The sequence below is a fragment of the Rhipicephalus microplus genome, unplaced genomic scaffold (genome assembly GCF_043290135.1).
Source record: "Rhipicephalus microplus isolate Deutch F79 unplaced genomic scaffold, USDA_Rmic scaffold_184, whole genome shotgun sequence".
Classification (NCBI taxonomy): domain Eukaryota; kingdom Metazoa; phylum Arthropoda; class Arachnida; order Ixodida; family Ixodidae; genus Rhipicephalus; species Rhipicephalus microplus.
Genome location: NW_027464755.1, coordinates 83,159 through 227,337, shown reverse-complemented (window position 1 = coordinate 227,337; position 144,179 = coordinate 83,159). Strand labels below are relative to the sequence as shown.

Here is a 144,179-nt window from a genome sequence, read left to right as displayed (position 1 = left end):
TTGAACTACTACTTTATCAGTCTTTAGTGCGCCCGAAACTAGAGTACGCCGCAGCGGTGTGGGACCCACACAACGAAAACCTCATCTTCTCTCTAGAACCCCTTCAAAACAATTCTGTTCGTTTCATTTTTTCCAATTATAACCGCACTTCCAGCATATCTTCAATGAAAGCTAACCTACGTCTTCCATCACTAGCATCATGGAGAAAAATAGCTCACTTAACTCTGTTTCATAAGATATACCATCACCCATTTCTTCATAATAACTTCATTTCACAGCCACATTGCTTATCGCACCGTGTAGACCATCGCTTCAAAGTCGGAATACAAGCAGGAAACACCAACACCTTTAATCATTCATTTTTCTCTAGAACATCTCGACAATGGAACCACCTTCCCAATGACATAGTCACCATCATTGATAATAAGCTTTTTCGAAAGGCTATAGCTAACATTGTTTAACTTATAATTCATGGCACCTTATTATTGTTGTAAAGTTGTATAAACAGGAATACCATCATGTTACTTTGTTTGTTTTTAATATTTTTGCAAAGCATTTCCTTGTTACATTGTATGTACTGATATTTCTAGTCGTTTGTTTTATTGCACTGTTGTCTATCCAAAGTCTATCCAAAGTCTAGCCAAAGACGGTTCTAAAGGGGCGAAAATATTCAAGCCACAGAAGGTCTGTGGGAGAAGAAATCGACGTAAGCACAAGGGCTGAGCTAAGTTAGACATAGGCTATATTGACATGCAGGCTGGCAGGAATGGGTTAAAGTGGGAAGAGACAGAAGAGCAGTTAAGGCAGGAGGAGCTGATGGTATATGGGGTTGTGGCGACAAGTCTTCGTGACAAGGAGCAACCACCTTGCAATCGGGACCACGTATGGGATTATTGCAATAAAACAGAAGCCAGCAAAAAGAGAGGTGGAATTGGGGCACTTACATATAAAAGTATGTGTTGGCAAAGAGTCAAACAGGGATGCACGGAACATTTATAGTTACAAGGGAAAGTAGCTGGGCAGATGACACCCCTTGGTTTTGTGTACTTGTGAACGGGAGCAAAGGCCAGAGAGGAAAACCAAGCAATGGTAGAGTGTATAAAAATAGCACTGAAGAACTAGGAGGAGAGTGCGAGATATTTATACTGAAAGTTATGGATGCACATATAGAAGATATAGATGGGTATGCTGACCCAACAGGCAAAATGATCATGGATATGTGTGAAAGGCATGAGTTGATGATTTGTGACAGTACTGAGAAGTTTGCAGGGCAAATAACAAGGGAGGTAGAAAGGCTGCAGTCGACAATAGATTATGCACTGATGTCACATAGAGTGTATGACAGGCTCAGGGGAAAGCACATAGATGAATGTGGCTCCAGAAGTCTGGGTAGTGATCACAAACACATCAAGCTAAGTTTTGGGAATAGCAATGAAAGTGGGAAGGAGACAAATTGAGCAACTACAGGGGAATTTTATTTCAGATAGGCAAATAGAAATAGCTACTAAACAAAGTGAGAATGTAATCACAGAGGATAATAAAACAGTGCGGACGTACATGAATCTAATTACGACTGTTTGAGCTAGAGCTTGATAAGGCTCGTGACAAGTAACCCCGGAAAATGAGACACAAACCCAAGAGTTAGTGGGATGAGGAAGTTAAGAGAGCCATAGTAAAATGCCAGGAAGCCTCTAGGGAACACAGACATGCTAAGCAGCGAGTGAACCAACAGATGACGTAGAAAGAAAATGGGACATCTTTCTAAGCTGTAGAAGCAAAGCATCCCTTCTGATCAATGAAAAATTGAGAAGAAAGGGGGCTCAGTGGCTGGCAGAAGTACATAAAAAAGGATAGATAGGCAGCTGCAGAATTTTGGAACCATCTAAACTCCCTAAGAAATGAGACAAGCCAAAAGCAGAGGTTTATAACTACATTTCACCGTGTTAGGCTAGAAGGTAACGAAGCTATTGAATATATAAGAACAAGGGTGACAGAAAAATTTCAACAAAGAAGTGCCTTATGCACCACAATAGACAAGGATGGATCAAGTGGCACAATTGCTCCATTTTCCTAACGAGAGTGGGAAAAGGCTGAGAAGATGGTTCCTAGTATTACATCGACAGGCCCAGATGGCATTCCAATTATGCTGATAAAGACATTGGGTCCGAAGTCTAAACGAACTTTGAGAGAGGCAATGAGCAAAACAATAATCAATGGTGAAGTCCCAGACGGATGGAAACTAAGCAGGATGAGCATGATCTATAAAGGAAAGGGGGGCAAAGCTCACATGAACAACTATCATCCTATAACAGTGACATCAGTGGTCTACAGGCTGGCGATGCAGATTATAAATGAAAGACTGCAAGCATGGATAGAGGATGATGGGATGCTGGGGAAACTCCGGAATGGGTTTCGAAAACACAGGAGGTTGTAAGACAAGCTGTTCTCACTGACGCAGTGCATTGAACTAGCCGAAAAAGAACACAGGCCCCTGTGGCGCATTTTTGGATATCAAGAGAGTGCATGACAGCATGGTTACTGGACACACTAGGCGTGGAGGATGGAGTCACTAACCTTTTAAGAATGGGGCATGCTAGTTATAAAAGAATGGGGTAACAAGCTAGTTATAAAAGGGGAAATACAGGTATCCAAGCCCACAAAGATGAAATGGGTGCTTAGGCAGGGGTGTCCTCTGCCACCCTTGTTATTCATAATGTACCTAGAAGGATCAGAGGCCCAATTAGAGGGGACTGGACTTCGCTTCAGCCTCTCTTTCATCAAACAAGGAAAACTCATTGAACAGGCACTACCAGCACTGATGTACGCAGATGATATCTTGCTAATGGCCGACATCAAAGAAGATTTAGCAGAGATTGAGGAACATCTGCAGTAATAAGGGAGATGGGTTACATTTCAGATTCAGTAAGGAAAAATCAACAGTCAAAATTTTTATTGATAATCAAGGTAGTAAGCTTAAGATACAGGAGGTCACGCTAGAGATAACAGATAAATAAAAATACCTGGGTGTATGGATAAGCAATAGTACAAGTACCTAAGGGAACACGAAGTATACGTAATGACTAAAGGTAACAGGAATGCAGCGGTGATGAAAAATAGGGTACTGTGGAATCACGTATGATGTTGTGAAAGGAATATGAAAAGGGGTCATGGTTCCTGGTTTGGCTTTCGGCAATGAGGTCTTGTGCATGAGATCAGAGGTTTCAGCAAGAATAGAAATTAAGGAACGTGCAATCGGTAGGCTTGTTTTAGGAGCTCACAGGAATACACCAAATCAGAGAGTACAAGGTGATATGGGATAGACATCATTTGAGGGCAGGGAAGCTAGCAGCAAGATAAAATTTGAGAAGCCATTGAGAGAAATGGGGGAGGAGCGTTGGGATAGGAAGGTATTCAGCTACTTGTACATGATGAATGTCGATACAAAATGGACGAAGCGAGCCAGTAAATTGATAGGTAAATACTTGATAGGAGGTGTCTTGTTCTGTTGGCAAGTGGTGCAAGACTGAACGTATTTCTGCACAAAGCGATACATTCCTCGCCAGTAATATCGTTGGCGCAGCCTTTCGTAGGTTTTCAGGACACCTGCGTGAGCACTTTGAGGGTCTGCATTGAAATTCATGCAGATGTCAGAGCGCATATGAGTTGGGACAGCAAGGAGCCACTTTCGACCACCAGGCATGTAGTTGCGGCGGTACAGAATGCTGTCTCGCACGGAAAAGTGGGCTGCTTGTCGGCGTAGCGCTCTCGTGGAAGGGACAGCAGACGGATCGGTAAGGTAGTCGAGTAACAATGCAAGGTATGGATCTTTACGCTGCTCCGAAAGCATGTCAGTGGTGTCTATTGGTGACAAGGTGGTAAAAAGTGGCGACAGAGAAGCCACATCTGGGGTTAATGGCGATCGCAAAAGTGCATTGGCATCTGCATGCTTGCAACCGGAACATATACTACACGGATGTCGTATTCTTGCAATCGAAGTGCCCAATGTCCCAGGCGTCCGGACGGGTCTTTCAATGTGGACAGCCAACATAGAGCGTGGTGGTCTGTGACCACGTCGAATGTATGCTCCACTACAGTAGGAATGTTGTTAATATCGGGAGACGTTGAAAAATCCTGGGCCTACTAATGCGCAAATGATTAAGGAACTTCTTGAGACACAGAAGGTAATCTTGAGCAAAGTTCTGAGATTCAGGAGAAACAGGCCTCGTCTGAAGCAAGATTGTTTCAAATAAATATTAGACTGTCAACCATAGAAAAAAACCTGAAGGAATTTGAAGCTGTCAAGAAGAGACTAATCACCGTTGAGGGCAATTTAAATGAAAGAGACAGCAATATAGATTCGCTCAGCCGGAAGGTAGACTATCTAAAAATAGATCCATGTAAAATAACCTAATAATAAGAGGCATTAGAGGAGAGGGTCATGAAGCTATTGAAATTTTGATAAAAAAGGTGAATGATGGTGTGTTTAGTGGCATGCTTGAACTAAAAAAAATAAATTGAAAGAATACATCGCCTGGGTAAAAGAACTGAAGGTAGAGACCATTCCATAGTCATCAGATTAGCTGACTTCCGAGATAAAACCAAAATCTTGGGTCATTGTTCCATGCTTGAGGGATCGAAGATAAGAGTCAGCGAGGATTATTCTAAGAGGATTGTTGAAATACAAAAAAGTTTTTGGGTGTCTCCGCAGGAGGAGCGGCCAAAGAGAGCGAAAGTTAAACTAATACGCGATGAAATTAAAATCAACAACGTCCTTTACGCATGAAATGAAGACACGAATGAGCGCTACGAGTGTCGTGCTCGTCAACAGAGTGATTCCGCCTCAATTTCGAAAAAAAATAATGCTTCAAAATGTTGAATGTGAATGCTAGAAGCATTTTTAAATAAGGTCGAGGATGTTGAAGTGCTAGTTTTTTAACATGAACCGGACAGTATGATGGTTATGGAGACATGGCTTCGTAAAGACACAATAGACAGTGAGATAACTCCGAAATCTTATAATATAGATAGGAAATATAATATAGGAAATATAATATAGATAGGAAAATATAATATAGATAGGGGGTGAATCGCATTGCTGATTCGTGACAATATCTAGTTTACTGTGCTTCCTGTTCTTTATGACATAGAGGCAGTGTGGATTAGGGGGTTTTTAAAAATCGCGTAATCTACATAGGTTGTTTATATAGGCCACCAAATTCACCAGTCCAAGTTCTTCCTAGTCTCCGGTGCTTTATGGACAGCAATATGCAACATAGTGATAGTACAATACTTTTGGGTGACTTCAACCTGCCAGGCATAAACTGGAGTGACTACTCTCCCGGAGCGACAGAAATTTCTAATAGTGAAGCACTCCTTGAACTGGCTCTCTGCTTTGGTTTAAGCCAGGTAGTGAACGACTATACAAGAGTCAGTACTCGAAGCTCATCCATCCTCGACCTTGTAGTGTCTAATCAATTGTTACCCACACTTCGGGATTGCGAAATTTGTGATGGTATCTCCGATCACAAACTGGGAGTGCTGTCTTTGTTTCGCCCACTGCTGTCAATCATTCCTCAAAATATGTTTTTAACTTTGTTAGAGCAGATGATGTTGGGGTACTGGAATTGTTAGAAGACTCCTATGAGCATAATCAGAGCCCAGATTATCTCTGGAAATACTTTTCCAATTTAGTAATACCTTGTATTGAACGCTTTACACCAAAGCGACTTAAGACTGAAAAAAGTCCTTGGATAACAAGGCAAATAATTCTCACTTAAAAAGGCGATTGAAACGAAAATGTAAGAACAGTAAAATCAATCCTAGTGTACTAAACCAATCAGCCATTCGTAATCTTGAAAACGGTCTTAAATTACTCTTTAAAAAATCTAAACAAAGGTTTTTGGCATCACACTCCCAAAATTTTTAAGGGAGGCACCTGATAAATTTTGGAGATATGTTAACCCATCAACGAAAGCTCGCTCAATGACCCAGGTTACGTAGTTTCCCATCGCTGTGAGTTTTAATGAATATTTTGCTTCAGTGTTTACTGATAATAATGGCATTTTGCCGAACATTGTTTTCTCATTTCACAGGCCACCTATAACTGACTTAGTATTTAACGAACTGGGTGTCTTCAACTTCTTCCTCAATTTGAACTTAAAAATAAGAGCCCTGGGCCCGATGCTATCCCAAATGAATTTCTGTGCAGATACGCTGAACGAAATTCCAAATATTTTGCATTAATTTTTAGATCTTCCCTTATCCAGGGTTCCTTACCCAAAGAGTGGAAAATAGCTAAAGTGATCCCAATTCCTGAAAAGCGGTAGTTACGGCAATGTAGCAAACTATTGGCCTGTTTCAATCATCAGTACTTGCTCAAAACTGCTTGAACATGCCATTTAGAAACATCTATTAAACTATATGAGTGAGCACATTTTATCCAACTGCCAACATGGGTTTCGACAGCGTTTGTCGACAACATCCCAACTCATCGAATTTGTCCGTGACCTTTCCAAAAATATTAACTCACATGCACACACGAATATGATTTTCATGGACTTTGCGAAAGCTTTCGACAGAGTGTCTCACAGTAAATTACTTAAGAAAATTGATGTTACGTTCCAAAAAATTACCATCACAAAGTGGTTTTCATACTATTTTTAATTTCGTCAGCAATTTGTGGAAATAAATGGCACTAAGTCTCCTGTTTCAGCTGTACAGTCGGGAGTACTTCAAGGCAGTGTCCTGGGCCCACTTCTGTTCCTTTTATTTACATAAATAGCCTTCCGAATGAAATTGGCATTTGTATTAGGCTACTTGCAGACGATTGCATCATATTCAATAAAGTCGACACAATTAGTGACAAGATCAAATTACTCGAAAATTTACAAAAACAAAAAAAAAATTGGTGTGATTAACGACAAATGGTGCTGAACCCCCTGAAAACAGTAGTTATGACAGTCACTAGGAAGAAAAATTACTTAAAATATACTTATTATATAGATAATCATGAACTAAAAAGAGTTGAACAACATAAGTTCCAAGAGTTCTAAGAGGAAGCACTAGAGTGTTAAGTCAATGAAACACAGCCTTTCACTACAGTCACTTGAATCACGTCGCAAAGCATCTCGTCTCATACTTTTTCACTAGATATTCAATCATCCACTTTTGAAAGCTCAGTTCATTACCACTCCTGCCTATTACTCAGCTCGTTTAGATCATCAACATAAGGTACACGTCATTAGCTGCCGCATCAACACTTTTCGTCATTCCTTCGTCCCACGCACATCCAACGACTGGAACCACCTTCCCTCGGACATGGTTTCCATGTCAAATCATGACTTGTTTTCTTCCACAATACAGGAGTACTTACGTGATCACGCGTGAAGTGTATATTGTACATTTATATTATTGTATTCTGTTTCCCCCATGTTTCTGATGGTACTTACACATACCTCCAGTGTATTGCCTAACATCAAATTTACATGTCTTGTAATCTTTATCATTTTGATGTCACTATGTTTCTCTTGTTCATACTTTATTTTCTTGTACCCCACTCCCCTCTCTAAAGCTATGTGCGATTGAGGATAAAATAAATGAAATGAAATAAGTACCTTGGTTTAAATTTTACAAGCGATCTTAGCTGGAATCATCACATAGATTATGTGTGCGCAAAAGCCACTAGGGCCCTATGGAGTCTTAGGTGCCATTTGCGACACAAGGAACTAAATGTTTAGCTTACAAAACACTTATTTAACCAATAATTGAATACGTGGAAATTGTCTGGAATCTATTCACGATTACAAACAAATCAAAAATTGAAAAAATTCTGCGTTTAGCAGAATTTTTTCTGCTAAACTTCATCGCTCAATTTGTTGAGCGATGAAGTTGTTTGAAGCTCATTCATAGATATGTTTTTAAAACACCTAGCACATATCTTCGTTTGTAATTAATAATGCTCTGTTTGTCTCTGTATGCTCTAGTGCATTCAATGATTAAGTTCTTGGTTGCATTTTTAATTACTTCATTCTTGTCCTTTCATTTTTTACTTCTGATTATATTTGTTAACTATGTTCTGTTCTTTGAAGGATCGCTATTTTTTCATGTATTTTTTTTTTCACTCCTGTAATAGCCCTATGTAAGGGCTGACAGTATCCGTAAATAAATAAAGACTTATGTAGCCGAATACGAAGGGGTAGACATGGTATGTAGTGCGTGCTAAAAAGAGAAAGAAACTGCTGAACACCTGATAATGTTCTGTAAAGGGCTTCACCCTATAGTTCAGGATGATCGCGCAGAGTTTTTTCAAAGCACTGGGGTTTAGAGACAGTGAGGGCAAATCAGACTTCAAGTGGGTAGAAATAACTAGGAGGAGGTTATTTGATTGGTGGCTAAAGTCAAGGCATGAGTGAAAATTAAATCCTTCACTGCAAAGTACCAGTCTTCAACGTCACTATTTAAAGGAAAAAAAAGATAAGTCTAGTTGTTGGTTCACTAAGTATTACGGCTAGGTGGCGTTAGCCACTGCCCGATCTAAAGAGTACAGCCATATCAATCCATCTATTCATCCTCGCTGTCAAGTTTTTTTTTTTTTTTACTTCATATTTCGTGTGACTTTTTGTAGCAACTGAAGCCAGAATTAAAAAAAAGCCAACCAATACACCTGAGCAAGCAAAATTAAGGGAAAAAAAATCGATCATCCACAGTTGCGATTCAAACCTGGATCTTTTGAGTGGGAAGCGAGCATTCTACCCCTTGACCACTTAAGTAGAGTTGCGCGCACGGCTCTTAAAACGACACAATGCAGACTACCGATCACAGCGCCACAAGCGGATTGACCCTGTTTGGACTTCACTTTCGGAGCTCGGCCCGGGCACTACCCTAGTTCTAGTACACTCTAGTTTGGAGGCGGTGGGATTTTGACAGTTTCATCAATGAAAGGTGCTTTAGACGAAAGTGTTTTTCCCTGACTTTTCAGAGGAGCGTTTCTTTTTCCCCTCCATAAAAAAAGCATATCGCAACGTCTGGAATGGCTCATGCAAATACAAGAAGCTCGAATTCCAGAAATGCAGAGACGTTGCTACATTAACTACCGTATTTACTCGCATAATCGGCGCATTCACATAGTAGGCGCACCCCTAGTTTGGTCGCGGAAAATTCGATTTTTTTTAATTCCGCGCATATTAGGCGCACCCCGAACTTGGCCGTGATCAGAAACGATTCTACCCCCCAGCGGTACAGTTGGAACGCGGCCGTACCCTGAAGAAAAAAAAAAAGCAAATCGACGTGCAAATAAAAAAAAAATTCGAAGTGCAACGACCTAACCGACGTGTTTGTCGAAATAAAACTTGAAAAAAAAAAAAGGCGTCCATGAGCAAAAAAAAAAAAAAAAACGGCTGTTCCATCAATACTGATACCCCCCAAATCGCCGCGCTTTTTGGGGGTCACGTGTACAACGCCGGGGGCTCGATCGCCATCACCACCATCAGAGAAAAAGAAAGAAATGCCATTTTGCAAGCGGTGTGCGTATGTTGTGGTCGTGTATTGAACTTTGGTTCCACCATGGGGAAGTACGCGAGGAAACGTACGCGAGGAAGTCGTCAGGAAAAGCTTCAAGAAGACGGGCATCTCGAACACACTGGATGCGAGTGAGGATGACATGTTGTGGGGTGCGGATGATTCGGACACCGAAAACGAATCCCCGCTCGGCGAGGATGAATGTGTGATCTCCGACTCCGAATAGGGAAAAGGAGGAACAGCTACGACATTTGTGTAAATAAATTTTACGTGTGTGTTTGCAGTTGACTGCTCTCGCTTGTTCATTAAAAGGTACGTAGGTATGTTTGTTTTATGCTGAATTAATTGGTAAACGATAAAGTCGCCTTTTACAGATGGTTCGGAATTCCTACAGTGTCTTCAGAGAGGAACTGCAGAAAAAAAAGGCAGAAAGACGAGTGGAGTCAGGTGTTCAGAAGAACAAGAAAAGAGTGGCTGCTCTTGTCAAAAAACTGGAAGAAAAGAAGCGAAGGCTGCTTAGTGACTCGCTGACGAAAGCTAGTCTCCTGCAAGAAAAAATAGATGCTCTTAAGAAGTAACACATTAGTGCTTCAACAACTCTTGTGCAGTGGCTGACACAAAGAGCAGAAGCCGATGTGTGTTTGCATAAACTTTGTGCAATAATACTCCAGTCAGCGACTACAATTTGCAGTGAATTATTTATGTTTGCGCTCTAAATAAAACAATGTTTTGTCGTCTGCACTAATGATCTTACATGTATTGCCGCCTATGCAGAGGTCGGGGAATTTCACTTGAAATTGTCAGGAAAACCTGCAAAAGTCAGGGAATCTTAAAAAAATAATTTGCTAGGCACCCTGCAAATGCTGTTGAGGACAGGACTCACTCCATTCGCGCTGTGTCGAGGTTGTTCTGCATTCTGGAGCATGTTCTTGAGAGTCGCATGAAAAATTGGAAGAATCTTCAAGTCAAGTCATTCACAAGCACGTCTTCGAATGAAGTTTTAATAAGTTTTTTTTTCATAACAATATTTAAAAAATAACAAGCAACAAAGAATCTGCATTTCATCGGCTCACCAAGCTCGCCTGATGAAATTGTAGCCACAAAATGCCCGTGCAGTTCTGTACCAAAATGGCATAAAGAGGTGTAAGAACATATCTAGAATTGCATTCTTAAATAATCCAACAAAGTGCAAATGTTCAAAAAGGCATCAGCACAAAGAAAGACTGACGGTATTTGATATGCAGGGAGTTGTGGAGTAATGGGGTCTGTCTGGATCCAATGAGCGGAGTGCAAGAAGTGGGCTTAGGAAAATTGCGTGAGCGCCCACGAAGTGCATTGCAAGTGCTTCAACTGGAACAACTGAAAAATTAAATATTTTTCACACTGTCTTGTTTTGCCCCACAGATTGGGACAAAATGAGATACCTGGTACAATTTTCATTTCTTTTTTATGAAGAACTTTCGATCTGTGGCAGCATGGTCATGTTTCTGAGGCACATGCCTTATACCCAAAGTAATGTTCCTGCACTAACATTTAACCCTTTACCGTCTAATGTTGTGAATTCGCAACATAACGAAAAACTTCGAGCAAGGAAGTCACGAAATGCAAGCCGCCTTTAATGCCAGCTGTGAAGTACTGACGAGAAACGTATATGTCGCCATGAAAAATGTAATGCTAGCTTGTGTTAGATATTTTATGCTAGAACCAATTGTTTTGTAACTGATGGCGGAGAGCACAAAGCGCATGCAAGAGAGCTTACTTCTTTGTTCTTTTCCACCTGGATGACGCGAGTTCTATCTTCAATATTTTGTTTTTCTTATGTGAACTCGCTCAAGACATGGCACACGACATGTTGCATAATTCTGAAGTACGTTTTTCCTTCCAAGGTCCTCGCTTCTGTGGCATGTGGAGAAATCAAGACATACATAAAAGTTTGCATTAAAGATGCATTTCAGATAATTTACTTGTGGAATCATTCAACAGTTGTTATTAATTAAGGCTGGAAAATTAAAACGATTTCTATTTTCTACGGCAGTTTCATCATTCAGGCATTGAAGGGTTAATAGGAACAAGTAAAATAAAAACCTATGTTCACTATCTTTATTTTTGGCCGGATTTTGCCTTACCCTGGTTACACAAATCAGCGTAGTCTTTGTGCTTACGAGCTTTGAATGCACTAGTGGCTTTGTTTGTTGCTGTTTTGCTTTTGTCTAAAACAAAAGAATGGACTGTTGTGAGCTTTGTGACCTGATTTGAATAGAGGAGCCCAAAAAGTCTATGAGCTGAAATGAAACTGCTGAACATGCACTGATTTTTGTTTCGTGACAAAGTAGCTTCAACCCATGTGAAGCCAGAGATTGCATGAAGAATAGGCAAATTTGTGTATTACCCACAATTCCTGTGCTCGACAAAGTGTCGAGCATTACAGCTCCCATAGTAGTGAAGGAAGAGACATCTTAATTTTTTTTAGTATACTTTGAAGCCGGAAAAGTACTGTTTTGAAGCAGTCTTAAGTGTTTCTGCAGTACATCAAAGCAACTCGTAAAAATTATTATTTAATATAATAATATGTCTTACAAAAAAGCGATGTAAATTTCAAGAAGAAAACAATTAAAAAATGGCTGGTTATAAAAAAAAGTGCTGTCAAATGAGCGACATATTTAAAATACTAGTACTTGTAGCAGAAATCAAATGAAACTGGTAAAGCTGAGCACCACATTTTAGAACTAACCGCAGTCCCGCATAACTGTTGCCAAATAAGCAGTAGATAGATAACCAGTATCAATTAAAATCAATCCTGCTCATTTTCACATGATTTCACCACACCGGCCTACATGTCGAGCTGAAAGCGAAAAAAAAAAAAAGCTGCAAAATGACTCATATGGCTGATATGCTGGATTTTGTCACACGAATGAAATCAGAGCGAATAATGCTACACACTAATAGCATACTGGGATGATAGTGTACAGATTTCTTTCAGTTTTTTAGGACTAATGAGTGGGTCAAACAGTAAAAGTTCATTTTTTATCTCTCAGTGCCATTTCCGAGCAGGTTTGAAGCAATTACTAACAAAAATTACAGTTTGGAGCAGCATGGAGCTGCGCTTTGATCACTGCCACAGACACTAGTGCCAGAGTTCCCTGTAGTCTACTAATAAGAAGTTCCATCGCGGGGGTCTGGTGGCTAGGGTACTCGACTGCTGACCCGCAGGTCACGGGAGCAAATCCCGGCTGCGACGGTTGCATTGCCGATGGAGGCAAAAATGCCGTTAGGCCTGTGTGTTCAGATTTGGGTGCACCTTAAAGAGCTCAGGTAGCCAAAATTTTCAGAGTCCTTCTTTAAGGCATCTCTTATAACTATACGGTAGTTTTGGGATGTTATATCCCACATATCAATCATCTACTTATAGGAAACTGTGATGCAAGATACCCGATGACAATGATAACTATAGAACATCAATTTTTTTCCCATGAATGAAAACAAATAGAGGGCGTAGAAGGTGGGGGCAAAATTACGAAAACGCTAAGTGGACTCAGGGTTGAGGACACAGGAAGCAGTGGCTAAACGGCAAAGCCAAGAACAAGCTGCTATCAAAAATGAGTCAATCTCGCAATGACGCACACGCTGAAATACACCCATAGAATGAAATCGTTGTCATGACAGTGTATTCGGCCCGAGATCCCTCCCAAGGCAACGTAGAAAATTTAGACATGCACGATTATAAAACAAAGTACAAGAACAACCGCTTCATACACATTGTAGATTTCAACCAACACTGACATCACAGACGACTGGCTTGTGCAGTACAGTAAACACCCGTTACATCGAACTCGCTTAATTCGAATCATTACTTTCATCGAAGTGTCACACAGTCCCGACTCAAACACATGTATTTTAGACCAGATTACTCGAAGCATGGCGAAAGCTTGCTCTGCTTAGAGCAGGCGAGCGACCGTCCACGCTGCCGAAGTACCTGTGCGCTTTTTTACATGTCCACGTCCCGTGCCGAGCAGCCTTTTTCTAGGCTGAGCGAGCGACATTCGTGCTAGCATCGCCATGACCGGTGCAGACTGGTGCAGACGGCATGAGGGTCTCCGTGGCGTGGATTTTACCCCAACCTCTCTTCGTGCCCTACTCTAGCATGGAGGCGATTGCTAGCATGTCGTCTGCTCACCGTTACACTAAAGCCCCTATATTTTTAGAAAGTAGCAACTTTCTCGGATCTTTGCCGCCGTTTCCCTTACCCGCCACTTCGCGCCTCGCACACTCTCTCAGGAGGGGAGACGACAGGGCTTCCGCGGGCCCTAATTGGCTGCGGGGAGCGAAACATCACCGTGACGTCTCCGCCCCTTGTCGAGCGGGGGCCAAACTTGTTTGCCTTTTTCTTTTTTTTTTCCACTGGTCGCCATTTGCCGCCCTGTCGCCACGGCGACTTTCAGCGCGCACGTGCTTCTTCGCGCTTGTTTTTATCATCGCAATGCCGTTCTGCTGCGCCTATCAATGTAATAGCAGAAGCGAAAAAGGATTCTCGCTGTTCAACATTCCGTGGGGAAAAAGAGATGTCCAGCGCAAGAAGCAGTGGCTGCACAATATCGGAAGAAAAGACTTTGCGCCTACCAGAAGGACTTCTTTGTGTGAGGTAAACTATAATTTTTGGTATTTCCCCGCCGCCACGAGGAGTTCATAGAATGTGGTGAATTCGCTCTTTCACATTCACAGCTATTTCTAATTTTTGCGAAACCAGGCTTCTCTTTTTTTTTTTGCGGAGAAGCGGGTCGGGACACCGCAAAGTGAGGTACAGCAGAATGCGCGCCTCTGCATCGATTGCAACTTTAATGCGGATTTAAGATACCTTTCTTAAAAATATATACAGTTATTTTCCCCTCTCTATTGGTCTGTAACGACGTGCTATTTCGGTAGAATTTTTTCCACGTGTCTTTAAAAATTGCTGCACAGCTGTATTTTGTTTTAGACATGCTGTAAAAAAGTTTTTTTACAGTAAACAAAAAGCTGCTTACTGTAATATGTTAGTCATGTCCAGCAACACGTAATTTTTCAATATTGCAGTATTTAAATTTGTATTTTGTATATTTACCTGGGTTGCCCATTCCTGAGGTACCGGTTAGAGCTCATGTACAAATACGAACTACTAAATCACAACAGGAAGACATTGAGGCCATCATTCAGCTCTTTTTTTTTTCTTTTTTGCAAATCGGAATAGGTCAAAACAAATACCTGAGAAGTGTTCGGGATACCACAGTTTCAAATAATCGTATTATTGTTTTGCAGCTCCATTTTACTGAAGATCAGTTCGAACCATTGATACTGCAGAAGTATGGAAAAAAGAAGTTGAAACCAAACGCCGTTCCAACTTTGTTTTCGCACCGGCCGGCTACGAAGCAACGAAAACCTCCCGCCAAAAGATGCGAAATTCGCACACACTTGCACCAAGGTGAGCGATCTCAGGAATGACAATAACCTCTACTGATAATTTACAATCGATATGCGTTATCTTGGCGTTTTGAATTAGTGTAGCCAATATTATCCGAAGTTATTTGCGCGGATAAATGCACGCGAGTGTCATTCAGTGCATGACTTCATTGTTGCCGCAGGCAAGGTGAACTTCGGGACATGTGAAAGTAGCAGCGGCCAAGAACATGTTGCCTCGTTATTGCCTGGTTCTGGGTCCAACTCCTCAACTTCGTTCGTTGGGGAGAAATATGCGGGATCCTCCTCCGCCAGTCTGTCGGTGCCGACGCAACAGACACAACTCGCAGTGATGGGTTTGGACGACGAAAGCGTAATAGCGCCTGTGGAAAGCCTGCCCGAGGTTTCTCGTAAGATTCTTTTTTTGCTGTTTGCGATTAATGTTGAAGCACCTTCCGTTTGTTCACAGGGTTATGTTAAATTTTATTTACAGCTGAAGTCCCACTAAGCCCGCAGTCCAGCAATAGCCAGGCACACATGGACATGGCTTTGTCAGGTGAGAAATGATAGCTTTGTTTAGGGCTTGTCGATTTTTTTTTTCTGATTTGCATTCCACAGGTTCGCTTGTTCCTGTGACTTCAATTGCCAGTGACAGCACAGCTTCAGATTCAAGTAGTCCTTTGGCTACTGCAGAACGTACGTTTTATCTATTTTGTTCTTTTTCCTCGCTTTCAACATCTGTCAAGAGGAGCTATGTTTAGGAGAACGATGATGTTCTAAGATTTGTCTTTTTTTGTTTTCAGCCGAAGAGCCCCTTCACTTGCCCACCAGTAACAGCGGCAATCACTTCATCACCAAAGATGTTTCTAATGGTAACCACTATCTTTAACGTGTGGCTTTGAAATGTATGCAACAATAATTCTTTGTGCAGGTTCCCCTCATGCAACACACCAGCTTGTGCCTGCCGCCAGTCTCGGAGTGCCTCCTGTGTCTTCGCACCTGGAGGCCTGTAAGCAACTTTCTGTGGTGATCTGTAACGCATACGATGGTTTTGTTGCCTCAGGCTTTTCGTGTCTTTTTTTAGCATCTCAGCAGGCGCTGTTGGATCGGATAGCGCAGCTGGAGCGCCTTCAAGAGAACACCATGAGAAAATTGGTCACAGCAAGAAAGAGATACCGCAAAAGCAAAAACGAAAAGTCCTGCTTGAAGAAGAGGATTAGGGGCCTTTTCAATGAAGACCAAATGCGTTCGATGGAGCGGTTGTCAACCCAAGGAATGCGGTGGGAAGCCAGCACCCTTGTTCACTCCCTGAGGCTGCGCCTGACTTGTGGATCCCGTGGCTAGAACTTCCTAAGAGAATATGGATACCCGATTCCGGTAGAAAGAATGCTTCAAAGGCACATTCAACACGTCAAGTTTCGACCAGGACTTCCGACCGATATTCTGGACCCCTTAAAGATGAAGGTATTCAATGCTCATAGCCAAAACTACGCTGCACGTGTGGAATGTACTGTAACACGCAAATACCTACCCCATTCCATAATACTTGTTTACCTGGGCATATGTAATGTTTTTTTGAAATATCTTTTGGCGTTAGTCATAATTTAATCGCAGCGGAACTGCTTGGAACAACTTTTCCTTTATTTGCTGTTGCAGGTCAGTCTCATGAAGCCTGAAGAGCGGCATGCAGCACTCATGATAGACGAAATGCAAATAACTTCAGGACTTGTGTACGACCACTCGTGCGGTGCCGTTCTAGGGGGCACCCACGCTTCCTTTAGCAGATGGCTCTCTACCTGATGATAGCCTAGCTACCCATGGGTTAGTTTTCATGCTTGGTGGCCCGTCATCCAGGTGGAAACAGGTAGTTGGCTACCATCTTACAGAGAATTCTTTTTGCACAAGTTCTCTTAAAGATGAACTCATCAAAATAATAACTGCATGCGAATCCCTAGGGCTCAAAATTCATGTTGTTTCCGACATGGCCGGTGGAAACATGGCACTGTGGAGCCGGTTCGGGATTCACGCTGGGAGGCATAGTAAGCCATCAACTAGTTGTGTCCACCCATGTGATCCAGCCAGACGATTGTGGTTCACGCCTGATGTTCCCCACCTTCTTAAAAACCTCAGAAACCACCGGACTTCTGGCCAGGCCATTTACCTCCCGGACGAAGTTGTTCAAAAGCACAAGCTGCCGACTGCTTGTGTGGACCTGGCCCATGTAAAAAAACTAGTTGAGGAAGATGGGAAAAGTGAACTTAAAATTGCTCCCCACCTTAACTCGTCCTGTGTTGACCCGAAACATTACAACAAAATGAAGGTAAAGTTCGCGTTCAGCCTTTTTCACAATGACACCGCAGCCGGTTTGCGCCTTTTAGTAGACAGCGGTAAACTGGAAAAGGAAGCAGTTACCCCCGCGTGGTTTATTTCAAAGGTGTTTCGGTGGTTCAGACTAATGACATCGCGGACTACGAAGCTAGCTTTTAGTCATGCTGTGGAAGCATCCTACGACGATGCTGTAAAGTGTCTTAAGGATACTCTCGACCTTTTTTCTAAACTTTCAATAGGGGCCCCAAAGAAAGCACCCTGGAAACCAGTGCAAACCGGGCTCACTGTAGCCCCTTTAACAGCTCTGAGTGTGCAAGCCGAAATGCTTGACAAGTACCACTTCCACTTCTTTTTGCTGAGCAGACTAAGCCAAGACGCACTTGAAAATTTGTTCTCAACTTTTCGGGCGAAGAATCCTATACTCAGGCTGTATGATTTTAAATGTAGTCTGAGGAGCACGACACTATCGCAGTTTCTGAGGCCAAGTAAAAGTGGAAGCTATGCGGATGATGAAGGTTTTTTGTTGGTGGGGCTAGAGCAGCATCAAAATGAAGAAACGACAGAGGAAGTCCAATGTCCGGATGACCTGCTTGATTTAAGTTCAGAGATCGAGCAAGTAGTAATCTACTTGGCGGACTATGTGGCATCAAAGCTACGATCCACGCTCCGCTGTGAAAACTGCCGTGCTTCTTTGATATTGGACTATGCACCATCGAAGTTAATTGAGCTTAAGAATTTCTCACAGTCGCGACAGTCATTGACAAACCCCTCACCAGCCTTGGTAGAGACTGTGAAAATTGCTGAGAACTTTTTCCGCTCCAACAGAGAAGCACTGCTGAAAAATGCGGTCAATAATGCACAACTGCAAGCCAGTGTAAAGAGCAGCATTACCTTCGTCACCTCTTTTCCCATGTGCCATGACGTCCTTGAAGACATTTTGCATGTGTTCCTAAAGGTTCGAGTCCAAATACTTGTCAGGAACGAAGACGCAAAAGTAGCTACGATGAAAAGTAGCAAATGCGGTAGTAAAAGCGTTGGCATGCGGGCGGCTGTTGCCGAGGTTCGTTGAGAGTGCGAAGTTATTTGGTGCATAATCTGTATAATTTGTTAGTAACATATATTCTTTCTTGTTCGTGTTCTTTTCTGATTGTCTTCTTGAAATGCATGTATATACCCTAAAATGTAATGTACGCGCCTTTCATTCTCATGAACATGTCTTCCAAAAATGTGTGTCCAGTATTTTCTGGGTGCATCATGATGTCCTAATTATATTAAAGATGAAGTACAAATAAAGAGTTTTCGTAGAGTGCTCTGATCAACGTGTATTTATTCGTTTTCATAAATAATATCGTCACAAGCGAATGGGCATTACAGAGGGGAGTGGGTACAGAAACATAAACTTCATAGTAAATAAAAACACTTTAAGCATGGTACAATATATAAAATGTTAGCTAAAGCGAAAAAACCAAACGCCACAAACGGAGTGGCAAAGTACCTGGTAATACAATAACAGGGTTCTGTGTTTGTCGCCGCTTTTCTCGTCGCCACTTCTTCGTTAAGAGGTTAACACCTGTCCATCACAATCGTCTGACCTTTGCATAGCCATCGTGGCGTCTGCATGCGAAAGTCCTAATAATAATACGTAAAAACGCCGAAGCAACAAGCGATCCCATCGACCCTGCCGCAGCGTCTCGAGCGTGGAGGGCGGCAAAGCGTGGCGTGTGCAGCGCGCCGGCCGGTGCGAGAGCGAAATCCGAGGAGGAAAGCGGCCGGAGGGAGGAGAGTGTCGCTACTTTCAAAATATAGCGGCTTTACGTTACGCCGCTGGCCATGCCGGTGGTGTCACGTGGCACCACTGGCGTGCTCCCTGGCCGTTAAGTTTTTTCCATCAATGTTTGGAAGACACACGTGCGCATTTGTTGTGCGAGATCTGTGTGAGCCCGTGACGTTGTGTGTGCACTTTGTGTGCGTTTATTTACGGTCAAGTGAACATGAAAACACCGGTGCATGCATGGAAGTGTATGACGTTGGAGCATAAAGTTCAACAGATACGTGAGGCGGAAAAAAAGGTGGGCAAAAGTCTGAAATTGCAAGACAATTTGCAATACCGCCATAAACATTATCAACTCTTCTGAATAAAAGAATTCCATACTGGGCGGCTTGGAGAAGAATTTCTCAGCCAAACGAAAGCGCAACCGTGACTCTATGTACCATGAAGTGAGAAGAGTGCTCCTTGAATGGAACGCTAGAAATGCAAACCTTCCTGTAGATGGGCCTGCATTGATCTCAAAGCCAAAGCCCTAGTCAGCCAAGTGGGCAAGCAAGATTTTGAGTGAAGCATCGGTTGGCTTGAACGTTACAAGTAAGAGCATGGCGTGTCTTCAAAATCAAATGTTGGTGACAGGGCAGCTGCGGACCGCGACGTCGTGGACGGATTGTCACAAGCAATGGCTGAGCGCCCTAGGAAAATAGACATGTAAAACTTGGACGAGGCGACACTCTTTTACATACATTGTCGAAGTGCACGCACACTGCTCCTGGCAGAACTTCATCAGGATGTAAACAAACCAATGAGCGCCTTACAGTGCTGTTCGGCGCTCATGCGACAGAGGAGGACAAGCTTCCTTTCTATAGGAAAGGTTCCAATAGAGAAAGCTATTGGTCCTATAGAGAAATTTTATTGGGCCTATAAGAGTTATATTGTGACTTTATAGGTCTTATTTGAATTGTATTGGCACCGATAAAAAGTCAATTGACCCTAACTATTTGTCACCAATAAGACCTATAGGTTGTACCTATTTGTCACCTATAGAACCAATAGACACGTATTGGCACCATTAGGGTACCTATGGGCGACAGCTATTTGTGTGTATTGGTACCAATACCCTCTAATAGGTTAGATGCATTTGTCGTCTATAGAAGCAATAAATAGTAGCTATTTGTCATTTATAACACTACAAGGTATGAATTGCCACCAGAATCAAATATTTGTGGGATTACATGCACAGTATTAAATGATCATCCATATGTATTTCATTTAGTAGCGAATCCAATGGAAAGGGAGTTTTAGATTCGCTCGATATGCGAGGAAAGTGACGGCTGTTATTTCCATATGTGGATGTTCTAAAATAATGCACCCAAGCTTTTTCATAAATGTCCCCAAAATGGTTTCACACATGTGAATTTGAGTAAATTTATTCTGTACTCAACACTATGATTATTGCACTTGTGGGATAAGGCCGCAAAAATTAAGGTTCAACTTATCGTAAGAGTTGAAAAAAGAGCGTCGATGAAACTATTATGTTTCAGCAGGGAAACTCGATGCTATTTTTAAAGAGCATGCAAACGAGGGAAGGGAGGGAATAAGCTAACAATAAAATAAGCGAAGTCGAAGTGTATGGTATAAATTGTCATAGCCTGCTTGAATGTATCGTCCTTTTGGGCCGGTGGGCCAATACATGACGCGGATGAAGCAATTGGTGTTCAGCGAAATTGCATTAGGCACCATGACAAAGCGGAAGGACAACGAACGCCTTGCAGGTCAGTAACGGTTGGGCAGTGCTCCCGCTTGTGACAGCGCACGACGCTGTTGAGCCCAGCAAGACGCAATGAGGACCATGCACACATACGTAGTTTCATGTGTGTGTACAGTAACAACTTGCATGTGCATATTAAAACACCTTTCCTCATCCGCTTCGTATACTCTCCCCAAGCATTGCATGTAATCTCAACGTAACAGCAACCGCGTTCAAGTGTCACTTGCCCCGTGCTCAAAGTCACCATCGTCGCAGAATACTGACACCGATGAGTTTCACACGAAACACCGACACAGTGGCCAGACGCTGCATAGGCCGCGTGGCGGAATGCAACCGTAGAAGGCGCACGACCGATCGTGTTGTCTGTACAGTTGCTGAATTAATGACGTGAAAACACTCACCGTTGTCAACGCATCTAGTGCGCGTTCTCTTGTACTTGCTTCATTGTCGGTGAGTTGTTACTTGCTGTTAATACTAGGACAAAATGATTTCGCTGAAGGTGTCGCGCTGGCCCAAAGTGTTGAACCCCGTTCCACTAGTTTCGGATCATCACGACATGCGCGCTGCACAGCTCACGTGCTTTCCGAGCCTGAGAGAGAGTCGTGCCTTCTGCTTTACATTCGAATGTAACAGAGGAGAATTTGCGCAGTCAATATGACCGACTTCTGGCTTTATCCCGGCTTCACAACGATTGACGCCAGGGCCTCTCCTACCTTTCCTTTATTCGTGGGTTGAAGGAACGAAAAAAAGCATTATCTTCTGCAACCCTTGCCCCTTGCGGGAGCACGGCTCTGTGCCTTGAGGAGGAGGAAAGAGAGGTCTCTCGCGCGCCAATGCCATGCTTCCCCCTTTTTTGTCTCTGCCATGTAGCCCTTCTCCTTTCAACGACGCGCGAAGAGAGCAAAAAAAAAAAAAAAAAGCTGCCGTAGAATGTTGGTTTTCTCTCAAATGCCAATCTGCTTCTCTCAACGTGGAGACGCTCCTCCTTTTTCCTCACGTGCTGGCCATGCTGCGGCTGCGTAGCGGAGAGGCTCCGCTACACTACGCAATTGTTGTCGTTGTCTTTAGAAAGTATCGACGCTGGACATCTCCGCACGCAACTTCTCTTGCCAGGAGAATGCTGAAGCCGAAGTAGAGTTGCTTTGCAAGCTGCGTGCGAAATTGATTGACTCACTGCAAGGCAAACATGTGCAGATGCGCATCACCAATTACATCGATTACCACTTTGTCACTCTTTTAAATGCATGATGGGTGAATGTCATGGATAATTTACAATAACACTATAAAATCCCAAGGTTTGATACACTCATTATTCACTTGATGAGGATGTGGAGATTTTTTAGAATTAAAATTCATCTTGGCTGGAAAAAAAGACTATTTTCTGTGTTTGTTAACAAGCGGAAATCCTGAAGGAATAGGTACGGCTGTGCGTTTGATGCATTTCCGATGCTTGCCTGTCACGCACAGGTAGGGGAGTTAATCCCCACCATGCATGGCCAACGGACCTGTGTGTCAACAAGACAATACGTCTCTAGCACTGTGTATGTGATGTGTCTGCCCTAAATCCAGCATCCTAATAATACTGGTGGTAGTGATATGCATTATTATGGCCCGATTTCTGCTACCCATAACTATTGTGGTTCTGTTGTTACTTGAGATAGCCTGCCGAAGCTCTGTTTGGCCAGGGACAAGGTGAACTTACACTCACCACAGTAGGGATCCAACAAGGGACACAGCTTGGCACAAAGGCAAAATAGCTCGTACATCAGGCCAAACCAATGAAAATGGCCACTACCATGCCCTATAACAAGATGTTTGTTAGGAGGGATGAACTGTGGCAACTGTGTGATGACCGGCACCCACTGATAGAGCTCTTTTCCCACCACATTAGCTACATGAAAAAGAAGATGCAGCCTGTTGCATCACATCGCCATCAACGGGGGAGTGCATATTTGTTGAGTTGGCCGTTGCGGCCGCTGTTTTGGTGAGGACTTAAAGTACAATGGTGATGAGGGCACTCCAGTGCACAAAGCAGACGCCAGTGTTTGTGCTACACTCTAAAAAAATTGAGTATTCGGGGAGTGTTTCTGCTACACATCAGTAATAGCCATCTACTTCGAGTACTTTCCTCGCCCTATACCACAGTTTTGGTAGTTTGCGGTCACGAATGACACACACGTTATCCGTGTGACATTTCCTGACAGGAAAGTGGCCGGAGCCGGGTTTTTAAGGACGGAAATGTGCGCAAGTAAGATGACGATTATCAAATGCAAAGCAGCTTTTCGACTAGCTCGTGTAACACTGTCCCTCCGTCCACACCGCTCACTCGCCCCAAAAAATAAAGCGGTGCCAAGTTGCTTACGCCCTGCTAGCAGTGTGCGGTGACGTCTTTCTCCCTCCCCTGCTGCGCGCTCGCCATGTGTCATCTCTCTCGCTTCACCCTCTCCACCGCTCGCAATGCTCGAGCCCACTTCTTACGTGGGCATCATCTCATCTGCGCCACCTCTCTATCGGCCGGCGAGAAAAAGCCGCGAGCCGGCGGGTGTGCAAGTTGCGCGCGCCTCGAGAATATCGTGGCACTGAAAATGTGGACAGCATGCTGCTGCCTACCTCGCGATCGTTCCGACTGGCTGGAGGCCACCGCGACATACTTCATGCTAGTGCGTGCGTACTATTCCCAGCTGTCGCCAGCATTGCGAAGGTTAGCGAAGTCGATCGTGTTCGCGAATGACGGCGTCGACACTGACGCGGCGCAAGCCGAATGCAAGCGTTCGCAGTGAAAGACCAGTGACACTGACGAAGTGGCGAGTCAAGAACACTGATCGCATTCAAGAATACAGGCAGTGTGAGGGTAACACCTGCGAAACGCGAGCCAAGGAAGCCGAGCGCAAGCTATGATAGAATTCCCTGCGCTTTCTCGGCCACAATGTTGCACTTGCTCCAGACGAGAGTGGCAGCACGCTTGTAGTTTCATCCTCAATAGCAGGTGAAACGCACAGTTAAGCCAATAGAGTAGTCTGGTAAGACTGGTCTCCCCCTCTCTTTGCTTCATCTGTATGAGCGAAAAACAAAGGTTACGCAAAAAAAGATCGCTCGATAGCTGCTCTGGGGAATCTGAACAATGACGAAGTTTGAAATTTTCGATGAGGAATTGCACACAACCTGTCTATTATAAACAATGAACAACTCTGTTATAATATGCTGAAATATACCTTTTTCCCCCTTTTTGTTCAAAGGCTTGAACTATATGTCAAAAGAAACGACTATTGGAAATGAGGGTAAAAGAGTGTGTCTAATTTGCAACACTAACGAAGCCTCTCTTTAGGCAAAATACTTCATCTTCCATTACAGCAAGATGGTAGAGACATTTTGATGTTTCACAAATGGATGTTTTACCGTTTTGACTTTTCGGCATTTTAAACTTTCGGTTTCTTGTATATTGGCTTTTTGAATTTTTTGGTGTACTAAACTTCGGTATTCCTACAGTTAGTCATATTGAATTTTGGCACTTAATGCCACCTCTTTCTCACCAGCTGAGCGCGCAGGGAACTTAAGGGCATTCAAAACATCCTTCATACTTGCTAAACACTGGTTTTCCTTGGTGCACATTTCTCGAAAATACAGTGAGAGGCGTCAGACTAACATCAAGAAAGAGAGAAAGGACTCGCTCAATTACTTGAACATTTTCAACCCAGCTATAGGAAACAGTACTGAGGGGGAATGTTGTCTTCTTGATTACAAGTAAGAATTCCACTCACCGGTGAATTAATGCACTTAAGGCATTCCCAATCCTAGCTCCACTTGTTAGCAGTTACACGTGCTCTGTAGGCGTTGTCCACAATATGCAGACCTCAAATGTTAAAATCATAACAATGTAATTGATAGTACTCTTACAGGTCCCTCTGAAAACCCCTAAAAAATTTCAAATTAACCTTTGATTCATCTTTAAAAACTAGCAGAATCTAAACAAGTGGTAATAGCGCCAGCGCCATCAACAATTTATCTTCGATGTCAACTGCCCATGCACAGCCCATAAAAATGAACGCGAAATACCAGTCTGTTATTTCTTGAGATGCATCACAGTACCTAATGTGAGTGTTCATCAGCCTCTGAGGGAGGTAATCATTTGCAGATTGATCAACTAGAACGACATAATAACTTACCTACTGCCCAGTGAATGAACGATAAAAAGAAAGGGACCAGACTGAGGCACACAAGGTCTGCACACTTTTTTTTCCATCATGCGAGGCCTTTGCCATTTCCCTGTTAGGAAACATTCTGTAGGACACTCGTGTTGCAGTTGCCAGCTTGCTCTCCGTCTTTTTTTTTTTTTTTCTGTGTGCTTATATATCTATCTATGCAAATAACTTGTGCGTGCGGAGGAACTGTTCAAGTAGTGAGAGGTGACCACCTTCTAAGCCTTCAACATCTTGGCTTGTCACGGCGTTGCGAGCCTTGTAGGTGGTATTCGAAATTTGATTGATTGATATGTGGGGTTTAACGTCCCAAAACCACCATATGATTATGAGAGACGCCGTAGTGGAGGGCTCCGGAAATTTTGACCACCTGGGGTTCTTTAACGTGCACCCAAATCTGAGCACACGGGCCTACAACATTTCCGCCTCCATCGGAAATGCAGCCGCCGCAGCCGGGATTTGAACCCGCGCCCTGCGGGTCAGCAGCCGAGTACCTTAGCCACTAGACCACCGTGGCGGGGCGGTATTCGAAATTTGAGGTCTGCGTTTGGTCAAACACAATTACCACTTTCTCAAGGCGTCGCATGCTTTATCATGTTGCTGCCTGCTGCGTTGTCTATGTTGCAGTTGTGCTGTACACTACTCTATTAGCTTTTTACTACGTACTGTAGTATTGAGGAGAAATTGATAGATTGATTGATTGACATCTGGGTTTAACGTCCCAAAACCATCATATGATATAACATGATGCAGACTCATGGGGTCCAGAGTCACCAAGTCTTGATACTCAACGCCAGTAAGCCACAATTAATGAAAATTGCATTTTCAGGCATTGTGCACAGACATATCTGTTCACTTCTAGTATTCAAGACATAAAGCATGCTCTAATGTGAACAAGGGTTGTTAACGAGTGGTTTCAGAATGTCTATAAGCAATGACAAATGCTATGATTAAGTGAACAAGAGGTGGTAAATGAGTGGTCTCAGAATGTCCATCCCAATGAAAGATGCCCACCCTGAACATATAAAAAAGCAACACTAAAAAAATTCAGACAACAAAAAATTTAGATTGGCAAGGATTGGAAGGCAACTTACAAATTCTCCTAATGAGACCAGTTGCTGACAGCAGCATCAAAGCCACTACACTTTTTTTATGTACGTAGCGACAACTCTTTCCTCTCCAGTCTCCCCCTGACGTGCAGCCGCCATTTACCCCACTTTTATTTCTAAACACACAAGAATTACACCGGCAAGTATATTTAAACCTATTAGCCATGCAACTTTCAGTGCATTTCTCTCACCAATAATCTGTCATTAGTGAGTAGGGAACGCATCTCCAGCTGTTTTACCAGGTGCTACAAAAGTATTCGGAAGAACGTGCTTACCAAAAACTATCATTATCTGGAGAAGTTTGGCTATGTTCCTTCAATGATTGTCCCTAAGAAACAAAGAAAACTAGAAAAATTAGGTGCTATAGATGGAGCTAAAAGGTGTTCAAGTAAAACATTATTCATGGCTTTTGAAGCCCTTGAAAGTGGAATTTTAAAATTCAAGGACTTTCAAGGATCTATGTGAACCATGCAGCGGGATCCCTTCAAAGCTATCAATGCAATTACAGGACAACATCGCCAAATCTGAAAAAGCAGCAATTCAAGAGCTTTGAATAGTCCCACCAATAACCATCTCCCCAGCAGACAAACTCAACCATTATAATCAATCGAAAATCTCATGAAAACAAGGCAGGAACTCTTCTGGATAACCTCGAATACTTTAAGCTCGCAAAAGACCCCCCTACCCGGAATAAACGATAACTAAACAAGTTATCTGGCATTTTTTAGGAACCATCTGGAGTCAAGAGCACTATTTGCACTTCATATACATACTATATGGCTCTTTGTTGAGATTTTATGGCCTTCATAAGAGCCACAAACCAGGGTTAACACTACGCCAATTCTTGACTTCATAACATCCCCACTCCACACGTGCTGTCCAAACACGTGCACCGGACTCTGTCCCTACTGGCATGGAAGACCGCTACTCATATTCCACAGTAACGAGAGTCTCTCGTCTTTTGATGACAATTTACTGTTCGTAAGTGTGCCCATGCCCCTCTCTGCTGCGCAAGCTGCACCAATGAAAGATGAACTCTGAAGAACCGACTTCAGCACGGTGAAGCAGCACCACTGAATAGTTTTACCTCAATGTTACATATTTTTCCTATGGAGGCAAATTGATAATATTAGGGGTTTAATGCCCCAAAACCACCACATGATTACAAGAGACGCCGTAGCAGAGGGCTCAGGTAGTTTTGACCACCTAGGGTTCTTTAACGTGCACCCAAAACTGAGCACACGGTCCTGCAGAATTTTTGCCTCAATCAGAAATGCAGCTGCAACAGCCAGGGATCGATCCCGCCACCTGCAGGTCAGCAGCCAAGAACCTTAGCCACTAGACCACTGTGGCAGGGCCCTTTGGTCTAGTGGCTAAGGAACCACCAACCATCTGCCCCTTTTCCACATTTGCAAATGATTTCTTAAACTTGTTCTCTGTTTTTTCCTTGTCACAATTAGTAAAGCAACCTACCAGAACTACTGCGTCGGTAGCTAACACACTAGACCTTGTGCTTTCGTCCCACTCCGATTTTGTTTCGAACATTACCCATCTGCCAGGTTTAAGCGATCATACTCTGCTATCGTTCAACATCAACGCATCCTGTCCCAAGCGTGTAAAAACGGTTAAAACAATTCATGACTATGATAAAGCCGATTTTGTCTCCATTAATAATGAACTTTGCACATTTCTTGATAGTTTCCTCTCCACGTTTGATAGTCGCAGTGTTCAAACTAACTGGGACGTTTTTGTAGATAAGGTGAAACAACTAACAAATAAACACATTCCTGTTCGCACTATCACATCCAACTAAAATGCACCATGGTTAAATATACAGATTAAGCGTCTCCTAAACAAAAAGCATCGTATTTACAAGGCCGCGAAAAAATCCTCCTGCATCTTTTGATGGGACGATTACAAAAAAGCCTCCCAAGAGTACACCACCGCACTAAAAAATGCGAAATATTGCTATTTTAACACCACACTTCCGAATATGTTACTAACTAATCCTAAGAAATTTTGGCGCGTTATTAACCCCAAAGATAGCGAAATGTTAACCTTGATTGACAGTGCTGGAAACACCATTCCCTCCCCCCCATTTGTGTGCAGAAGTGCTTAATGATGCTTTTTCCAGAAATTTCTCAGCAACTACAGACGCCCCTGTTCCGACCACCCCCCATTGTGACTACCCACCCATGCCTCCTATTATTATTGACTACGTTGAAGTTGAAAGTGTAATCAAGTCCTTAAAGCCTTTCTCGTCTGCTGGGTGTGATACGATCAGTCCTAAATTTTTGAAAAACACCAGCTCTTATTGTTCAATCATACTAACGAAGATATTTGAACAATCGCTTCATGAAAACTGTCTCCCAGTCGACTTTAAGATTGGAAAGATAACTGCACTGTTTAAAACTGGTAACAAACATTCACCGTCTAACTACCGGCCTATCTCGCTAACCAGCATACCTTGTAAAATACCAGAACACATATTATATTCCAAACTGGCAGGTTTTCTCGAATCTAACTCGTTTTTTTCCAAGTGTCAACACGGTTTCAGAAAAAACTATTCATGCGAGACTCAACTTGCATCTTTCACCCATCGATTAAACATCATTCTTGATCATTCATCCATCGCTGATTGCATTTTTTTAGACTTTTTCAAAGCTTTCGATAAAGTATGTCACAAGTTGTTACTTCACAAACTACAAAATCTTAATCTTGATCCGAAACTTTTATTTTGGCTTGAATGTTTCCTTTCTAACCGCGCTCAGTTTGTTTTAGCTAACGATAACGTCTCACCCCGAACGAACGTCTCTTTTAAAGTCCCTCAAGGATCTGTCCTGGCTCCCCTGCTCTTTCTTATTTACATTAACGACTTATCTTCATCTGTATCTTCTCACATTCACTTGTTTGCCGATGACTGCGTCCTCTTTCGTGAAATATCTAATGACAATGACCTATTAACCCTTCAATCCGATCTTAACGCTATTACTGTGTGGTGTAAAACATGGGTAATAGAACTCAACACTAACAAATGCAAGTTCCTTTGCGTATCTAGAATTAACCGTATATTGCCCACTTACTATCTGAACGATGCTCCACTGGAATCTGTCAGCACTTACAAATATCTCGGAATACATATTACTACCGACCTCACTTGGTCCGTGCATACCACGTACGTAATTAATAACGCTAATCGCATGCTCGGCTATGTACGTCGAAATTTCTCACAGGCTCCTTCAACACTAAAACTAAATCTCTACAAGACGCTTATCTGCTCCAAACTGCAGTATGCTGCATCAGTTTGGGATCCTAACAAAGAAAATCTAATACACTCACTTGAAATGGTTCAAAATAACTCTGTTCGTTTTATACTCTCCAACTACAACCGAACTGCCAGCATAAGCACTATGAAATCCAGCCTCGGATTACCTTCCTTATCATCTCGTAGGAAAATCCTTCGCCTCTGTCTTTTCCATGCAGTATGCTGCATCAGTTTGGGATCCTAACGAAGAAAATCTAATACACTCACTTGAAATGGTTCAAAATAACTCTGTTCGTTTTATACTCTCCAACTACAACCGAACTGCCAGCATAAGCACTATGAAATCCAGCCTCGGATTACCTTCCCTATCATCTCGTAGGAAAATCCTTCGCCTCTGTCTTTTCCATAAGCTTTTCTATCACAGCCAGCTATGAAACGAACTCATTCTGCCTCCTCGGTACATTTCAGCTCGCATAAATCATGTCCATAAAGTCGGCTTGCTGTCCTGCAGAACTAACTCCTTTTCCCAGTCATTCATACCGCGTACATCACAGGAATGAAACCACCTACCCGCACTGACGGCAACAATCTCGGACCACCAACTTTTTAAAACTGCTTTAGCTAACATTGTATAACGTATAACACTGAAATACATTGCATTTTCCTGGTTTTGTTGTGCTTATACCTTTTTCTTTTTTTTTTGCTCTGTTTTATATTATGTTTGCAACTATTGTGAACCACTCCCCTCTCTAATGCCTCTGGCCCTGAGGGTACTTAAATAAATAAATAAATAAAAGAATTGTGATATGTAGGGTTCTGTGAATATTAGAGAATTTCGAATTATTACAACAGTATTCAAATTCGCCTTGATTCAAATTTAGATATTAAAAAGTTTCAGAGTATTTTAAATTAACGAATAGGTGTGTATTAGTTTGCATGTAACTCTCCTGATAAAGGTGGTTTCAGTGCAGTGCAGTGCTGATCTATGAAGCCATATTTTCAGGGAAAATCTGCACTACCACAAAGGCCTACTTTGAGGAACATATGACCCTCTCATCGATTGATCATTTTTAAAGTTTAAACAATAGTTATACACACTTATATGCTGCAAGTATAGTCTCCTTTAAAACAGAACATAATTTGCAGTATACCACTAGCATTTTACTGAAAGTTAAATCCTACTATCATTCAAAGTTGCTTCCACTTTCTTAGATTCAAAATAATCAAATTTGCACATTTAAAAATAATATTGTGCAGATTAGTGGGCTCATCAACTAGCTCACTTTTCTTGATATGTGAATACACCAGTCAAGTTTGATTCACAATTCTAGAAAACTTCCTATCCACTTCGAATTTAAAATTTACTATTCCCAAAACTAATCATATATTATGCAAAAGCTGCGACATACTGTTCTTCATTGTCAAACTGGTTACATTCGGCAAATGGATTGTAATAAACTTCCGCATTTACTAAATGATTACAACAACAGATTATTATTCGCAATGTACGGTATATTTGTCCGACTTGTACAGTTTCTTCTCATTTTGATCTCTTTGTTTAAAATTGCTTGTCTTAAATTGAACTGTACACTTAAAATATAACTAACACAATACCATAGTAGCGATGGAGTGTCAGTTGAATCACGCTGATGTGAACAGGATGTAGATAAGTGTGGGACGTTCTGTAGAGGGTAAAAAACAATTGATGCATATTTCAGTGTTTTTCATTCAAATTCACGCTTTGCTTAAAACGTCGATGTGTTAATAGCGTTCAGAACATGCTTGTACGACAACTACTGACTTTGACTGCGCAGGGAAAAGGCTTCCCTCAAGCCTTTTTTAAGTAATTTTTCTCTTTGCCTCTGATCACATGTCCTGTGATGAATCAATTAAGTTCTTTGCACTTGTTGCCACTCCCACTTACATTGGCAAGATCAAAAAGTCTAGAAAGAACACCATAATACAGAAACAATGTACGTACCTTCAATACAGTATAAAACACTCTCACAGAACTCGGCAAGTACCTGGACCATTGCATGAACTTCGAGAAAGCTTGGGCCATGGAAATGAAAGGCAGCCGCACCAAAACAATACTTCGAATCGTGGCATATACAAGTAACACTGGAAAACACTGAGGAATCCACAAAGTTCCTGCCAAACATCATGCACACAACATTCAAAATAAGGAAGAGGACAGCGTGTTGACAAGAGCAGTGGGGTGTATGGCAGTGGAAAAGATCACAGCTGCTTAAACAGTGCAAACTTCGCAGCCAACAGATCAGCCACCCCCTTGAGAGGCTGAAAGCACTTCGAAAAGTTGGGAAAGTTCTCTTTGTAAGTTTGCCGACATGTTATAACCCGCTATGTTATGAACGTAATATTTTACTTGGACGGCACACCACGTGTCTAGTTCGACGCCCATGAGACCAAGCTCACCAGCTGGGATACCTTCAAGGAAAGATTACGTGACATCTTTGGGGACCCGTCCGATCGCCAAATAGAACTGCGGAAAGAACTCTCCACTCGTGTGCAGTCCTCAACTGAGTCGTATGTCTCGTACATACAGGACGTGCTCGCGTTGTGCCGAAAAGTGGACGGGCAAATGACAGAGAGAGACAAGGTGGGCCACATACTCAACGGCATCGCAAACGACGCTTTCAACTTGCTCGCCTACACCAACGTCACGACCGCAGATATGATTATCAAGGAATGCCGCCGCGTTCTGCCTCAATTTACGTGGCTACCAACCACGGCTGTTACATCAACCTGCACCGATCTCGGTGCCGCACCACCCATGCAGGACAGCATGACACGTATAGTTCGACGGGAGCTTGAGGCGTCAAGTCCGGCACCATTTCCTCCTCATCCGCTCGACCATGGCACCACACAAACGCCTCTGGCAGCCTCCGTTATTCAAGCCGTCGTGAGGCAGCAAATTGCAAAGCTCTGTTTTCCTGTGGCCTGCTCTGTCTCCCGACCCATCTCCAGACCAATGACAATAAATGCACCACGCCATGACTCACATTTTCTTCCCCAATCCCTAAATCCGACGGAATGGAAAACTGCAGATGACAAACCGATCTGCTTCCGCTGCCACTGAGTTTGCCATATCTCCCGCTACTGCCGCAGCACTTGGACTCCCTCAAACTAAAGCCCATTTTCCTTTTCTCACTCATACGAGGATTCCCGTCGCTATTCGTCCAGTCGTGTGTACCCTTCTTCCAAACATTCTTCCAAACTTTTCCAGGGCTGAGCCCTGTTCCTGTCAAGCTTATTTCACCAAACACACTAACCATTCTGCGCCAATTTTGTACCTCCTTCCACTGTTACAATGGTCAAGAGCTGACGTCTTCCCCTAGTATCTTCCCCCTTGCAAGGAGGTATGTGACAATTCATTCTGTTGTGCTGCAGCAGCTGTAGCGCTGCTGGCTACTAGTGTCACCTACAGCAGTGAGTGGAAGACTGAGTGACAAGAGCAGGGCTGGGACAGTTTTTGGAAAGAGAATAAACAGATGTTTGCTGTTCGCTGTCAGCTCGGGTCTCTACTCTACTACGTCTCGCCACATGTAACAAACTGGCAAAGAAGATTAACGGAATTGCATGAACAACCATGCTTACTTTCAGTAGGATAGATGCGTTTGAAGGGGAAGGCAAGACATTGCTTGCTTATGTAGAGCGCATTTATAAGTTCCTTAAAGCATACATTGTCATGCTACAAAAGAAAAGGTCAATATTTTTTAGCTGCTGCAGGCCTCCTACTTATTTACTACTTCATAACCTTGTAAAGCTGAAAACTCTCCAGCTAAATCATGGCAATTTTGAAGAGTGTGTTTTCATGCTTTCATCGATCAATTTATTACACAAATCTACACAGACACATAGGTATTTGGGAGTTCAAATCAACTCTAATAAAAAAAAAAAGGCAACCTAACTTGAGCGAAGAGCCATTTTTAAAACTTTTTTTTTTACATGCTAGCTATGCAAACAATTATGAACATTCAATAGAGGCTCAATATTATTCATCAAAAATAACAAAATTTCGATAATGTAAGTAAAACTTTGGGCACATAGCAAAATTTACAATTTCGGTGCCATATGCCGATGACAGCAAGAAATTCAAACCAAAACAAATACCATGGCAAGAGCACCAGGTCGGTGCCAACAGAATGCTTATTTCCCTTTTTTTTTTTTTTGGCTCGATACTGGAGTCTGCAAATCTACACGGCATGTCACTGGCAAAGCTGCATGCATAATGAGGTATTTAGGGTAAACACATACAGTAAGCTGTCAGCAGAGTAATCACTGTATGGCGACAAATATGTACAAAGCGTCACAATGGTAACAACATGAGCACTGCCAGTTTGCAATATAAGTCATGGTGTTTTTTGTTTTTTTTCTGGGCATTCCAAGTTTGCCCTGTGGAAAAAAAAAAAAAGAAAAGGCACACAATGTCGCCACTACATTCTGTCCACTTCGGGCACTGCGCTGGTAAAAATAAAGAGGACAAGGATGAGCGAGGTCAGGAGAACGAGGAATACGGTGAATTGCCTTGGGAAATTCCTGCTTCAGCAAATCATCAGAGGAATGAACTTTCAGAGGAAAAGAAAACTTTTCTTCCGTCTGCTACAGAGTTCCACAACATCACCGACAGCCTACAGGAGCCACTAAAAGGGCATATTCGTGCTTCCAAAAGGGCATATTCATGCCATATTCGTGCTTCTTGAAGTACAGTTGAATCTCATTGATTCAAACACTTTTAATTCGAACTTCCAGTTAATTCGAACTCACGATGAGGTCCCGTCAAAGCTATGTGTAATCCAATGGACAAAAACGCCTGGTAATTCGAACACCTAAGCACTTTCGACGGTTAATTAGAACATACCGTGCTCCGAAACTGCTCTCAGCGCCTTGCCCAATCACGCCGCGGCACCTGCAACACTTCAACGCTGCCCGTGAAGCAAATGAAAAGGAAAGAAAAGGCTGCGGTGGAATGTTTGCTCTCTCTCAAATGCCGACCCGTGTCACGCTTCTCCCTTTTCTGTCCTTGCCATGTAAAGACCCTTCTCTTTCCAATGCCGCACACAAAAACAGAGAGGAAAAAAAAGAAGAAAGCTGTCGCTGGGTTGAATAAATGTGTGATTGAAGGAAAGGAAAAAGGCTTAACTTCTGTAACCCTTGCCCCTTGTGGGAGCACGGCTCTGCACCTTGAGGCACGGGGGGGGGGGGGGGGGGGGGGTGTCTCTCATGCTAGGAGGATATATATAAAAAAATTGCTGGAGTGGAGGGAGCGCTCTTCAAGTGAAGCCAGCGCCGCCATGTTGTGGTGGGCAGAAAGCTCGGCTCGGCTGGCTCGGTGGCGGCCAGCGCTGCCAGTTCACCTGCAGCGACGGTGGATTGCGGTTCGTGCGCCTGTCTTTCCTTGACAAGTGTGTCTCTGCAGTGCATTCGAATGCGTGCGGCTCGATTCAAGCGAGCATGGTACAATCCTGCGTAGCGTATGGGTGCACAAATCGCGCGATTCCTGCTTCCAAGATCACATTTCACAGGTGCGTACTGAAAGCACGTAGTGCTTACGCGGTCTAATACGGCTGACTCGTGTTTTTCATTGGTAGGCTTAAGGAATTAATATTTGGAAATTATTGGCAGGTTTCCAAAAGATGCTGAGACACGGAACCTATGGGAGCGAGCTGTGCGTCGTGAACACTGGAAACCGACAGATAAAGATCGCCTTTGCTCTGCGCACTTTGATCCGGCGTGTTTTGACCGGACCGGACAAACAACAAGGTTGAAAGCGGGAAGTGTGCCGACTTCGTTCGCTGCTTTTCCTGCCCACCTCCAGGCACCGGTAAGCATCGGAACTTCGCAGATATAGTGCTCTGACATCAAGGAGGTTGGAATGACGTAGACATATCTCTTCTGTCGTGTTTTGTCGACGTGACTGCATTGCTGCGTGTTTCCTCGCGAGCTTTTCGTCCCGTTCGCTCGTTTACAATATCGCTCAACACACGATTAGCGCATGATCATTGTCGAATGTTCCCGAACATGCTTTCGTGAATACATATATTCATGTTATGAGCAATAATTGAAGTATATATATCATTCTAAAAGTAGTTAATTTCCACTATGTGCTTATTTCAGGTGAAAAGGAAGCGGCCAGCACCAAAACCTCGAGGATGCAGTCCTGCTCAGCAGCAAGAGGCCTTAAATACTGAAGATCATGTCACTGTATCACCATCAAAGCAGTGGTACAAGACGAAGTTGCAGGAAACAGAAGACGAAAGATTGCACTTGAAGAAAAAAATTAAAACGTTGCAGCAGAGCAAACGAAGGCTGACACAAAAGAAAATCACCGCTGAAGAAATTATTAGAGGCATCGAAGAACAAAAGCTTTTGTCAGAAGAGGGCTCCAAGATGTTCGATGCAGCATTTTCTCCTGACATACAACAGCTGCTTCACCGGGCACGGACAGAAAGTGGAGGTAAATACCCTCCAGAGCTGCGAACGTTTGCACTAACTTTACATTTCTACTCACCAGCAGCCTACGAATTTGTGCGATCAAAGTTTAATGACGCCCTCCCTTCGCAGCGCACAATCAGAGAATGGTATAGGTCTGTTGATGGCCAACCAGGCTTTACAGGTGAAGCATTTTCTTTCTTGGAGAAGTTGGTTCAAGGTCGCTCTGAAACTCTTTACTGCGCTCTGATTGTCGATGATATGTCGATTAGGAAACATGTTGAACTTGTCGGAGACAGGGTAGTTGGCTACGTTGATTTTGGAGCATCTCTTGATGATGACAGCCTTCCTGAAGCCACAAATGTTTGTGTTTATATTGTTGTTGGCATAAACATGAGGCTGAAAATTCCAGTCGGCTACTTTCTTATCCACTCGCTCACTGGTTCTGAGAGGGCTGAACTAACAAAACAATGCATTGAACGACTGGAATCTGTGAAAGTTCAAGTTGTCAGTCTAACATTTGATGGTGCGTCATCAAATTTCACTATGGCAAAATGCCTTGGTGCAGAACTGAAGCCTGATCCTGTCGAGTTCTCCACATCCTTTAAAAACCCAGTTGATGAGTCAAGGGATGTGCATATCCTGCTTGACCCATGCCACATGATTAAGTTGATTAGAAATTCACTGGCAACAATGTGTTACATCACTGATGTTGATGGAAACCACATAAAATGGGCTTACATAAAGGCACTGGAGGCTTTACAGCGTGAGGAAGGGCTCCGCCTTGGCAATAAGCTAACTAAGGTGCATATGCAGTGGGAGAAGCAAAAGATGAAGGTACGGCTCGCAGTTCAGGCACTCAGCGCTTCAGTCGCAGACGCTCTTGAATTTTGCGAGCAAACGCTGAAGCTGCCACAGTTTAGAGGTGCTAGTGCCACGGCAAAATTTGTGAGGGTATTTGATCATCTCTTCGATTTGCTAAACTCCAGAAATGCGTTTGCAAAATCATACAAAGCCCCCCTTCGAAAGCAAAATGAGCCTTGTTGGAAACCATTTTTTGCCGACGCTCGAGAGTACATATGTGCTTTAAAAGACCCATTCGGTCGACCACTTTTGCAGGGAACAAAGAGGACAGGATTTGTGGGTTTTCTTGTGTGTATACAGAGCACAGAAAGTATCTTCAAGGAACTCGTTCATGAAGGTCAACTTAACTATCTGCTCACGCACAAGATGAGTCAAGATCACGCAGAAACTTTCTTTGGCTGTGTGCGAGGACGTGGGGGGTTCAACAACAACCCTACAGCTGCCCAATTCATGGCAGCTTACAAGCGTCTATTGGTCCAGACAGAAGTGAGATCGTCCACCTCAGGCAACTGTTCGCAAGATATTGTTTCTATTCTGGGTGCATCTGCCTCTGCCACTACATTTTGTGCAACCACTGAGGTCACATCGCGAAGGTGTGCCATCCTACAACCAGAGGACCACGATTACACAGACCGAATTGACTATCCAGAGAGCCTCTCCACATTCGTTTGCTCTGTCGTGCCTTACATTGCAGGCTTTGTCGCTCGCAAAATCGCTACTACAAACACCTGTGAGTTGTGCATAGAAGCTCTTCATGGAGCGGATACATCTCTATTGGTGAGACAAAAAAATCGAGGTGGACTCTTTTACCCTTCCGAAGACGTTGTGTCACTGTGCGAAACAGCGGAAAAGGGGCTGCGTCGACTGCAGGCTTCCACTCAATGCCTTAAGAACATACATGCCAATACCAAACAACTAGTCCTGGAGATTTTGAGTCAATCACTGGAAAAGAGGTGGTTTTCACAATTGGAACAACATCTTTTTGACGTCGACGTGTTGGACAACCATATTTACAACTTGAGCAAGCAAGTATTGGAGCTGTACATCAAGATCAGGCTGCACCACATGACAAAGGAACGAAGCCGGGAACTCGTGAAAGACAAAGTTAGGTCTTTGCTTTCAAGACTCGTCATTTTTAGGAATCAGTGAAACAACTTTGCCATAACGTTCATGTTGGCTAAAGGCTGAGAAAGCTGTACAAATAAAATTTTAACACATGAAAAACGAACCGTTCTGTAGTCTCTTTAAATACTGCCAGTGTATCGGCGACTATGTGAGCACGTTTTTACTTCTCTAGCAGCAATCATTTGCGAAAAAAAAACGGCCGCGGAAGTGCACTATATGCTACGCGGCCGCCTTCCTGCCCACCACAAGATGGCCGCCGCCGGCTTCACTGTGCTCTATGGGTAAGTATAGGCGGCTTCCACTCCAGCAATTTTTTTATATATATCCTCCTAGCTCTCATGTGCCAGTGCCATGCGTCCCCCTTTCCCTTCCTTGCCACGTAACCCTTCTCCTTTCAACAACGCGCGTGAAGAGAGCAGAAAAAAAAAAGCTGTTATAGAGTGTTTGCTTTCTCTCAAATGCCAATCTGCTTCTCTCCGTGTGGAGACGCTCCTCCTTTCTCGTCACGTGCTGGCCATGTTGTCTTCAGAAAGTGTCGACGCTGAACATTTCCTCGTGCAACTTCTCTTGCCAGGAGAATGCTGAAGCCGAAGTAAAAATGCTTTGCAAGCTGCGTGCGAAATTGATTGACTCGCTGCAAGGCAAAGGTATGCAGACGCGCACCACCAATTACTTCAATTAATAACGAATGTCCTGTGCTTTGTGAATAAATATATGTCTTCTGAAACTTCCTCCTCGTGTGTTAGCTAAATGCACATGCGCCACTGCATGAAGAGCCCTCAGTTTATTTAGCTTTCATTAATTCCAACTTCTTTTAATTCAAACTAACTTTGGGGCCCCTTCGAGTTGGAATTATCGAGATTCGACTGTATAAGACAGACTTTATGTTCAAGATAATTCCCAAGCAAATCCAATTGTATAGCCTCTAAACTAGAGTGTACTAGAATGGGGGAGTGGGTCCACTGAAGGCTCCACGCTGAGGCGTTTTTTTCGGAAAATCCAGGTGGCGCTACCATCGCCTTCACCTGAAGACTTAGCCGTGGTTGCCATGGTTACAAGTCCCCTTTGCCACGCGGTTCGCGACGGGTGGGTAGTCTGATAGTTCGCGCGGTTCGCGTGCTGCTCGCGCGTCTGGCGCAGTCTCGCAGCGTTGTTGCTTCGTTCGTGCGTGCGTGGCCGTGAACGGCGTCGCACCGTGCTTCCGCGCCAGTTCAACAAAATCTAAATGTTTATATTGCGAAACGCCCTGCTCGTATAGGTAGTCACGCACGCAAGTACCGTGATTTCCACGGTAATTGTTTACAATCAAGAGCGTAAGTTGAATTTGGCTTTTGCGAAAACGTACGCATCGAAAGTGTAATATGAGCATTAACTGCGATGCTTTTAAAAATGTCAATATAACTGGGATATATAAGTAAGTTTGCGTTTGGTGCAAATTTAGACTCACGGCAGCAAATTGAATATGATGCAAGACTAAAGTTACCAGCTGTTATTACGAGAATTAAAGCTAAAGTATGCGAACCCTTCTGCAAATTTGCAGCTATTCGTTAGGGACGCGTGATATTATTGAAAAACTGAACCAGTCCTGTTGCGATTACGTGAGGGTGTTGGCAAAGGAAGTTTAGTCACATCGGACGGCAACTGTGCTATTCGTAGGAAATGACTTATAGGGCGGACGCACGTCCGTCGCGGTGGTTTTATGATGAGTTTTTGTTCGGCATCTAGTGCTGGTATACGTTGTAGGTATTAATGAAATATGTTATATTTTACCTTTTCTCTTCGTGCCTGCGGTACGTGTCCATGCAAACATTTGCTCGAAACATGAACGTGTTTTCACCTATAGATAGGAAGTCTGAAAGACACCAATAAAGAAGTGATATGCGCAAAATATTTTATTTTAAATTGACTGCGCAAGCTTTTCGCATAAATATAAAAAACAAAATAAATATCATCGAAAGACTTCGACACCGTCGCTCAAGGAACGTCAGGCTCTATGTTGTCCTGCTAAGCTTTAAGTGTTTTGCTCTCGCTCGTTTCGAAGCGTTTTCCCTGTTCATTCCCTTCACTAAGAAGTGAAGGCGAGTGAGCACGTAGAACGAAACGAGCTTTGTGCTCACTGCATCTTTGTGGTCTGGACAGCCGACCGCTTTCGAGTTCAGAAAATTAGTTTTCACCAATGAAAGGATGTCAGAGATGCTATCTGTGTGCAACATGGAAACACTGAAACATTCAGTAAACAAGTTTTCAAGTGAGGCAATGAAATCATACAGCTGTCGTGAGGGGTACAGAAGTCCACCCCAGTCGCATTGCTCCGTGAATTGCGAAGGGAGCTGTTCAGCAACCGCGACAGCTTTCTCAAACAGAAGCACTTCTTTGCATTGTACGCATGCCAACTTCAATACACACTTTCTGGCCACGTACCCTGCTGTGTAGTAAATGAGTCTCGAGTCACTCTTCTCCAAAGTCACATCGATGTGGTCAGCAAACTTTTCTGGCATCGTGGCAATCGTGCTTTCGACCTCGCCAAGTTTTCCCTGTGATATAAGATCATCAATTTTTTTGTGCGTGACCTTTAGACCCTGTCTGTCATGCACAGTGACAAGAGCGTTTATCATGTCAGGGTTTGCGTTTGCGCTGTCCACACTGTGCGCCAAGTTATAAAAGGACAAGCAGTTGACGGTTATTAGAAACTCATCCGGAGAGGGGTGCGCGTTGCAGCCACTTGACTGGCGAACGATGCCGAAGAAATGTTCCACGGGATCGGTGCTAAGTCGAGATGTCATGAGATATTTGAATCCAACGCTCTCTGTCAGGTACTTCAGCAATGAAAGGGTATTTGCTATAGTGACCCTAAAACCTATGGCAGTGGACTCGCTGAGAAAGTGCCGCTTGTTGTCACTGAATGATTCCCAGTCATTCAGGAAGTCCAGAAAATTGGACAGGAATGCCACGTCTGTAGAAGCTGGTCTCAGCGCTTCGGCCCGAAACCTGGAAGTCATCACGGTGATCAGTCGTTGGATCTTCCTGCAAAATAAACAAAAAGAATGTATGTCAGAAGAGCGCTCATCATGCGTTTGAGATGTTTACGATTACACTTAATTCATTTGGAACGTAGGCGCAACTCACGAGAAGAACAGCTGAGTTGCCTCGATGCTGCCACACCTTCTCTCGATGTCCTCCTTGTAGAAGGCCAGGCCCCGTAGGACATATGGACCGAATAGTTGGAAGGCGAAAGGGGTTCTCATCTTCTCAAATGAGTTTGGTTCCAGATGCGTCTCGGTCAAATTGGGCATAACTTTCAGTGTCCTAACACTTCTGTCTAGAAGGTACGCCTCCCGAACCGGATGCACAGACACCTAGAAATATAGGTTGAGGTAATGCAATGTATGCAAAAAACACAATCTTTGTAAAATGTCAACCATGAATCTATACGTACCAATCCGTCTGGTGTTGCAAAGCCTTTCTGGAGAAGACCATTCCTGAGGCATTTTAGCAGATGCGGGAAATCGGAGATAAAGTGCAATTTCCTCATCTCGTCGACAGGATGCTGTATGGCGCCATTTATTTTCTTCGATGACGCCGACACCCCCGCTAGCTTCCACATTTTTCGATTCCAGGGGGCTCCGTCACAAGTGATGTGGTCGACGAACAAGCCCGCCTGTTCCACGAGGATGGTAGCTTCCATGAGAATTTTCAATAAAATGTCTCCTCTCACATTTCCTTTTGTCGCAAAAACGCCCACAATTTGGCTCCATTTTCCAGCGAAAGGCACAAACATGATGACCATGCCGTGATCACATTGCTGGTACTTGTCTTCGGGCTTCGTAAATTCTCCAAGGTCCACGAAGCCTTGAATCTGGCCAGACGCCGTCACATTGAAATGTTCTGACAATTTCATTTCGTCCACCAATAGTCCGCCGTGTCTTTCGAGGTCTGACATGCTCGCGGTTTTTTTCTTTAGAGTGTTCATTACTGCTTGATTAAAACCGAAGGCCGACTCGTATGACCTCAAGTATCTTTTCAAAGTAGTGTTGCTGGGCATCATGAGAATTTCGTTCTTTCTGATGTGCTGATAAAGCCGGGGACTCTTTAGTTTCATGAGTAAACACTCGAGGATCCACTCCTGATTGTAGCGCATGCCCTGCTTGCTGGTTTGTTTGGCAGCTTGAAAGCAAGCGCGAACACTTGCCTGCTGCTTTCGCGGTAGTGACGATATTTTATCCTCTAGTATTTTATCCGCGACATTCGCATTGTTTGCCCTCATCTCTTCGAGACGACCAGCAATGTCCAACAGCCTTGTCGCCATCCGCTTGTTTCTCTGACTCAGGACCCGCAGTTTGGTGGAGACTGAGTTTCTTCGCTCTTTTCGTTTTAGGTAGCTTTTTCTGGTGAGTATTACTTTCCTCACGTACTTGCATGAAATGCATGAAGAACCTGGAAGTATACGAGAAAAAAATTATGAAGAGCTTCCAGTTTTTTACCATGCATGTTTGAAACGCAATTTATGCACTTTCACTTTCTGTAGGCAAACTATTCTTTCGTAAATGTTAATGAGTACTACAAAAATTAGGGGCCACACAAATGTTCTAGCATTAAACAGGTTACTGATTGATTAATTGTACAATTACAAGTGACGTCTCAATAAACGTTTGCCGCACTCACCTTGTTGTTTAACCGCTCCTTTGCACGTGACACTGAAGACAAGGCCGTCGGAATGAGAGATTTGCTGCTCCAGTTTCTTCGTAAGAACGTCATAGGTGAAGTCCTTCGCCCTACCTGCTCCTCTGCAAGGGTGAAGAGATTCTGCGCAGTCCAGGACTTGTTTGGCATCTTCAAGGTTATAGGCGACCTTTTCGGAGATCAGCGTCTTCCGAACATATGTCCGACAAATCACTTCACTCCGGTCGGTACCGTAATTCATGAGCACAGTCTTTTCGATGCTTACGAGTTCACGACTTAGGGAGGCCGAAACATAAGCAATTCCGTCATAATGACGAAACTTGTGCATTGCCCAGTGGTCGTTTGGCCGGACAACGTCTTCAAGTTCAAATGCGTTGTCGCTTTGCCTCGCACTTTCGCAATCTTCAAATCTCAGTTGCGGCTCAACTGATTGCAGCGCAGTTCTTTTTGACGGCTGGTCTTCACAGGTTGGTGGTGAAGCCGCTCTCTTCTTCGTTGACTGCTCCGGTGTGGGCTGCTCGTCAGGACACTTCAGGAGATGAGGTATAATTATGGGTACAGCATCACTGCGAAGTTCCGGCTTTCCCCGCTCTATATATACTTCTCGGCCTTCGATAATATGTACATATTGCCTTAGTATGTATTTTTGCTCGAAGTGCAGCTCGCAAATGGCATCGGTGACTTGCAAGGGCCGATCAGCGCGGTTGAGATTCTGGTCCCATAGCCGGCGTCTTTCTTCGTCTTGAGGTACTCCAAAGAGTGAGAGCTTGGGCTGGTTTTTAACTCTGCTGTATCCGGTTTGGCAGCCTACGACACAACAGTAATTTCTACGCCTAGACGTGCTCATCCTCTAATCTTTTGAAGCAGCTTGGAACGCTCCGTTATGCAACCAGCAGACACATATCTGCGCACGCAAACGTGCCGTCTGCCGCGTATTCTTTGTCCAGACGGCTTTGCTCAAAGGGAAATACAAACCTACGCGTTCACGAAAAAAAGCATACATTTTATTTCATGTCACTTGTTTTTGTCTCTAATAATGTGTAAAAAAAGAACCAGGAGACAAATTGTGAAAACAGCGCACGAACGACGGTGCATCGAACAGACGACGGCGCGTCGAGCAGACGACAACATCGAGCGCTCAGCGTCCCCGCCAGCGCGTCGTGCGGCCCGAACCGCCGCACGACTCGCACGCTCCCGCCGAAACTGACGTCACTTCAGGAGAAGGCTACTGCAGCGCCACCAAATTTTCCGCCGTTTTTGCTTCACCCGCACCGCTTGCCGCCGGCCACAGTGGACCCACTCCCCCATTCTAGTACACTCTACTCTAAACAAACCCCAAAGAATGTCAACACTACAGCTGAAAGAAGTTTCGTAGACACATCCTAGCGGGTATCGTTTCTCTTCTTCCTGTTCTGCTATACTGAAACCCTAGAATGAAAGCTCCACTTATCAGCGACAATGACAATTTGATTGATTTGTGGGGTTTAACGTCCCAAAACCACCATATGATTATGAGAGACTCCGTAGTGAAGGGCTCCGAAATTTTGACCACCTGGGGTTCTTAAACGTGCACCCAAATCTGAAGCGACAATGACAAAGAGGAGGTTTTTCAGACACTGGAACAACTTGGACAACACTGGATAGTCTGACGAAAAGTGCAATGACAACTTTTAGAAAGTGCGCCAATTTTTTGAAGGGAACTAGAAGCTGCTGCCTCCGCTAAGCTGATTAAGAGCACACGTCCATAGATGAACAGATGGTACAATTTAAAGGCAAGCCATCAATTAAGCAGTATATAAAAGGGAAGCCGGCAGTAAGGGGAATAAAGGTTCTTACTTTGTGCGGCCGAAGTGGAGTGCTCTGTTATTTTAAAGTGTGCCAATCGGGGCGAACATAGCATTATTGTTCTTCGCACAGAGCACACAGTGCAATAAAGCACTGCACGTCTTGCCCCATTGAAGAGTGGCGAGGCTTTGTGAGCGAATGCAACATAGTAAGCCTGTGTTTTCGTTCCAGTCTTGTCCTCTTTAGGAATTGCCAGACTGTAGCCTTCCTGGATGCCTCAGCATCGTTGGCAGGCATACTTGCCTTTGTGCAAAATCCAGTTGCAACTGATAAGCCAAGAGCAGGGCCTAGTGCTCATTTGTTGTCGTACTAGGCTGAACAGCACTTGCCGAGCACCTGTGCACCAAGATTCGCCCTAGCCCTCGCGACCAGGCCCAGTGGTCATTACGGGAATACACAGCATAGCTGCGAGAGACGTTTTTTGCAGCGACGTGTTAAAACCCACAAATGCCAGCTACAAGGTGCTCGCGGTTTCATTTTTTGGTGGACATTCCACATGCGGGAGCCCTTCACTCCCAGCATCTCGAGAGCAGACGTTGTACTGTGTTTGGGGTGCCACAAAATGCAACGAAGTGTGTGCATGAGTTATTTGATCGAACAATGTATATTTTGTTGTGCACCGCTTGCTAGCCCAGCATGTGTAAAGGGATGAGCTATACGTGAGCAGGTTATGGCTAATGGCTGGGGCTCAAATAAAGCAATTTTTGACTTGCAATACAGGTAGAAAATGGGAAAAATTTGTAGTGAAAAAGTAGAAAAAATACTTAGCATGAAAAATTTCAGATGTTTGCATACAGTGACTAGGCTTGTGTGAATATTCGAATACTTGGAATATTCGAATGAATATTACAGTATTCGATTGAGCTTCTATGCGATTCTATGTTATTGAGGGGATTGGCCGCTAGGGGTCTTGGAGTGCAGCAGCACTTCGCTTCGGCTCCGTACCGCGACAGCGAAAATTGCCAATCGCTGGTATCTCGAGTGCTCTCAACAACACGAATGCCTTCATACAGGTTAGCGCTCTCCACTAACTCCTCTTGAGGTTTCGGCGAGCCCCAGGAGGGCCACCAGGCCCAAAAACCAGGCCCCGTCGCGCCACCGCCTTGCTAGGCCTTGCGACGCGTCGCGCCGCAGCCTCCTCACTTTAGGCCAGCATGGAGGTTCGAGTACAAGGCACGGACATGGACCCAAGCCAGTATGACACTCGGGACTGGACCCAAGTCCTCAGAGCCCAGGCAAACCTCCGGGAAACACGAAACGCGACCCACGGTACGAACGCCGATCCTTCTGTGCGAGAGACGCCGAGCCAGTCGCGCAAGACTCCGCAGACCGCCACAACTCCCGGGCTACAGAGCTCTTCGACGCAGCTGCGCGTTCTTCATACAACCGCCCAAAAGATCAAGCAACTACCGCCCCTTCCACTCGACGGATTTAAAGTGGTGTTCCGCTCCCAGGGAGGCCTTGACCTTACGACGCTCCAGCCACGCTACCTCCTCACCGCTCTCATGCAGGCCGCTGCGCTGACCGACCCATCTACGCTGACCCTCCGGATTCACCCTGTCAATAACACTTGCACAGTGTCTGCGGTGAATGAAAAGGACGCGCTCAAGCTTGTGCAGCTACAGCACATCACCTACGACAAGCATGAGTATGCCATGACGACATACATCGCACCCCCCGATGGCTCAGTCAGGGGTGTTATTACAAACGCCTACTGGAAGGAATCACCACAAGAACTACTCGCGGACTTGATCTCCCGCAACCCACACGAAACTATACTAGACGCTCGACGAATGGAACTCACGCGATGGATTCTCATTACCTTTGGACAAGCCACCGTCCTACGAAAGATTGTTTATGATGGAGGACTGCATCTGTGCACGCCCTATACACCAAGGGTCGAGACGTGCAGTAACTGCCGGACCATAGGCCACCGCACGGATGTATGCATACAACCTAGGACGCACAGGTGCCCCAGATGTGGCCAATTACACCCGAAGGAGGCAAATCCAACGTGTACTCCAGTCTGCATCATCTGCGAAGGCCCACATCTGTCGGGGACCCGGGAGTGTAAGCACCGGCACCTACCAAAAGTAACCAGAAGAGTCACCACGTGAACCACGATCACAGGAAGGAGTAGACCACTCACTACGCGGTGCAAGCACCAAACGCTCTGAGCCACATGCCGGCCAACGAAAAGGGCAGTCGAAGAGTTCCGACCAACCTACATGGGCGGACAAGCTGAAGACGCCCAATGGGACCAGACCACCGGCAACCAACACTCCGCCTGCCCCGGACCCCCGTGACCAGGAGCTCCGGGCCCTGCGTGTGGAGGTAAGCCGTCTCACGACCCTTTTAACACAAAGCCCTACTCCCCCCTCACCTTCTTCGCAACAGCGGTCCCCAGAACAAGTCACCCCACCCACTGCGCAGTCACCCAACAGCCCCGCCACACACTCCTGACCCCCCCTTAAAAAGAAACGCAGTTCAGACTCAGTCGATGATTATCAGGCTGACCTAAGAAACTTGGAAGCCAAATTTGACGCCAAATTGGTAGCGTTGGAAGCGCGCATCGAAGCTAAATTTTCGACGATAGTCGAGCAGCTGTCTACTCGTTTTGAGCAACAGATGGATGCACTATTCACACGCCTAACCCAAACTCTAGAAACTAGGTTTACACTATTTGAGACCCGCCTTCAGAGGCTCGAAACTACCAGCTCATCACATCAGGGGTCTTCTACCTACATCTCACACACACCTGCTCCTTCTATTTCACTTCCACTACAGCAACAACAACCAATCCTAGCTCCGCCCACACTCCAATATGGCGGGTCGTGATACTTCTACCCACCTATCACTAATCCAATGGAACTGCCGCGGCTTTCGGGGCAAGCGCGCACCGCTGCAGCTCTTAATACCTGCCCTCCCTGCCATACCCAAACTTCCTTTGTTACAGGACACGCAACACCAAGCCAAACTTCCAAGTTACCATGCAGTACACTCAGACCCCACTGACACTCCCCGAGTGTCCACACTTATTCATCGCACCCTTACCTACCAAGAACACACAATCACCTCCTCCACTCCGTGCGTCCTCATAGAACCCATCCCCACGAAAATTAACACACCTCCGATTTTTATAGCCAATATCTACCACACCCCACGCCAGGCCATGGCCACTCTCGATGCGCTATTGCAGAGAATTCACCGCATCGCGGGCCGAAACCCCCTACTCATAGGCGGCGATTTTAACTCTCAGCATACAGACTGGGGTTATCGGTACACCACCGCATGGGGTCGCAGGCTTTGGACTACCATTCAAAACTTGCGCCTCACTACACATAACAACTTTCTCACACCAACCCGAATCGGCAATAGCGTAACAATGGACACAAGTCCAGACCTCACACTCAGCCGTTCTCTCAAAGATATCTCATGGTCTCGTACACAACACACACTTGGAAGCGACCATTATATTATCGCCATACAAATACCTCACACACCACGCAGACCTCGACTCCTCACCCACAATCTGATTCACTGGGACGCTATCCGATCCTCTCGTCGGAAACTCCCCAATACCCCGATACAAGACATTCATCATTGGGTCTCATCTCTCCCAGATGATATAACCGCACACACACAAAAGATTACCACACCACCCAACACCCCTACATTGGACACTCGCTTAGCCCACCTCTGGGAGGCGCACCACAGCATACTGAAGAGATGGAAACGACAGAAACATAACCGAACGTTAAGACGCCGACTGGCTACGCTACAGACACAAATAACTGCGCACGCCGAGGAGTTGTGTCGTTCCAACTGGGGTCAGGTGTGCAACAGCATAGCTGGCAACCTCTCTACCAAGTACGCATGGCACCTCCTACGGCACATTATCGACCCTAAACACTCACGCACAACGTCACAACATCACATTACACGCCTACTTCACAACTCCACGCTTTCCCCTGACACCCTTCTGGACCAACTACGCACAACACACACGGCACCCGGCACCTCCTCCCCTCTCCCGCCCTACACGGGAGCCCCGAATGAAGCCCTGGACAACGACAACGACATATCGGAGCAAGAGGTGCGTATGGCCCTCCAGAACATCCGAACAAGCTCTGCACCGGGGAAAGACGGGATAACTAACTCCATGCTCCGTAATCTGGATGATCAATCGATTGCACAGATTACAGATTACTTTAATAAATGCTGGAAGGAAGGCACCTTGCCGCAATCCTGGCGCCATGCCAAGATTGTATTCATCCCTAAACCTAACAAACCCCTTACCATATCAAACCTCCGCCCCATTTCACTCACATCGTGTTTCGGGAAGCTTCTCGAGCACGTTGCTTTAAACAGACTGACTCAACACATGCACGACCACAACCTATACCCGCACAGCATGGTGGGCTTCCGCCCATGTCTCTCCGCCCAAGATACCATGATTCAACTGACGCACGGCATTCTTGATCCTCTCATCCCCGCTCATACTAAAGCTGTCTTGGCTCTGGACTTAACCAAGGCCTTTGATCGAGTAGAACACTGAGCGATCATGGCGGCTCTCTCCCCCCCTCAATGTGGGCGTTCGTATGTACGCCTACATACAAGCCTTCCTATCAGGACGCACGGCCGATGTTCATATGGGCCCCCATGCGTCCCCTCCATATACCCTCAGTGGTGTAGGCACTTCGCAAGGTTCGGTCCTTTCCCCTTTTCTCTTCAATGCCACACTCATTCCCTTAGCCCGCGCTCTTCACAATATCCTTCACCTTCACCACACCCTCTATGCAGACGACAGCACACTGTGGACCACCCATGGTAGTGATGGCGACATAGAGGAAACCTTACAAACCGCCGCAAACATTACACAACAACACGCACAAAGCATTGGTCTCTCCTGTTCCCCGGAAAAATCTGAGCTGCTTCTCATACGCCCTTCACCACGTACTCTTCCCACTGCCCCCATCACCGTTACTCTGGACGGGCGCCCTATCCCAGAGGTCAACACAATCCGAATCTTGAGCCTTCACATTCAAAATAACGGCCGTAACACTTTCACTATCCGGAAACTCAAGCGGGTGACGGATGCGCTCTCGCACCTCGTCCGCAGAGTTTCTGGAAAACACTATGGCATGAAGGAACACGATTTGCGTCGTCTCATTCATGCCTTCATACTGAGCCGCTTCCTTTTTACAATCCCGTATCTCCGACTTCGACAAGAAGAAATAGCCACCCTGGATGCCATGCTTCGTGAAGCCTACAAGGTGGCCTTACACCTCCCCCCTAACACACAGACCACTAAACTTCTTCAGCTTGGACTCCATAACACCACACACGAACTCACTGAGGCTCACAGACGAGCGCAATACACTCGTTTAGCTCAGACTTTCACCGGACGCTACATACTTAACACCCTCAATATTCACATACCAGCAGCCGACCCCACACTTCTACCAATCCCCCGACCCATACACACACAGATAATAGTTAAACCTCTCCCAAGAAACACCCACGTTACCTACCATTCGGCCCGCCGCAAGGCCCGTGCAAAAGCTCTCCACAAATACTACGGTTCTGAAGATGACGCCGTATGGGTGGATGCAGCTTGCACGGGCGACGACGCGGCAGTTGCAGTCGTTGATCGCACACTCCAAGCCATTGCAACTCTCCACCTTCCTCCTGCATTCACCCCGGAATCCTCGGAAGAAGCGGCGATCGCGCTTGCCCTCGCACACACCGATGCCCGGTACGTCCTTTCCGACTCGAAAACCGCGATCCTAAATTTCGCGCGAGGACGAGTCCACGAGAGCGCTTTCAGAATTCTCAGCTCGCCCACCAAAAACCCGGCCCGCCATGTGGAGCTGATCTGGGTGCCTGCGCACTCTGGAAATCCCGGCAACGAAGCCGCCAATGACCACGCCCGAGGTCTCATCAACCGGGCGGCGGCGGAATCGGAGTCTGGCTCTTCCAGGGAGCGCATGCATTCGTTCAACGAGATGACCCAGTCATATCGCGCCGAACGCCAGCTATACCCACCACCCCACCGATCCCTCAAAAATTTTCACCAAATATTATGGCGTCGCCTTCAGACCCGCACCCTTCCCTCCCCCTATTTTCTTTCCCGCATTTACCCGGGAGCGTACGCCCCGTCCTGCGCTCAATGCACTCACCCCCACGCTACCCTTACCCACATTCTCATGGAATGCCCGGCGGACCCTCCCCCGCGGGGCCCGGAGCCACTAACCACATGGGAGGAATGGGAGACCTTGCTGCGCTCGACGGACCCGGCCAAGCAGAAAATCGCCACTGACCGGGCCGCCCACGTCATGGAACTGCATGAACTCATGAACGGATAGCGCAGCGGGGTCGTGCGGGGACCCTGGGACGTAAGTGCCCAAATTCCTTGGTCTAATACAGTTTTACCTCCTCCTCTAAGTTATTGAAAATTTTGAGGTGTTTTGATGTGTATAATACCAGTCCGCATGTACCTCGCTGTAAAAAGTGGTTTCACGGCAGCGACAGAAAGCTAAACCATGAAAGTACCTATTTAGGCGTATAATAGTTTGAATACGAGGTCTATTAAAAAGTATCCAACCCATCTTTTTTAACTAGCATCAGATAGATTTCAAACAAGCATGCTTGAATCAGCCGACCAAGAACCTTCATGCGAATGCATGAATTTTTTGCTATCTGTCAATAGCGACAGTCGCTGGGAAGAAGCGTTTGAGTGTGGTAGTGTGCAGTGCTCTCGTCAGTTTTTCATTGCAAGGAAACTGATAGAGCGACTGGAGCAGCGCTACTGCATCAAATTTTGCCAGAAACTGGGTGACAGCCAAGTGCAAATCATACTGAAGATCAAGACGGCTTTTATTCAGGGTCCTATAAGCTGCACACAGATTAAGGGGTTGTATAACCGGTCTTAAGACGGCCGCACATTGGTAGAGAGTAAGCCACACTCCGGTCGAACATCAACATGCCGGAATGACCAGGGCATTGCAAAAGCGACTGCTGTGGCGATGCGGGACCGTCGTGCGACTATCCTGGAAATTGCAGAAGAGGTCGGCATCAGCACTTTCTTTGCACATTTCATAATGACGGAAGATTTGGCCATGAAGAGAGTTGCAGCAAAATTTGTGCTGGAACTGCTTATGGTGAAGCGAAAGCAACTTTGTGTTGAAGTCTCACAGGAGATGCTGGATTTCACAAGCAGTGACCTCAACTTCATGAACACCATTATCACTGGTGAAGTCTTGGGTATGTGCGTACGACTTGGAAACAAAACCCCAGTGGTCACAGTAGAAGCATTCAAAGTCACCATGATCAAAGAAGACCTGCCAAGTGCGCAGCAACGTCAAAGTGATGCTGAGTGCTTTTTTTGATGCCCGCGGTGCGGTACACCACGAGTGCGCACCACAGGGTGAAACAATCACCAATGAGTACTACAAGGGTGTCCTCTGTTGCTTACGTGATGCTGTGCGGTGCAAGAGACCTATGTTGTGGTCAACAAGAAACTGGCAAATCCATCACGACAATGCTCCTGCACATTTTCCACACTTGGTTAAGACTTTTCCGGCAAAAAGTCAGACTCCTGTAGACTCTTGATATGGCCCCGTGCAACTTCTGGCCGTTTCAAAAACTCGAAGGGCCATCGAAAGGAGAATGATTTCAGAGTAGGGAGGACAATAGGGCTGCAACTCCATTTCAACAGAGGCCTTCTCAGAATGCTTCCTACACTGGCAGCACCGCTGGAAGGAGTTTGTGGAGTCTCAAGGGGGATTAGGTTTCCGACGCTCCAGTTATGCCAGCTTTTCTTCCCCTAAAGATCAGATACTTTTCCAACAGACCTTGTATGTTAGAAAAGTACTCACCACTGTGTGAGGCGGCTATGATGTAGCAAGAGCAAATTATTCTGCATGGAGACACACAGAAGAAGCAGCACAAACAAGTGCTGTCTTATGTGTGTCTCTGTTTATTGTATTGCACTGTTCTTACTTCATAATGCAAAACCCACAAGACCAATGCTAAGTCATGAAACACCTGTAAAAAAATAATGTCCTGCTGTGAAGCCTCATTTAAAGATTAAATGAAAACATTACCCTTAGATCGCTTCGTTTTTCAAGTTTAAGAAGCTTGTGATACAGAATTACATGCTTTAAATATAGTTCATTTTAAAACATAACATATTACAGCTTATCACTTGCATTCTACCAAAAATAAAGCCCGGATACTATTGGAACTTGTTCACACTTTCTTTAAACAAAAAAAAAAACATTTGCACAGGCCTTGTTCCCATTAAAAAAAAACTGTGCAGTTTAGGCAGTTCGTGAAAAAATATGCCCCTCATTTTTATAGCATGTGATATGCTATTTGAAATTTCTCAACCAAAAGCACTAATCACTTTGAATTTTCTTTGAACTTCAAATCCACTATTTTAACAAGCCGTATAATGATGTCTACAAGGCAGATTTAAATCTACAGACTCGAAGGGAGCACTTCCTTGTCTGCCCAATAAGTTGGGCTTTGACAGAAGTTGAAAGAGGAGACGAACCCGAAGAAACAGCATCTTTGCTTTTCACACGTGAAGTGTTGTTGGCAACATTTTGGTTGCACTAAATAATGCACATAAATACAATGCAACATACAATTTAGCCTCTGCAATTGCCTCATTCTCGATAAGACGACAACCATGAACACCACCCTACTAGCACTTCATCAACCTAGCCAAAGGAAACATTCAAATGTTGCTACCTCACAAGAATATGAGATAGCACCATGCTTGAGAATCCTCTGCAACCTTTTTTTGCTTGCAATTTCACTTCAACATACTACAAAAATATTCAATTCACACTGACACTCAATATTGGAATTTGCTTCATACTTGCAAAGTATCGCTATTTGCACAGCTCTGCAGGCAGATGACACTGCAGGCAGACGGATGCTTATGCCGTTTTTTTTTTTGTCCAGATAGCATGGCGGGTGCATCTCGCCGTTGGATCAACTGGCCATGCCTTCGTGCGGGCTTCATCTGACTGTCACGCGCCGGAGGACAGGGAGCATGAGCAAAAGGACTTCGCCACCGCAGCACTACCATGGATTCATTACGAGCCTGCGCCCTACTTAAGCCAGGCATATCATCGAATCGACTCCGTGACATCATCCAGTGTCAATAACTTCAAGCATAAATACCGGGGCCTGTTGGAGGATCTTTTCAGTGGGCTTGGCGACACTGCAGGCAGATGGATGATTACGCCGTTTCTCTTTGTCCAGATCGCCTGGCGGGTGCATCTCGCCGTTGAATCAACTGGCCATGCCTTCGTGCGGGCTTTGTCTGACTGTCACGTGCCGGAGGACCGGGAGCATGCGCAGAAGGTCTTCGCCACCGCAGCACTACCATGGATTCATCATGAGCCTGCGCCTTACTTAAGCCAGGCATATCATCGAATCGACTCCGTGACATCATCCAGTGCCGATAATTTCAAGCATAAATACCGGGGCCCGTTGGAGGATCCTTTCAGTGGGCTTTGCGGCACTGCAGGCAGACGGATGCTTACGCCGTTTTTCTTTGTCCAGGTTGGTGACAAATATTTAGTTTCCTCTATCAAAGACGACTCGCTCACACTGGCAGTGTTTCCAAGCCCACAGTGTCTTCTCGGTTTATTGTGTGACTGTTACGATGCAATACGTTTGCTGCTACTAACTTCTGGAGATATAGAACTAAACCCCGGTCCCTCTTCTGACTCAGAGTCAGAGGCACATTTAAACAGTGAATTACTCAAAAAAATCTTGAAAGAGCAAACATTCACAAATAAAACTCTTGTCGTGTTAACTACTAACCTGAAGCAGGTAGAGTCATCGGTCGCGGACATTCAAACTCGGATTACCAATCTTGAACAAGAGCTCGGTCGAACTGAGAAGTGTGAGCAAAAATTGGAGAAGGTGGAAGAAACATGTCAGAGTACTGACAAGATGATTCTTGAGTTAAAAGCAAAAGTCGATGATCTCGAAAACAGGAGTCGTCGTAATAACCTTGTAGTTTACAGCGTAGAAGAAAGCCACGAGGAGGACTCGAAAAAACTTGAACAGAAAGTAAATGGCGATATCTTCAGAAAAATTCTTGGTGTTGAAATCAATTCCATAGAGCGAATGCATCGGATCGGTCAAAGAAATGCAGAGCGCCCTCGTCCGGTAATTTTGAAACTCTGTAACTACGTTGATAAAACTAAGGTTTTGTCGTCCTGTTTCAAGTTAAAAGGAACCAACATATTTATATCGGAAGATTTTTCTAAAAATATTCGCGATACTCGTACAAAGTTATGGCGTTCTACCGCTGAAGAAAGAAAGACCGGTTCTAAGGTTTCGCTTCATTTCGATAAACTAAAAGTCGATGGCAAACTGTATGTGAGGGACGCACTTCGAAATTGCAGGACAGAGCTGTCTCAATCCACTGCGTCTGGCAACCCGAAAAGTCGACTTCTCGCTTCACTCGGGCAACCGCTCCTAAACGCGATAGTAAGTGACAAGCTAACAAAGGGCTTTGGATTATTTCACTCAATGCACGAAGTGTCTTATATAAAATACCGCTTCTTGAAGATATAATTTCCACCTACCAACCACACGTTTTGGTGATCACAGAAACCTAGCTGCCTTCTGAAGTGCAAGATTCTGAAAGAGTGCCATCATCTTACACCCTTATTCGTAGGGACAGAGCATCACGGGGAGGGGGCATTGCAGTAGCGATTAAAAACAATGTTAAATTTACTCGTTTTTTTCGTAAGAATATAATTTTTTTCGTAAGAATATAATTTTGGGAGGTGTTTATCGGCCTCCAAATGCACCCCCAGAATACTTAGAAGCTCTCTACGATTACCTGCTACAAAATACAAATTCACGTTCAAGCATTTTTATAACTGCAGATTTCAACTTGCCCAGCATTAATTGGCCCAATCTTTCACATGATGGCAAGGACTCTCGAAATGCTGAATCACTGTTGTTAACTGCATTAACTTTTTCTTTGAATCAATTTGTTTCTGATGCTACTATGATTAACAGTTCTTCTGTACTAGACCTAGCATTTGCATTTCGTGCACCTCTCACCAGGTAGCCCGAAAGTCAACTTCGTTTTATGATTAACGGCACAACTTACGAGAAAAAAAATATCAAACTTCACCAACATAGAGGCACCAATTTCGTCACCTGTCATTTTCGAAAATCGCACATGCTATAAAAAGACAAATATTTTTGTTTCAAGGAAGATATTTGTTACCTGAAATGTATGTCTAATGAAGAATGAATTCATACGGCTTAAAGTTTGTAGACCGAAAGAAAATAGCTTTTAAAAATGTCTAACTTCGCGACAGTTTAAAATAAGTTATGTATTCCCCATTTGTTTTCTCCGAAAGTAATGCAAGCAGAGTTTTCAAACTTGACACGTTTTAAGAATATAGTGTGTTCATTAGGTGCATAAATTATTGTTCCCGTAGGGCTAATGTAAATTTTTTATATATTGCCTCAAAGTTCTCATATTGGCAAAAGTGTACTCCACTTAGGTTTGAATAATAAAAAAAACCCATCTTCGATTTTTCTTAAAATCTCGTAAACAGACAACTGAAGGCCATCACACAGAAATATAGAAAAACATGTTGCATTATTTTGTTTTGTTTTAGCGACAATATTCGTGGTACAAATCAGAGCTTTTCGAGAATGCGCTGATAAGTTGAGAAATCTAGAAATCGGAACGGAAAAGCAGAAATGAGCTTCAAACGCGAGTAAACGTGACCGCAGTTGGTGAAGAAAGGCTGTTTTAGCACTGTGACAAATACATACCCATGAAGGGGCATTTATGCTCCTGATAACACAGCTCTGATATAGGAAATCTTCGACAATGCAACTAAGTTGCAAAACATCTGTCTATAATTAAAGACAAACTCAAACATAAAAATGTTCCAACGCAAGTGTTGTGTTTCGCTAGAAAGAGCATATGCGCATGAAGTACCCTCACTGGTATTTTGGTGGTGACTGCGTGAAACAAGAGATGCGCTCAAAATGGCTGCATCTTTTGCAGATCGCATTTAGCAGTACGTGACACTAACAAAACACGACAAGTGCCCTCAGATGTGCTTAGCCAAACATGCCTAGAACGTATGCCTGGAACATGTGGCAACAATTTCCACTGGCTCTTCTTAAACTGACGAAATGTTTCTAGCTCGTCTACATTTGCACACAGCAGCTTGACATTATTGAGCTTTGTGCTCATTTGCGCCACCAATTGGGATGCTGACATAATCACAGCTGAGCTTGCCGCTCTTGAGGTTGTAGAGCGTAGCATGATGCTTTAGTAGGCCACCAACGCCTTCACAAAAGTTCTTGCCATGTCCTGTCAGTGGCCGAAAAAATCTACTTTGTTGATATATGATCCTTCTGACATAACTCGAACAGCTCGTACTTGTTTTTGAAGTGACTGCTGGCACCATCAGAAACATAAATAACATGCGTGTCAGGCTTAAGTTGTTCCTTCATATAGTTGTGAATTATTTGTAGAGCAAAACAGGCATGTGCAGCATCATGGCATGTGACATCACTGATGACGGCAAAACTTTGAATTGATTGCTTCCTTGTGACGACACACGTGAATATAGACACCTGTCTGTTGTGCCAGTGATAAGACTGTGCCTTTTTTGGTAAAATGGCTGTCCAATTTTCGGCGAAATCCAAGTGAAAAATGCAAGATTCTTTTTCTTGGTTCTCTTTCGCCTAGCGTATAGCTGATTCTTGAATGTATCTTATGTAATCATGGGTAATCCACTTCACGAACAATAGACTTAGCTCTCGCAGAAAAGCACTTACCTGGGCTGTTTTTTTTACTAGATCGCCATTTTCCCATACTGCATAGGCTACCTCAATATCTTCAGGGATTCCTAAACATGTCACAATGGCCTAAAAAACAATCACTTGTAGGGGAGCTGCAAAGACAATTTTTTCAAGAAGTCCGCCGTGTAGGCACCATCGGTGGCGTCTTGTAGGGCAGAAACACACTCCGTGGCATTAGCGCAGTATATACAAAGGCACACTTCTTGGTGTGGTGCAAGGTGAAGTCACTTCGGCCTCAGTGAATAAAACTTTGAGAGCCCAATAGACGTGTTCGGATCAGCTTCTGTAAAGAGACAGTAAGCCTCTCGCACCGAACGGGTCATAAACCTTTTCGAAACAAGCTCCTTTTTTCCGTCAATGATAACAGATACATCTTTTTTGTTGGGACTCTGCCGAGAGCAGCTATACTCATCTTTGGAGTAGTAAGCCATAGCTGCCTCGACGTCCATTGGGTTCAGCCGTGTCTTTTTTACCGCATTTGGTGCTAACCATATTCCAAGTTTTGCGCGCCAGCGTCGGGATCTGTATATCATGTAAGCTGACAAGTTTGGTATAAGCGCTTGGAGTTTTCAGCGCTCCATATCGCTCGGCAACAGCGTCAACAAACGCATGCGCTCTTTATACGAAGAACACGCTTCATAGGCTTGCTTGAAGTTCTTGAATCACTGAGCACACACACTGCATTTTAGATCTGATGGTTGAAAGTGGCGGTTACACACGTTACGGTGACATTTCAGGGTTACTATAGAATTGCTACTAAATTCTGCTTCAGGCGTGTTTATGCACCGCTCTTGACTTCTGCCTTTTTCTTCTTCGGGCAAAAACTCATCAGCTGTTTCAGCTGAGAAGCCACTAGACGAAGACGGCATATCTCTGAGGCGTCTGAAGCAGTTCTGGCAGACGTGGTCGTTGTTATATGCATGGCAGGCAGCTTTCGGCAAAAGCTTCTGCAGGGCAAACAGGCCGACCTTGCGGAAGTTTCTTTGATAAGGTATTTTATTTTTATGCAACATGAGGTAATCAGAACAAAAAACTCTATCCCGGCTGAAGTGGTCAGCAATCCCCATGCTCCTTGAGGCCCAAATGACTGGCAATGCAACTATGCGTGAAACCAGCAGCAGGAAAGTGATCTATCTGTCGCCTTTTCCAGTCTCTCACCTTTAATGAGAGCAGATGTAAAACAGTGTGCACAAGTATCCGCAGTGCGAATGCAAAACTGAAGTATAGTAGGTTAAAATGAATTTCACAATGTTTTTGTCGATAAAATTACGGGAGGCGTAATCTTTGTCCCTACTTTGAACCATATAATCTAAAGCATTGCCTCCAAGATGCGGCGCACAGCAATTCATCTGTAGAGCAGACGACGGATGACAACTTGCCCTAAAGCGTGTTCTTCAGTCTAATGCGGCAGTCTTCGTGCCCCAAATGATAAAAATTTGTTATGAATCCTTTATGAACTCATTTAACAATCAAGTCTCATACCCAACGTGTTCAAAACACATGGCCATCACAGCAGCTCCATCTGTGTGTCAGTAATGGAGAGGCACCACATATTAGAAGTCTCAGTGCTCTACGTGTAAGAGTGAATTCAGATACTGTAAAATATCGTGTTCAAAATAGTTACTCTTATCTGCTAAAACAGTCTTTCTTCACCAAATGCGGTCACTTTTACTCGCGTTTGAAGCTCTTTGCCACTTTTCCGTTCCGATTTCTAGATTTCTCAACTTATCAGCGCATTCTCGAAAAGCTCTGATTTGTACCACGAATATTGTCACTAAAAACAAAATAATGCAACATGTTTTTCTATATTACTCTATGATGGATTTCGGTTGTCTATTTACGAGATTTTAAGAAAAATCGAAGATGGGGTTTTTTTTTATTATTTAAGATTTAGTGGAGTACACTTTTGCCAATATGAGAACTTTGAGGCAATATATAAAAATTTACATTTGCCCTACGGCAACAATAATTTATGTACCTAATGAACACACTATCTTGTTGACACATGTCAAGTTTGAAAATGCTGCTTGCAATACTTTCAAAGAAAAAAAATGGGCAATACGTAACTTATTTTGAACTGTCGCAAAATTAGACATTTATAAAAGCTATTTTCTTTCGGTCTACAAACTTGAAACCGTATGAATTCATTCTTCATCAGACATACATTTCAGGAAACAAACATCTTCCTTGAAACGAAAATATTTGTCTTTTTATAGCATCTGCAATTTTCGAAAATGACAGGTGATGAAATTGGTGCCTCCACGTTGCTGAAGTTTGATATATTTTTTCTCTTAAGTTATGCCGTTAATCATAAAACAAAGTTGACTTTCGGGCTACCTGATGAGAGGTGCACGAAATATAAAATACTCAATGAAATCCAAAATATCAACTTTTGGACCCGTGTCGATCTCTCGTGGAATCAGCCATTGGCAATGACTTGGTCATTTCGGCATGCTGATGGCAGACCGAAGCGTGGCTCACTTTCCACCAATGTGCGGTCGTCTTTAAACAGGTTATACCCCTCCTTAATCTGTGTGCGGCTCCTAGCGTCCTGACTGAAAGCTGCCATGCCCTTCCAAATAGTTTCCACTTGGTTGTCACCCAGTTTCTGGCAAAATTTAATACAGTAGCCCTCCTCCAGTCGCTCCATCATTTTCTTTGCGATGAAAAACAGATGAGAGCACTGCACACTACCTCACTCAAACGCTGCGTCTCAATGACGGATGCTATTGACAGGCGGGAAAAAAATCCATGCATGAGCACGAAGGTTCAAGTTCGGCTGACGCAAGCGTGCTTGTTTCAAGTACATCGGGTGCTCGAAAGAAAAAGGTCTGATACCTTTCTAACATATTTCATACAATCTGCCATACAGTAGAATCTCGTTATAACGAAGCGGGATATAACGAACTAATGTATATAACGAAGCAATTGTAATTCCCCTTGAAATTCCCATAGACGCCCATGTATTTAAAACCTCGTTTTAACGAAGCGAAAATTTCCTCACAATGGATATAACGAACCATTCTTTGACCACAACGAGCATTTACTGATCATTTTGGTATACGTGAATTCAATATCTTATAGCGCGCGCCGGTTCACGTCCCATCACGGCAGCGGTAATTCAAAACTCGCGCCTTGCGCCGCCTGCCAACACGCGCGTGGGTGCACGTCGCCCTGCCTCCCCTTTCCTCAGGAACTAACTCGCCCGCGCAGCAACTCGCGCGAGCGTGCGCGTCAGCCGACCTCCCCTCTCCTGTGGAACTCGTTGACCCGCCCGCGCATCTGACCTCCTCCTTCCCTCAGCTCCACGCTGGGTCGGCGGAGATTGCGGCTCTGTTGGCTTTGTGCTTGGTTCCTTGTCGTTCGCTGTGGAAGAGCAACACCCCTCCGCCGCTAGACATGGACAACGGCAAACGTAAGCGCAAAATCATCACAATTGAGCAGAAGTCTGCAATGTTGAGAGCCGTTGAGTCCGGCGTCAAGAAAAAAAAAGTGGCCGAAGATTTCGGCATATCGTTGAGCACGCTGTCAACGATCTTAAGCAAGAGAGAAGCTATTGCCGACGCTGTCGCACGTGGCGTCAAAGGCGACCGAATGAAGCTGCGAGCCCCCGCCTTCGAAGCTGTCGAGAAGGCGGTGTTCAACTGGTTTTTAGAAATCAGAGCAAGCGGCACTCCTGTGAGCGGGGCACTTCTGCAGCAGAAGGCAAGGAACTTCGCGTGCATCATGGGGCACGATGATTTTGTGGCGAGTGACGGCTGGCTGCAGCGCTTCAAGGAGCGCCACGACATCGTCGGCAGGGCTGTCAGCGGGGAATCGCTATCTGTGGACCGCGAAGCTGCAGTGGCGTGGATCAAGAAGAACATTGGGCAGCTGCTCGAAAAATACAGCCCCAGGGATTTGTTCAACGCAGATGAGACTGCCCTGTTCTATCAGATGTTGCCGCAAAAAACCTTGGCCCTCAAAGGTGACCGCTACCAGGGCGGTAAACAGAGCAAGGTCCGTGTGACCGTGCTACTTTGTGCGAATATGGACGGGTCCGAAAAGGTGCCGGCCCTCGTGATCGGCAAAAGTGCATCACCACGATGCTTCAAAGGAAAGCGGAAACTCCAAGTGAGTTATGTGGCCAACCACAAGGCCTGGATGACGAGAGAGATCTTTGCACAATGGCTGCGTGAGTGGGACGAGCGGCTGGGCAAGCAGAACCGCAAGATATGCCTCGTCCTGGATAACTGCGCGGCCCACCACACTACCGTTGTATTAAAAAACATTGAGCTGTGCTTTTTGCCGGCTAACACTACTGCGGTCGTGCAACCCCTCGATCAAGGGGTGATCATGAACTTTAAGTCGGGCTACCGCAAGCGTGTCATCGACCGCATTTTGCTCAATATGAGCATGAAGCGCGAGACAACGATCGACCTGTACATGGCGATCGAGATGTTACAAGCTGCCTGGATTGCCGTCACGGCAAGCACGATCGCCAACTGCTTCCGGCATGCCTCATTTGGCGTCAGCAGCGGAGAGCCCAGCGAAGATCTCGGTGATGTCGCCAGTGAGGGTGCCGCGGGCGACCAGGCCCAGACATCGTGGGACGCTCTCCTTGACGCCGGCGTTGTGCCGTTGTGCCTGACTGCGACACTTTCTGCACGTACGTCGGTGCCGATGCTGACGCGGTGACAACCGAAGAGTTGTCAGATGCGGAAATTGTGCGCGCGGTGACGGGGGTGCATAATGATGACAGTGACGAATGTGTTGACACCCCGGAGCCTAACGAACCCGACGTACCGACGCCCGCGCAAGCGCTGGATGCGACAGACCTGCTGCGCCGCTTCTTTGGTGCTCATGATGACGGTGAGGACGGACTTGAAATAGCGGCTGCCGCTGAAAGAGCAGTCACCCGCTTGAAGAAGAGTCGGCAAAAGTCTATCAAGGACTATTTTTCTTCGAAGTGATCTGCCAGCTGGTGTGCTGAACTTGGCGGAAATAAAGTGCATTGTTCTTTATTATTTTGCTAGTTTTTTGCCTTCCGACGGCCGTTTTTCTCTGCGCGGCGGGCTGCTGTGATATTCGGTGGTGAGTACATTCTCTCTTGCTGGCTAATTGTCGGTAGAAATGGATATTGGCTATAACAAACTAATGGTTATAACGAAGTAATTACGACTCCCCCTTCAACTTCGTTATAACTAGGTTTGACTGTATACGGTACCTGTAGTCCTTGTCGAACACCTTCAAGGCTGCTCAGCAGTTCTGAGAAGACGCAAAGAAGTTTATCAAAAGAGACCTTTTTGTGATTGACGCCCTGAAGTCGCTTCCAATGATAGAGGACGCCACTGGTTTGCTAAAGACGACATAATATATGCATGAAACTGCTGATATTCAGCTGCATAAAATAGCGTTTAACTGGCAAAACGTTTGACTCTCACTCTTGCCTTAGGACCACGCGAGATGTTTCCAACACCCCAACTTCAGAGCTGACCCATTGCCCACACAGAGAAGCCATGGCTTGCTTTGGGACGTATGTGACGTATGAACGTATGTTTATTTTTTCAAGCACCACTTCTACACAGACCGTATACTCGCAGAGTAGTGTTGTCAATGGTCAATAGCCCCTGCGACCTGATGGTTCTTTAGCTACAGTCACAGTGCAAGGAAAGCACCAACGTCTCAAGATGACTACAGAAGGCTATGAATGAGACACTCCTCTCTCAGAGGACAAGTGGTGACAGTGGAAGGGCTCGAAAACCTTACTCCATGCATTACACAACCTTCGAATCGCATGATTGTATGCATTGCAATAGACGCAGAGTGCTTTGTGAGCATGCAAGCGCCACTTTACATCAAGCATATAGCGTGGGAAGCAAAGACAAATAAAGGGCTTCTTGAAGTTACAAGCCATACTCATGTCTTTACTCGGCGTCTCTGAACATTCACCAATGCTGTACACGAAGCACAACTTCATGTCTTTTCGCATGTGTTTATGAAAGTCATAGAACCCTGCATGTGTTAAACAAAGATGAAAGCAAACACATTAGATTTGTTATCGGAAAGGCTAAACTGACCCCTAGCCACATCACACCATATTAAGGTTTGAGTTGTGTGCTGTAATGTTCGCAGTTGCAATGGCTGATTTCATCCTACAAAAGTTATTAAGACTTTCAGCTGGACTCTGTTGTATTCTACACAGACAGCAAGGTGGTATTAGAATATATATATTGAATAAGGCCAGGTGGCTTCTTGTGTATGTAGATAACAGTGTCCAAGGCATTTGAAAGAGCATGGAGCTGGAACAGTGAAAGAGCGCCTGAGCTGACGAAAACCCAGCAAGCAATGTCATGAGAATGGTCGCAGCGACGCAGCTTATGGGCACAAACTGGTTCATGCCACCAGATTTTTTGGGGCATAACACAGATCCCACAAAGGATTTTGTCCTCGTGGATCTTGATCATGAAAAAAACTGAGGACTGGGACCAGCACATAGTTACCAATGGGCACGTAACAAACGTCCAGGATAAAATTACTTTACTGGGTTTTTAAGCTGGCAATCACTACATAGCACTGTCGCCAGTCCTCAGCAGGAAAACGAGCCCCAGCTGGAGGCAGGTGGTTTGCAGGTGCTATTGAGGTCCAAGACTGTCACAACTAAAACAGTGCACCAAGGTGCTTTCATTCAAAAGACACACTGTATTCATGAGAAGTCACTTCCTAGTCAAAATGGCTCCCTTCGAAAGCTTGACCCCTTTCTCTGCACATGCGGTTTGTTTCCTGTCGGCGGCTGCTTGTACAAAGGAGACATTCCAGTTGACAGAAGGAACTCTCTGATAATCCCAGGCTGGCACCATGTCTCGACACACCTTGTGGATCACTGTCGTGATTGCGTGCGACACTAAGGTAGACACTTTAATGGGGCGCAATTCGTATGACTAGTTTTTGGGTAATTGGAGGAGACAGGTGCATCTGCTCGGTCATGATGTTGCGTTTTACAAACGGCAGACCTTCCAAAAGACCGGCTGGGGTAGTCGGTCTTTTGGAAGGTCTGCCGGTCATGTCCCAACTGTGAAAATTTTGTCAGAGCTTGCAGAGAACTAAGAATTATTGCCAAGCGCCACGATCGTTCAGACACTGGCAACTTCTTTAGAGAAAGCGGCTGCACTTGGGGAGTTAACTCACCACATGCTTCTCATATGAGTCAGGAAGCGGATACTTGGCATCACACGCTACATTTTTGGCTCCATGCTCATTCAGAACTAGTACAATCACCTAATGCATGACTGGCTTGCTACCTTCATTACATAAGCGCTCTCCATCAGCAATGCCAGGCCCTCAGCCCTCCTATCATATGACCCAAAAGATACCCATATTCTCACTCCAGCAGCTTTTCATACAGAAAAACAATTCATCAGTTCACGTAGAAGCGAATGCTAGTAACCTGTACAAGTAGCGCTGGCAACAAGTGAACAGCCTTGCTAACAAGAAACACTGGCACATCACCTTCCTCTCAACTTAGCAGCAATGGCAAAGCCTCACCTACAGAAAGGGGACGTCTTTTTGTTTAGAGGTTAACCAGACTGCCCGCAGTGACTCGCCAGTAGGAGTTGTGACAGAAGTTCGCCCAGTCAAGATGGAATGGTGCGAAAGATAGTGGTCAAGGCAGTCACAAATGAGACTATGAAGACGTTCTCATATCTATGATCTGCAGTGGTGTTCAACTGGAGCCGACACCTCACATGGCAGCAACGGAAGCTGACACTAGTTCTACACACAGAGTGCACAGCTTATAGAAGCGCTGCCCGCTTTGCCACACTGAACAGTGCCGGGGCTCTGTGTGTGTGTGCATGAGAGTGCCTGTGAGCATTTAGTTTTCTGCGTGGCATCATTGTTGAGCAGCGGGGTGCCTTTGGTTGCTAATGGTTCCGGGAACTCCTCGCCATGTGTGGAGTGTCAGCATGGGTGAAGTCGCTGCTCCTCCTCCCCCACCTCCCAGTGCCAGAGTGCGAAGAAGACCCGGAGTTCTCGCTTCAGTTTACCTTTATCTGCCCAAGAATTAGCAACACTTTTTCACGGTAACAAGTGCTCTTTCAACTTGTTTACCTATTGCTGTTTATTCTTATAACCCAGTAACTTGTCAAAAGTTTTGATTTAAAGAAGTTGACAGCATTCAACTTGTTATCTGGCTGACAAGTCGCTCAACTTTTCTGATTACATTAGAATATGTCACAATGAGGCAAGCATGATTAATGATGAGTGAAAAATACTGTCTCACTGATTTTTTAGTCTGCGGTCCAATGTTCAAAAAAGTTTCGCTTGGATGTAATTATCAGCTTTATTTTGATAATTACTTTAACTCTGCGTCTTTTTTACACCACTTCCGAGAAGAATCAGTATCAGTAATGAAAAGGAAGTTAGAAATAGTCTGGGAAATCTAAGCGCCTGGATTCCCTGTGAAAGAACCGGAAGTAGTTGCAAAATACGGTAAAAATATGGGCAGTGTTCACAAAAAAAACTTTCTTCTCAACTTCTAAGAGATTAAAATGAAGTCAAAGAAGTGAACTTAAGGCACTTCCGACTTGAGATCGAAGAAGCACACTCATAACATCTACACTAAATGCAAGAAAGCGAAGAAGGCCATCACAAGAACTTCAGAATATACAGTCTCCAACGCCTTGAGAAAAGAAGGCATGCTGTTGAAGGGCCTGTGCTAAACCCACAATATAGCCTTAGGAACGAGAACAAGCCGAACCGTCCAGATGCAAGCTTGAAGGATGCAATGGTCATTCAAGGATATTATATATAGAATGTGAGATTCCACTATGCCTCCTCAAAGCAAGAAACTTTTTTTTAGATTTTATAACAGCAAACTGCTTGGCAGAAAGTGTTACCTTTGTGACGCATTATTTGTAGATGCTTTTTTTTGCAGACAACAGTAAAAAAGCTGCAAATAAAAAAAAAAGTGGAAACCACGTGACACAAATGCATCTGAGTGTCACCCACAGTTCTTGTGGCAAAAACAAATAAAAAAGTATTAAAAACCATACATTTTGCTCGCAGGCCCATGAACAAATTCATGCCTCTGAATCAGCCTCGCGTTATTCTCTGGGAACATGCTGGAGCTTTGATGGCGTCCGGCCACAATTTCTCTGCATAAACTGCAAGCCTGCACAGAAAAATAAGAAAAGAAAGTTTCTCTTTCACTTAATAAAACAGAAGGCTTGGCAACTGCCACATAAGATGTTGGAAGAACGGAAAAATTCATACAAAAGAATGCAATATCTTTCAGTGAGGACAGTACAGGGTACTCGCAGTAATCACGAAGAATGACACAAATCAAACATAACAGCATGTCATGTTTAGCAGAAAACTCATACAAGAGTCATTATGCAGTGTATTAGGCAATACCTGCTGCTATATTTGATGCAAGTGAACTGCCTTGTGCAACAGATTTGTAGAACAATCTATTCCCTTTCGAATCTACTTAAGCCTATCTGCGGTAGTGGCTGTAATATCTTGTCTTGAACTATCCCTTGGGCTTGACGAGAAAACACACCCTGCAAAAAGCAGACACTATTTTGTAGAACAATCTATTCCCTTTCGAATCTACTTAAGCCTATCTGCGGTAGTGGCTGTAATATCTTGTCTTGAACTATCCCTTGGGCTTGACGAGAAAACACACCCTGCAAAAAGCAGACACTATAATATTTCAACCAAATCTTGCAGTCGTGTGTGGTAGAGAGCATCCCAAAATGGAGCAAAAATACAAAGGCCTGCGCCCACTTTCTTCAGAGCTATCGGTGCCATATGCTTGACGTCAAACAGCAGATAGGACGCTCTTTGCAACTTTCACGACCTATAGGTGGCGCGGCTGTTCATCCAACATGGCAGTCATTGAGATGATCGCCCTAAGAGGAACGGTACCAGAAAGTACACCGTTGGCAAAGAGTGCAAAATCTCCGCGTTTCGGTGGCCCTTCGATTTATGTTTTTGAGAAAGTAGAGGAGCACTAACTTAAGGTATGTCCCCACCTTTTTGTAATTTTTTTTTAATTTTGACCATTACGATATTATTTTAAAATGGGCTTATAAAGGATCTTTTTAAATGATGTTCATATGCAGAAAAGGGTGAAAAAAATCAGAATTGGATTTGTTATTGACAAAACATTGCCCAAACTTGGCTTTTACGCGAACAGTCATAACTTGAGAACGGAGCGCCGGAATTATAAAGTTTTTGGCACAAAGGTAGCCAACTCATGGTACTGTGCAATGAACTAGGATCTTTGCCATTTGACTATTGGGAATCAAGTTACAGTAAAAATACCAAGGAAAACAAAAAAATGGTGTTTTTTCCCTGCAATGCTTCAACTAAAGCATTTTTACATAAAAACGTACCAATCGTTTTTATTGATCCTAGTTCATTGCACAGTTTAGTAATAAAGGAACGAACATACAAAGTTTCATTGAAAAAGATTTATTGGTCATGAAGTTACAACTGCTGGTGTAACAAAAGCTGGTGTAACAAAAAAGTGCAAAAAATCAAGTTTTGAGCAACACGAGTTTAAAGTTTTTCAATGCTTGTACAACAGGATGATGGCGCCCTACACAGTTAAAATTCACCAGGCACATAGGTAGGGCCCTCCTTAGATGCCATGAGCTCTTTTTTAGCTTTTTGTTGCTGCCAGTCTTTTCTTCCGGTGTTGTCTTGCTTCGCCAGTCGACCGACGCTGGGCCTTCCTTACACAGTGCTGGTCCCTAGTGTAGCATGCTACGATAGTGTAGTGGCCAGGTTCGATGCCTGCTTCTTTCAAAATAGCCAGTACCCTTCTGTTACCATCATTGAAGTGGCACACAGCATCGTATAAATCAAAAAGTAGGATGGGCAGGCTCACGTGAACGTCTTTGGGAACCCGTAGCCAAATCATACCGTTGAAGCACTCGTTGGCGTTTTGGGTTTTCCCGTGCAGGCACTTCTTCAAAAGCTCATCCGTGCAAAGGTCAGCGTACATAGGCTTCACTTTGTTAAGTACCTCATTAGATAGGCCTCCCTTGTGCTTGTAGTATCCACTTCCCAGTGCGTTCCGTCGGTTAAAACCACACCGACTCTCAGGGCCAAGAGGGCACAAACCATGCCTTGGAGTTTCATCTGTGGAACTGCAATGGAACAGGCTCGCTAATGTGGCTTGCTTCATTGCCTGCAAGTCTCCCACATTTGTTCTGATGGCAATACCATGATAGTTCTGCAGCCTGTCAATTAGAACATCTGTTAATTTTCCTTTCCCTCCAAGTCCGCGAACAGTCTTTTTGAGCTTTCGTAGGCGGCATCCTACACACTTCTGCACGTGCCCGATACACTCAAGTCTGCGCACACTATTTGGCCCATATATGTCCTTTATGGCCGCATGGCTCTTGGAGTCGCCATCTTCATAGAAGTCTACATATTTCAAACCACGACTTCTTTCTGCACGCTCAAACATCCGGTGGAGACCTACTGCCTCCATACCACCAGCACTACCGGTATAGTTGGCTTGGCACTGAGTATGGTTTGCCTTCCACTCCAGAAATTCAGCACTTGTGGGGCTCAACTTGCTTTTCGAATGACATGCCCTGCATTTGCTTGACATGCCTTCTACATCAATAATTTTCCCAGTATCAATCGATATCAAAGACACGCAGCCATTCAATGAGGAATGCCCTCGCCTTTGCCACGTACCGTCACCTGGCACACCACATTCAGCACTTCGCACAACACAACGCACTTCAGTAGCGGCATTCATCATTGATTTAGATGCAAAATTCTCCGCAGCTTTACAAAGCTTTGCAGATATCTTTTGGTAGGCAGAATGCCAGACGGCGGCATGTTCATGACTTTCGCAAGTGTCACAGCTCCAGAATACCCCTTGCCTAGCTGACGCATTGCGTATACCAGACGCAGGTTGTTCTCAATAGAACTTCCTGTCTTCTTTGATGATTCAAACGAGCGTACATATACGCATGCACCACGCACAACAGCATATGAGAAGGATATTCCATGCTGGGAGCACTCCTCCAGGCTCAGCGAGGTGTTCTTGCATTCCGGGCAGGCGAGCATTGCAAAAACAGATGAAAGGATCTCCATAACAATAATCCTATTACCCTGCAGTAAAGGGTCTGGCATCGGCACTTCACAGTTGTCGTCCAAGTTCGCAAGCTTCGCAGCACTCGCGGATACATCCCCGTCCACATGGCCGACGGTCGGAGCATTCACAGTGTGTCGATTGCCAATGAACTTTTGTTTCAGCCGTCTTTTTACCCTGAACTTCACCATACCTGCTTACAAAAACGTTCAGCCTATATTTGTACTACTGCTACTAAAGATATCACGAGTAAAAAATACAAACTACGCAGAATTAACAGCAGCAGCATGAAGCGCGCGCAAAGTAAACAACAGAGACTCTCGTAGCTTGACGCGTCCCCCTTACGGATATTTAGTGCAATGTTTGAAAAAACAAAGACTTCTAGGTTGTCTTTAAACAAGTTTATAGTTATCAAACCAATACATAACAGAAAAATTACAACATTTGCCACTGATGTTCGCTAACTTATCAGTTTCTGTTAGCACACAACACTAGTTTCGGTTTCGCAACCGTTCACCACATGTTCGAAAATTGGCTATAACTTCGGAACTAAATAAGATAGAAACATAATTCTTTCGGCAAAATATTTTTGAATGATTGGGGATTCTTGGAATATAAAAATTAAAAAATGCGTTTAAAAAAAAAATTCGTATTCAAAGGTGGTGACATACCTTAAGTAAATAAATGCAGTGTAGCACGTTGGGCAAGCAAACATGCACAAAATTGTAAATAAGGCAGTCTACGATCTTAACATTGCTAGCTGTACGTAATCGCGTGCAATGCCTGGTGTCATGTCGGAAAAATATTATCATGGGAGCCTCAGTACAAATTTCTCAGTAATGCCAGCAACATTTTCCGAGATGCGCTTTATCTTACAGTATTGCTTGCATTGCATTCTGTGCGAAGTTTGTACAGCTCAACTAAAATCTCCAATTAGAATAAGCAGACGAAAAAAAAAATTTTTTTAATACCGAAGCACAAGCACCAACTGAGGTATGTCATATTACCGGCAATATTAATTCAGAGTGTTTTCATGAATGAAAGAACAACAAAAGAATATCAAGAGAATGAATTCGGCAAGCAACGAATTCGAAACTAGTGGTAATATGCACTGTGTTTAAGAAGTAACGTGCCTGTTACTACTACTTTATGTTTCGGTGTTTGAGAAGTACAAAAGATAGCATGGTGCGGGGCAGTCCTACAAAAAAAAAAAAAAAAAAAAACACCATCAGCATGTAAGACCGAACACGAATTGCTGCAGATGTGAAGGTCATGGAGGCACTTCGCAAACTCTTCAGATGTGTAATGATGTGACAGACGTTTTAAAACCAGTCCATTCATTCTATTATAGAGGTGGAAGGCATTCCTAGTTTATTTCTGGTACTCTTTGCCCAGCAACTATGTTGAGCAAAAGAACTAAGCGCTAGAATAGCAAACCTGGAAATTGTTGCACTCGTACACAAAATGGGTGCTGCATACATACACGGGCCTTAGTTATTGCCTGCTACATTTAATTGACTTATATTTGAGGTTTAAGGTCCCAAAACCACCATATGATTGAGAGATGCCGTAGTGGAGGGCTTTGGAAATTTCGACCACTTGGGGTTCTTTAACGTGCACCCAAATCTGAGCACATGGGCCTAGAGCATTTTCACCTCCACTGAAAATCTAGCTGCTGCAGCCGGGATTCAATCCCGTGACCTGAGGGTGCCTGCTAAAATTAACCCTCTTAACCAGTCATAGCTATTTGGGATGCCAATTTGAACAGGTGGCTAACTTTTCCTCACGGTGTACATAGGCTGGGAGCATTGAGGCTCGCAGTGAAATCGGTTGGCTTTTTCTTTTTTTGCAAACTTTTCCTTTAACTTGAGAAACTCAAAGGCTCACAGTAATATTAAGGCCGTTGACAACGTTGCAAAACGATTACAAACGCGGGAAAACAAGCAGCAACATATGCTGTTTGAAGCAGGTCCAAAACTTCAATCATCTCATCAGAACTTCCAGCTGCCACAGCTCAGCGGCACCACGGTACCTGGAAGTTGCAAATCAGTTAAGCCGAAAGGAACTAAGAGCAGTTTTTGAAGCAACCTTGCCAGGTTTAAACATGTGCAACAATTTGGCTATCATTTTTAGGCCGGTAGCACAAAACATACCTCCTGGCTATCTTTTGACTTCACTCCCCCCATTTTCGCGAAACTATAAATATGTGCCGTCAACCTAGTCATGAGGAGGTGCTACAAAAAAAAAAAAAAAATGGCAGCCATGGTGCGTTTCTAGCTTAGAAAATTTGATTCTGAACTTTTATAGCACAATCGGTACTGCACTCGACTGAAGAATTGAAGGTGCTCCACACCAAAAGAGCTCCAAACTCGATTGATTGATTGATTGATTGATTGATTCGTGGGGTTTAACGCCCCAAAACCACCATATGATTATGAGAGACGCTCTCGTGGAGGGCTCCGGAAATTTCGACCACCTGGGGTTCTTTAACGTGCACCCAAATCTGAGCACACTAAAGAGCTCCCAACTCAAAAGCACTAAACATCAGTAGGGTCTGGTGATGAGATTTTCTGAATTCTGATAATTCAGCTAAAACTGCTAGTCAGAAAATTGAACTGCCCGTACTCCATCAACCTGAAAAGAACAAGATTGTGCAAGTAGGTGCTATTTTTTTCCTTAAATATCCACAATGGCAATTTTCAGCCGAACGACACCATATTCTTGTTACTGAAACGCTGTTACTGTACTTATTATCGTCATGAACACACCCCCCAACTTGGTCCTCAAAAAAAGAAAAAAATTTTAATCCACCTACTTATTTTATTTGGGTATGATAACTAATGCCATTGACGATCAAAACTATATATATCTATACATTAAATCAAGCCATTATATAACAAAATAATGATGCAATAGAAGTCAAAACATAGTTTAGCAATCATGCTAAACAGTTGCGAGCAGCACGAGCTCGGACGACGTCAATCAAAATTTAAAAATCGTGCCTTTTGCAGCAGAGCGCCATCTGTCAAATGCAGAAGAAACTTCTTTGCTTATAGCGCCATGCAAGCACAGTGGCAAGAAAACAAAGCGCATGGCCTCCGCAATAGCGGGCGTGCGGTGTAGAAACATGCCACCATAAAGTGCATGCCATGCACTCATCATCTCGGAGGCCATGCAACGCGCAACCGCACCGATGGTGTGTTGTGCTCCTGCAATATTTATGCGCCGCCATCCAACACTGTATTTTTGTTGTCAGGTTTGTCATAGCGAACTTAGTTGGATACCTGCTGCGCAGGGCACATTCGGCTGGTCACAGAGGTAACATTAATATTTTGTTTTATTTATTTATTTATTTACTTTACCTTCAAGGCCAAGGGCATTACAGAGGGGAGTATGGGTTCATGTAGGGGGAGCAATACAACAAAGAAATAAAGTACAGCAGCAACAACAACTAAATATATACACTTAAAATCTGTTACATTGTTAATAATGCAGTGCAGAAGCGATCATTATCTTGAATGCCAGCAATTGGTCCGGGAACCTGGTTCCATTGGTTCAATGTACAAGGAATGAATGACTGAAAACAAGTATTAGTGAGGCACGTCATAATGCCTCCTTTGTGAGGGTGGTCAGTGCGGGACGAAACATACGGCGGTGGGGAATTGAGAGCTGGGCGTAGAATAGAGTTGTGGTAATAAATTTTATGGAACAAGGAAAGCCTACTGTGTTTGCGATGGGTAGCCAGATGAGGTAACTGCAAGAAATTTTTCATGAATGTAACACCATCTGTTCTGCTGTAATTGTGAAGAATGAAACGAGCGGCATTGTTCTAGACTAGTTCTAATGATTTAATGAAAGTTTCAGAGCTGGGATCCTAAATTAAAGCTGCATATACCAGTTTTGACCTAACTAATGTTTTGTATAAAAGTGTTTTCAGTGAGACCGGTGCGGAACGAAAGTTGCGGCATAAGTAGCCTAACATGCGATTAGCGCTGTTAAGTAAATTCTCAACATGCAAAGACCAGGTTAGATTATCACAAATATTGACACCTAAGTACCGATAAGTTGTAACGTTTTCGAGCGGCGTGTTATTTAGATAGTAAGCAGGGGAAGAAAGCGTGGACCGCGAAACATGCAAAACCTTGCATTTAGTAGTGTTAAGTTACATTTGCCATTTCAAGCACCCATTGGATATGGCAGCGATATCATTTTCCAATATGTTAGTATCATTAACATTTTTTATTTCACGAGAAATAACACAGTCATCAGCAAATAGGCGGATGTTAGAGGAAACACAATATGGCAAATCATTAATACAAATAAGAAAAAGAAGAGGACCAAGAACGAAACCTTAGGGCACACCAGGTAAAACAGGACTAAGTGAAGATTCATGGTCATTGTACAATACAAACTGTGAAGGGTTAAGAAGAAACTGCTCTAACCAGGCGAAAAGATTGTGATCAAGGTTTAGTTTGCTAAGCTTGAAAAGTGGGAGTTTATGGCTTACCTTATCGAAAGCTTTAGCGAAGTCTAGAAAAATGCAATCGACACGTGAACGACGATCCAAAATGACATGAAGTTGATAGGTAAAGGTTAGCAACTGTCTCACATGAAAATGTTTTGCGAAAACCATGTTATGCACACGAAAAAAAATGAGTTAGAATCAAGAAACCTTGCAAGATGAGAAAACAATACATGTTCTAGAATTTCACATGGGACACTTGTCAATGAGATGGAGCGATAATTATAAGGAGACTCTTTGCTTCCAGATTTGTGCAGAGGAACCACCTTCACGACCTTCCAGTCGAACGGTAATTCACGAGTATCCAGTAACTATTGATAAAGTTTAGACAATATTATTGATGAGTAAGTAAGAGTGCTTTTAAAAAACTTTGTAGTGATTAGATCGCATCCGGGACTACAAGAAGGTTTTAATTATTCAATTATTTTAGCAATGCCGGTTGAATAAATCATAATGGGATCCATTGGTAAATAGTTAGAGGAGGCTTCTCTGGGCAATAAAAATAAAAAAACCGACAAAGTTCCGGTTGAAAATGTCATTTAACACATGAGGACACTCGGCATCAGGGACAACACAACCACTACAATCAACTAGGCGAATAGAATTATCTTTGGTAGGTCTGACAACATGCCGAAATTTCTTTGGGCAAGTGATAAGCATAGAAGGTAAAGTGTGCTGAAGGAATTTAAATTTAGTGCTTTTTAGTGCGCTTATACGAGAGTTAGCAACTTTATGTGAAGTAATATGATTTTCGGAGGGAAACTGCTTCGTTGCCCAATAGAGCCATTTTTTGCGATTGGACAGTTTCTTAAGGTTAATGTTAAACCACGGCGGGTTAAGGTTTGAAGACAGCTTGCGTAAAGGAACGTATTTGTTTATCAGTTCATGAATTTTTAATTTGAACAAATTCCAATTTACATCGGCCGTGCAGTTATCGAATTTGTTCAAGAAAAGGCTAAGAAATCTGGACAGTTCTTTGTTAATGGCATCGAAGTTAGCTTTATTGTAATCCTGAATCAGCTTAGTGATATGAGCCGATTTTGATACCGTAATGTTAATATCTAACGAAAGTAGCAAAGGGTCACCTATGCCAGGTAGGTAAAAAGCATATAACACAAGCTCCGGATGAGTAGTTAGAAAAAGATCAAGAGTATTAGCTCTTTCATGAGTAATTCTTGTTGGTTGAGTTACCATCTGCGACAAGGAAAATATATAACAAAGATCGAGAAATTCCTTGCCCTCGGAAGAATAAGCGAGAGATAAAGGAGGGTCATGAGACCAGCATATACTCGGGAAATTGAAATCGCCTGAGAGCAAAATAGGTGTGGATGGGTGTTGCGTAAAGACATGGTGAAGTGCATCATGTAGCTCGAATACAAAGCTAGACGGATAGGAGGATAGGAGGGCGTACAGTAACACACACCAAATACAAATTTGTGATGGCCAATCTCTACGCATGACCACACGGCTTCTAGTTCTTTTTGAAAATGAGTAGCAGTTCTTAATTGAATATGGAGTTCTTAATTGCAAGCATGACACTACCCCCTTAGTGTTGGGTACGATTCGTCGTGTACAAACTATGGGGGTAAATACAGTATTCAGCAGAATAATCCTTGGTGCATGGTAGTGATAGTGACTATGGCGGCCTCAGGGTCAAGCTGCACATGCTTTGACACGCTGGCGGTGTGATTGCCGGTGATAGACACCCCAGGACCCAAGAATTGCGAAGTTTGGCGCAATATAAGAGGATTTTGTCAAGTACGTGTAAATTCAATTCTGTGAACTCTGACAGAAGGATATATATGTACTAGGATCTGTATGTACAGGAAAGTGAATTAAGGAACAGAATGTTAAAAAAAGTCCAATCACATAAAACAACACAAAATTCCTCCTCACCCAGTATATCTCCTCGTGGGGCGTCAGTGAGCAAGGCCAAGGAATAACAGTCAAGGCCACTGCAGGCATCACCGGATCCAGGTACAAAAGAAGATTTCGCACGTGACACACACGGATGCATGCGTCCCGCACAGTGTCTGGCTCTGCACAGGGACAAACCAAGTGCCACTTCATTGAGTGACACTAATACTACAGCCACTGCACTCAGCTAATAACAGTGCGCAGTTTGTTCCCCAACACCTACACACCACTACTTTCTTTACCTTTCACTCATCAAAAAATTAGAAAACCAAATTAATATGCCTGCAACAAATACTGTGCATTCACAGTTGTGCTCCCGGCAGCGATGATTTCATGACATTGCTTCACCAAATCTCGGAGGAGTGCATGCCGATGCGGCACGTAAAATGCGTTTTCGAGCTACTCCTGCAGCAATAGCCCCTGTGTGAATGATGTGGAAACAGACAAGCACCACATCTGACGGCTTCTAAAAGGAAGGCAGCTGAAAGCATTAACGTTCTTGGAAGACAGCCCTGCGGAAGGGCCAAAACACTTTGCCGCAGTACGACAAAGCTATGTGATGAAGCATAACGAGAGTGCAAAGGAGCCCTGGGGTACATGGGAGTTGTGGGAAGGAGGTTTAGCAGCTTCAATTTCTCATTCTGTTCTTTCTCTTCAACCCGTTCAGGTTCCATTACCTTTCGGCACGGACACCCAGGAGCCAGAATTGATTGTTATACTGAGAATATGGCATGCGGGCAGTGCTGTAAGCTGGTTTATTTCCACATGAAAACATACGGAAGTTGACAATAAAGCAGCTTCTCATTGTTATAACAGATATATTGTTAAACATAGCATCCTTATAAGCGGGTTCAACAGTTATACAATTTTATGCGGCACAGAATAATTTACACTGTTGCTTCTCATCAATTGGTGAAATATGTAGCATAATGACAATATCTTCGAGAGGGGGCAATCCTAAAAAGATCCATAAACTCTACCTTTCCTAAAGTAACAGTGGAACTGTTCAATTCACACGTAACCAGCATAGGGCTCAGACAAGAGATAGGTGACAAAACACTGCAGTACTAGCATAATTTTTCGCCATAGATGGTTTTGGAATGCAAAGCATCTCTCTGTGTAGTGCAGGCACTTTCAGCCGCCCTCTATGTGTCTCTGCATATCTACCCATCTAAGTATCTATCTTGCCACCTACGTCTAGATGCTCTTGTGATCACCCCCTTAACTTGGGGCAAACCAAAATCAGTGTGCAAGGGTCCGATGCTTTGATGAATATGGTATGCTTGTGCAAATGATGGATTTCAGGTTCGAAGCGAATATTTCGAATCGAAATCGAATGGTATGTATCGCATATAAAAACAAAATGAGAATATTTATCATCAGTATTTTTTTAAACTGAAATAGGGGCTCTATGCAAATGCCCTTTTTTTTTTATTCACAGGAAGTCGAAAGAATTTTGAATAGTAGTGAGATTTGAGTTTCAATACGATGTGAGTGATAACCTGTAAAATGTGTAGCATTTTAATATTTATTATAGTTAGAGCACAGAAGTTGTCATAAGAAGCTTCTAAGCCTAATAAAATGATGAATGAATTTGGGGGTAATACGTTCATGCAAAGGGGCCCTGCAACACTTTTTCAAGTAGCCAAAAAATGAATTTCCTAAAAAAGTTTTTGCCTCACTAATTCACCTGCAACAAAAAATTTTTAGAATACATCCAGTATGAGCAGAGGTTTAAAAATTTGTCACACACTGCGATCGCATTCTTTCTACTCTCAACTCGACGAAAAAGCTGGACTCAAGCAGGGAGGGACGGCACGGGGAAAAAAGTACGTCACATGGGCCACATGATCTTGAGTACTTTTTCTCGCTTTTTTTTTTTTTTTCGATTCACAGCCCACGTACGCGTGGAGAAGTGGATGTCTCCCGCGGCGGCCCCAGTAAGGACCAAGCGCACCATTCTTAAAACAGCCAATGGCTGTTACAAGTGATTTTTGAGCTTGTAGTGTGATTTGCTGAGAGAAGGGAGCAATTTTTAGCTGCTTTGAGAATTTATTGTGAATTGCAGGCCGCGTGCTTCGCTATAATATTTAGCTCGCGTGTTCTCGGTAGCCTCGACTACCGATCGGCACAGTTTTCCGACCATGCTCAATAAGTGTTGCAGGGCCCCTTCAAGTTTGAAGGGAGGCTTCGCGGCAAAGCAGATTCTTCTAGACCTGTGCCTTCACGGCCTATATTGCAGTGAAACCACCTTTACAAACGGTTACATGCAGAATAATTATTATTCACTTGTGCGTTCATAGCAAATACTTAGAAATTTTCAATGTGAGGAAGAAAATGGACACATGCGAAAGCACATTGCCATCCCCAGGCTCGCTCGACTGTTCGTTCCCTGGCTATGCTTTGACTGCTGCTGCTGCTATCTTCCCGGTCGCTGTGAACCTCAATAAACACCCGTAACAAGGCTGGAGAGGTGCTGTGGAGAGATGCAAGACTGGTTTGCGTCGTTGGCAGGCGAGGCATGAGCGGACGTATTTGCAGACGAAGCTGTACATTCCGCGCCAATAATAGCGTAGGCGAAGGCGCGTGTACGTCTTGAACATGCCATCGTGGCCACACTCAGCGTCACTGTGGAAAGCGAAGCAGAGATCGCGACGGAGATGGCGGGGCATGACCAATAGCCATGTGCGGCCATCGGTGTGGTCGTTACGGCGGTATAAAAGACAATCGGGGATAGCGTAATGCTGCACTTGGCGGCGTAGCGCTCGTGGAGCCGGTGTGGTCAGAGGGCTCGACAAAAAGTTTAGAATTGCGGCGATCCAAGGGTCATTTCGTTGCTCCGAGGCCATGTCCAAGATGTCGAGTGGCAAAATATTGTGATTGTGACTAGATGCGTGCGTCTGAAATAAGCTGGAAGCGTGACGAGGGCGTCAGCATCAGAGTGTTGTGCGCCAGAACGGTATACGACCCGGACGTCGTATTCCTGAAGTCGGAGGGCCCACCGAGCAAGGCGGCCTGACGGGCTCTTGAGGTTTGACAACCAACACAGAGCGTGGTGGTCTGTTACGACGTCGAAAGGACGACCGTAAAGATAGGGGCGAAACTTCTGTAGAGCCCATATGATGGCCAGGCACTCTTTTTCGGTTACCATATAATTGGTCTCAGGTTTTGTGAGTGCACGACTGTCATATGCAACCACGTATTCGGCGTTGGCATCGTCACGTTGTGCGAGCACAGCACCAAGGCCGACACCACTAGCATCAGTACAAATTTATGTGCGTGCCCTCGGAGCGAAGCGATGCAAAATTGGTGGAGACTTAAGCAGGCGTCGAAGTGTCTTAAACGCATCGTCACAAGCTTCTGACCAGGTAGTTAATTCATTGTCGCCTTGGAGGAGTGCATTGAGAGGTGCGATGACAGTAGCAAAATTACAAACGAAGCGCCGAAAATATGAGCATGGGCCAATAAAGGTGCGCAGAGCTTTCAGGTTATTAGGCTTCGGGAACTCGGATACGGCACGAAGTTTAGCAGGACCGGGAAGAATGCCTTCTTTGGAGACGACGTGGCCTAGTATAGTTAGTTTTCTAGCGGCGAATAAGCACTTTTTCAAGTTAAGCTGGAGACCGGCATTTTGGACACAGGTCAAAGCTTGATGCAACCATTGTAGATGGGTCGGAAAATCTGGCGCAAAGACGACAATATCATCCAAATAGCAGAGGCAAGTGTGCCACTTCAAGCCGCGCAAGATGCCGTCTATCATGCGTTCAAAGGTGGCGGGCGCGTTACAGAGACCGAATGACATTACAGTGAATTCGTATATTCCATCTGGTGGTACAAACGCGGTTTTAGAGCAGTCAGTCTCAGCCATGGGCACTTGCCAGTAGCCTGAGTGGAGATCCAAGGAAGAAAAAAACTCTGCTCCTTGCAAGCAGTCGAGTGCGTCATCAATTCGTGACAACAGGTACACATCCTTGCGGGTAATCTTGTTAGGCCGGCGATAATCGACGCAAAATCGTATTGTGCCATCTTTCTTTCGAACAAGGACCACAGGTGGTGCCCAAGGACTGTTGGAAGGTTGAATGACACCGCGTTTAAGCATGTCATTCACCTGGTCATCGATAAGGCGCCTCTCACTCGCCGATACTCGGTAAGGACGCTTACGAATGGGCGCGTGGCTTCCGGTGTCGATAGTATTTAAAACAGTCCTTGTGTGGCCGAGTGCTCTTGCTTGGCAGTCGAAAGACAAAGAGAAACCGTCGAGCAAGCGAAGAAGTTGGTCTCGTTGTGTCGTCATAAGGTCGCTGGCTATAGCTGGTGTGAAAGATCGCGGTAGTGGCTGAGGAGTTGATGTCTCAAGGGTGGCCATATCAGTGTGGTCGTCCATGGTCTCGAATACCGAAGATGACGCCAGCAGCTCGGCTTTGTCGAGTGTTTCCCGGCGTCCCAAAGTGATTGGCTCGGGCGATGGATTGGTAATGTACATCACAGAGACACCTGAATGAAACTCGAGAACGGCAAATGGCAATGGCAGTGATCGGCAGCGAACTAGAAGTGCAGACGGTGCGAAAAGCAATGAGCCACCGTCTTCAGAGTCGCAAGAGATGGAGACAAGAACAGTAGACTGCGCAGGCAGAATGGTGTAGTCACAAACTGTGATTTTGCGACATGTGTCCTTGTCATCGATGACATCTGTCGAAAATGGGAACAACTCGAGGTCAGCGCGGGCGCAATTGATGATCGCACGTTGTGTAGAGAGGAAATCCCACCCCAATATGATGTCGTGAGAACAAGATGGCAGCACAATAAATTCGACCACATAAAGAGCATCCTGGATGACGACACGAGCTGTGCAGGCACCGGATGGCTCAACGTGCTGCGCGTTGGCTGTACGAAGGGATAGTCCAGAAACAGGCATCGTGACTTTTCCGATATGACGGCAAATGCGGGCATCAATCTCTGAAAGGGCAGCGCCGGTGTCGACAAGGGCTAGCGTCCATGTTCCTACTAAAGCGACTTCAATAACGTTTCTGGGAGAAATTCGAGGCCTTGTGCATTTCGCCGGAACCGCAGTTCTCGCCTCCTGAACTGCGCCACTTAGTTTTCCTGGAGCACAGGGCTTTACCGTCGGTGCATAGGGGAAAGGGAGCGGTGGCGAGGAGAAGACGAGCGGCGAGAGGAGGGTGGGGTCCGGGAGGTAGCATCAGATTCGTAGTCGCCTGAGTAACTGCGGCGGGGTTGACGCTGTGCATACATGACTCATGGTAGACGCACACAGTTGAAGATAGGTGGTGCCTGAAAGCGACAGTAACGGGCCACATGGCCAACTAGACCACAATGAAAACAAATGGGACGGCTGTCTGGAGTGCGCCAAGGGTCCTCGGCTCGTGCGTACTGTACGACTTGGCGAGCGGGCGGTGATACTGGCGGGCGAATAGGCGGACTACGAGGGCTGTAACCTTGCATCACAGGCCTGGAAGCGACCGCGGCTTACGTCAGGGGAGCAGCAGTCGGAGCCTGATGGAGCGAAAGCGAGACCTCTTCGGCGACCTGGTCCCAGATGATGTTTTGGAGAGGGGGCGCCAACGGGGAATTCGACTGGTCGTGAACAAGCTGCATCAGCGAAAGCTTGCGAGCGACCTCTTCACGAACGAAATCCTTAATCTGTAGCAGCAGCGATAAGTTGTCAGGAGCAACAGTCAATCCCAACATTGAAGTCGCCTGTGGATGGCAACGGCGCGTGGCTGTGCGTTGTTTGCGCAGCTCATCAAAACTTTGGCAAAGACTCACAAGTTCAGACACTGTGGACGGGTTCTTTGCCAGCAGCATCTAAAAGGCGTCGTCTTCAATCCCTTTCAAAATATGCCTGATTTTGTCGGCATTGGCCATTGCGACATCAATGCGGCTACACAGGTCGGCAACGTCTTCAATGTAGCTGGTGAGTGTTTCACCATTCGCGGCCACGCAACCGTTGCTCGGCTCGAAGCTTGCGAACAGCGGGGCGCCAGAATACTTCCGTCACATGCGTTATGAAAGCAAGTCACGTCGGGAAGTCGCGTTGGTGGTTTCGATGCCACACGCTGGCCACGCCACTCAAATAAAATGACACGTACCTGAGCTTCGCAGCGTCATCCCAGCGGTTGATCACGCTTACCCATTCGTATTCCGCGAGCCAGTCTTCAACATCCTCCTCTTCTGTACCGCTGAAGATTGGTGGGTCGCGTTGACGCGATGGGCCCGGGCAGACCAATGTGGGCACCCGGACAGCAGGTTGTAGCTGCGGTTAATTTGGTGCTTCATCCGGCATTGCAGGTTGTTGCTGCGGTTGATTTGGTGCTTCATCCGGCAATGCAGAGGCTGGCTTGAGTTTCCGGCTGCGAAGTTCCAGGTTGGCCCGACCCAGCAGCTCCAACACTTGTTACGGGGGTTCACTGAGGTTCACAGCGAACGGGAAGATAGCAGTAGCAGCAGGCAAAGCGTAGCCAGGGAACGAACAGTCGAGCAAGCCTGGCGATGGCAATGTGCTTTTGCAAGTGTCCATCTTCTTCCTCACAATATCAATAATTTAAATTTGAAGCGAAGCGAATTCTAATACTGTACTATTCACAGGAATATTCTAAGCATTCGAATATTTGCACAGGTTAGAATATTGCCTGCTGATCATGACACGATTATTGTTAAAATACTGTTGCATAATACTCTCTGCCAAACAGTGGCACATACCCACAGGCGGGTATGTGCCGCAGGTGACTGATGGTAATTGTCTACTCAGGACAGCGAGAACACACACGGGTAATAATATGAAAATAAAAATATTAAAAGAAAAAATAGAGGTGTGTAAACATTTCAAACGCCAAGTATTTTATGAACAGTATTTGCTATTTGATTGGCTATGAAATTTTTACTATTCGAACTTCTCGAAGACAAATACAGTCAACATCGAATAAACAGTTTGCCTTTCAAACTGTCTATTAGTGTCAGCCAAGCACACTCTAGAATTGTGGCAAAGCTGCCTATCAGGCTCTTCTGCAGTCGCAACTGTATTGAATCAAGATAACACTGGTCCCAACCTTGAGGTAGGAAAGATAGGGGCCCAATTATTGCTGTTTAAGACCCCAAATTTGGGCAACCCTTGGGTGGTGCCAAATATTGTACATAAATACAATTCGTCCTTTGTATTGCCTCCTTTTTCATCAATTTCGTCACAAGAAACACTTTCAAAATATGCCCCAGGGAGGCTCGGCCTTTCAAACTACTTTGGATGCTTAGTATCACCTGTAGGCACTTTGCAAACAGGGAGGCAGGCTTCCAAAACAAAACTGCCTATTAAAAAAAAGGCAAAGTGAGATCGGATCAACATACATAACTCCTCGGTCATTATAAGAATGTACTTAGGAATCATGTCCAACTTTTTCTTGAAATTCCATTTCAAGGTATTTGAAAAATATTTTAAAACATTGTATTGCATTGGCACACATGCTTCACTACTGAAATTCACTTTGCACTTTGGATTTTGCTATTCACATAGCTAAAAAAAAGCATGTGCTTTCAATGCTAAGATACTGAGGAATAAAACAAAGTTGTAAATAACTTTTGCCAACAAACCTTTGCACTTGTAGAACGTCGATCCTTTTAAAGAAACATCCAAATGCCTCTCGATGTAGTACCTTTTGTAGACAACCTTCAAAGCATAGTTCGCAACTGAAACTGTTCGTCACCAGCCAATGAAAAACGTTTTGATATGTCAGGTTCTCGCCCTCAGACAATCTGTGCCTCATTCCAAGCCTCTCCCTCGACAACACTTGTGCAATGAAGACTCCACGAAGATGCTCGTGCAATGAAGACTCCTTGAAGACGCCCAAGTGCTGCAATCAGCATATGTTACTCATCGCTTGACAATCGTCGATGGCAGCACAAATGCACACAGTGACTTCATGTATACCCAGGCAACACTCGGCTTCACATCGACACTGCAGTGGCTCGGAGCTGAGAGTATGTTGAAGTGAATAGGTGCACTCTCGCCTTCAATGTGTACTCAAGAGCAGGTTCATTATTGCTGTGTGCCATACTTCTTCAGAACTGGCCATCAGAGGATCGCCAACCAGTTGCGTACACTGCTCGTGCACAGACATAAACAGAACGAAGGCCAGCCCATACTGAACACTTAAAAATTCACCTCCTCCAGCATCACTTCAAGATCGAGTGCGCCCAAAAAACAACTGACTACCGCACAGGCACTTCCATGCTACCTAATGCTCTCTACCCACCAGCAACTGTTGTCCAAAAGGTAGAGCTGTATGTCCAACACGCATTCTGTGCTATCCCCCCCACGTGTGTAAGAATTTAGCAGGACCTTGCTTTTGGAACTTCATTTGCAAACCAACGACTTCCGTGCCCATGAAGATGCAGATACTGCGATCAAAGGTGTCCTCAAAAGGAGCGTCTGCCAGTGAGCATGGCTCAGTTTTGCGCTTCTCTTGCTGAAGGCCTTCTTAGCAGGCGATGCCAACCGATACTTGCTTCTATGCGGAAGCACACCGTGTGCCTTATCCCTTATGGGCACTAGGGGGTGAAGAATAGCCGCTGTCACTTTCTCCTCTGATGGGCACTAGGGGGTGAAGAATAGCCGCTGTCACTTTCTCCTCTTCAACAACAAATCCTGCACAAAATAAAAAAGGAGTAGAACCGAGCTTCAGTTTTTTGCAGCAGCTTTGGGAACAGAAATTATGCGGTTTTGGAGCAGCTTTGGAGCAGTAAAAGCGAGTTTCGGAGCAGCTCTGGAGCAACAAAAGGTGAGTTTTGGAGCAGATTCCTTGGACCACAACACTGTTAATTCAAATTTGTGCTTTCTGGTTAACACATAACATTTCATTGGGTTTTACTAGGCGCTGATCAAGCTACCAGACTTACTCGAAATTCATATATATTAAAGCTTACATCAAAGGTGAAAGTGCAGCAATTCAAAGAAAAAACATGAACAGCGTTCCGGACAGCTGCTAGAACTCAAAGGAAGGAAAAATTAGTGTTAAAATGTTGCAATGTACAAAATGTGATTAAAACACCACATACAACATGAACAGCAACTCAAGACTAGACATGAGCTACTATGTATTAAAACTCGTCTTCATACTAAAGCCATGAGGCTCTATAAAATTGAATGTAAAACACTTATCTTCTGGTCATTGAAATGCCACTACCGACATGAGAACCACGGGTAAATTTAGATGCACTCGATGCGCCATTGCTAGGCAATTAAATGAAAATTTTTTATTACGATAGGAATTATATGGACACTCAATGGGTTCTCGCCGTCGCCACCACGCTTCGCACTACAAGCTGGTACCATTCCCCGCACATTGTACGTTTGACCCGCACTTTAAATTGCACAAGCTGGAGTGATGAGCGCTGCTCAAGCCGAGATTAATGGAGACAGCCAATCTTTGTCGCTCAGAGGGCACACGCTTTAGCATCCCACCGCGTATTGGAACTGCCGTCGAATACTCAAGCAGGAAGGAGACACAGCACCCATCTTGAACGAGCATGAAAAGAAGCTGGGGAAAAAAAGGTCGCTCAAGCAGCAGCCATGAGCTTTGATTCTAATGAAGAGTGAGGTTACGATAGCTGGCGCACGCAATGTCAGCAAGCATCATCGCACATTGACTCGTACACCGTGTTGTTATGTGGTGCGGTCTTAACAGGAATGAATTGCGTGATAAGAGCATTTCTCCCTGGAGTGAACGTACTTATTCTAATACACCAGCATTTTGTATAGTTGTGAGTGTCGTGATGTCAGATTCAAGAGAGTTAGCTGTCAGCCTTCGTATAACCATAGGGTCATGAAGTGGACGAAGGCAGCAGTCGCTGTTTTCATGAGTGAACTTTTTATTTGGGCTAACCTGTGCCAGTAGAGTGAAACGTCACTCTACAAGCTATACATGCTGCAGACTGATATCACCGACATAGAGCGTCGCCGTCGATAATCTGCCACCAAATAAAGTGCGGCAGCATTTATACATGTGTTATCGAAAATTCCAGCATTATTGCTAGCCTCCATGTAAGTTCCAGAACAAGCTGTAGTGTACCCATCGTGCGTGTAATCTCATCGGATAATTCTATTGATTATCTAGAAAGTCCCAAGTCATTCGGGCGCGGTTTGCGCAAGGCAGCGTTAGACGCGTAATGGTAAGAAAGGAGTGTGTGCGGCATCACCATTACAACATTACAAATTGTTGCTGTTGCAGTCATCAGTGAGACTGATTTTTAATTTTTCTTTCAGTTTATATGGTAAAAAGCTACCCCACTGTCGCCGAGCAACCACCAAGCACAGCACGCGCTCGGTAGTTGTCTCGGCATTAGTACGGCGAGTATTTTTTATAGCTTGTAAAACACTTTCGCTGTTAAAACATACATAGAGTCGCATAGTGAGGTACGCACACAAATGCCACCTTAACAAGAATCATGAATTGCTTTCACGTGGTGCAAGGCTCATGCATTATCCGAAATACGATGCTTGATATGAATGCGGAATTTTTTATAGACATGATTACGCTCTTTGTGTAGCACACACGTGAACTCAGTGAATGATGGAGCTCTCAAGTAAATTTGAAGTTGCATGTGCAAATTTCTGTTTAGGCGCCGCTTGGCGCAGCACATCAGATTGGCGCAGCATGGGACAATCGGCGCAGCACTTCTATTCCTGGAGCTGCACTCACATATCCAAGGGAAAAGAAAGCTCACAAAAGAAAACGGTGGTAGCTGTTGCAGTTATTCACCAGTTAAACAGTGCATTTCACACCATTCAGAAGAGCTAGACAGAAGTGGCAGGTGCATACGTGCTACAATTGCTACACGAGTGCAGAGTGGGACGTTGTCACTAAGGCATACCATTACCAGGTTTTCTTAGCCGATGACAGAAAAAGCACTTGCAACGATTTTCACTGAAGCCAAGTCTAGAGTTCGCTACTGTATGGTGTTGGTTAGTGGCGCCCCCATCTAACAGTGAAGGGTTTGTGTGAAGTTGGATCGAGGACCATTGTTGCTTTGGTTGAGCAGCAGCTGACTGTGTTGCTGCGCTGCGGACTCCTCTAGAACTAGGGCTATGGCTTGGTTGCCATCTACGAGAACTAACAATACTTCAGTATGATTCAGTATGAAGCTGTAAGCCTTGGTTAAAGTTGAGACCTGTTGTCTTTGTGCCTTACTTATGATTATCAGGAAAATGTGATGAAAAATTATTTAGACACAAATTCTAACCTCTAATGCGCGACACCGCGTCCAGTCATCAATCAAGTCAATACTAAAGTCAAAGTACAAATCTCCGCAACGACGCCTACAGAGACGTAGACACTACCAGGGAATGACCACATATACCCATATAGTGAATGGGGGGGGGGGGTATCGTCACTGTAGCTCAGTAGATAGACCATCGGACACGTTATTCGAAGGTCCCAGCTTCAGATCCTGCTAGCGGCAAGTTATCTGTTCACCCACTTTTTTTGTTCACATTTACATTACAATTATTGCTAACAGCAGCTATACTTTGGTTGGCATTGTCTGTTAGTCCTGATAAATATTCTGCATAGCAAACACTAGCCCTTATAATTTCCACTTTTTTTTTCATCCATAGCAAAGGTCTCGTTCTGGCAGACTTGATACCTTCAGGTGGTATGGGAGGAAATATTGGTCAGCTGCCATCTCGTAATACAGTCGACGACCGATTCCCTGGATGCCCAAAATTCCGGACATGGCCAAGCCCGATTTCCTGGACTCATTCCCGACACCATTATGTTCCTCATAAAGTCAATGTATTGAAATGTCCGAAATTCTGGACACTTAAACCCTTTGCCATCCGATTTTCCAGACTTTTCACCGCTAGCCGCGGACTACAAATCGCCACCAAACGCCACCAATTTCATTGTATTAGCCTAACACTTTACTCGGCATTGCAGGTGTGGCCAAGTGCGGCCAGCAGCACCGCGCCTACAGCCCCGTGGCTGCCGCACTCTTGAAACCGCACTTTGCTGCAACCTAGCGCATACCAATCTGTTGCCAGCCATAGCCCAGTCAAACCACTGTGTTCGTTCACGTGTTTTTCTGTCAGCTATACGGTAGATTGTGTGCTGCAGCGTGGTATCTTCAGCGTTCACGTTTCCCGAGCGTTCGCATTTGCCTTGAGTTTTTAGCGGTTTGGTGCTGCCTTTTTTCAAGCGAATTCGCCGTTAAAAGCGACCGCACCAACTGCTCCTTCATCTTTGGTCACGTCTTCAAAGCGCACAAATCTACCTCATAGGATTACAATGAAAAAGAAAGCCGCCATCATCAAACAAATTCAAAACGGCCAAGTCACAGGCAGAGGTGGGTAAGGAGTGCAGAATTTCTAAGCAAACTGTTTCGGACTTTATGCAGAACAAGGCAAAGATTTTGGAACTGAGTGCCAAGTCAACCAGGGCTGCAAAGAAGAATCCAGGTCAGGGTGTTTACCCGAAGCTCGAGGAAGTGCTCCTTGTGTGGCTCAATATCACAATCGGCAAGAAAATCCCGGTGTCACGTGACATCCTGAAGCAAACGGCGGAGGTTTTTGGGCGCCAGACGATCGAGAAGGATTTCAAGTTCAGTGATGGATGGCTTTGCAATTGAGGGAGTCACAATGACTTGAAATTCAAGATCTGTAGGGAAAGCGGTACCGTCAACGATTCCGTAGTCTCCAAATATCGGAATGGTAGGCTGCGGTTCTTGCTCCAGTAGTTTTTATCAGACTTTATTTTCAACTGCCACGCAACAGGACTGTTTTAGAAGCTCCTGTCAAAGAAAATGCTTGCATTTGCTGGTGACGCCTGCTACGGCGGAAACAAGAGCAAGAAGTGGCTCCCTGTCTTCGTTCGCAGGAACATGTCAGGCAGCGAGAAGCTTCCGTAGCTTGCGATAGGGAAGTTGGAGCATCAAAGATGTTTCAAGAAGGCAGCAACTCTGCCTGTTCTCTACGAAGCCAACAAGAAGGCAGGGTGACCCAGCAGCTATTCCAAGCGTATGCCCGCAAGCTGGACAGAAGGTTCGAGCAGTAACACCCAAAAGTGCTGCTTTTTGTGAATAAAAAAGTTGTCAACTAAAAATAGTCACTCCTCAGTTGCCACTTCATTGGATGCGACACTGCCTCTGCGCACAACTGCGCGTGGTCACATCAACAACCTAAAGGCTATAAAGATTGAATTTATGCCACCAAGCACCACATCAATCCTGCAGCCGATGGACCAAGGCATGATTTGCAACTTGAAGCATTTTTATAAATCACACATGCTCAGCTGCTTGTTGCTGTGCTCCGACAGTGGGAAAAGCTACGCTGTTGACCTCAGGTCTGAGCATGACATGCTTGCAGACTCATAAAAGGCGGTTACGTAAGAGACTCTTCGTAACTGTTTTCGCCATGCAGGCTTCACATTCTACGCTCGGTGCTAAGAAAGCTGTCTCACCTAAAAAAGACAGCGTGTGCGATGAACTTCTGTTTGGGGACATTGCCTTCGATGATCTGCATGCTGCTGGCGTTTCAATTCTAGCCGGCATAACCTTTGAGGGCTTCGCCGACACTCAGTAGGACTTCGAACTGAGTGGGGGATTGACGGCTGACGAAATCATTTGTCAAGTAACGGGGGATTCTGATGACTCTGACACCGAGTTTGAAGAGGCAGCACCTACACAGCCAACGAGCTCGGAGTGGACGCTAGCACTGATGACGCTGTCATCGTTGTACAGTGGCAGCATGACGTTAACCGAAATCGAGGCAGACATGATTGCGGGCCAGCAGATTGCCCTGCAAAAGATAATCAGAAACGTTTTGGGGGCCAAAGTGTTGACCAATGAGATTACGTGGGCCACATCGAGTTATTTTCACATATCTTTTTTTAACACAAATGGCATTTTTCAAAGCCACCTAAACAACACATTCGCTGGATTGCAATGAAAATCTTGTACCCCTACCATTGCCTTCTCTGTCAGCGAAAAATACCTGTGAAAAAATAGGCAGATACCACGTACAGAAGGAATCTATGATATGCGAAGAACAAATGAGAAATGTTGATATGTCACTTTAATATCAGCACAACGTTACAAGAAGGAGGTAAATAATGCCGTACATGACTTCCGTGTCATAATTGTGATGTTTGATTGTGTTATTGACCTTTGTCATCTATTCACGTCACGCGATACCAAATTTAGTATATTTGGAGCTAGCAAAACGGTCGCGAGCACGCTATGAGCGTGGTATGTTGTCATGTTCTTACATGACACGCGTGTCAGGATAATTATGTTTGAGCCAGTCTTATATTTCGTCATCCATTGAGGTCACGTAACGCCGAATTCGGTATATGTGGAGCTAGCAAAACGGCCGCAAGCATATCATGAAGGGCCAGACATACTCCAATGTAGCGTTCATGCACGTGAACGCTGAGCACAGCGACGCAATGTTAGCAGAACTCAAGCACTCTATAGTCTGACGCTAGGCGCGACCAGCGTCCGTCGGCGCTTCCTGACGACAAATGGCGCGAAATGCGACATGCTCCATCTCGCGCCAATGCGCTTTCTTTTTTTGTGACGGGGGGATGCTGAATGCGCTGAAACGCGCATGGGTCAAATAAATGCAATGCCGCGTGCGCCTGCGAGTATATGGCAGGACCGGCGCCTGGCGTGGCAGGACCGGCGCCTGGCGTGGCAATGCCGTCGTGACAATGCCGTCGTGACGCGACGAATTGAACGCCGGCAAGAACGCGCACTGCGTCACGCCGAAATGTATTGGCGCCTTGACTGTGGCATGTACTCGTGTTTTCACATGACACGCATCTCATGATTATCATCTTTGCACAAGTCACATACCGTCGTCATCCATTGGGGTCACATGATACCAAATTTGGCATATGTGAAGCTAGCGAAACGACTGCGAGCGCATTATCAATGTGGCATGCAGTCATGTTGCTACATGACACGCATGTCGTGATTATCCTGTTTACATGAGTCATTTACCTATGTCGTCCGTTCGCATCACGTAATACTGAGTTTGGTAGTTGTGCAGCTAGCGAACTGGCCGCGAGCGCATCATGAGCGTAGCACGTAATCATGTTGTTACATGACACGCATCTCATGTTTATCATGTTTGCACCAGTATCATACCTTCGTCATCTGTTCCCGTCCCGTAATACCAAATTTGGTTTAAGTGATTCTAGCGAAGCGGCTCCCAGCGCGTCATGAGCGTGGCATGTAGTCATGTTGTTACATGACACGCATCTCATGATTATCATGTTTGCATCAGTGACATACCTTCGTCATCCATTTACGAAATGTAATACCAAATTTGGTATATGTGACCCTATCGAAACGGCCATGAGCGCATCATGAGCGTGGCATGTAGTCATGTTGTTACATGACCTGCATGTCATGATTTTCTTGTTAGGGTCTGTCACTTGTGTTCCCCATGCAATCATGCCATACCATACCGCGGGCGAGCGGGCTGGCGGGCAGTCTGGCGGGCAGGCAGGCAGGCAGAGAAACAGACAGAGAGACAGATGCAGACAGAGAGACAGATGCAGACAGATGCAGACAGAGAGACAGATGCAGACAGATGCAGACAGAGAGACAGATAGACAGATGCAGACAGAGAGACAGATAGACAGATGCAGACAGATAGACAGATAGACAGATGCAGACAGATAGACAGATGCAGACAGATAGACAGATGCAGACAGATAGACAGATGCAGACAGATGCAGACAGGGAGACAGATGCAGACAGATAGACAGATGCAGACAGACAGATGCAGACAGACAGATGCAGACAGACAGATGCAGACAGACAGATGCAGACAGACAGATGCAGACAGACAGACAGATGCAGACAGACAGACAGATGCAGACAGACAGACAGATGCAGACAGATACAGACAGATACAGACAGACAGACAGACACAGACAGACAGACAGATACGCTCAAAGTCGCCGAAGTTCGCTAAGAAATGCTTCGCATTTAAAAGGTGCACTTTTTTGTGCATTCGTTTTCCCGGACTGCCACATTTTTTGGATGTCCTCGCAATCCTTTGAGGGTCGGGCAAATCAGTCGTCTACTGTAAGATCTTAAGCTACCTGATGCAAACAGGCAGAAAGAAAAAAATTGGCCCCGTATCTGCATTAAATCTGCAAATGTCGTCGAAAGAAAATAGTCTTGCGTGTGAAGAGAGTGAACAAGACATTTATTTTATGTTCCGCGTAAGAAAATCGCGTGGACGGTATTCTGGAGGCACTGCGTTAGAATGCCTCGAGCGTGCAGCGGAGGCGAACGAGCGCATCAAAGTACGTCACACGTGAGATAAAAGCGCCATCTGGCAGTTGTCTTAGAAAACAAAACGCGTGGCTTTGAGATAGGTGTGTGCGCCCAACTCAGAGGTTATGAGGTGTAGAACGCAAGGCAACGGGTAGATGCAATCACAATTTCGTTTTAGCAAAGCGCTGGCAATAATCACCTTTCCGTGGAAGCGTTGCATGGTCAGTGCAGCGTGATAAGCGCTACGGTCTTTAAAATTACTTATGTATGCCTTTTCTAGTAAGAGACGCACATGCAGAATGTATACGTGTTGTTATGGGACCCCAGACATGCGCAATAATTGCTTTTTAATGGACAATTGCACAAGCATGAACGGTCAACCTTGAGCAACATAGGTGGGCGCTGCGGACGGGGTCGGCAGTTTCAAGTACCCGATGTCGTTAAGAGTGGATAAACAGACAAATGTACAGACATAGAGACAGGCAGGCAGACAGGCCAAAATTTTTGCATCAAAGGTCCTTAAGAAAGACTATCATATTTAAAAGAACCGTAGCACATCCACGAAGTGAATGATGATTGATGGTGCAAAGCTTCACAGGCTCGCAGCTCAGTCGTCCATCCGTGTGTCAGTCCACTCTCCTATCAATCTAAACCACATGCAATGTGCGCGTGTAGTTGAGATTGCTTCAGCCACCTAGTGATCACTTCATGTACTGCAACAGTGCAGTGCCATTTAATAAACATTGTGAAAGTAAGAGGTGGCTACAATAATGCAGTACGGAGGAGAACTGAGCCACAGTGCAAGAAGCTTCTACATTCGCAGTCATCAACTACTAGTGGCAATAACCCTACTGGGTATAAGTCTACACACACACCCCATAATGTGGACTAGAGAGCATTACTGCCCCTGTAGCTCGCTAGCTATTAAAGCATCCAACCCATTATTCAAAAACCGCAGGCTGGTTGCCTGCCCATGGCAAGTTATCTTTTCGTAACTTGTCTTCCTTCCCATTTGCATTACATATACTACGTCCTCTATACTTTCCTTGCTATCACTGCCTCTTAGTTCTCAATATTGGTGTGTCTAACAAAGAAAATAAAGCCTTGAATTTTACCAATGTATATGGTATGCAATTTAAATATTATTACACTTAGCTCGTGCCAAGGGTAAGGAAAACCTATTTTTTACGTACCAGTTTGTCAATGCTGAAAATTAAAAATGAAAAATTTTGCAACATCAAAAAACTAGTGCACATGAAAGTTGCCCACATTTTTTTCCTCAGAGAAAAATCGCAGAAGTTAGCAAAAAAGAAAACAACACTCACTCTTTTGCAAGCAGAGTCAAGTTGTCAATATCTTGGCCATAAGAATATGTTCCGTCTAATCAGAGGGTAGGCTCAAGTGAGGACATACAGGACTTTCGACGTCATCCGACTCATATTTCGAAGCTGATAAGGCATTTCTGAAAGGAAAGAAAAAGAATGTTTCTTTTTCATTTCAACTAAATGAAAGGCTTCGTAGAGAAGAACTCCACTCCAATCACAACCACACATCGTATCCAGGCTAAAATTTGCCTTTGATGAAATAAACTAAAGAAGGTTCGCTATGGTACAAGGCAGGCAGGTCAAGACTAACTCCTAACAGCACTGAACCGCTAGAAACAAAGCACGCTTTAATGGTCCAGAGTTTATAGTGAGCATATAATAATGTGTCACACATATGCCGAGGAATTACATAAAGTGTTAAGACAAGTGAATTAGTTATGACTATTGCACCCTTCATAATAAGGCAGCGATAACAGACAATAATTCAATTTACAGGAACATGTCACAATTTGAAGGAAGCAACAATCTAGCAATCATGCACCCACATCCAACGGATCCTCAAAAACCTTTGTTTCACATTGCCTCACATTGTTTCACTAGCTAAAGTACATCAGAGATATATGATGAAACAAGCGCCAATAAGTACAAAGACGCAAAAAGGACACAGGATGAGCGCTTTTTGTGGGCGTAAATTCATCATGAACTTACCAACATGCCCAAGTGGCAGTCATTCTAGATACAACTGGATGAACCAGAAAAGTTTTGACAAGTGCCAGTACAGTCAACATCCGATTTCATGGACGCTCGAAATTCTGGACATGCTTGACTTCTTGGACGCATCTGTGGCACCGTCAAGTTCCCCATAAAGCCAGTGTATTTGTCCGAAATTTTGGGTGTTTATAGCTTTTGCCATCTGATTTTCTGGACTTTTTATTGCTAATCGCAGAGTCGCAGTCACTATCGATGCGACCATTTTGGTTTTCGTACTCTCGAAACCGAAAATGCCGCAATCCAGCGTACGCCAATACGTTGCAAGCCGTAGGTTAGTCAAACCTGTGGCCACAGCCACATGGTCAGCATGGTGCTGTGCCTGTGCTCCGAGTGGGAAAAGCTATGCTGTTGAGCTATGGTCTTCTGTAGGCATGTGTGCGGACTCATGGAAGGCTATTATGCATAGAAGGCCGTTACGCAATAGACCTTCTTTAACTGTTTTCACATGAAATACTTGACGCCTATACGGCTGTCTCACATGGAGTAGACAATGTGTGTGAAGAACTTCAACCAGCAGACGTTGCCTTCGACCTACTACATGCTGCCGGTGTTTCTATTCCAGCCAGGATAACCCTAAAGGGCTTTGCCAACGCTGACAAAGACCTCGAGCTGTGTGCGAATTGACCAATAACTAAGCCATTCATCAAGTTATGCAGGAGTCTGACAACCCTGCCATCGGGATCGAAGAGGCACTGTCTACACAGCCAACAAGCTTGGAGTTTCGAGTAATGACACCAAGTACAGGGACAGCACGACTTTAGCTGAAATTGAGGCAGACATCATCGCGGGCAAGTGGAATGCCGTGCAAACAAAAATAAGCTACTTTTTTTCGCCTAAGAGATTACTAATGCAGTGATGCGGCCACATAAAATTTTTTTCTTTCTTACATTATACATATAGTTCTTAAATATTTGTATAATGGAAGAAAGAAGTATAAACGATTCTTTTCAGAGCCACCTAAACAATGCATTTGCTGAATTGCAATGAGAATCCTGTACTTCTGCCATGACCGCCTCTGCCAGCAAAACATACCCATTAAAAAAGTGTTTATACTTGCATTCGTTTTTGCGAACTGCCTGATTTTTTTCACGTTCTCGCGATCTTTTGAGGGTCCGGGAAATCGGACATCCACTGTATTATCCTAATTTTCATTGTTATGATGAGGAGAACAAAAGGCTGGAAGGTGCATCATTGACAAAGCTAAGAAAACTGCATAAAGCTGAAGAATATAGTGGTGTGTAAATTGCTTATGGTCCGCCTTCCAAGGCTCTGAACCCAAGTTAACTAAGGCAAAAAAGTGCTGCGCTTGCTCTGAAGATATTTAACCCCTTCTTGTCGTCAGCTTTGATAACTGAAGATGAAACTTTGCATTTGGTCTTTGGCAATGAAACAGCAAATTTCACTGACTTTAATTGTAAATTAGTCGATCAATGTGAATGTGATAACTCCTAGCACAGGCTGCAGGCTGAAAAATGAGTGGCGAGAGCCAGAGTGCAATAATATCAGCTGCAATGTCTGAACGAGTTTGTTAGCTGGCTTCTTTACTGGAGGGACCAAAATGCGCAAACAGGTGCTCTCACAAAGACACCCACATAGTTTTATGGCAATACTACGTATGTCCTGATTGAAGCGCCTCGATACTCCTCGCAAGAACTCGACTTTGGATGCATCCTCTCAAGTGGCATTCTAATCGACTCACTAGAGGCTCGCTTTAGAAGATACAGGCGAGTGGGTGATTGACACGATTTATCATGTTGATAACTCAAGTGTTCGAAGTTTAGGCTAAGATACGCCTACAAAATGCGTCCAATCCTCAGGAGACACTCGAGGGCAAATGCTGAATTGAACAAGCTACGACAGGACACGGCTGCGCTGGTTTCAAGCAACAACAATGATTATTGATATTGTTACGGGAGGGCACACAGAGAAACGAGGTTACAGCTAAGATATATTTGCACGACGCCAAGCCTAAGCCAAGATGACAAGGCAGAGCGTGCCCCACATCCCAGAATCATGTCGTCTTTCTCACTGTGTCTTGATTCTTCAGTGTGATGTAGTCTTGTAACATGACCCCCGGATGCAGAAGCACCGTCTCGGTGCTTTCTATGATATTTCGGAGTGGTAGAGCTTAAGTCGGGAGCCATGAATAAATTCTGTAGACATTAGAGATGACGACTTCAGCGGGGCTATCTCATAGGTAACGTCGGTCACCTGGCGCAAGACGCGGTAGGGTCCCGAGTACTGGGAAAGCAGCTTCTCAGAGAGACCAACATGCCGAGTCGGTGTCCACAGCAATTCAAGGGAACCCGGGGCAAAGGAGACGTCACGATGATGTGTGTCGTAACGTTCCTTCTATTGCACTTGCGATGCTAAGAGGCGCTTCAGAGCAACTTCTCGTGCTTTGTGAGCTCTGGTGATAGTGTCACGGGCGTATTCAGTCGGCGAATCGACAGCTGTAAGAAAAATGGTGTCGAAAGGTGGAGTTGGGTCGCAACCACATAAGAGATGGTGAAAACCCAGCCGTATCGTGGCGCGAGGAATTGTATGCAAATGTGATAAATGGCAATGCAACGTCCCAGTCTAGGTGGTCAGAGGAGACGTACATGGAGAGCATGTCAGTTAAAGTCCGGTTGAATAGTTCAGTAAGCCCATTAGTTTGTGGATGGTAGGCCGTCGTAAATTAATGTTTCGTTTCGCAAGAGCGAAGCAGGTCGTCAATAACTCGGGAGAGGAAATAGCGTCCACGATCTGTGAGGAGTTGGCACGGAGCACAATGATGGAGGATGACATCCTACAGAAGAAAATCAGGCACATTTGTGGCACAGCTGGTTGGCAAAGCTTGCGTGATGGCGTACCAGGTTGTATGATTTGTAGCGACAGCTATCCATTTGTTTCCGGAGGTAGACTGATGGAACGGGCCTAGGAGATCAAGACCAACTCGAAAGAAGGGGTCAGTAGGAATATTAAGTGGCTGGAGGAGTCCGGCAGGACTCATAGGGTTTTTTTTTTTTTTTTTTTCGATGTTGGCACTGGTCGCATGGGACGACGTAGCGGTACACGGAGCAATGAAGCCTGTGCCAGTAAAATCGACGCTGCACGTGGTCGTAAGTCCGAGAGAGACCAAGGTGACCGGCGGTGGGGGCGTCATGGAGCTGGGCGATAACACTCGAACGTAGGTGGGAAGGCACCACAAGGAGCAGTTTGCGCCCATTTATGTTGACATTGTAGCGGTACAAGGTGCCCTCTTTAAATACAAACAGTCGAGTAGACGGATGGGGCGTTGGAGAGTTCAGTTTCTCAATAATATCACACAAGACGGGATCTCGGCGCTGTTCATCATGGATGTTGCTCAAAGCAGAGAGAGAGAGCACACATGGCGGCGCTTCATCTAAAGTCTCAGGAGGGTCCACTGGATGGTGGGACAAGCAGTCAGCGTCATGGTGAAAACGGCCAGATTGGTAAGACACTGAGTAGTCATATTCTTGGAGCCGTAGTGCCCAGCGACCAAGATGCCCAGTGGGATCCTTTAACGACGAGAGCCAGCAGAGGGCGTGGTGATCAGTTGTGACAGCAGCCAGGTGCAGGTTTCAGAAAAAATGTCTGAACAGGTCATCATCGCCGGTGACTCAAATTTAGTCCGATGCGCAGCGGCAATCAAAGAAAGGGTGAAAGGCGACAAGAGAGTTGCGATAGGGACGTTCCCAGGACAAACGCTGGGGACAGTAATGAGTCAAGCGGGTGAACAACTCGCAGCTAAAGCTAACAATCGTAACCTCGTTGTAATTGCGGGAGGGTTAAATGACGTCCTGAAAAAAGAATCGTCAGGACTAGCGACGACCTTGGCGAAAGGGGTGGATGACATGCGCACCGTGTCCCCCCAGGTGCAAATTGTAGTATGCACAGTACCGGAAGTACCAGTACGCAACGTCAACCTGCAAAGAGCGGTTGTCGACGCAAACATAGAGATATGGCGAATTAGTCGAGAGAAGGGTTTCGAGGTAGTGGATTTAAACAGGGAAGTGCACAGGTGGGGTGGATTCCAAAGAGACAAGATTCATTTCGATAAGAGGCTTGGACACGAGGTGGGCTGGCGACTGGAAGGACGCGCAGTAGCTTTTTTGGGGGGCTCACGGGCCCTTCGGAGTCCGGGGTAGCTCGTAACAGGGAAAACAACCAGGAGGACGCTTTGACAGGTAGAATTGCGAAAAACCAGAAAAAAGGTAAAAGAAAAAGGAAAAAGGCGCGTGTTGCAATTAGTTACATAAACATGCAGGGTGGCAGAAAGAAGGCAAAATGGTTAGAGATTGAGGAGCAGTTAAACAAAGAACAGATAGGCGTGTATGCGGTTACAGAAACACACCTTAGAGACTTGGAAGAGCCACCACACATTAAAAATTATGTTTGGGAAGGGTGTAACAGGACCATATCGGAAAGGAAAGGTGGGGGTGTAGGAATGCTAATTCACCGCGGAGCCAAATGGGTTAGAGTGAAACAGACGTGTTCAGAGCACCTCTGGGTTCTGGGCACAGTAGGTGGAAAGGAAACGTGGCTAGGGGTAGCCTACTTGTGGACGGGGAATAACTGCAGAGAAAAGAATCAGGAGATAGTGGATTGCATGAGTGCGGATATTAAGGAATTTGGTAATGGGGCCGAAATCATCCTTCTAGGGGACATGAATGCCCACATACATGACCTTGACGGATATTCAGACACCAATGGGAAGTTATTACTAGATCTTTGCGAGCAACAGAGTCTGGAGATAGTTAACACGGGGCCTAAATGTGACGGCCAGATCACATGGGAAGTCGGAAACAAGCAATCAAGTATTGATTATTGTCTCATGACTGAAGGAATTTACCACAAACTGACAGAAATGAGGATAGACGAGGAAGGCATTAACAGCTTGGGTAGTGATCATAAACGAATAACATTACAAATGGGATACGAAACTGAAAATATGAGCATGGAATCAAAGTCTGGCAGCTCGTATTTAAATGACAAACAAATAATAAATATAGCCGCAAGAGTCGAGGAAGAAGTAGGCGAAATACCAGGCAAGGACTGGGAGTATAGTGAGCTGTTACATCTAATGACGAAGGAGATAGGGAAAGAGAAGAAAACTGTTTGCTGGAAAGGAAAAAGGAAGCCAAAAAGTTGGTGGAACAAGGAAATCCGGGAGGCGATCGAGAAGCGACGCGAAGCATCACGGGAGCATAGAAAGGCAAAAAAGGAGAAGCGGCCGCAGGACGAAGTAAAAAAAATATGGGAAATATATTTAGAAAAAAAATCCCATGTACAGAAATTGGTAGAGGCAAAAATTAAAGGTGAAAGTGAACGCTGGATGACAGAGATACACGAAAAAAAGGAGGCCGCGCCTAGGATTTTTTGGAGCCACATAAAGGCGCTAGGTAGGAAGTCTGTCACAATGCAACAACATATTCTAGATGAAGGAGGAAATCAATTGGAAGGGTACGAAGCGCTAGGTTACATCCAAAAGGTAACAGCCGATTCGTTTCAAAAGAGCGTCCAGGGGATCTCCCCGGTGAGTAAAAGTGTGGCGGAAAAAGCAACAGAGGAAGAGCTAGTACTTGATAATTTCAACTGGAAAAAGGCCGAAGGAAAAATTCCAAAGCGCACTGCCGCGGGTTTAGATGGGATTCCCGTTAGCCTCATTAACGAACTAGGACATAACACTAAAGAAGCATTGTTAAAAGCAGTAGAAAAAGCTTAAAGGACGGACAAATACCGGACAGTTGGCGACAAAGTAGAATGAACTTAATCTATAAAGGCAAGGGAGAAAAGGACAAGATTCGCTCGTATAGACCACTAACCATTACATCGGTACTATACAGGTTGGCGATGCAAGCAGTAAAAATGAAAATAGAAACATGGGCCGAACATAACGATATTTTGGGAGAACTTCAGAACGGATTTCGAGTCGACAGGCAGTTAGACGATAACCTGTTTGTTCTCACTCAGTGTATAGAAATATCTAAAATAGAGAATAGGCCCTTGTACGTGGCTTTTCTAGACATCACTGGGGCATACGACAACGTTAATCAGGAAATTTTGTGGGATATATTGAAAGGAATGGGCATGGGCGACGACTGTATACAGCTTTTGAGGGAGATATACCGAGAAAATACAGTTTGCATAGAGTGGGAAGGAATGCGTAGCAAAGAGAACGTTGAGGTTAGCAGGGGTCTGAGACAGGGATGTCATTGGTCCCCGCTGTTATTCATGCTGTACATGGTGAGTATGGAAAAAGCGCTAGAAGGTAGCAACATTGGTTTTAATCTGTCACACAAACAGGGCGGCATGATGATTGAGCAGAAGCTTCCAGGTTTATTTTATGCGGACGATATCGTCTTATTTGCGGACAGTCGAGATGATATACAGCAGCTGGCGAATATATGCGGAAGGGAAGGTGAAGCTCTTGGACTAGGATTCAGTGTAACGAAGTGTGGATTGATGGTATTCAATGATCCCTGTGATCAGACGGTGTCCATACAAGGCCAAGAAATACCGAGGGTAAGTGAATACAAGTACCTTGGAGTATGGGTAAATGAGAGTGATAGATACATGGAGGTACAGGAAAAAGCCTCGGCAGCAAAAGGAAAGAGGAATGCGGCAATAATGAAGCACAGAGCGTTGTGGGGATACAATAGGTATGAGGTGCTTCTGTATGAGGTGCTTCGAGGCTTACTTTTGGGAACTCAGTGGTGTGCATGAGGGCAGAGGTGCAATCGGGAATGGATGTAAATCAAAGGACCGTGGGACACCTCCCGTTGGGTGCTCACGGGAAGACGACAAACGAGGCTGTAAAGGGCGATATGGGGTGGGCAGGTTTTGAGGCGAGGGAAGCGCAGAGCAAAATAAGGTTCGAAGAAAGGCTAAGAAATATGAAGGAGAGTAGATGGGCAGAGAAGGTGTTCCGTTATTTGTATAGGAAGAGCGTGGACACACAGTGGAGAAAAAGAACTAGAAGACTCACTAGTAAATATACGGCTGGTATTGTGAGCCATATGTCAACAAAGAGCGTTAAGGGAAAAGTCAGGGAGGCGGAGAGGATTTACTGGATGGCAGCTATGGAGAAAAAACCGGCTTTGAGTAACTACCGAAAGGGCAAAAATGAAATAAGGAGGGAGGCATTTTACGATAATTCAAGGGGAAGCGCTTTACTGTTTGAAGCGAGATCGGGCTGCCTTAGAACGCGTAGTTATAAAGCAAGATTCAGTAAAGAAGAAGAACAATGCACATGCTGCGGGAAAGATAAGGAAACGGCGAAGCATGTTCTGATTGAATGTGGAGATATCCACCCAGGTGTACGTTTGGGCACGAGCCTACAGGAAGCCTTGGGTTTTAGGGACAACAATGGAAAGCTGAACACACCCGCGATTGAAATAAGTAAGAGACGGTTAGAGTATTGGTGGCAGAAAATTAAAGAGAAAGGACAAAAATAAATATTGGAAAAATAAAATATGGACAGTGTGCCGTAAATGGCAGAGAACTTAAGCTGAAAATTTACCTTTTTTTCCATTAAGATAGAATTTATCGAAGTAGAGGCATTAGGCCAACATAAAAAAAAAGAAAAAAAGGTGGTTTTTTTTTTTTTTTTTTTTTTTTTTTTTTTTGTCGAGCCTGGTGGCATACTTGTCACCACCCCGTTATAAAGGGGACGCTCATAGCATCCATCCATCCACAGTGAAACGATGACCATGTAAGTAGAACCGAAAACCGAAATTTGCCAACCGCCCAAACTAGAGCAAGGCATTCCCGTTCAGTGATAGAGTAGCTCCGCTCGGCCGCAGAGAGCAGACGGCTGGCATATGAGATAACAAGGGCGCAGCCGCATTGATGCTAGACCAAAACAGCACCGATTCCATGGCTGATGGCATCAGTGCGGACTTCTGTTGGAAAGACATGTCAAAATGGGCCAGAATAGGTGGTGTTGTGAGCAACGCAATGAGATTGGAGAACGCCGAAGCTTGCACAGTGCCCCAAGAGAATGAAACATCCTTCTTCAGCAAGTTCGTAAGAGGTCGGGCCACGTCCGCAAAATTGTTTATAAAATGTCGGAAGTAAGAGCATAGACCTAAAAAGCTTCAGACTTCCTTAGTGCTGGTCAGGACGGGGAAGTTTTGCACAGCTTGAACTTTATCAGGATCAGGGGAAATGCCAGAGGAGTCCACAAGATGGCCTAACATGGTTATTTGCTGGCGTCCGAAGTGGCACTTCGATGAGTTCAGTTGCAGTCCTGCGTTACGAAAAACAGAAAGGATGGAGGAAAGGCGGTCAAGGTATGCTTTAAAGGTCGAGAAAAACAAAATGACGCCGTCGAGGTAACAGACAAATTGACCACTTGAACCCGTGCAAGAGAGTGTCCATCATTCGTTCGAAGGTGGCTGGAGCATTGCATATTCCGAACGGCATGACCTTAAACTAGTAAAGACCATCAGGGGTCACAAAAGCAGTCTTCTTACGATCCATGTCATCGACAGCAATTTGCCAGTACCCTGAGCGAAGGTCGATGGAGGAAAAATACTCAGCACCATGAAGGCAATCCAGGGCGTCGTCAATGCGCGGTAGCAGGTAGACGTCTTTCTTAGTGATCCGGTTCAGATGTCTGTAGCTGACGCAAAATCGCCAGCTGTTGTCCTTTTTCTTTACAAGAACAACCGGGGAAGCCCATGGACTGGAAGATGGCTCAACTATGTCTTTGGCGAGCATCTTCTCGACTTTTTTTTTAATGATCTGACGCTCCGCAGGAGAAACGCGGTACGGTCGTCGATGTACCGGAGATGCATCGCCAATGTTAATACGGTGCTTCACAATGCTGGTTAGACCGAGGGGCAGTCACAGAAGTCGAATACGTCAAAGTACGATTCCAAGACGTGACGGAGCACGTCAGTTTGCTGTGGCAAAAGGTCCACCGCGATCATTTTTTCCACATTAGAAGATGGACTCTCTATCGAAGAACAGGCTTGCGTGCAGTTGCGGCGACGCACATCACTGGGGTATAAAGCTGAGGACGCAATCCTCAGAGGGTGTCGGCATGGCGAGCGCTATTCCATACGAAGCACTTGCGGACACAGAGCAAAGTTCAGCAAAGAGATGCAAGCACGGTTTTCCCGTAACGTAATAATAATGTGCGGGAAAGTAACACTGCGAGTCAGAAGGACGAATGTAATGGGCGTGAGCATGTAGTCTCCATCAGGTACAGGTGGCGACGCTGTTACGGCAATGCAGGTAACTGTGTGCGGTGACACAAACGGACACGTTCAGGAGAGTTGAAACGAACTTGGGGCAGACTGGGCGTATCAGGCATACAGGGCAGGTCAAGTTGCACCGTGCTAGCTGAACAGTCAACGAGGGCCGAATGGGCGCACAAAATGTCTAGACCGAAGATAACATCATTGGTGCAGTTGATAACAACAGTGAATAGTGGCAGCGATTAGTGGCAGTGCGTCGTTGACTCCGACCTGGGTGAGCGGGTGGAGACATCTGCTGCGATGGTTTAATTATGGTCGATGATGCCGACACCGCGAGACCGTGCACGGATTAGGGCATTGTGAATGAAGTAAGCGGCAAGAGTGATTTGGAGAAATCGAATCGCATGTTTGGAGGAATCGAATCGGAGGAATCATATAGAATCGCACAAGCACCGCATGAAAGGGGGGTCCAATAGACAACTTCCCGGGAGCATGCCGCATACCTGTTTCTATGCTTAACTCTGCATTGAGTTGATGACTGCATTTTTAGGGGGTTTGTAGATTTGGTGAGGCTGATTAATTTGAACAGTGCAGAAAACAGTAGACGAACTCCAACACATTTTCCGTTGAAGCCTGCTCCCGGGAAATTGTCTATAGGACCCTTCTTTCATGCGGTGCTTGTTATGTCGGAACGACCGGAAGGTGTCTGAACAACCGACTGAGAGAACACACTAACAATGTTCGAAACGGGAAAGATGGTTTTCTTGCTCAGCACTGCACTGAGTGCAACTGTGTGCCCCTTTTCAAAGACACAGCGACGCTGTACAAGCACAAGGATGAGCGCACCCGAGTCATCGTCGAGGCCGCGCAGATGGCACAACAGGTGTCGTGCATTAGCAAGCCCTCCGTGTCTCTGTCCAAGAAGGAACTATGGTTCCTCAAAGGTTTTGGTGCGCGCAAGTAGTTATATTACCTTTACTTTTCTGTTTTGTTTCCTTATAGACTTTTCTCTGCCTTTTTCTGTCCGAGAAGGAACTAAGGTTTCTTGAAGGTTTTGGTGCGCGCAAGTAGTTACATTACCTTTACTTTTCTGTTTTGTTTCCTTATAGACTTTTCTCTGCCTTTTTCTGTGCTTTCGTTTTTTTGTTGTTTTTTCTCTTACTGATGTTTTGCTCTTTGTGCCATATGGTTTTTGTCACATGGTTACCGTCTCCTCTATATATTTTCGCGCTCTGCGCAATAAAAATTCAGTTGGAAGTTAGCGCTCTTGTCCTTTGTATTCTTCTTGTCTCTGTGTCATCGTTATGGTATCGTGCTAGCTATCGTTATGCCACGATCCTCGGTGAAGAGCACGCTGCCATTTGAATTAAACTCAAGACCACCCATATCGCTCCTGATCTTCGAAACACGTGCATCACAGACTTTTTAGGGCAAAAAATTTTGTGTTTTTACTCGCAACTTTTTAAAAGCTGTGCTTCATTTACTATGAACTACTGGATACAGCGAATGGATGCCGCGTCAGGCTGAGGTTCGTTATAAGCAGGCTAGACTGTAGTTGAATTTGTTGCGTTTTCCCCATGTTCACATTGCATCATCTTGGGCTGGGACTTCCTCTGAACTCATCCTACCGTCATTTACTGTGCGCGTGCTGAACTAGAGTTGACGATGTGTGAACTACTTCTGTGTGATGCACCGTCTGAAAGACCCTTTTTTTAGCCGTTATCATCTCGAGTCATCGTAGCCATGGACACTCACATCCCTCCTCTATCTTGTGATCTTGTGCCACTCATCTGTGAAGGTGTGCCCTCTGTCGACGCCCTTTTTATCCCCTCAGACGCCTTCAGCTTTCTCAAAAGCTTCCTTCTCCCATTCGCAGTTGTCACCATAGAAAACTCACATGGCTCCATCTACATAACGAACTCGCTTCCTCACCTAGACATCTAATTCTGTGGCGAAGTCATCGGACACCTTGAGGATATTGATTCTGTTTCCTCCAGTCACCTACCTGATAGCTTGCTATCATCTCACATAAACACCATTACTACTGCCATCATTCCCACTTCATCTCCCGAGGCTTTTTTAGCATCGATTGACCCTGAATTTCCTGCTGCTCAGTGTTCCCGACTTCTGGCTCTACACGATCGCTTGAACATGTAATTTGACCACAGCCAACCTTCTTTGGGTCGCACGTCTACCATCGTTCACCACATCGACACCGGTAGCCATGCACCTTTGCGCAAGCCCCCGTATCGAGTTTCTCATCCTGAACGCTATGTCACTGATGATCAGGTGGTCGATATGCTTCAACGTGGTGTAATAGAACCCTCAAACAGCCCTTGGGCTTCTCCAGTTTATAGGAGTCTCAATAAGACCACACGAAAGGACGTTTATCCGCTGCCCAGAATTGATGACGCCTTCGATTGCCTGCAAGAAGCAGAGTTTTTTTCTTCTTTAGATTTTCGATATGGCTACTGGCAGGTCCCTACGAATGATGCCGACAGCTCAAAAACTGCGTTTGTAATGCCTGACAGATTGTAGAAGTTCAATGATTGATTTGTGGGGTTTAACGTCCCAAAACCACCATTTGATTATGAGAGACGCCGTAGTGGAGGGCTCCGGAAATTTTGACCACCTGGGGTTCTTTAACGTGCACCCAAATCTGAGTACACGGGCCTACAACATTTCCGCCTCCATCGGAAATGCAGCCGCCGCAGCCGGGAATCGAACCCACGACCTGCGGGTCAGCAGCCGAGTACCTTAGCCACTAGACCACCGCGGCGGGGCTTGTAGAAGTTCAACGTGATGCCGTTCGGCCTGTGTAATGTGCCTGTCAGCTTCGATCGTTTCATGGACAACATCCTCAGAAGCTTTAAATGGAACACATGCTTATGCTATTTGGGTGACGTCATCCTTTTCTCGAATGACAATGACTCCCACCTCAGCTGCCTCGCAAACGTCCTAGCTTGTACAGTAAAACCTCGTTAACTCGGATCTCACAAGACCGGAGAGAATGTTCGAGTTAACTGAATTCGGAATTATCTAACAGACCATGAAAACAAAAAGAAAACGTACACAGCACAGACAAACCTTTATTTCTTAAAAAAGTGCGTTATTTTTGCCTTCCTCGCCGTCGAAATTTCTGACAGAACGATCTTATTTAATCCCATCAGGTGGTGGTGTGCACGTTCACTGTCGCTAGAACAAACTCAGAACTCCTCGAGGATAGCGAGAGCTTCGGGGGACTCCTGCACGGTGAGGCGACGTCGCGTCGGCTCATCACATCTTTTAATATCATAACCTTTCTTTCAACATCATTTGCTGGCTGCTTTGGCCACTTAACTTCTGTGACGGTTGCCATGAAGCGCGACGGCGGCGAGAACGCGCACAAACACAGCCGCAACACGCGAAGTCACAACACAAAGAACCAAGACACTAAGTAGTACACTGCTGTGTCATGGCGCCACCTGTGAGTGGCGCGCGCACCGAGTGCGCTCTAGTGTGTACTCTGTTCAACAGATGTCTGTAACGGCACACACCTGATTGCATGCAGCCAATCGCGTGTGTTCGCGTGTCCGCTGTGTGTCGTTCAATAAACGGCCGCTGGCCGGCTCAGTCTTTGTTCGGTTCCCGCAAGCTCCGGTCAACTCACTTCTACTGCGCGTGTCGAGGGCGTGTGCCGGCGCACGTTGCGCCTCGCGTTCAGTCCTCGGGCCCTCGCTGTCGGACGCCGCTCGCCGACACAACAGAATGGAGACGAGGATGTTCTTCGCCTCGGTTCCTACCACAGCAGAAAGAACCCGTGTCTGACGCGTCTGGCGTCCGCGAGGCCCAGCGCTTTTTGTGTGCAGACTCTGGCAAGCTTTCACCTAGGCCTTCGTCCTTGCTCCGCTTCACACCTCTCTGTACCACCTCTCCTGTCGGCATGGCTCTCTTCGAGCACCTTCTTGTCTTCCTCCAGCTGCCGGGGCCGCACCCGGTTCCGTGGACTCATTGGAAAAAAATGTTTCAGGCCCACCTCGAGGCGGCCGGCGACAGCGACTGGAACGACGCGCGTCGTGCGTCGGCGCTCGTCAGCCTGCTGGGACGGGAAGGACAGCCGAGGTATTTCACGGCAGCCGAACAGGAAGAAGCCCGACACGAAACGAGCAATGCGGCGTCTACTCCAAGCAACGCGGCGCCAACTACGCCGGCGTCTGACCCAAATTCTTCGGCTCCGACCGTTACAAAGTATGACAGTCTCGTCAAGCAGCTCGACCGGCTTTTCGCCGCGTCCACTAATCCGCTAGTTGAACGTCACGAGTTTACTAGTCATCGTCAACTCCCCGGAGAGAGTTTCCTCGACTACGTGACAGTTTTGAAGGAGAAAGCCGTACGATACAAGTTTGGGCTCACGTACACGGAACGCATCGGCGATCAGATTGTTCACGCCTCGTCCAACTTGCGAGTGAGAGAGAAGCTGCTGGCATACGGCGAAGAGTTGTCCTTGGAGAAAGCGGAAGAAGTCGGTCAGACGCTCGAAGCATTGTCCTTGGCGAACCAAGCATTTGCTCCCAGTCAACCTGAACATGTCGAAGCCGTTGGGCAAGGCACCCAATGTGGCGGTGCGAAGGGAAGGAATGGCCGCGCCAGTCAGGGAGGCCGTGACGTCACGTCACCAGGTCCGGGAGGCCAAGATGGCGATTTTCAGCCGCAGTCGTCGCCTGGGTACCGCGCTCCAGTCCCAAATTGGAAGTCTCCAGGCGACTTCCAACCTCAATTGTGCGACCGCTGCGAAAGCAGACGACACCACTCAAATTTTCGAAATTGTCCAGCCCGAAGTCAATGTTGCAATACATGCAACGCTTGGGGACATTTCGTGTCGATGTGCCGCAAGACTGCCCCTGTACAGCACGTCTCTTCGAGGGGAGCTGTCGACATCGTACCGGAGCAGCAGGCCTCCACTCAGTTGAACTGAACTTCAAGCTCATCAGTGTTATCTTCGGATCGTCCTTTGTTGTCCGTGCTCACAGTTAGCACCTCATCCAGAAAAGACTTAGTCGTCCACGCTGTGGTCGATAATGTTACCCTGAGACTACTGGTGGATACAGGAGCATCTGTATCCTTGATGACTGCAGAAGACTTCCAGCGTCATTTCAGCAAACAACACAGCCTGTCCAAAGCTGTAGTCGACTTGCGAAACTTCTCCAAGCAGCGCATCGGGGTCCTTGGCTCCTTCCAAGCTCCAGTCAAAGTGTTGCAGCGGTCTTGCTCCGTGGTCTTCTATGTCACCGATAAGGGCACATCGCTTTTGGGCCTTGACGCGATTAAGCGACTGGGCAACCAGATTGACGGCGCGTGGTTGACTTGTCGACACGCATCATGTGAAGTGCAGTGTCCCTCCAATGTGCCTTCGGGCTTCGAGCAGCTCTTCAGCGACGAGTTGGGTCTCGTCAAGGTTTTCATTCATCGTATTCAGTGGCGGCCAGGTGTGACTCCAGTTACACCCAATCTGAGACGTCTCCCTCTGGCTCTTCGCGATCAGGTGGCGACCGAGTTGCGACAACTCGATGACTCGGATGTCATCGAACGCTTCCGAGTATCTCGCCGCTCGTCGTCGTCCGCAAGAAAAATGGAAGCATCCGGCTATGTGTAGATCTCAGGGAACCGAATAAGGCAATTATCATCGATGGGTATCCTTTGCCGCGCGTTGAAGAGTTGTTGCAGATGTTTCATGGAGCCACTTGTTTTTCTAAGCTAGACTTAGCGTCAGCTTATCACCAGCTTTTGTTAGAGGAGAGCAGTAGGGACTTAACGACGTTCATCACTCATGATGGCTTGTTCAAGTTTAAGCGTGTCTGTTTCTGTCTGGCGTCCGCGCCTGCAGTTCTTCAAAAAATGATGTCCCAGATTTCAAAAGATTGCAAGAATGTAATTTTCTATCTGGATGATGTCCTTGTGTGGGGTAAGACTCAGTCTGAGCATGACGCGAGCCTAATTGAAGTCTTGACTTGCATAGCCAACAGTGGCATGAAGTTGAATGATAAATGTCTTTTTTCTGTGAAAGAACTTAGCTTCTTGGGACACCGGATTTCAGCTGATGGCATATCGCCGTTAGAAAGTAAAGTAAAGGCTATAGTAAATGCCCCAGCTCCTACAGACATTAAGTCTTTACAGTCATTTTTAAATCTGGCAGGATACTATGCCAAGTTCATTGATCACTATGCACACCTAGTTGAACCGCTTTGTCTCATGCTCAGGCAGGACCAAAAGTTTTGCTGGTCGGAGGATGCCCAACGCAGTTTTAACCAGTTGAAAACGCGCCTGACTTGTTCGCCTGTCATTAAGATGTTTAATCCTGAGCTACCTGCGGTGGTTACAACCGATGGATCTGATGTGGGCATCGGGGCTGTGTTACAGCAGCGGTATGGTCCTAAGCTTGAAACAGTAGCCTTTGCGTCGAGAACCTTGTCAGATACTGAAAGAAAGTACTCTGTGGGTGAACGCAAAGCGCTTGGCTGTCTATTCGCGTGTGAAAGGTGGCATATTTACCTCTGGGGTAGACGTTTCACCCTTAGAACCGACCATCAGGCTGTAGTTGCTTTGTTAGCCGCAGGTGATGCAGGCTGACGGCCTTTAAGGATTTTGCGGTGGTCAGCTAGACTTTTGTATTACAACTTTGACATAGAATATTGCAAGGGCTCAGAAAATGTGGTCGCCGATGCCCTGTCTAGGCTGCCAATTCAGACCTGCCCAGAACTTAGCAAGGATGAAGAAATAGTGTCATTAGTGACATCTGTAGTTGACAAAGAAACCGTCCAACTTGCAACGAATGCAGATGTGACGTTGCAAAAAATCTGTGAATGTTTATCCAAGAGCTGGCCTTTTAAGAAGCATATAAACAATGAGTTAATGGCTTGCTTTCATGTTAGGAATGAACTCTCTTGTGTTGACGGATTACTCAGGCGTGACCGTGTAGTCATTCCTAGTGTTCTGGTACCTACTTTCCTCCAATTAGCACATGAAAATCATCAAGGGATAGTACGTACTAAGCAACTTCTGCGTGAAAGATATTGGTGGCCCCAAATGGATCGTTCTGTAGAAGAACATGTCAAGCATTGTCACATCTGTCAGCTGACAGACAAGTCGGCCAAGTCGCGTGTAGCCCCATTGCAGCCCGTTGAATGACCTGAAGGGCCGTGGCAAAAGTTGGGTATGGACATTGTCGGCCCATTAAATGCATCTTTTCCCAGGTATCTTGTTACCTTAGTCGACTACTATTCAAAATGGCCTGAAGTTCTTGGCACGAATTTTATCTCCACAGAGGATGTCATTAAGCTGTTCAAATCGTCGTTTAGCCGGGAAGGGCTACCAGAGTTCTTAGTAACTGACAATGGTCCACAATTTGTCTGTACAATTTCAGGAATATCTAAAGGACAGAGTTTTTAGTAACTGACAATGGTTCACAATTTCTCTCTGTACAATTTCAGGAATATCTAAAGGAACAGGGCATCCATCATATATTTTCGTCCAATTATTCAAATAGAACGCCTTAACAGGGTTCTAAAGGAACATTTGCAGGTAGCCAGACTTGAAGCTAAAGATGCCTCGAGGAGCATCACACAATTTTTGAGTTTGTATAGGGTCACACCACATGCGGTGACTGGCCTGTCTCCAGCTTTTTTGCTGCACGGTCGACAACCTCGTTCCAAAGTAGACATTAGCAACTTTAGGATTCGTCCTAAAGTATCGGAGTCGCCAAATGGGTTGCCTCATGTCCGGAATCAGGTTGCAGCGAAACAGAATAAGAGCAAAGGATATTTTGACAAAAGGAAAGGTGCGCAGCAAACCCGCATAATGGTCGGCGATTTGGTTAAGGTAAGACTCCATAGGAAAGGCTTTTTCAAGTATAGTAGGCCTCTTACAGTGAAGGCTCAGTTTGCGCCGTCCACTTTTCTCCTCAGTGACGGAAAAGTGTGGAATGCATCCAAGTTAACAGTAATTCCTAGGGATTCTTTCCAGAATGCCGCCCTTTCTACTACACCCAAAAAACTTGTTTACTCTTATTCCAGTTTAGATCTTTGTGGCAGTCAGTCCCCTGGTGCACCTACGTTGCAGGGCTCCACCCCGTTTCTCCATCCATAGGAGTGCTAGTGGAGTAGCCCTCTGCGCTATTCTTGCGCAGCGTAATTCTGGTTTCGATGAGTATGTTGTATCCTATGCTAGTCGCACCCTCACTATAGTGGAAAAGAACTACTCAGTCATGGAAAAAGAATGGCTTGCCATAGTTTGGGCAATCACGAAATTCTGACCTTATGTATATGGCCGCCCATTCGACGTTGTGACTGATCACCACGCATTGTGCTGATTGTCGTTATTAAAAGATCCATGCGGTCACCTAGCTCGCAGGATGCTACATCTTAAGATTACGACATCCGTGTAGTCTATTGGTCAGGCTGCAAGCATTTGGACACCAACGCTTTTTCTCGTTCACCACTTCCCCACAATTATGTTGCAGCAAATGTTTCCAGCTGCAAAGCTTTTCACTTCAGCATGCAGACATGTCCTCTGAGCAACATGAGGATCCACGGATAGCGTCTCTCCTAGAGTACCTGTCTCAGATGTCTCCACGTACTAACAATCACTCACTTCGACGACTTGCCGGCCATTTCACTATCCGTGATGGCCTTCTGCACCGAGCAAACTACTTATCTGATGAGCGCAAATGGTTGCTAGTAATTCTTCACCGCCTATGTTCTGACGTCTGTGCTTCCTTCCACGCGGATCCGCAATGCGCCCACGCTAGTGTGGTGAAGACGTATGCTCACCTAAGAATTCAATACTACTGGCTCGAAATGTACCGCTTACATTCTCTCCATGTATGTTTCCGATGACCACACGAATTGGAACCACATACTGCCATTCGTCACCTACGCTTACAACAGTGCCATTCAATCTTCAACTGGATTCTCCCCGTTCTTCCTTCTTTATGGTCGGGAGCCTTCCCTGTTCTTTGACACTATCCTTCTGTACAACCCAGACCCTTCAGAAACTACGACTTTGGAGAAAGCCGCCACTAATGACAAAGAATGTCGGCAGCTGGCACGTTCGCTTACTACGCACGATCAGGCTCGCCACAAGCACACTCCTGAATGACGCTCATCCCCATCGTCATACGCCCCTGGAACAATCGTGTGACTTTGTGTGCTATTGTCTGGAACTGACCTTTCCTCTAAGTTCATAGCCAAGTACAACGGACCATACTAGGCCTGCGCCAGACATCGCCAGTAAACTAAATTGTTGAGCCTATTCAGCCAACTACAGTTAAACCTGCTTATAACGAACCTCCATATAAAAGATTCCTGGATATAACGAAGTTTTCATATTCCCTGCGGTCGCTTCATAGGAGCACATGTATTTGCGACCTCTATGTAACAAAGTAACTGTGCGAGACAACCTTGATATAATGAATTTTCCCCATGGACAATCTTGGAATTTTGATGCGCATTGTGGCATTTGGGTACGAGCATACATCTTCCGCTGCTGCCCCGCTGCCGTCAAAGCGCGAAGCGGTGGTGGCAGGCACGCGTAAGACGGGCAGGAGGGCCTGCACCTTACGAGCCGTCGGTGCCCCCTTTTCGCCACCGCGGTCGCATGCGCGAGTGTGCCCCCCCCCCCTTTTCAAACCAAAATAAAAAAAACTACTTTTCGCGCATTGCCAGTGCCACGCTTTCATTTAGCGTCACATATGTGGGGCTGCGCTGCATATGAAGGGCGCTTTTTTTTTTTAATAGCGATAGGCAGTTTCGGCTGGGTTTCTGCCGCCTACAACACACACACACACACACACACACACACACACACACACACACACACACACACACACACACACACACACACACATGGTGGTTTAAACAACCAAAATACAAGGCAGTGCATCGCTACTGTCATCAGTAACGAGCAATCTACAGATGCTTGTGCACGAGCAGTTATCCTTCGATGGGGAGAATCGCGAGCCTTCCACTTTGACTGGAACGATTGCGTTTGCTCTTTTCACACAGTCCCTTCGCATTGAAACCGCACTGATACTCGGCAAGATAGCAAGCGCATCAGCGATTGTGACCGCCCTTAAAATCCAAGTTCATTACTCGAGCGATTTTCCCCCCTCCCAACGTTGTTTCATGCTCGTTCAAGACAGGTAGTTTACTTTCTGTTTAAGCATTCGATCGCAGTTCTAACACACGGGCGATGTTATGCACTTTCCAGGCGAAAGTGATGGGCTAACTCATGTGATCTCTGCTTTAGCAGTGTTCGCACGCTTTTACCCGCTTGTCAAAGTTACAATGTGCGGAGGCATGTTGTCGATTTGGACTTGTTGCCAATTAGGACTTGTTGCCGAACATGGCGGCCACAGCAAGAACCTGCCGAGAGTGTCCATATAATTGCTATAACAATCGTAATGCAGTTTTTTACTGTAAATGAGTGTTTGGGGTTATTAGCTCTGCCTTCAGTCCCCTTTTTGTTTATATTTTCCCAATTATTTTACAAATTTTTGTACCGAACTTACATATAACGAATTTTTCTGGGAATTTATCAATTTTGTTATATGCAGGTTTACCTGTATAGATTAACAGCACCACAGGCGTGAAGCTGTGCACGAAACTGTGCTGTCCTGCTTGTGCCAGGATGGCTCGTTTTCTGGCAAAACTGTACCTGGATGGCTCCTTTTTCACTGGGGAGTCATTGTAGTGACAAATATTGGCATAGCTAGAGCAACGACGAAGAGGACATTTGTTGTGGCTGGGGCTCGTGCTGCTACTGATGCTAAAACGACTGGCTGCTGTCTCGCTGCTGTTCGGCACATTAAACGGTTGCCTTACCTGGGCCTCTAAATGTATTCTTATACTTCATTGTTCATTAGATAACTATGAAACAACATCCTGCTAGCGCTTCATCAACCTAGCCAAAATAAAGGCTTTCATAATGTGACGTACCTCAGAATATGCTTTGAACGTTTTTTTTTTTTCTGCAGTTTTCACCATTAAAGTAATGAAAAAAAAATATCTCAGGAAAATTTGAAAAACAAGATTCTCAGTTTGCGTTCACACTTTTCTATTAGATTTTGCTTCACACCCGAAATTTCCGTATTCACACATCTCTGTTTATTACAAAATGTGGTAGGTAATACACGTCGCTATATTTACCGCAAGTCGACTGCCTTGTGCAACACATTTATACAATGAATGCCTCCTACAAAAACTATGCTGGAACATCAGCCGCAAACGTGCTGCCCTACCCTTAAACTTTACCCTCTTCCTTGGGTACGTAAGCGAGCATCTCCGACGGTCACCCCCTGCGAACTCATCAATGCTCTTACAGTCGCCTTTGAGCAGCCGTGATGTCACGTGACAGAGCAGTACGGTAATGTCACGTGACAGAGCAGTACGGTAATGTCACGTGACAGAGCAGTACGGTAATGTCACGTGACTGAGCAGTACGGTAATGTCACGTGACTGAGCAGTACGGTAATGTCACGTGACTGAGCAGTACGGTAATGTCACGTGACTGAGCAGTACGGTAATGTCACGTGACTGAGCAGTACGGTAATGTCACGTGACTGAGCAGTACGGTAATGTCACGTGACTGAGCAGTACGGTAATGTCACGTGACTGAGCAGTACGGTAATGTCACGTGACTGAGCAGTACGGTAATGTCACGTGACTGAGCAGTACGGTAATGTCACGTGACTGAGCAGTACGGAGGTGAGCGGTCTCGCGCGACGGCAGGTCGCAACAAGCGGCAGAAAGCATGGCCTCCGAGGTTAGGTGCTGACAGGAGGCTCCCAATTGTAAAGAGAGACACGTTCCAGGCATAGTTCTTTTAGGAGGCGTTGATACAATATTCCATTCCCTTTCTTTTCCACTAAAGCACACCTGCGAGCTGCAATATGGAAGGGATGAAACTACCCTTTGGGGTTGGTTAGAAAACAAATCTTGCAGAAAGACGGTGTGCAGAGCTTAGACAGATGCTGCTCATAGCAAATGTTGGTAATAATTTTCCTTTTCCAACATGGTACAGTGCTATACAGGACAAAGAAGCAAGGACAGGCAAGATCTTTTTTTCTGTTGTCGTTTCTTCACCCTATAACTACCAAGGTGCTGTTTGAATGCTCGTCTCACAACTGAATTGATTGCCTGACTACCAGACCACGGCAGTAAGGTAGCAGTGAAAGGATAATTGTGGATATGCATGTCAATCAATGGTTCACAGTTTTGCCAGCATAAAAGTCACTCGTTCTGCAGTCACAGGTGAAAAAGGTAGTGTTTGAGACCCTGTTTTCGAAGTCAATGGAGTTTCCAAGAGAAGGGTGTTTGTTTGAAGCAGCTAAACAATGCCCAATTGGCTTCACCTCATTTCAGCTTTAAAACTGAGTGAAAGAATTCTTTTAGCACTTTTAGTAGAAAAAGAAGACCTTGGAATCTTGCAGTGAATACTACAGATATTAACATGGCCCTTAATAGATGCCAATGACCAACACTCAAATACTCAACTTATTATGCCAATGAGGTGCTCTTTCTTATCCATCATTTTTTTTCTAAACATTTCATAACAATTGCCGACACACCATAATCTTTTTAATCAAGTACCCTTGCAAAAGCATGGGTACACTTGTGAGATCACTTACAAAAGTATTCCCCAAATTTGAAAAATAAAGAAAAAGGACAAGCTTGCAATGCTAAGATAATGAGAAATGAAAGAAGCAGCAAATAAGTTTTGCCAACAAACCTCTGCAGACGTAGAAAAAAAGATTTCTTTGGGAGGCTCATCAAAACACTGCCCAGCAAGCATGGTCAGCTTGACTCAGTCGTCGAGAGCGCAGAAATACTGAAAGCAACACAAAAAATCATGGAATGCCTTACAATAAACTTGAGGAGGCTCACTTCATGCAAGAAGCATGTAATAGGATTTTTGACAGTAACAGTTCACCAGGTGTAAACCAGATCCTCCCTATATGATCAGAATGAACACAGCCTACACACAAAAGCATTAGCAACAAAAGAACATGATTAGACAGAATGGGTTGCTTTTCATTATAAAAGTCTGACAATTAAGTATCTGGGGTTTCACGTTCAAAAGTCACCATATAATTAGGAGCGATGCTGCAGTGGAGAGCAGGGCATAGCCATGAGGTACACACTGGGCCCGTGCCACATCCCCCTCCCCCGAAATGTTTTTTCGCCATGGCATAGAGCGCGAAGATTAACTATTTCAAAGGGGTAACTCTCCTAAAATCAAGGATGTGCCTTCCCGGAAAAATTTCTGGCTATTGTACCCATGGTGGAGAGATTTTGAAATTTCGACCACACGGTGTTCTTTGACATGCTGATGCAGGCACCATAGCCTCCACTGAAGCAAGAATGTTGCCAACCCACAACCTTCAGGTTAGCAGCCAAGCAGTTCAACTTCCGGTCCATTGTAACAGATAAGTACTGTGCACAAGTGTAATGTAATGTTTACTGACCTATGCCTCAGGCACCCCCAACTCAGTCAGTATGATTCACAGAGTTCGTACAGGTTTCCGAAGCCAAAATGCAAGGATATTATAGGACTACCCAGGACATGTCACAGGTTCTTCAAGGACTAAAATTAGCACAAAATATTGAAATATATTTACTTCAAAATTTTCAAAATTTACTCAATTTTATTGCACTTATATAGTAGACACATATTGCGATTATAACGAACATATCTAGTTTGCACTATAGCTCCCTATATTTTTCACCAGCTTCACCGCACCCACAATAGGGAAGGAGCCAGCACTGAAGAGTATTACAAGTCTCTCACTTCGTTTGTTCGTGGTTTGATGCGGTAAAACTATTCACCATGCAGTTTTGGTTAGTGAAACCATATTAACTCAGGGCAAATTGCTGTTTTGGAAATGGGCAGTTTGGTCAGGTCGATGTCGATCCTTACGTGCCAGGTTCAAGGATTCTGAATCGGAGATTTCTGGAAAAGAAAGTAAAGGGGGTGTCCACTGATCTCTTTCTCCCCCTTTCTTTCTTCCTCAAAAAGAAAAATGGGGGTGAATATACTTGTATCTTTCAAAACTTCCTGTCTTGATAACACCTAGCGAAATCTATTTCTGTCAAAAGAATGTGCATATGTTTTCCTAGGACCCAAGTGAATGAGCCGGCTGCCGGAAAAGTGCAGGTTGAAGCTTCGCATAAGGTCAACTGAAAACTTAATGCCAAAGTATAGCCAATGTACCCAGATTGAAAGGAACAACATTACTAGATTCTTCGGACAGGAACGCCAAAACGCCTTTAGCGTTTCTTTTTACATCTTTATCAGCTCTACCACTGCGTTAGCCGCGTGCCTTCGGCTAATAATCATTTCAGCACAACTGCGGATTTGCACTCATCGGCTGCGGAAAACGATAGTTCGGTTTTCATTCTGCGTGCGCTGGCTGATCACGTGCCTTCAAAACCATGTCATTTTTTACAATCTATGACCGCATCTGTCATGATTTTCTCCGAAGCATTTGTGGAAAGCAACGCTGCTTCAAATGATGCACTGAACGCACGTGCAGTTTCAAAGTTCTGTCAGTTACGTTGTCACCACAAATGATCATATCAAAAGCAACCGCGGTTCTATCCACACCGGTTGTAACAAACGATAACCGCAGTTGTGTCAGTGCGTGCACTGGCCGCACACGTCCTTCCAAGGCTTCGAGCACGCTGCTCTCGGCCTTTTTCCCACGGTTTCAGACTAAAGTTCATACGACTCGTTGCGGTGAAGAAAAGTGCTTGTAGCATCTGAATTGTGGCCCAATAAATGTTTAGATGAGCACCTCTTAAATTTTTTACAATAAAATGCAGATTGGGCTGCCTTTCTGTCAATGTGGCCACATCCCACAAAAAAATTTCAATTTCCGGGAGATTTTCCTGACAACCGTGTAAAGGTAAGAACTGGTCGAAATTTGAGAGACTTGGCAGGTATGCCAATCTACCACATAAATGAGGCCACAATGTGGATTGGGAGTGCTAAGGTAATTCAAAGATTTTCAAGGACGAGAAAAAAAGACTTCCAAGGGCTTTGAAAATGCATTTTTCAAATTAAAGGGTTTTCAAGAACCTGTACGTACCCTAGCTTCAGAAAAAAACATTTTCCTGACTGCGAAACTGATTCACAATTAGCAGGGTTGTCATTCCACACCTGATAAGAGCAGCACAACAGAAGAACTTTTCCTGAAAACGCAGCACCACACGATAAAACAAAGTTTGTCAATAACAATATCAAAGGAACTGCACTGGAGCGCTTATTTTGAGCCAATTGGTACATAATCGACGAAGTGACAAACAGCATGAAACACGGGGTAGTGAAAGAGACAGACCGAGTACCGACTTACAATCAAGAAAGGTTTCATTCCATACACAGGGGTATACATAGCACAAGCAATGTGAAAGGAGAGACAAGACATGGAACTTTTGTTCATGAAATCTTTGTATGCATCTGAAAAATTGTCAAGAAGCATTCATCTACTTCACAAATACCCAATTCCCTGGTGAGGAGCACTGACGAAGGCACAGTCACGCACCGATATCACCTTTCTTGTCAATGCAAAATGCCTTTTGGAATTCGTGTGCTGTTTTTTTTTTTTTATTCACTGGATGATATTAAGTTACACAAGCAGTACTCACCATGTCATGTTCGTTGTTGGCAGACAGCTGCTTCTCGCTCCTCGGGCCAAAATTCATGACGCCCATGGCAGTCCTGCCCATGGAGATGGACGGATGGATGGATATGACTGTACCTTTTAGATCGGGCGGTGGCTAGCGCCACCAAGCCGTAATACTTAATGAACTAAAAACTAGATTTATTTTTTTTCTTTAAAAAGTGAGTTTGAGGATTCGTACTTTGCAGTGAAGGGTTTAATTTTCACTCGTGCCTTGACTTTAGCCACCAATCAGATAACCTCCTTCTAGTTAGTTCTACCCGCTTAAAGTCTATTTTGCCATCATTGATAGAACATTGTCAAGTGTTCGGCAGTTTCTCCTTCCTCTCCACACGCACTGCATACCGTGTCTACCCCTTCGTATTCGGCCCGATATGTCTTTGTTCGCAATACTCCCGTCCTGGCCTCAAACAGTAGAGAACTACCACGAGTATTATCATATATCCTTTCCTTGGCTATTTCCTGCTTAAAAGTTCGATAGATCTCTAGTGCGGACTTCTTAGAAGTAGTGTCCAAAAGTAGTGTCTTAGAAGTAGTGTCCAAAAGTGACACCTGTTTCTCCATGACCGTCCTCAGTGGGCATTTTCGTGAAGATTAGGTCTTCCTCCCTGACCAGAGGTTCTGTAAAAAAACAGGACGCACACATGTTACACCTCACAAAGGAAGCAGTGGCTGCTTTTCATTCATTTCTCAGCTTAACAGCGGGATTTCTCGCCATTTACAAGAAACGCTGGACCAAAATAGCAGGAGCATATATGCTATATGCTACAACTGCTCAATGAAAGGCATGCTACTAAAGAATATCTTGTTTTCTTAGTTGATCGCAAAGAAAGTATTCAAGACTATTTTGAGCGAAGGCAGGATGCTACATTTGCTTGAAGGTAAGTGGTGGCATCTTGACCCAGGCGCCACATCTCATATTCATCTCGCGCCAATGCGCTTTCTTTTTTTGTGACGGGGGGATGCTGAATGCGCTGAAACGCGCATGGGTCAAATAAATGCAATGCCGCGTGCGCCTGCGAGTATATGGCAGGACCGGCGCCTGGCGTGGCAGGACCGGCGCCTGGCGTGGCAATGCCGTCGTGACAATGCCGTCGTGACGCGACGAATTGAACGCCGGCAAGAACGCGCACTGCGTCACGCCGAAATGTATTGGCGCCTTGACTGTGGCATGTACTCGTGTTTTCACATGACACGCATCTCATGATTATCATCTTTGCACAAGTCACATACCGTCGTCATCCATTGGGGTCACATGATACCAAATTTGGCATATGTGAAGCTAGCGAAACGACTGCGAGCGCATTATCAATGTGGCATGCAGTCATGTTGCTACATGACACGCATGTCGTGATTATCCTGTTTACATGAGTCATTTACCTATGTCGTCCGTTCGCATCACGTAATACTGAGTTTGGTAGTTGTGCAGCTAGCGAACTGGCCGCGAGCGCATCATGAGCGTAGCACGTAATCATGTTGTTACATGACACGCATCTCATGTTTATCATGTTTGCACCAGTATCATACCTTCGTCATCTGTTCCCGTCCCGTAATACCAAATTTGGTTTAAGTGATTCTAGCGAAGCGGCTCCCAGCGCGTCATGAGCGTGGCATGTAGTCATGTTGTTACATGACACGCATCTCATGATTATCATGTTTGCATCAGTGACATACCTTCGTCATCCATTTACGAAATGTAATACCAAATTTGGTATATGTGACCCTATCGAAACGGCCATGAGCGCATCATGAGCGTGGCATGTAGTCATGTTGTTACATGACCTGCATGTCATGATTTTCTTGTTAGGGTCTGTCACTTGTGTTCCCCATGCAATCATGCCATACCATACCGCGGGCGAGCGGGCTGGCGGGCAGTCTGGCGGGCAGGCAGGCAGGCAGAGAAACAGACAGAGAGACAGATGCAGACAGAGAGACAGATGCAGACAGATGCAGACAGAGAGACAGATGCAGACAGATGCAGACAGAGAGACAGATAGACAGATGCAGACAGAGAGACAGATAGACAGATGCAGACAGATAGACAGATAGACAGATGCAGACAGATAGACAGATGCAGACAGATAGACAGATGCAGACAGATAGACAGATGCAGACAGATGCAGACAGGGAGACAGATGCAGACAGATAGACAGATGCAGACAGACAGATGCAGACAGACAGATGCAGACAGACAGATGCAGACAGACAGATGCAGACAGACAGATGCAGACAGACAGACAGATGCAGACAGACAGACAGATGCAGACAGACAGACAGATGCAGACAGATACAGACAGATACAGACAGACAGACAGACACAGACAGACAGACAGATACGCTCAAAGTCGCCGAAGTTCGCTAAGAAATGCTTCGCATTTAAAAGGTGCACTTTTTTGTGCATTCGTTTTCCCGGACTGCCACATTTTTTGGATGTCCTCGCAATCCTTTGAGGGTCGGGCAAATCAGTCGTCTACTGTAAGATCTTAAGCTACCTGATGCAAACAGGCAGAAAGAAAAAAATTGGCCCCGTATCTGCATTAAATCTGCAAATGTCGTCGAAAGAAAATAGTCTTGCGTGTGAAGAGAGTGAACAAGACATTTATTTTATGTTCCGCGTAAGAAAATCGCGTGGACGGTATTCTGGAGGCACTGCGTTAGAATGCCTCGAGCGTGCAGCGGAGGCGAACGAGCGCATCAAAGTACGTCACACGTGAGATAAAAGCGCCATCTGGCAGTTGTCTTAGAAAACAAAACGCGTGGCTTTGAGATAGGTGTGTGCGCCCAACTCAGAGGTTATGAGGTGTAGAACGCAAGGCAACGGGTAGATGCAATCACAATTTCGTTTTAGCAAAGCGCTGGCAATAATCACCTTTCCGTGGAAGCGTTGCATGGTCAGTGCAGCGTGATAAGCGCTACGGTCTTTAAAATTACTTATGTATGCCTTTTCTAGTAAGAGACGCACATGCAGAATGTATACGTGTTGTTATGGGACCCCAGACATGCGCAATAATTGCTTTTTAATGGACAATTGCACAAGCATGAACGGTCAACCTTGAGCAACATAGGTGGGCGCTGCGGACGGGGTCGGCAGTTTCAAGTACCCGATGTCGTTAAGAGTGGATAAACAGACAAATGTACAGACATAGAGACAGGCAGGCAGACAGGCCAAAATTTTTGCATCAAAGGTCCTTAAGAAAGACTATCATATTTAAAAGAACCGTAGCACATCCACGAAGTGAATGATGATTGATGGTGCAAAGCTTCACAGGCTCGCAGCTCAGTCGTCCATCCGTGTGTCAGTCCACTCTCCTATCAATCTAAACCACATGCAATGTGCGCGTGTAGTTGAGATTGCTTCAGCCACCTAGTGATCACTTCATGTACTGCAACAGTGCAGTGCCATTTAATAAACATTGTGAAAGTAAGAGGTGGCTACAATAATGCAGTACGGAGGAGAACTGAGCCACAGTGCAAGAAGCTTCTACATTCGCAGTCATCAACTACTAGTGGCAATAACCCTACTGGGTATAAGTCTACACACACACCCCATAATGTGGACTAGAGAGCATTACTGCCCCTGTAGCTCGCTAGCTATTAAAGCATCCAACCCATTATTCAAAAACCGCAGGCTGGTTGCCTGCCCATGGCAAGTTATCTTTTCGTAACTTGTCTTCCTTCCCATTTGCATTACATATACTACGTCCTCTATACTTTCCTTGCTATCACTGCCTCTTAGTTCTCAATATTGGTGTGTCTAACAAAGAAAATAAAGCCTTGAATTTTACCAATGTATATGGTATGCAATTTAAATATTATTACACTTAGCTCGTGCCAAGGGTAAGGAAAACCTATTTTTTACGTACCAGTTTGTCAATGCTGAAAATTAAAAATGAAAAATTTTGCAACATCAAAAAACTAGTGCACATGAAAGTTGCCCACATTTTTTTCCTCAGAGAAAAATCGCAGAAGTTAGCAAAAAAGAAAACAACACTCACTCTTTTGCAAGCAGAGTCAAGTTGTCAATATCTTGGCCATAAGAATATGTTCCGTCTAATCAGAGGGTAGGCTCAAGTGAGGACATACAGGACTTTCGACGTCATCCGACTCATATTTCGAAGCTGATAAGGCATTTCTGAAAGGAAAGAAAAAGAATGTTTCTTTTTCATTTCAACTAAATGAAAGGCTTCGTAGAGAAGAACTCCACTCCAATCACAACCACACATCGTATCCAGGCTAAAATTTGCCTTTGATGAAATAAACTAAAGAAGGTTCGCTATGGTACAAGGCAGGCAGGTCAAGACTAACTCCTAACAGCACTGAACCGCTAGAAACAAAGCACGCTTTAATGGTCCAGAGTTTATAGTGAGCATATAATAATGTGTCACACATATGCCGAGGAATTACATAAAGTGTTAAGACAAGTGAATTAGTTATGACTATTGCACCCTTCATAATAAGGCAGCGATAACAGACAATAATTCAATTTACAGGAACATGTCACAATTTGAAGGAAGCAACAATCTAGCAATCATGCACCCACATCCAACGGATCCTCAAAAACCTTTGTTTCACATTGCCTCACATTGTTTCACTAGCTAAAGTACATCAGAGATATATGATGAAACAAGCGCCAATAAGTACAAAGACGCAAAAAGGACACAGGATGAGCGCTTTTTGTGGGCGTAAATTCATCATGAACTTACCAACATGCCCAAGTGGCAGTCATTCTAGATACAACTGGATGAACCAGAAAAGTTTTGACAAGTGCCAGTACAGTCAACATCCGATTTCATGGACGCTCGAAATTCTGGACATGCTTGACTTCTTGGACGCATCTGTGGCACCGTCAAGTTCCCCATAAAGCCAGTGTATTTGTCCGAAATTTTGGGTGTTTATAGCTTTTGCCATCTGATTTTCTGGACTTTTTATTGCTAATCGCAGAGTCGCAGTCACTATCGATGCGACCATTTTGGTTTTCGTACTCTCGAAACCGAAAATGCCGCAATCCAGCGTACGCCAATACGTTGCAAGCCGTAGGTTAGTCAAACCTGTGGCCACAGCCACATGGTCAGCATGGTGCTGTGCCTGTGCTCCGAGTGGGAAAAGCTATGCTGTTGAGCTATGGTCTTCTGTAGGCATGTGTGCGGACTCATGGAAGGCTATTATGCATAGAAGGCCGTTACGCAATAGACCTTCTTTAACTGTTTTCACATGAAATACTTGACGCCTATACGGCTGTCTCACATGGAGTAGACAATGTGTGTGAAGAACTTCAACCAGCAGACGTTGCCTTCGACCTACTACATGCTGCCGGTGTTTCTATTCCAGCCAGGATAACCCTAAAGGGCTTTGCCAACGCTGACAAAGACCTCGAGCTGTGTGCGAATTGACCAATAACTAAGCCATTCATCAAGTTATGCAGGAGTCTGACAACCCTGCCATCGGGATCGAAGAGGCACTGTCTACACAGCCAACAAGCTTGGAGTTTCGAGTAATGACACCAAGTACAGGGACAGCACGACTTTAGCTGAAATTGAGGCAGACATCATCGCGGGCAAGTGGAATGCCGTGCAAACAAAAATAAGCTACTTTTTTTCGCCTAAGAGATTACTAATGCAGTGATGCGGCCACATAAAATTTTTTTCTTTCTTACATTATACATATAGTTCTTAAATATTTGTATAATGGAAGAAAGAAGTATAAACGATTCTTTTCAGAGCCACCTAAACAATGCATTTGCTGAATTGCAATGAGAATCCTGTACTTCTGCCATGACCGCCTCTGCCAGCAAAACATACCCATTAAAAAAGTGTTTATACTTGCATTCGTTTTTGCGAACTGCCTGATTTTTTTCACGTTCTCGCGATCTTTTGAGGGTCCGGGAAATCGGACATCCACTGTATTATCCTAATTTTCATTGTTATGATGAGGAGAACAAAAGGCTGGAAGGTGCATCATTGACAAAGCTAAGAAAACTGCATAAAGCTGAAGAATATAGTGGTGTGTAAATTGCTTATGGTCCGCCTTCCAAGGCTCTGAACCCAAGTTAACTAAGGCAAAAAAGTGCTGCGCTTGCTCTGAAGATATTTAACCCCTTCTTGTCGTCAGCTTTGATAACTGAAGATGAAACTTTGCATTTGGTCTTTGGCAATGAAACAGCAAATTTCACTGACTTTAATTGTAAATTAGTCGATCAATGTGAATGTGATAACTCCTAGCACAGGCTGCAGGCTGAAAAATGAGTGGCGAGAGCCAGAGTGCAATAATATCAGCTGCAATGTCTGAACGAGTTTGTTAGCTGGCTTCTTTACTGGAGGGACCAAAATGCGCAAACAGGTGCTCTCACAAAGACACCCACATAGTTTTATGGCAATACTACGTATGTCCTGATTGAAGCGCCTCGATACTCCTCGCAAGAACTCGACTTTGGATGCATCCTCTCAAGTGGCATTCTAATCGACTCACTAGAGGCTCGCTTTAGAAGATACAGGCGAGTGGGTGATTGACACGATTTATCATGTTGATAACTCAAGTGTTCGAAGTTTAGGCTAAGATACGCCTACAAAATGCGTCCAATCCTCAGGAGACACTCGAGGGCAAATGCTGAATTGAACAAGCTACGACAGGACACGGCTGCGCTGGTTTCAAGCAACAACAATGATTATTGATATTGTTACGGGAGGGCACACAGAGAAACGAGGTTACAGCTAAGATATATTTGCACGACGCCAAGCCTAAGCCAAGATGACAAGGCAGAGCGTGCCCCACATCCCAGAATCATGTCGTCTTTCTCACTGTGTCTTGATTCTTCAGTGTGATGTAGTCTTGTAACATGACCCCCGGATGCAGAAGCACCGTCTCGGTGCTTTCTATGATATTTCGGAGTGGTAGAGCTTAAGTCGGGAGCCATGAATAAATTCTGTAGACATTAGAGATGACGACTTCAGCGGGGCTATCTCATAGGTAACGTCGGTCACCTGGCGCAAGACGCGGTAGGGTCCCGAGTACTGGGAAAGCAGCTTCTCAGAGAGACCAACATGCCGAGTCGGTGTCCACAGCAATTCAAGGGAACCCGGGGCAAAGGAGACGTCACGATGATGTGTGTCGTAACGTTCCTTCTATTGCACTTGCGATGCTAAGAGGCGCTTCAGAGCAACTTCTCGTGCTTTGTGAGCTCTGGTGATAGTGTCACGGGCGTATTCAGTCGGCGAATCGACAGCTGTAAGAAAAATGGTGTCGAAAGGTGGAGTTGGGTCGCAACCACATAAGAGATGGTGAAAACCCAGCCGTATCGTGGCGCGAGGAATTGTATGCAAATGTGATAAATGGCAATGCAACGTCCCAGTCTAGGTGGTCAGAGGAGACGTACATGGAGAGCATGTCAGTTAAAGTCCGGTTGAATAGTTCAGTAAGCCCATTAGTTTGTGGATGGTAGGCCGTCGTAAATTAATGTTTCGTTTCGCAAGAGCGAAGCAGGTCGTCAATAACTCGGGAGAGGAAATAGCGTCCACGATCTGTGAGGAGTTGGCACGGAGCACAATGATGGAGGATGACATCCTACAGAAGAAAATCAGGCACATTTGTGGCACAGCTGGTTGGCAAAGCTTGCGTGATGGCGTACCAGGTTGTATGATTTGTAGCGACAGCTATCCATTTGTTTCCGGAGGTAGACTGATGGAACGGGCCTAGGAGATCAAGACCAACTCGAAAGAAGGGGTCAGTAGGAATATTAAGTGGCTGGAGGAGTCCGGCAGGACTCATAGGGTTTTTTTTTTTTTTTTTTTCGATGTTGGCACTGGTCGCATGGGACGACGTAGCGGTACACGGAGCAATGAAGCCTGTGCCAGTAAAATCGACGCTGCACGTGGTCGTAAGTCCGAGAGAGACCAAGGTGACCGGCGGTGGGGGCGTCATGGAGCTGGGCGATAACACTCGAACGTAGGTGGGAAGGCACCACAAGGAGCAGTTTGCGCCCATTTATGTTGACATTGTAGCGGTACAAGGTGCCCTCTTTAAATACAAACAGTCGAGTAGACGGATGGGGCGTTGGAGAGTTCAGTTTCTCAATAATATCACACAAGACGGGATCTCGGCGCTGTTCATCATGGATGTTGCTCAAAGCAGAGAGAGAGAGCACACATGGCGGCGCTTCATCTAAAGTCTCAGGAGGGTCCACTGGATGGTGGGACAAGCAGTCAGCGTCATGGTGAAAACGGCCAGATTGGTAAGACACTGAGTAGTCATATTCTTGGAGCCGTAGTGCCCAGCGACCAAGATGCCCAGTGGGATCCTTTAACGACGAGAGCCAGCAGAGGGCGTGGTGATCAGTTGTGACAGCAGCCAGGTGCAGGTTTCAGAAAAAATGTCTGAACAGGTCATCATCGCCGGTGACTCAAATTTAGTCCGATGCGCAGCGGCAATCAAAGAAAGGGTGAAAGGCGACAAGAGAGTTGCGATAGGGACGTTCCCAGGACAAACGCTGGGGACAGTAATGAGTCAAGCGGGTGAACAACTCGCAGCTAAAGCTAACAATCGTAACCTCGTTGTAATTGCGGGAGGGTTAAATGACGTCCTGAAAAAAGAATCGTCAGGACTAGCGACGACCTTGGCGAAAGGGGTGGATGACATGCGCACCGTGTCCCCCCAGGTGCAAATTGTAGTATGCACAGTACCGGAAGTACCAGTACGCAACGTCAACCTGCAAAGAGCGGTTGTCGACGCAAACATAGAGATATGGCGAATTAGTCGAGAGAAGGGTTTCGAGGTAGTGGATTTAAACAGGGAAGTGCACAGGTGGGGTGGATTCCAAAGAGACAAGATTCATTTCGATAAGAGGCTTGGACACGAGGTGGGCTGGCGACTGGAAGGACGCGCAGTAGCTTTTTTGGGGGGCTCACGGGCCCTTCGGAGTCCGGGGTAGCTCGTAACAGGGAAAACAACCAGGAGGACGCTTTGACAGGTAGAATTGCGAAAAACCAGAAAAAAGGTAAAAGAAAAAGGAAAAAGGCGCGTGTTGCAATTAGTTACATAAACATGCAGGGTGGCAGAAAGAAGGCAAAATGGTTAGAGATTGAGGAGCAGTTAAACAAAGAACAGATAGGCGTGTATGCGGTTACAGAAACACACCTTAGAGACTTGGAAGAGCCACCACACATTAAAAATTATGTTTGGGAAGGGTGTAACAGGACCATATCGGAAAGGAAAGGTGGGGGTGTAGGAATGCTAATTCACCGCGGAGCCAAATGGGTTAGAGTGAAACAGACGTGTTCAGAGCACCTCTGGGTTCTGGGCACAGTAGGTGGAAAGGAAACGTGGCTAGGGGTAGCCTACTTGTGGACGGGGAATAACTGCAGAGAAAAGAATCAGGAGATAGTGGATTGCATGAGTGCGGATATTAAGGAATTTGGTAATGGGGCCGAAATCATCCTTCTAGGGGACATGAATGCCCACATACATGACCTTGACGGATATTCAGACACCAATGGGAAGTTATTACTAGATCTTTGCGAGCAACAGAGTCTGGAGATAGTTAACACGGGGCCTAAATGTGACGGCCAGATCACATGGGAAGTCGGAAACAAGCAATCAAGTATTGATTATTGTCTCATGACTGAAGGAATTTACCACAAACTGACAGAAATGAGGATAGACGAGGAAGGCATTAACAGCTTGGGTAGTGATCATAAACGAATAACATTACAAATGGGATACGAAACTGAAAATATGAGCATGGAATCAAAGTCTGGCAGCTCGTATTTAAATGACAAACAAATAATAAATATAGCCGCAAGAGTCGAGGAAGAAGTAGGCGAAATACCAGGCAAGGACTGGGAGTATAGTGAGCTGTTACATCTAATGACGAAGGAGATAGGGAAAGAGAAGAAAACTGTTTGCTGGAAAGGAAAAAGGAAGCCAAAAAGTTGGTGGAACAAGGAAATCCGGGAGGCGATCGAGAAGCGACGCGAAGCATCACGGGAGCATAGAAAGGCAAAAAAGGAGAAGCGGCCGCAGGACGAAGTAAAAAAAATATGGGAAATATATTTAGAAAAAAAATCCCATGTACAGAAATTGGTAGAGGCAAAAATTAAAGGTGAAAGTGAACGCTGGATGACAGAGATACACGAAAAAAAGGAGGCCGCGCCTAGGATTTTTTGGAGCCACATAAAGGCGCTAGGTAGGAAGTCTGTCACAATGCAACAACATATTCTAGATGAAGGAGGAAATCAATTGGAAGGGTACGAAGCGCTAGGTTACATCCAAAAGGTAACAGCCGATTCGTTTCAAAAGAGCGTCCAGGGGATCTCCCCGGTGAGTAAAAGTGTGGCGGAAAAAGCAACAGAGGAAGAGCTAGTACTTGATAATTTCAACTGGAAAAAGGCCGAAGGAAAAATTCCAAAGCGCACTGCCGCGGGTTTAGATGGGATTCCCGTTAGCCTCATTAACGAACTAGGACATAACACTAAAGAAGCATTGTTAAAAGCAGTAGAAAAAGCTTAAAGGACGGACAAATACCGGACAGTTGGCGACAAAGTAGAATGAACTTAATCTATAAAGGCAAGGGAGAAAAGGACAAGATTCGCTCGTATAGACCACTAACCATTACATCGGTACTATACAGGTTGGCGATGCAAGCAGTAAAAATGAAAATAGAAACATGGGCCGAACATAACGATATTTTGGGAGAACTTCAGAACGGATTTCGAGTCGACAGGCAGTTAGACGATAACCTGTTTGTTCTCACTCAGTGTATAGAAATATCTAAAATAGAGAATAGGCCCTTGTACGTGGCTTTTCTAGACATCACTGGGGCATACGACAACGTTAATCAGGAAATTTTGTGGGATATATTGAAAGGAATGGGCATGGGCGACGACTGTATACAGCTTTTGAGGGAGATATACCGAGAAAATACAGTTTGCATAGAGTGGGAAGGAATGCGTAGCAAAGAGAACGTTGAGGTTAGCAGGGGTCTGAGACAGGGATGTCATTGGTCCCCGCTGTTATTCATGCTGTACATGGTGAGTATGGAAAAAGCGCTAGAAGGTAGCAACATTGGTTTTAATCTGTCACACAAACAGGGCGGCATGATGATTGAGCAGAAGCTTCCAGGTTTATTTTATGCGGACGATATCGTCTTATTTGCGGACAGTCGAGATGATATACAGCAGCTGGCGAATATATGCGGAAGGGAAGGTGAAGCTCTTGGACTAGGATTCAGTGTAACGAAGTGTGGATTGATGGTATTCAATGATCCCTGTGATCAGACGGTGTCCATACAAGGCCAAGAAATACCGAGGGTAAGTGAATACAAGTACCTTGGAGTATGGGTAAATGAGAGTGATAGATACATGGAGGTACAGGAAAAAGCCTCGGCAGCAAAAGGAAAGAGGAATGCGGCAATAATGAAGCACAGAGCGTTGTGGGGATACAATAGGTATGAGGTGCTTCTGTATGAGGTGCTTCGAGGCTTACTTTTGGGAACTCAGTGGTGTGCATGAGGGCAGAGGTGCAATCGGGAATGGATGTAAATCAAAGGACCGTGGGACACCTCCCGTTGGGTGCTCACGGGAAGACGACAAACGAGGCTGTAAAGGGCGATATGGGGTGGGCAGGTTTTGAGGCGAGGGAAGCGCAGAGCAAAATAAGGTTCGAAGAAAGGCTAAGAAATATGAAGGAGAGTAGATGGGCAGAGAAGGTGTTCCGTTATTTGTATAGGAAGAGCGTGGACACACAGTGGAGAAAAAGAACTAGAAGACTCACTAGTAAATATACGGCTGGTATTGTGAGCCATATGTCAACAAAGAGCGTTAAGGGAAAAGTCAGGGAGGCGGAGAGGATTTACTGGATGGCAGCTATGGAGAAAAAACCGGCTTTGAGTAACTACCGAAAGGGCAAAAATGAAATAAGGAGGGAGGCATTTTACGATAATTCAAGGGGAAGCGCTTTACTGTTTGAAGCGAGATCGGGCTGCCTTAGAACGCGTAGTTATAAAGCAAGATTCAGTAAAGAAGAAGAACAATGCACATGCTGCGGGAAAGATAAGGAAACGGCGAAGCATGTTCTGATTGAATGTGGAGATATCCACCCAGGTGTACGTTTGGGCACGAGCCTACAGGAAGCCTTGGGTTTTAGGGACAACAATGGAAAGCTGAACACACCCGCGATTGAAATAAGTAAGAGACGGTTAGAGTATTGGTGGCAGAAAATTAAAGAGAAAGGACAAAAATAAATATTGGAAAAATAAAATATGGACAGTGTGCCGTAAATGGCAGAGAACTTAAGCTGAAAATTTACCTTTTTTTCCATTAAGATAGAATTTATCGAAGTAGAGGCATTAGGCCAACATAAAAAAAAAGAAAAAAAGGTGGTTTTTTTTTTTTTTTTTTTTTTTTTTTTTTTTGTCGAGCCTGGTGGCATACTTGTCACCACCCCGTTATAAAGGGGACGCTCATAGCATCCATCCATCCACAGTGAAACGATGACCATGTAAGTAGAACCGAAAACCGAAATTTGCCAACCGCCCAAACTAGAGCAAGGCATTCCCGTTCAGTGATAGAGTAGCTCCGCTCGGCCGCAGAGAGCAGACGGCTGGCATATGAGATAACAAGGGCGCAGCCGCATTGATGCTAGACCAAAACAGCACCGATTCCATGGCTGATGGCATCAGTGCGGACTTCTGTTGGAAAGACATGTCAAAATGGGCCAGAATAGGTGGTGTTGTGAGCAACGCAATGAGATTGGAGAACGCCGAAGCTTGCACAGTGCCCCAAGAGAATGAAACATCCTTCTTCAGCAAGTTCGTAAGAGGTCGGGCCACGTCCGCAAAATTGTTTATAAAATGTCGGAAGTAAGAGCATAGACCTAAAAAGCTTCAGACTTCCTTAGTGCTGGTCAGGACGGGGAAGTTTTGCACAGCTTGAACTTTATCAGGATCAGGGGAAATGCCAGAGGAGTCCACAAGATGGCCTAACATGGTTATTTGCTGGCGTCCGAAGTGGCACTTCGATGAGTTCAGTTGCAGTCCTGCGTTACGAAAAACAGAAAGGATGGAGGAAAGGCGGTCAAGGTATGCTTTAAAGGTCGAGAAAAACAAAATGACGCCGTCGAGGTAACAGACAAATTGACCACTTGAACCCGTGCAAGAGAGTGTCCATCATTCGTTCGAAGGTGGCTGGAGCATTGCATATTCCGAACGGCATGACCTTAAACTAGTAAAGACCATCAGGGGTCACAAAAGCAGTCTTCTTACGATCCATGTCATCGACAGCAATTTGCCAGTACCCTGAGCGAAGGTCGATGGAGGAAAAATACTCAGCACCATGAAGGCAATCCAGGGCGTCGTCAATGCGCGGTAGCAGGTAGACGTCTTTCTTAGTGATCCGGTTCAGATGTCTGTAGCTGACGCAAAATCGCCAGCTGTTGTCCTTTTTCTTTACAAGAACAACCGGGGAAGCCCATGGACTGGAAGATGGCTCAACTATGTCTTTGGCGAGCATCTTCTCGACTTTTTTTTTAATGATCTGACGCTCCGCAGGAGAAACGCGGTACGGTCGTCGATGTACCGGAGATGCATCGCCAATGTTAATACGGTGCTTCACAATGCTGGTTAGACCGAGGGGCAGTCACAGAAGTCGAATACGTCAAAGTACGATTCCAAGACGTGACGGAGCACGTCAGTTTGCTGTGGCAAAAGGTCCACCGCGATCATTTTTTCCACATTAGAAGATGGACTCTCTATCGAAGAACAGGCTTGCGTGCAGTTGCGGCGACGCACATCACTGGGGTATAAAGCTGAGGACGCAATCCTCAGAGGGTGTCGGCATGGCGAGCGCTATTCCATACGAAGCACTTGCGGACACAGAGCAAAGTTCAGCAAAGAGATGCAAGCACGGTTTTCCCGTAACGTAATAATAATGTGCGGGAAAGTAACACTGCGAGTCAGAAGGACGAATGTAATGGGCGTGAGCATGTAGTCTCCATCAGGTACAGGTGGCGACGCTGTTACGGCAATGCAGGTAACTGTGTGCGGTGACACAAACGGACACGTTCAGGAGAGTTGAAACGAACTTGGGGCAGACTGGGCGTATCAGGCATACAGGGCAGGTCAAGTTGCACCGTGCTAGCTGAACAGTCAACGAGGGCCGAATGGGCGCACAAAATGTCTAGACCGAAGATAACATCATTGGTGCAGTTGATAACAACAGTGAATAGTGGCAGCGATTAGTGGCAGTGCGTCGTTGACTCCGACCTGGGTGAGCGGGTGGAGACATCTGCTGCGATGGTTTAATTATGGTCGATGATGCCGACACCGCGAGACCGTGCACGGATTAGGGCATTGTGAATGAAGTAAGCGGCAAGAGTGATTTGGAGAAATCGAATCGCATGTTTGGAGGAATCGAATCGGAGGAATCATATAGAATCGCACAAGCACCGCATGAAAGGGGGGTCCAATAGACAACTTCCCGGGAGCATGCCGCATACCTGTTTCTATGCTTAACTCTGCATTGAGTTGATGACTGCATTTTTAGGGGGTTTGTAGATTTGGTGAGGCTGATTAATTTGAACAGTGCAGAAAACAGTAGACGAACTCCAACACATTTTCCGTTGAAGCCTGCTCCCGGGAAATTGTCTATAGGACCCTTCTTTCATGCGGTGCTTGTTATGTCGGAACGACCGGAAGGTGTCTGAACAACCGACTGAGAGAACACACTAACAATGTTCGAAACGGGAAAGATGGTTTTCTTGCTCAGCACTGCACTGAGTGCAACTGTGTGCCCCTTTTCAAAGACACAGCGACGCTGTACAAGCACAAGGATGAGCGCACCCGAGTCATCGTCGAGGCCGCGCAGATGGCACAACAGGTGTCGTGCATTAGCAAGCCCTCCGTGTCTCTGTCCAAGAAGGAACTATGGTTCCTCAAAGGTTTTGGTGCGCGCAAGTAGTTATATTACCTTTACTTTTCTGTTTTGTTTCCTTATAGACTTTTCTCTGCCTTTTTCTGTCCGAGAAGGAACTAAGGTTTCTTGAAGGTTTTGGTGCGCGCAAGTAGTTACATTACCTTTACTTTTCTGTTTTGTTTCCTTATAGACTTTTCTCTGCCTTTTTCTGTGCTTTCGTTTTTTTGTTGTTTTTTCTCTTACTGATGTTTTGCTCTTTGTGCCATATGGTTTTTGTCACATGGTTACCGTCTCCTCTATATATTTTCGCGCTCTGCGCAATAAAAATTCAGTTGGAAGTTAGCGCTCTTGTCCTTTGTATTCTTCTTGTCTCTGTGTCATCGTTATGGTATCGTGCTAGCTATCGTTATGCCACGATCCTCGGTGAAGAGCACGCTGCCATTTGAATTAAACTCAAGACCACCCATATCGCTCCTGATCTTCGAAACACGTGCATCACAGACTTTTTAGGGCAAAAAATTTTGTGTTTTTACTCGCAACTTTTTAAAAGCTGTGCTTCATTTACTATGAACTACTGGATACAGCGAATGGATGCCGCGTCAGGCTGAGGTTCGTTATAAGCAGGCTAGACTGTAGTTGAATTTGTTGCGTTTTCCCCATGTTCACATTGCATCATCTTGGGCTGGGACTTCCTCTGAACTCATCCTACCGTCATTTACTGTGCGCGTGCTGAACTAGAGTTGACGATGTGTGAACTACTTCTGTGTGATGCACCGTCTGAAAGACCCTTTTTTTAGCCGTTATCATCTCGAGTCATCGTAGCCATGGACACTCACATCCCTCCTCTATCTTGTGATCTTGTGCCACTCATCTGTGAAGGTGTGCCCTCTGTCGACGCCCTTTTTATCCCCTCAGACGCCTTCAGCTTTCTCAAAAGCTTCCTTCTCCCATTCGCAGTTGTCACCATAGAAAACTCACATGGCTCCATCTACATAACGAACTCGCTTCCTCACCTAGACATCTAATTCTGTGGCGAAGTCATCGGACACCTTGAGGATATTGATTCTGTTTCCTCCAGTCACCTACCTGATAGCTTGCTATCATCTCACATAAACACCATTACTACTGCCATCATTCCCACTTCATCTCCCGAGGCTTTTTTAGCATCGATTGACCCTGAATTTCCTGCTGCTCAGTGTTCCCGACTTCTGGCTCTACACGATCGCTTGAACATGTAATTTGACCACAGCCAACCTTCTTTGGGTCGCACGTCTACCATCGTTCACCACATCGACACCGGTAGCCATGCACCTTTGCGCAAGCCCCCGTATCGAGTTTCTCATCCTGAACGCTATGTCACTGATGATCAGGTGGTCGATATGCTTCAACGTGGTGTAATAGAACCCTCAAACAGCCCTTGGGCTTCTCCAGTTTATAGGAGTCTCAATAAGACCACACGAAAGGACGTTTATCCGCTGCCCAGAATTGATGACGCCTTCGATTGCCTGCAAGAAGCAGAGTTTTTTTCTTCTTTAGATTTTCGATATGGCTACTGGCAGGTCCCTACGAATGATGCCGACAGCTCAAAAACTGCGTTTGTAATGCCTGACAGATTGTAGAAGTTCAATGATTGATTTGTGGGGTTTAACGTCCCAAAACCACCATTTGATTATGAGAGACGCCGTAGTGGAGGGCTCCGGAAATTTTGACCACCTGGGGTTCTTTAACGTGCACCCAAATCTGAGTACACGGGCCTACAACATTTCCGCCTCCATCGGAAATGCAGCCGCCGCAGCCGGGAATCGAACCCACGACCTGCGGGTCAGCAGCCGAGTACCTTAGCCACTAGACCACCGCGGCGGGGCTTGTAGAAGTTCAACGTGATGCCGTTCGGCCTGTGTAATGTGCCTGTCAGCTTCGATCGTTTCATGGACAACATCCTCAGAAGCTTTAAATGGAACACATGCTTATGCTATTTGGGTGACGTCATCCTTTTCTCGAATGACAATGACTCCCACCTCAGCTGCCTCGCAAACGTCCTAGCTTGTACAGTAAAACCTCGTTAACTCGGATCTCACAAGACCGGAGAGAATGTTCGAGTTAACTGAATTCGGAATTATCTAACAGACCATGAAAACAAAAAGAAAACGTACACAGCACAGACAAACCTTTATTTCTTAAAAAAGTGCGTTATTTTTGCCTTCCTCGCCGTCGAAATTTCTGACAGAACGATCTTATTTAATCCCATCAGGTGGTGGTGTGCACGTTCACTGTCGCTAGAACAAACTCAGAACTCCTCGAGGATAGCGAGAGCTTCGGGGGACTCCTGCACGGTGAGGCGACGTCGCGTCGGCTCATCACATCTTTTAATATCATAACCTTTCTTTCAACATCATTTGCTGGCTGCTTTGGCCACTTAACTTCTGTGACGGTTGCCATGAAGCGCGACGGCGGCGAGAACGCGCACAAACACAGCCGCAACACGCGAAGTCACAACACAAAGAACCAAGACACTAAGTAGTACACTGCTGTGTCATGGCGCCACCTGTGAGTGGCGCGCGCACCGAGTGCGCTCTAGTGTGTACTCTGTTCAACAGATGTCTGTAACGGCACACACCTGATTGCATGCAGCCAATCGCGTGTGTTCGCGTGTCCGCTGTGTGTCGTTCAATAAACGGCCGCTGGCCGGCTCAGTCTTTGTTCGGTTCCCGCAAGCTCCGGTCAACTCACTTCTACTGCGCGTGTCGAGGGCGTGTGCCGGCGCACGTTGCGCCTCGCGTTCAGTCCTCGGGCCCTCGCTGTCGGACGCCGCTCGCCGACACAACAGAATGGAGACGAGGATGTTCTTCGCCTCGGTTCCTACCACAGCAGAAAGAACCCGTGTCTGACGCGTCTGGCGTCCGCGAGGCCCAGCGCTTTTTGTGTGCAGACTCTGGCAAGCTTTCACCTAGGCCTTCGTCCTTGCTCCGCTTCACACCTCTCTGTACCACCTCTCCTGTCGGCATGGCTCTCTTCGAGCACCTTCTTGTCTTCCTCCAGCTGCCGGGGCCGCACCCGGTTCCGTGGACTCATTGGAAAAAAATGTTTCAGGCCCACCTCGAGGCGGCCGGCGACAGCGACTGGAACGACGCGCGTCGTGCGTCGGCGCTCGTCAGCCTGCTGGGACGGGAAGGACAGCCGAGGTATTTCACGGCAGCCGAACAGGAAGAAGCCCGACACGAAACGAGCAATGCGGCGTCTACTCCAAGCAACGCGGCGCCAACTACGCCGGCGTCTGACCCAAATTCTTCGGCTCCGACCGTTACAAAGTATGACAGTCTCGTCAAGCAGCTCGACCGGCTTTTCGCCGCGTCCACTAATCCGCTAGTTGAACGTCACGAGTTTACTAGTCATCGTCAACTCCCCGGAGAGAGTTTCCTCGACTACGTGACAGTTTTGAAGGAGAAAGCCGTACGATACAAGTTTGGGCTCACGTACACGGAACGCATCGGCGATCAGATTGTTCACGCCTCGTCCAACTTGCGAGTGAGAGAGAAGCTGCTGGCATACGGCGAAGAGTTGTCCTTGGAGAAAGCGGAAGAAGTCGGTCAGACGCTCGAAGCATTGTCCTTGGCGAACCAAGCATTTGCTCCCAGTCAACCTGAACATGTCGAAGCCGTTGGGCAAGGCACCCAATGTGGCGGTGCGAAGGGAAGGAATGGCCGCGCCAGTCAGGGAGGCCGTGACGTCACGTCACCAGGTCCGGGAGGCCAAGATGGCGATTTTCAGCCGCAGTCGTCGCCTGGGTACCGCGCTCCAGTCCCAAATTGGAAGTCTCCAGGCGACTTCCAACCTCAATTGTGCGACCGCTGCGAAAGCAGACGACACCACTCAAATTTTCGAAATTGTCCAGCCCGAAGTCAATGTTGCAATACATGCAACGCTTGGGGACATTTCGTGTCGATGTGCCGCAAGACTGCCCCTGTACAGCACGTCTCTTCGAGGGGAGCTGTCGACATCGTACCGGAGCAGCAGGCCTCCACTCAGTTGAACTGAACTTCAAGCTCATCAGTGTTATCTTCGGATCGTCCTTTGTTGTCCGTGCTCACAGTTAGCACCTCATCCAGAAAAGACTTAGTCGTCCACGCTGTGGTCGATAATGTTACCCTGAGACTACTGGTGGATACAGGAGCATCTGTATCCTTGATGACTGCAGAAGACTTCCAGCGTCATTTCAGCAAACAACACAGCCTGTCCAAAGCTGTAGTCGACTTGCGAAACTTCTCCAAGCAGCGCATCGGGGTCCTTGGCTCCTTCCAAGCTCCAGTCAAAGTGTTGCAGCGGTCTTGCTCCGTGGTCTTCTATGTCACCGATAAGGGCACATCGCTTTTGGGCCTTGACGCGATTAAGCGACTGGGCAACCAGATTGACGGCGCGTGGTTGACTTGTCGACACGCATCATGTGAAGTGCAGTGTCCCTCCAATGTGCCTTCGGGCTTCGAGCAGCTCTTCAGCGACGAGTTGGGTCTCGTCAAGGTTTTCATTCATCGTATTCAGTGGCGGCCAGGTGTGACTCCAGTTACACCCAATCTGAGACGTCTCCCTCTGGCTCTTCGCGATCAGGTGGCGACCGAGTTGCGACAACTCGATGACTCGGATGTCATCGAACGCTTCCGAGTATCTCGCCGCTCGTCGTCGTCCGCAAGAAAAATGGAAGCATCCGGCTATGTGTAGATCTCAGGGAACCGAATAAGGCAATTATCATCGATGGGTATCCTTTGCCGCGCGTTGAAGAGTTGTTGCAGATGTTTCATGGAGCCACTTGTTTTTCTAAGCTAGACTTAGCGTCAGCTTATCACCAGCTTTTGTTAGAGGAGAGCAGTAGGGACTTAACGACGTTCATCACTCATGATGGCTTGTTCAAGTTTAAGCGTGTCTGTTTCTGTCTGGCGTCCGCGCCTGCAGTTCTTCAAAAAATGATGTCCCAGATTTCAAAAGATTGCAAGAATGTAATTTTCTATCTGGATGATGTCCTTGTGTGGGGTAAGACTCAGTCTGAGCATGACGCGAGCCTAATTGAAGTCTTGACTTGCATAGCCAACAGTGGCATGAAGTTGAATGATAAATGTCTTTTTTCTGTGAAAGAACTTAGCTTCTTGGGACACCGGATTTCAGCTGATGGCATATCGCCGTTAGAAAGTAAAGTAAAGGCTATAGTAAATGCCCCAGCTCCTACAGACATTAAGTCTTTACAGTCATTTTTAAATCTGGCAGGATACTATGCCAAGTTCATTGATCACTATGCACACCTAGTTGAACCGCTTTGTCTCATGCTCAGGCAGGACCAAAAGTTTTGCTGGTCGGAGGATGCCCAACGCAGTTTTAACCAGTTGAAAACGCGCCTGACTTGTTCGCCTGTCATTAAGATGTTTAATCCTGAGCTACCTGCGGTGGTTACAACCGATGGATCTGATGTGGGCATCGGGGCTGTGTTACAGCAGCGGTATGGTCCTAAGCTTGAAACAGTAGCCTTTGCGTCGAGAACCTTGTCAGATACTGAAAGAAAGTACTCTGTGGGTGAACGCAAAGCGCTTGGCTGTCTATTCGCGTGTGAAAGGTGGCATATTTACCTCTGGGGTAGACGTTTCACCCTTAGAACCGACCATCAGGCTGTAGTTGCTTTGTTAGCCGCAGGTGATGCAGGCTGACGGCCTTTAAGGATTTTGCGGTGGTCAGCTAGACTTTTGTATTACAACTTTGACATAGAATATTGCAAGGGCTCAGAAAATGTGGTCGCCGATGCCCTGTCTAGGCTGCCAATTCAGACCTGCCCAGAACTTAGCAAGGATGAAGAAATAGTGTCATTAGTGACATCTGTAGTTGACAAAGAAACCGTCCAACTTGCAACGAATGCAGATGTGACGTTGCAAAAAATCTGTGAATGTTTATCCAAGAGCTGGCCTTTTAAGAAGCATATAAACAATGAGTTAATGGCTTGCTTTCATGTTAGGAATGAACTCTCTTGTGTTGACGGATTACTCAGGCGTGACCGTGTAGTCATTCCTAGTGTTCTGGTACCTACTTTCCTCCAATTAGCACATGAAAATCATCAAGGGATAGTACGTACTAAGCAACTTCTGCGTGAAAGATATTGGTGGCCCCAAATGGATCGTTCTGTAGAAGAACATGTCAAGCATTGTCACATCTGTCAGCTGACAGACAAGTCGGCCAAGTCGCGTGTAGCCCCATTGCAGCCCGTTGAATGACCTGAAGGGCCGTGGCAAAAGTTGGGTATGGACATTGTCGGCCCATTAAATGCATCTTTTCCCAGGTATCTTGTTACCTTAGTCGACTACTATTCAAAATGGCCTGAAGTTCTTGGCACGAATTTTATCTCCACAGAGGATGTCATTAAGCTGTTCAAATCGTCGTTTAGCCGGGAAGGGCTACCAGAGTTCTTAGTAACTGACAATGGTCCACAATTTGTCTGTACAATTTCAGGAATATCTAAAGGACAGAGTTTTTAGTAACTGACAATGGTTCACAATTTCTCTCTGTACAATTTCAGGAATATCTAAAGGAACAGGGCATCCATCATATATTTTCGTCCAATTATTCAAATAGAACGCCTTAACAGGGTTCTAAAGGAACATTTGCAGGTAGCCAGACTTGAAGCTAAAGATGCCTCGAGGAGCATCACACAATTTTTGAGTTTGTATAGGGTCACACCACATGCGGTGACTGGCCTGTCTCCAGCTTTTTTGCTGCACGGTCGACAACCTCGTTCCAAAGTAGACATTAGCAACTTTAGGATTCGTCCTAAAGTATCGGAGTCGCCAAATGGGTTGCCTCATGTCCGGAATCAGGTTGCAGCGAAACAGAATAAGAGCAAAGGATATTTTGACAAAAGGAAAGGTGCGCAGCAAACCCGCATAATGGTCGGCGATTTGGTTAAGGTAAGACTCCATAGGAAAGGCTTTTTCAAGTATAGTAGGCCTCTTACAGTGAAGGCTCAGTTTGCGCCGTCCACTTTTCTCCTCAGTGACGGAAAAGTGTGGAATGCATCCAAGTTAACAGTAATTCCTAGGGATTCTTTCCAGAATGCCGCCCTTTCTACTACACCCAAAAAACTTGTTTACTCTTATTCCAGTTTAGATCTTTGTGGCAGTCAGTCCCCTGGTGCACCTACGTTGCAGGGCTCCACCCCGTTTCTCCATCCATAGGAGTGCTAGTGGAGTAGCCCTCTGCGCTATTCTTGCGCAGCGTAATTCTGGTTTCGATGAGTATGTTGTATCCTATGCTAGTCGCACCCTCACTATAGTGGAAAAGAACTACTCAGTCATGGAAAAAGAATGGCTTGCCATAGTTTGGGCAATCACGAAATTCTGACCTTATGTATATGGCCGCCCATTCGACGTTGTGACTGATCACCACGCATTGTGCTGATTGTCGTTATTAAAAGATCCATGCGGTCACCTAGCTCGCAGGATGCTACATCTTAAGATTACGACATCCGTGTAGTCTATTGGTCAGGCTGCAAGCATTTGGACACCAACGCTTTTTCTCGTTCACCACTTCCCCACAATTATGTTGCAGCAAATGTTTCCAGCTGCAAAGCTTTTCACTTCAGCATGCAGACATGTCCTCTGAGCAACATGAGGATCCACGGATAGCGTCTCTCCTAGAGTACCTGTCTCAGATGTCTCCACGTACTAACAATCACTCACTTCGACGACTTGCCGGCCATTTCACTATCCGTGATGGCCTTCTGCACCGAGCAAACTACTTATCTGATGAGCGCAAATGGTTGCTAGTAATTCTTCACCGCCTATGTTCTGACGTCTGTGCTTCCTTCCACGCGGATCCGCAATGCGCCCACGCTAGTGTGGTGAAGACGTATGCTCACCTAAGAATTCAATACTACTGGCTCGAAATGTACCGCTTACATTCTCTCCATGTATGTTTCCGATGACCACACGAATTGGAACCACATACTGCCATTCGTCACCTACGCTTACAACAGTGCCATTCAATCTTCAACTGGATTCTCCCCGTTCTTCCTTCTTTATGGTCGGGAGCCTTCCCTGTTCTTTGACACTATCCTTCTGTACAACCCAGACCCTTCAGAAACTACGACTTTGGAGAAAGCCGCCACTAATGACAAAGAATGTCGGCAGCTGGCACGTTCGCTTACTACGCACGATCAGGCTCGCCACAAGCACACTCCTGAATGACGCTCATCCCCATCGTCATACGCCCCTGGAACAATCGTGTGACTTTGTGTGCTATTGTCTGGAACTGACCTTTCCTCTAAGTTCATAGCCAAGTACAACGGACCATACTAGGCCTGCGCCAGACATCGCCAGTAAACTAAATTGTTGAGCCTATTCAGCCAACTACAGTTAAACCTGCTTATAACGAACCTCCATATAAAAGATTCCTGGATATAACGAAGTTTTCATATTCCCTGCGGTCGCTTCATAGGAGCACATGTATTTGCGACCTCTATGTAACAAAGTAACTGTGCGAGACAACCTTGATATAATGAATTTTCCCCATGGACAATCTTGGAATTTTGATGCGCATTGTGGCATTTGGGTACGAGCATACATCTTCCGCTGCTGCCCCGCTGCCGTCAAAGCGCGAAGCGGTGGTGGCAGGCACGCGTAAGACGGGCAGGAGGGCCTGCACCTTACGAGCCGTCGGTGCCCCCTTTTCGCCACCGCGGTCGCATGCGCGAGTGTGCCCCCCCCCCCTTTTCAAACCAAAATAAAAAAAACTACTTTTCGCGCATTGCCAGTGCCACGCTTTCATTTAGCGTCACATATGTGGGGCTGCGCTGCATATGAAGGGCGCTTTTTTTTTTTAATAGCGATAGGCAGTTTCGGCTGGGTTTCTGCCGCCTACAACACACACACACACACACACACACACACACACACACACACACACACACACACACACACACACACACACACACATGGTGGTTTAAACAACCAAAATACAAGGCAGTGCATCGCTACTGTCATCAGTAACGAGCAATCTACAGATGCTTGTGCACGAGCAGTTATCCTTCGATGGGGAGAATCGCGAGCCTTCCACTTTGACTGGAACGATTGCGTTTGCTCTTTTCACACAGTCCCTTCGCATTGAAACCGCACTGATACTCGGCAAGATAGCAAGCGCATCAGCGATTGTGACCGCCCTTAAAATCCAAGTTCATTACTCGAGCGATTTTCCCCCCTCCCAACGTTGTTTCATGCTCGTTCAAGACAGGTAGTTTACTTTCTGTTTAAGCATTCGATCGCAGTTCTAACACACGGGCGATGTTATGCACTTTCCAGGCGAAAGTGATGGGCTAACTCATGTGATCTCTGCTTTAGCAGTGTTCGCACGCTTTTACCCGCTTGTCAAAGTTACAATGTGCGGAGGCATGTTGTCGATTTGGACTTGTTGCCAATTAGGACTTGTTGCCGAACATGGCGGCCACAGCAAGAACCTGCCGAGAGTGTCCATATAATTGCTATAACAATCGTAATGCAGTTTTTTACTGTAAATGAGTGTTTGGGGTTATTAGCTCTGCCTTCAGTCCCCTTTTTGTTTATATTTTCCCAATTATTTTACAAATTTTTGTACCGAACTTACATATAACGAATTTTTCTGGGAATTTATCAATTTTGTTATATGCAGGTTTACCTGTATAGATTAACAGCACCACAGGCGTGAAGCTGTGCACGAAACTGTGCTGTCCTGCTTGTGCCAGGATGGCTCGTTTTCTGGCAAAACTGTACCTGGATGGCTCCTTTTTCACTGGGGAGTCATTGTAGTGACAAATATTGGCATAGCTAGAGCAACGACGAAGAGGACATTTGTTGTGGCTGGGGCTCGTGCTGCTACTGATGCTAAAACGACTGGCTGCTGTCTCGCTGCTGTTCGGCACATTAAACGGTTGCCTTACCTGGGCCTCTAAATGTATTCTTATACTTCATTGTTCATTAGATAACTATGAAACAACATCCTGCTAGCGCTTCATCAACCTAGCCAAAATAAAGGCTTTCATAATGTGACGTACCTCAGAATATGCTTTGAACGTTTTTTTTTTTTCTGCAGTTTTCACCATTAAAGTAATGAAAAAAAAATATCTCAGGAAAATTTGAAAAACAAGATTCTCAGTTTGCGTTCACACTTTTCTATTAGATTTTGCTTCACACCCGAAATTTCCGTA

The 144,179-nt window shown here is 45.4% G+C and overlaps 1 protein-coding gene, 1 long non-coding RNA gene and 1 other non-coding gene across 3 annotated transcripts; 1 reads left to right on the top strand and 2 right to left on the bottom strand.

Moving 5' to 3' along the window:
• The first annotated feature begins 13,929 nt into the window (after window positions 1-13,929).
• On the top strand, window positions 13,930-16,287 carry LOC142791746 (uncharacterized). Its single transcript, XM_075885541.1, has 8 exons — window positions 13,930-14,155; window positions 14,806-14,968; window positions 15,129-15,353; window positions 15,437-15,499; window positions 15,562-15,639; window positions 15,747-15,815; window positions 15,875-15,952; window positions 16,028-16,287. The coding sequence occupies exons 1-8, from the start codon at window positions 13,994-13,996 to the stop codon at window positions 16,285-16,287; spliced, it is 1,098 nt and encodes a 365-aa protein (XP_075741656.1). The 5' UTR covers window positions 13,930-13,993.
• Window positions 16,288-65,710: 49,423 nt separating this feature from the next.
• LOC142791743 (uncharacterized) lies at window positions 65,711-119,974 on the bottom strand. Its single transcript, XR_012890384.1, has 6 exons — window positions 119,044-119,974; window positions 116,129-116,227; window positions 93,384-93,520; window positions 83,365-84,418; window positions 75,742-75,884; window positions 65,711-66,374 (listed from the first exon to the last, which is right to left on the bottom strand). It is a non-coding gene; the product is annotated as an uncharacterized LOC142791743 (long non-coding RNA).
• Window positions 88,787-88,923, bottom strand: LOC142791747 (U4 spliceosomal RNA). Its single transcript, XR_012890387.1, has one exon. It is a non-coding gene; the product is annotated as a U4 spliceosomal RNA (small nuclear RNA).
• Window positions 119,975-144,179: the final 24,205 nt, after the last annotated feature.

Coding starts and splice junctions, on each gene's coding strand:
- LOC142791746 (XM_075885541.1), top strand. CDS start 13,994: ATGCCGTTCTGCTGCGCCTATCAATGTAATAGCAGAAGCGAAAAAGGA. Junction 14,156..14,805: donor GAAGGACTTCTTTGTGTGAG/GTAAACTATAAT, acceptor ATTGTTTTGCAG/CTCCATTTTACTGAAGATCA. Junction 14,969..15,128: donor TCGCACACACTTGCACCAAG/GTGAGCGATCTC, acceptor TTGTTGCCGCAG/GCAAGGTGAACTTCGGGACA.